At 45.4% G+C, this 142,612-nt stretch overlaps 5 protein-coding genes across 9 annotated transcripts; 2 read left to right on the top strand and 3 right to left on the bottom strand.

The window, feature by feature from the left end:
* Window positions 1-34,011: 34,011 nt before the first annotated feature.
* Window positions 34,012-76,194, top strand: PMFBP1 (polyamine modulated factor 1 binding protein 1; the record flags this gene model as incomplete). The annotated part of the gene is made up of 20 exons (XM_080645226.1): window positions 34,012-34,095; window positions 39,649-39,804; window positions 51,541-51,783; window positions 55,067-55,288; window positions 56,786-56,956; window positions 57,830-57,940; window positions 60,240-60,366; window positions 60,467-60,624; window positions 62,118-62,358; window positions 64,652-64,841; window positions 64,976-65,129; window positions 66,042-66,209; window positions 66,433-66,574; window positions 70,601-70,761; window positions 71,292-71,459; window positions 71,745-71,912; window positions 72,713-72,816; window positions 73,338-73,412; window positions 75,518-75,753; window positions 75,998-76,194. The coding sequence occupies 20 exons, from the start codon at window positions 34,012-34,014 to the stop codon at window positions 76,192-76,194; spliced, it is 3,276 nt and encodes a 1,091-aa protein (XP_080501352.1).
* Window positions 76,195-81,408: 5,214 nt separating this feature from the next.
* On the bottom strand, window positions 81,409-100,617 carry DHX38 (DEAH-box helicase 38). Its single transcript, XM_080645285.1, has 27 exons — window positions 100,313-100,617; window positions 97,383-97,724; window positions 96,875-97,059; window positions 95,891-95,992; window positions 94,975-95,122; window positions 94,700-94,818; window positions 94,464-94,540; window positions 93,818-93,973; window positions 93,101-93,262; window positions 92,789-92,896; window positions 92,347-92,459; window positions 90,502-90,639; window positions 89,985-90,171; window positions 89,658-89,843; window positions 89,141-89,281; window positions 88,669-88,779; window positions 88,472-88,588; window positions 88,161-88,268; window positions 87,747-87,859; window positions 86,814-87,022; window positions 86,515-86,669; window positions 85,635-85,790; window positions 85,406-85,540; window positions 85,088-85,213; window positions 84,515-84,610; window positions 83,216-83,337; window positions 81,409-81,871 (listed from the first exon to the last, which is right to left on the bottom strand). The coding sequence occupies exons 2-27, from the start codon at window positions 97,703-97,705 to the stop codon at window positions 81,787-81,789; spliced, it is 3,678 nt and encodes a 1,225-aa protein (XP_080501411.1). The 5' UTR covers window positions 97,706-97,724; window positions 100,313-100,617; the 3' UTR covers window positions 81,409-81,786.
* On the top strand, window positions 100,573-139,918 carry TXNL4B (thioredoxin like 4B). 4 transcript variants are annotated; one of them, XR_013959233.1, is made up of 7 exons: window positions 100,712-100,982; window positions 103,512-103,678; window positions 105,046-105,197; window positions 126,965-127,073; window positions 127,881-127,957; window positions 138,582-138,686; window positions 139,822-139,918. XR_013959233.1 is itself a non-coding variant. In XM_080645292.1 (6 exons), the coding sequence occupies exons 2-5, from the start codon at window positions 103,547-103,549 to the stop codon at window positions 127,911-127,913; spliced, it is 426 nt and encodes a 141-aa protein (XP_080501418.1). In that variant the 5' UTR covers window positions 100,712-100,982; window positions 103,512-103,546; the 3' UTR covers window positions 127,914-127,957; window positions 138,582-138,744. The 4 variants fall into 4 exon arrangements, 3 of the variants coding, with proteins under 3 accessions (XP_080501417.1, XP_080501418.1, XP_080501419.1); XM_080645292.1 differs by lacking the exon at window positions 139,822-139,918 and having other exon boundaries at window positions 138,582-138,744; XM_080645293.1 differs by lacking the exons at window positions 138,582-138,686; window positions 139,822-139,918 and adding an exon at window positions 135,640-135,707.
* Window positions 109,268-114,133, bottom strand: LOC308236054 (haptoglobin-like). Of its 2 annotated transcripts, none has more exons than XM_080645288.1 (5): window positions 113,781-114,133; window positions 112,294-112,376; window positions 111,889-111,993; window positions 111,115-111,189; window positions 109,268-110,182 (listed from the first exon to the last, which is right to left on the bottom strand). In XM_080645288.1, exons 1-5 carry the CDS (start codon window positions 113,783-113,785, stop codon window positions 109,404-109,406), a joined length of 1,047 nt encoding a protein of 348 aa, XP_080501414.1. In that variant the 5' UTR covers window positions 113,786-114,133; the 3' UTR covers window positions 109,268-109,403. The 2 variants fall into 2 exon arrangements, with proteins under 2 accessions (XP_080501414.1, XP_080501413.1); XM_080645287.1 differs by having other exon boundaries at window positions 109,274-110,182; window positions 113,311-113,947.
* On the bottom strand, window positions 128,028-141,768 carry DHODH (dihydroorotate dehydrogenase (quinone)). Its single transcript, XM_080645286.1, has 10 exons — window positions 141,707-141,768; window positions 139,895-140,107; window positions 138,204-138,403; window positions 135,690-135,772; window positions 133,003-133,190; window positions 132,292-132,405; window positions 131,289-131,442; window positions 130,959-131,118; window positions 130,400-130,450; window positions 128,028-128,763 (listed from the first exon to the last, which is right to left on the bottom strand). Exons 1-10 carry the CDS (start codon window positions 141,725-141,727, stop codon window positions 128,718-128,720), a joined length of 1,230 nt encoding a protein of 409 aa, XP_080501412.1. The 5' UTR covers window positions 141,728-141,768; the 3' UTR covers window positions 128,028-128,717.
* Window positions 141,769-142,612: the final 844 nt, after the last annotated feature.

Below are 142,612 nucleotides of genomic sequence, written 5' to 3'. Positions count from 1 at the left end.
CATGCAGCATGCCTGTGTGCTCCCAGCAGTCAGGAGGAGAATGTGTGAGCGAGAGATTGGCACCAGAGGTAGTGCACTTTGGGAAAGTGACAGCCTCCTACGGAGAGGTAATGGGATCTGTACAATAAAGTGCCAACTCCCTATCCCAGTAAAGCCTTGATGTCATTAAAGACCATGGTACTAGTAAACAGTGTGTCAGGGTAGGGACTAGGGGAGGGAAAATGCATGATTCTTAGCATGGTTAGAGAAAACCATCAGTAAGGAATCCAGAAGGTTCTGGCCAGATGGTTTATAGTTTATAGTGACTGATTTATTATTAAGGAATATCTGAACCTGCCTGTCCTTCAAGATCCAGCTCAAATCCTATATCATCTCATTCATTCATTCATTCAAGGGTATCTACTCAGCCTACTCTACCTTCTGGGCTCGAGATTTACAACACATCATGCTAGTCAGAGTGTCCACAGGGAGATAAGCAAAAAAGACAATCTTCTCTAAAGCAACGTCTCTCTAGTAGGGAGATAAGACATGAATCTTATCTATTGGCCAAAGATTCATAGTACAGGGTAGCAGGTGAAATAAAGTGATATGAAAATTCCAAGATGGGAATTCACTTCAGTTTGGTAGAGGGAAATGAGGAGAAGGATCTGGGAGGCCTTCCGGAAGAAAGCAACCTCATGAGCACCCCATCCCTGGATGTTCAGTCTCTCTGAACCTCCAGGGCACTCTGCCATTTGGCCAGCACCTACCTTGTAGAGTTAGTGGTCCTTCAATATACCTAGTCTCCTCACCTAAATAATGAGTTTTGAAATTATTTTTAACTAGAGGCCCGGTGCATGAGATTCGTGCACTGGGGTGGGGGGAGGTGTCCCTCAGCCCGGCCTGTGCCCTCTTGCAGTCTGGGACCCCCCAGGGGATGTCCACCTGCCGACTTAGACATCCCTCTCGCAGTCCGGGGCTCTCTTGCAGTCTGGGACCCCTCACTCCTTACTGCCCGCCTACCTGCAGCCGAGGTGGGAGAGGCTCCCGCCACCGCCGCTGTGCTCGCCAGCTGTGAGCCCAGCTTCTGGCTGAGTGGTGCACCCCCTGTGGGAGCGCACTGACCACCCAAGGGAAGCTCCTGCATTGAGCGTCTTTCCCCTGGTAGTCAGTGCACATCATAGCGACTGGTCGTTCCACTGTTTAGTCGATTTGCATATTACGCTTTTATTACATAGGATGAATTTAAATAGTACTATGTGTCTAACCATATAGTTGATAATTAGTAAATATTAGTCTTTTTCTGGGATTGAAATGGGCCCAGAGGAAAGGTAAATAAATGTTGTGGTTGAATATAAAGTCAAAATGCAGTACAAACCCTTGACCAACTTCAGTGTTAAAGGATGGTATTGGCAGCTGTGTCAGAATTCTTTATTAGTACTTGTTTTAGAGCCAGTTTTTTCTGTCTCCTGGAAAAGTGTTCACTCTCATGTTGGGGAGAATTACTCTGAAAATTGCTGTTTGTTTCTAACTATGTTATTTAGAAGAGACATGCATGATTCCAACTGAATTAAAAGCCAGATGTAATGTGGGGAGTGTTGAAGATTTAACAACTGTTGAGAATGAGAAGTATCTATAATAAAAATGTGGACACAGTTCCTATAACTTTTACAACTTTCAAACTCCAATTTAAATCCAAAATGCATTGTTCTAAGGGAAATTGTTCAGCATAAAATTATGAGCTCAAATTAGCATTCCATCACCCTCTCAAGGGAAAGCCTGAGAACTGAAGCCACAGAGCCAAATGTTACTTTCCCATCAGACATCCCTATTCAGTGCTGGGAAAAGAACTGGAAAAGCAATAGTTATTCACCAGTTAGGTTCTGTGGCAGCTATGTGAATCTGTCCCACAGGTGAAACAATAAGTGGACAACCAGTAAGTGGACAGTTATCCAAATGGGGCTGGGGGTCATAATCCAGCTAAAGCACCCAGGGACAGTCTCTATGAATGTCACCAGCAGCATGCAGAACTGGGCCCACTGGCTACTCACCTTTTCCCCAGGCAGCCTGTTATCCCCCAAGGCCTGAGAGCAAGTGCCCAACTGAGGTGTGAGCTGTTCCCTTCTGGAAGAGTTCATCACTAAGTGGCTTGTTGTCTTGCCTCCTCAGTACAGAGGAGGCAGGGAGGAGTGCCGGGTTTCTTGTCCCAGCATTACAAAGGGTTCTGCAATCAGGAGAAAGGAGCTGATGCATAGATTCAAGGAGGAGGAGTCCAAGGACGAAAGATAATTTTGAAAGGCACTGGGGGTCAGAGGAGCTTCAGCTAAAGGAGCTAAAAGACTACCCCTTGTCTAAGGACCTCGTGCTATTTATTAACACAATTTGTCCTAAGACATGGTGGAGATAATACACTTCAAAGGGTAGGGTTTACAGAAGCGTTGTCAGAGTGGGGAATAGCCTACAGCTAGTTGTTCAGGTGTTTGGCCAACAGGAGGCAATAACATGCAGATTTAAGATGCTCTGAGCTGTCTGGCAGCAAGCAATCCTATTCAGGTTTGGGGGAAGTGCCATTTAGCCATTCCAACAGGTAAACTACATATGTGGCTCAGCCCTTGTTGAGCTGCCCAAGCTTCACCAACCTTTTGATGAAACTCTTGTAATTATGACATGTTGGAATTGGTTCCCGGCAGAGGAGGGCCCTGGATATCATGGTAAATTCTGGATGTGCACCCAACCTTTACAGGTACTCCACTGAAGCTAAAACCCTGTGCTGTCAGAACTCGAGAGAGTCCCAGACACTGCTGAAGCAAAGACACTCCTAGCACTACATACATTAAAATGCCCACTTACTTTTGTCAATTCAATAAGTCTTCTCATTTGAGCAATGCTTAACATACATAGAAGCATTTGTATCCTAAGAGGCTGTAAATCCTCTTCATCCCTAAAAAGTGTATGCTGTGGTGACTTTCTCTCTAGGTGAGGCAGATGAATTTGGCTTAAATAAAGGAAAATGCTGCTGTGGTCAGGCCTTATAGCACAGAAAAGCAGAGGCTCTGGGAACACATAGCCTGGGCTCAAATGCTGGCTCTGCCACTTACCAGTGTGTGGCCTTGGACAAGTTTCTTAACCTCTGTGCCTCAATTTCCTCATCTGTAAGATGAGGTTGTGCCTACTTCAAAAGGTAATAGTGAGGATTAAATGAGTGAAAATTAATAATGTGTTTAGAATGGTGCCTGGCACTTAGTAAGCATCATAGAAGAGTTAACTATTACTATTACTACTTCTGTTTTTGTTGTTGTTGTTGTTGTTGTCGTCGTCATTATCTGGTTCCTATGGGCAATTGAGCTTGCAACCCCCTGGCCAAGAACAATTGTTCTCAACTGGGGACAGTTTTGCTCACCAGGAGACACTTGGCAATGTCTGGAGACATTTAGTTGTCAAGATTGGGAAAGGAGGTGCTCGCGGCTTCTCATAGGTAGAGGTAAGGAATGCAGCTGAACATCTTGTAGGACAGCCCCACAAAAAAAGAATTATCTGACCCCAAATGCCAATTGTTCTGAGGCTGAGAAACCTTTACCTACATATACCACATAAGCATATCACTCTGAGGTCTCGCCTCTGAGGGTAGGGAAGAGAGTATAGATGGAGGGAGGCATGGGAAGGGGTAAGGATATCTGTTTCTTCTAATACTCAGTAGCCGAAGATGCAGCAATAGTTTGTATTTTGGCAGAGTCAACATGACTACATCAAAACCTCAAATGCCACCCTCACTCTGAGTCCCACTGCTTCGTAGGTAGATGTGTAGAGCAGGCTTCTTGCCAAGGAGAACTAGAACTGCCTTCTGATTTGTCACCAGGATTCATACCTGCCAATTAGATTGGGTTGCCTCCATTTAATCTGGAAAACTCTAGTGAGAAGAATCCACACCAAACTGGTTCAGAGGCAACTGGCCCCTTTATGCTCATCCCAGAGATGACTGCAAGTTGCTCAGGCATCCAACCCCATCCATTCACCCAAGGGCTGGCTGGTCCTTTCCAAACATAGGACTATAGAAAACTTGCAGGCAGGAGCCTCTTTGGGCCATTTCCTTCTGGAAAGGCAGGTGCCCAGGCCCTCAGCCTGTCCAATTTACCACAGGTAGTGGGAAGAGCACAGGTGTCCTAAGATCTAGATGTTGTCCCTACTCGGTGCCATTTTGTCCTAGCCCCACTGTTTCTAGCTCTTTATTTTCTCATCTATAAAATGCACCCCACCTACATCATAGGGTTGCTGTGCAGTTCAGATAAGGTAATCGTTATGAGAGCACTTTGAAAGGCTATAAGAACTATAATGATGTTATTCCTTGACTATAGAGTAACGAACATAGTAAAATTACTATTGCAGATATTAGCATAATAGCCCAGATTGCCCTTCCCTCTAATGAAATTCATCTGCGATAAAATGCTCAGGCTTTTTCTCTGACATTCTCTCACCATCTTTCTTCAGCGGGGAGCCATGAGGCTCAGTGGTCCCTGGCCCATAACTCTGTTTGGGCCACTCTGCCTAAAGGGACATTGCTCAGATATAGGTTAAACGTCCTCCTAGAACATTCCACGACTCTAATTGCCTAAACAGCCCTACCAAGTGGGTCAGCAAGTGTAGTTATGCACTGTGTAATGATGTTTTGATCAAGGAAGGTCTTGCCTATATGACAATGGTCCCATCCTATCTAATGAAGAGGGAATATGCTAATTGACTGCCATGCCCTCAAAGATGGCGGCGCCCAGCCCCCTCAGCCCATCTGGGGCAGCAGGCATACGGCACGGCCAGGCCCACCCCCAGGCAGGTCTGGCCACTCTACACGCCTGCCTCTCCCCTAGGCCCCTCAGTCCCCCAGCCACCCAGGGCCAGCCCAAGGTTCAGGCAAGCCTTGGATGTCAGCTGCCCAGACGCCCAGAGTGGGACCAAGGTGCAAGCAAGCCTTGGATGGTGGCTGCCCAGCTACCCAGGGCCACCCGAGGCTCAGGTAACCAGGGCCGGCCGAGGCTTGCGTTGCCGGCAGTGGAAGCAGCAGAGGTGTGATGGGGCATTGCCTTCCCCTGATCGCCGGGTCACCTCCTGCCTCTGAGGGCTCCCGGACTGTGAGATGGGGCAGGCCGGGCTGAGGGACCCCCCCTTCCAGTGCATGAATTTTCATGCACCGGGCCTCTAGTAAGATTATAATGGAGCTGAAAATTTTCTATCACAGTGCTGTTGTAGCTGCACATTGTCATAGTGCAACACATTATCACATGTTTGTGTTGATGCTGGTGTAAACAAACATACTGCTCTGCCAGTCGTATAAAAGTGTAGCACATACAATTACTGTCACAGGCTATACCTTGTAGGTTTGTGTTAGTGCACTCTGTGATGTTCACATAACGACACAATTCCTTAATGACACATTTCTCAGAACCTGTCCCTATCATTAAGCAGCACATGACTGTAGCTAGTTGCTCAGGGGTTAGAGCAGGGGTGGGCAAACTTTTTGACTCGAGGGCCACAATGGGTTCTTAAACTGGACCGGAGGGCCGGAACAAAAGCATGGATGGAGTGTTTGTGTGAACTAATATAAATTCAAAGTAAAGGAGCGGAGGAGAGAGCAAGAGAACCCTCCGCTCTTTCAGCTCCGCGGGCCGGATAGAACAGCCGAATGGGCCGGATCCGGCCCATGGGCCGTAGTTTACCCATGGCTGGGTTAGAGTATTAGCCCAAGAACTGAAGGGTCGAGGGTTCGATTCTGGTCAAGGGCACATACCTCTGTTGCAGGCTCAATCCCTGGCCCTGGTCAGGGCATGTGCAGGAGCAACTAATCAATGTGTCTCTCTCACATTGATGTTTCTCTCTGCCTCTACTCCTCCCTTCCATTCTCTCTAAAAATCAGTGGAAAAAATATCATCTGGTGAGGATTAACAAAAACAACAACAAAGGAATAGGTTTGGAAATGCTGCTCCAGTATAAATCAAACCAACGTTGATTAGAAAACATGTTCAGTTTTGTGAATAGCTGGACAATTTGCCAATTACAAGTGCAGCATTTCCCCTTCCTAGCGGGGGTTGGTGGTGGGTGTAGGGGGTAGAGGCTTGGGGGAGGGAGGTGGGAGGAGCGAGGGCACCGGGGCTGGTTTAAAGTCTCTGGCCCTACCTGAGGACACCCTGTTTTCCTGCCCTGAAAGACGGGCAGGTGTGGGGCGAGGCTGTTTGGCAAAGGCCTTCCAGAGGTTCTGTCCCAGCAGGGCAGCTACAGAGCCTTATGTGCTACCAACACCTTGGCATGTGGTTTTCTCTCTCCAATCCAAACGTCACACAGAATTCATTGCAATGCTTCTCTTCACTGCTTCTCTGCCTGCTTCTCTCTCTCAAGCTCCACGAAGATTTCCATAGTCACCAAGCTCTCTCTGTAGAATCAGCAACGACCCCCAGCAGCCCATCCTAATTTCACGCTGCCATTCCCTCTCTTCTCTGCTTCTCTCCACATTTCTTGTTCCAACACAATGGCCTTAGAACAGTGGCTTAGCACTAGCTGAGTAAGTGATTTGTGACTGCATTTCCCCCCTTAGAGGAAGAGCCTGCCCACTAAAGAAAGCCACTGCGGAAACTGCCTTTTTTCTTTTTCTCGAAAGACCTTTTCAATAATTTCCCTATGTTTTTAAGTCTCCTTTTGCTTGACCTTCACCGTGGACTCTCTAGGGCTGGACTCTGCCTCATCTTCATTTAGTTATTAGAACAGGTTTCACATCTTTTTTAAAGTGACATTCATAAAGGGGGAGGTCATCGGAGAGCTAGGGCCACGAAAAACTGTCAGCAAGGGAAGACGCTGCCTCCTGCCTGGGAGCACAGGCAGACGGTGGACAACACCTGAACCAACAGGGAGAGGTGACCTTGGGTTAGAAACAAAGGGCTGGGCCGGAAGCATGCCTCTCAGTTCCTGCAACAACACAGCAACTCACCCTGGGAAGAGCAAGAGCGCAGAAAACAAAGGCTCTTTGGGCACCTCTGATACCATCTTTGGAAGTGAATAAGACAAATAACTTTAAAGGGGCAGGGGAGATCGATGGCGCTGCTGACTTGAGACTGTCCATATGAGGGACTCTGATTTATCAGCTTTCATAAGAGCGGGTAAGCTCTCAAAATGAGTGTTCTGTGATCGGCGGCTGCACCTCCTGCCAATATGTGTTGTTCTCCTGGTTGGGGGAGATGACTGTGACACGGACTGAAAATACTTCCTCTGATTCCATTATTCACTGATCCACGGGTTTGCTTTCTTATGATGGAGTTGTTAATTGTAGTATTCTAAGGTACAGCCCAAAGCTGGTGGAAATTACATTTCAGAACAGATTTGGGGGGTGGGGGGGACTATTACTGAGGGTGGAACTGTGTATTTTTTTTTTAAAGAATTATTATGAAAGCTGCATTCCTTGTATGAGTGGAATGGAGTCAGAGAAACCGTGCAGCCATTCGTAAAGAAGGAGGGGTGTTCTCCCAGAGCAGGGGAACAAGCAGGATCCAGCAGGGAGAGGGAAGCTACTATTATAAATAAGAATAAGAAAATAGAGCTGTAGAGTGGGCCAGTAACTGGGCTGAATATTTGGTGCTGAACAGTGTCTGAGCACCGGCTGGGGTTGCCTGAGTAAGATTAAAATCTGCAGGGAAATTTTGTTCCTTAGCACTGGCAGAAATTAGGAATAAATTCAATTGCATTCTGCACAATAGCTGGAAGCTATTGAGGTTAAGTGGCCTCGCTCTCTGATGTGTTAGTATTACTGAGCACTCTCTGCCCATGTGACTTGGTGCAATCTGCTCTTGGAACACGTCGCCATGGCAACTGATGATTTCTATTACAGTACATTCAAGTTCACATTCTGGGCCTGTCATACGCTTGGAAATTTCCAGTTAAAATATTTATTTATGAAAAAGGCACACACACTCACACATACAAAGCCACCCCAGACACTTTCAGGGATAGAAAACAAAAAGACACCCCAATGCAGGACGATTTATCTGCATATCCACCATATATATATCTCTCTCATATATGAGAAGAGATTTATTGCGTTTTTACTTAGTTCTTGCTACCAAATAAAAAATTCCCTGTGGGGTAGCCAAGTTGGTCAGGGAGGGGCAGGTGGAATCTCACATGCTGTGTTCTGTGTGCAGGTGCAATGTCGGTCTGAGTGCAAAGTGACAGAAGTGGCTGAAAACCTGCCACTTGGCTCTCCGAGGCACACGGTTCCCATTTCAGCCTCCCACTAAGATCCCGCCCCGCTTTTTTTGGAGTCAGCCTTCAACTGGGAAAGAGCTGCACTCACCCCTCAGCCATGAGGTGGTGGGGAGGATTTCTCACTGATTGGGTCAGTATTCTGGGGTCCCCAGGGATTCTTAAGCTAACTTCAGTAGAGGAGGAGGGCAACCTAAGACAGTGCATGGCCGGCTGCTCTCTCCCAGAATCCGTAACTGAGTTCCACGACAGACATCTCTGTGATTTTCTGAGCATGCCTCCTAGGCACGGCTCATGGAGCCCCAGAGACCACCCCACCCCTGCCCCAGTCCGTTCAGAAAGACTACTGTTTAAGCTTGGAAAAGCCCCGCTGGCTTCTCCCCAGAGAAAGATAGTGGAGGGTTAAACGAAACCTTTTCCTGAGAAAGAAAACATTGGTTTTTCAGCCATACCCTATACAGGGAGGGGTTGCTAACAAGGGCTCCTGGCTTTGTCTACTCTTTCCCCTTAGACAAGCACATTAAGTATGTTAATAAAAGATTCCCAATGCCTTCTTCTAGCAGCAGCTTCCAGGTGGCTGCACTGACCCCAGGTGCCCAATTACCTGGGGAGGGCATTCCATGACTCTCAGATGGTTCTTCCTCTCGCTGTTAAAATCGTTTTTATTTTTTTCATTGTGGCTTCTATGTCTGATTGGAATTACATTGGTTCATAGCTAGATCCCACTTTGTTGAGTTGGGGTAGTGATTTCTGACCTTTCTGAGCATACGAGTCACTGGAACACTTGTTTAAAATACATGTTCCCAAGACCTACTGAGTCAGAATCACCCAGGGAGAGGCCTGAGAATCTGAATTCTTACAAATCACGCAAATTGGAGTAGAACTGTGCTTGGGTTGTGGAGCCTATTAGCAATATTAGGGCTATCTTTCAAAACTTACCCACTGACATCCTCCTGTTGTAGAGAAGGTGCTGAGCCAGAGGTCTCCAGTGAATTCCCTAAGCATTATTGGTGTAAAATTTGACAAAAAAATATTGGGCAGTATTAAAGAAATGTAAAGGGTGGATTGATGGTTGTAGTTCTGGAAATCCCCCAATGAAAGCATGAATAAATTTAGTCCTGTAAATATGAAAGTATTTTCTATGCAACCAGCCATCCCAGGTGTAAGAAAATAACTTCCTCAAACTCAGCGTAACCAATGTGCCAACCCACAGCTTCAAGCAAGGAGTATTGTGCATATAGAACAGATAGGGCTGTTTCGGGATAATTGATGAATTGCAGGGTTAAATTTTTAGTGCCACTCAGCAGCTTTGTCTGTGAGGATTTACAGGACAGATGCTATGTTTATAGATTGCTGACTGTGTATGTGAGAAGGTAGGGGAGGCGATGGTAAAAGATGGTAGTGCTGAAGCCAGAAACCTGGCCAGGGAGGTGTGTGTCTGTATTCATCAGAGAAGGCACCAGGCATGGAAGCAGTCCCTGCACCCTCAACTCCGTGTCTCCCTATACTCCTAGCACAAGTGAGTGGCTCCTGGATGTACAAACCCCTTTGAGGAACTCTAGATAAAGACTCTTTATCTAGAGCTCTCAAATCGATTATTCTCCCATATGTGGGAGCAGGGGTGGGGACTGCTGAGATTTCTATTGTTCTGTGTTTTGCAGTCATGTAAGGTGAACTCCTGGACACTTGGAGAAATTAGAACAGCCATGGTTAGTTCTTGAAGCAATTAAAGGGCCCCAGAGAACTGCATGCATGCACACACACCTCTGAGAAAGAGGGAGGAGGAGATAGAGAAATTGATTTAACATGCTCTTCTAGAGCCTGGACTCATGGATCTGGAAATCACTTTTTTCAGATTCTGGAGTGGATGACAGACCTGTAGGCCCCGTCCAGCCAAGGAAACAGCAGGACCCCCAGCCCAGAATGGCTCTGGCCAGGCCTCGCTCAGGCTGTCGCCGTTGTGTGGGGCAGCAGCGTCACCTAGTGATCCTGTGGTTTAAGTACAAGCTCTTTCCCGGGAACTGTCCAATTTGGTCAAACTGTAATGGGATCAATTATCCATATTAATGAGTGAGAGTGGTAGTATCTATAATCCCAGACTAGAGATGACCCCCAATTCCATTTTTATTTAGCCTGAAAAGCCTTCTCTGACCATTTAGCATATGGGTTTTCCATTAAGTAACATAAAAGAGAGTATGGCTGAGCTCATGCCAGGCAGGATGGGTAAGGAAGGCAGGAGAAATTAGCAAGGTTAAAAGAAGGCTGGATCCTGGTGTTAGTTCAGGTCCTCCAAGAAGCAGCCGCTGAAATGGAGTTAGAAATGCAAGAGATTTAGTGGCGTTAACACCTGTGAGAGATCAAGCAGGGAGTGGTCAGGGCCTTCAGACCATAAGGTCTGCCACCTGTGAAAAGGACAGGGAAGGAAAAATGAGCTAGGAAGAGCCTCTGACTGCAGTGCATCAGAAGAGCATGGGCAGCCCAACAGGGCAAACTGGTGCAGACATCCAGAAAGGGTGATCCCTTCTACCACCACTGTGCCTGGTCACTGACCGAGAGCTGCCTTGCAGACACAGCTAGAGGCCGCCAGCCCACTGCCCCCCTTGGGCAGATTCTCTCTTGAAGGGAGACCTGAGTAGTACGACTCTATGGAGTCTCTACCTCAGACTCGAAAGGAAACTGCCCCTTCACATGTTTGCCAGCAGATCCCCATGTCCACACATGGACACCCAAACACGAGAAAATGAGGGAACATTGTGGACTGATGCGTCTAAATGGATCAGTGTCAAGTCTAGCATTTGTCCTCATTCCATTAACTAATGTAAACTAGAAAGACGGACTCCTGCGCAGCCTTTATTAATCACACCTTCCTACACAGCACGCTGCCTGCCATCCGTGGTGTGTTCTCTGCCCAGGAAACCAAGTTCAATGTTGACATCCTGGAACACCAATGGCACTTTAGCTTCTTTGTTGAAGATGGATTTGGATCTCATCATGTCTATGTCCTTCCCAAGCATGAACAATGACCTCATATCTGTGCTGGTTCTCTCCCTCCTGTAAACAGACTGATGCTGTTGACCATGAGATGCCACTGCCCTGGTGCTATGACCTGGTCTCTGTATTTAAAAACATTAAGGAACTCCCTCAAGTTCAAGGATTTTCATAAATCAAATTTAGATGAATTAAGAAACACGGATAGCACTACAGGCAAGGGCACAAAGTTTTCAAATCACAGTTAAGCCACCAAGGTCCAGGATGCCTTGGATAAAAAAATGCAAGGAGCCGCTTAACAGAGAGCCTTGAAAAGATCTAAGGGCGGGGAAAAGCCCACTCTGGAAATCCAGAAAGGATGAGAAAGCGCCCAAAATAAATAAATAAATAAATAAATAAATAAATAAGAATGCACCAACTCTTTCTAAGGCTTGTCAGGGAAAGATAAGAGCAGCAGAGGCTGCAGAATGAGTTAATACCACCAAAGAGGTTAGAGGCAGGGAATACAGGCTGGGGAGGAGGAAGCATGTGCAGTAAAGTGGCTAGACTAATAAATGAGAAGGCGAGTGAAATTAATGATGACTCTGAGTGGCAGAGATACCGAGCTGCTCTTTTAAATTGGTCTTTAACAAGAAAAATAAAGGAAGGGAGCATAGATAATTAGGGAGTAATGAAGACCTTTAAATATAGATGTTGAAATAAACCAGGTAAGGGAATACTTGAAAACATGGTACAATACGTAAATCAGCAGGTCCAGACAACGTACATTCCCCAACCTAGAGGGACTTAGTTAATGAACTTGCTGAACTACTGGCCATTATTTTCAAAGGCTCCAAGAGACTAGGGATTATAAAATGAAAATATTTGACCAGTCTTTTCCCAAATTTAAAAAAAAAAAAAAGCAGCCTCGATAATTACTATACCTGCCACTATATACTCTCCCCACCTCATGGGGATGTTGTAATGACAAATGAAATTAGAAATAGTAAACCACCTGGAGGAAAACGTGGTGAGGAGGGGAGTAGCTGGTGGTGGTGTGTGTGATCCAGGCTGATGGACTGGACCTGGGATGAGGAAGGTGATACAGACATTAGACGTGTTGTTCAATAGAATGCATTTGGGGGTTGTAGCATTGTATTTTGGGTTGTTTTTTTAGGCTGCTTATAAAATCAGTTTACATCCCCCAGAGAGTAAGAGAGAGAAAGTCTTCATAGTATGTACCAACCTATGATGTTAAATTTTCTACCAATGATGTTAAATTTTCTCAGGATAATTCACGATGGGTAATGGAGTGTAAGTAGTATCAAAACTGTCCAAGCTTTCTTTTTAATAAATAGACTGCAACAAGTTATTCTTTATTTTACTCAAAATAAATATTATTCTTGCAGAAAAAATACAAATAAGCAATAATAATGATCACCTAAAATCCTGCCACTATTTATAAAATTCAATGTAGGTGCATACATAATTTTTCCAATGAAAATAAATATAGAAATCTTTTATTAAAAAATAAATAAAGCCAAAACCGGTTTGGCTCAGTGGATAGAGCGTCGGACTGCGGACTGAAAGGTCCCGGGTTCGATTCCGGTCAAGGGCATGTACCTTGGTTGCGGGCACATCCCCAGTGGGAGGTGTGCAGGAGGCAGCTGATCGATGTTTCTCTCTCGTCGATGTTTCTAGCTCTCTATCCCTCTCCCTTCCTCTCTGTAAAAAAATCAATAAAATATATATTTAAAAAAATAAAAATAAATAAATAAATAAAAATTAAAGTTGGATAGTCTTATAGATAGGATGGTTCATATACATATTAAATAATTGTGGGGGTTTTTTTCTACTGACTTTAACATTTACCCCCTGCCATCATTTTAAATTGCTACGTAGTTATTTAACCAATAAGTTTTGGACATTTAGATTCTTTCTCCTTCTTTCTTATTGCCACCAGGAACACTGCAATTAACACCCTTATACAAACCTATTTCTATACTTATTGTTTTTCTTCCCTTAGTACATAATCTTATAAGAGGAATTGCCAAGTCAATTGTAGTTTTTTTAGGACTTTTGTTCTATATTGCTAAGTTACTTTCAAGAAAGAAGCAATTAACACTCCACAAACAATACTAGTAAATGAAAATGCCAGTTTCCTCATATGCACACCAACTGGATTTAATAATTTTTTTTAATCTTTCAGTTCAATAACAAACATCCTATAACAGTTGAATTTGGATCGTTAGATGGAACAAAACACCTGAGGAAATTTATGTATTTTCTATACTTGCCTTAAACTATTGGGGGTGGGTTCTCTTTTCTCCCTCATCTCTCCCTCCCTCTCTCTATCTCCTTCTTTCCTTCCTTTCTTCCTGCCTTCCTGCCTGCCTGTCTGCCTGTCTTTCTTTTTGAATCATAGATGTATGGACATAATTTTCATTAAGTTGGATAAGAAATTCAAACAACATTATTGAGAATAACAGTCTGGCACTGTCTTATAAAGTTAAATGCCTGCAAGCCTATGTACCATGCACACACATTGGAGAAACCCTTGCATTACAGCCTGAGAACGCCCAAGAACGCCACAGCAGCCCTTTTGTCATAGCTAAGGAACCACCAGCAACCCAGCTATATGGGAAAATGGATGAGTAAACTCTGCCATATTCCCACTGTGGGCTGTCACACAGCAGTGAAATGGGTAACCACAACTAAATGCAACCACGCGGACCACTGCGCCTTGGAAACAATGTTGAACGCAAAAAGCAGATTGCAGAAGATTTAGTATGATACAATTTTTATAAAGTTCAAAAGCAAAGTAACTTAACATATTGCTTAGGGGTGCATACATATGGGATAAAAGCATTTTTCATCATACCTAGTAATAGATAAACATGTAAATTGTCCATACCTCCGCTATGCCCACAGCTGATCAGAGTGAGTATGCAAATTAACCCAACAAAGATGGAGGTTAATTTGCATACATAGGCGCCCAACAGCCTGGGTCCTGGGAACTTTCTCAGCACCTAAGTCACTCCAAGGTAGGGCCCGCCAGGGTCCTGAGCAAGGGCCTGAGCCAGGGGGCTCCTGGGCAGGGGTGGAGCGGGTGATTGGAGGGAGCTTGGGGGCCCTGCCCAGGCACCGAGGCTTTAGGCCTTGGCAGGGGTGGGGCCAGTGATCGGAGGGAGCTGGGGGGCCCCTGCCCCAGCCCCAAGCCTCGGCTAGATGCTTGGGACCTGGGCAGGGGTGGAGCCAGCAATCAGAGGGAGCTGGGGGTCCCCTGCCCAGGCCTCAAGCTTCAGCCAGAGGCTTTGGGCCTGGGCAGGGGTGGAGCGGAGATCAGAGGCAATAGGTGTGAACTACAGAGGAAACACCTTTTCTTACCACTCATTGGCTAAGCTCCCTGTATGCCACTGGTAATATTCTTAGTAACTTGGGTATAAGAATCCAAAAAGGTGATCTAGGGTTTTTCCACCACACTCCTGGAGAAAAAAACAAGGTCCGCTGCTGGAGGGCTAAGAAATGTCATATCCTGCCCTAGGTGGTTTGGCTCAGTGGATAGAGCCTCGGCTTGTCGACCGCAGGGTCCGGGTTTGATTCTGATCAAGGGCATGTACCTAGGTGGCAGGCTCCTCCCTGGCTGGGTCCCAGGTCAGGGCTCATGCAGGAGGCAACCAATCAAAGTGTTCCTCTCGCTTTGATGTTTCTCTCTGTCTTTCCCTTTATCTTCCACATTCTCTAAAAGTCAATGGAAACATATCCTCAGGTGAGAATAAAAAAATAAAGAAAGAAATGTCATATCCTATGAAAGACACATCTTGAAAATGCCTAAAGAAAGTTGTCATTTTTTCATGGTGAAGGGACTGGAGTCCGTGTTGATGAAAACACCTTGGTGGCTGTGGTGACTGGCAGTGGCTGCAGCAGTGGGGTGATGGTGCCTTTCCCTGATCAGCCCGGTCACCTCCCACAAAGGGAGGCCAGACTGCAGCTTAGGCCCGCTCCCCATGGGGAAGGTGCCTAAGCCGTCAGTAGGACATCCCCTGAGGGCTCTCAGTATGTGAGAGGGGGCAGGCTGAGCTGAGGAACCCCCCCCCCCCGCCCCGGTGCATGAATTTCATGCACCGGGCCCCTAGTCATATAATAAACCCAAAATTCAGGGTGGTGGCTACCTCTGAGCCAGAAGGCAGGGTCAAAGGAATAAAACAAAGGGAGTTCTTAGATGCCACACCGGAATGCGATCCCCAGAGGTATCACACATATTCATAGCATCATTCTACTTCATAACTTACATCCATATGATAAGCATCTGAATGTATCAGCCACAGAGAGGCAATTATGTATTGCACACTCACTAGTTAGCAAATTTTATTGGCTACTATGTCAAATAGTGCTCAAATGTCCCCCAAGAGCATAGGCTGTTTTTCTCTGCTAAAACCAGGCCCCATACTATCCCGGCTGGTGCTTGCCACAGAGAACACAGGACAGAGTCTCTCTGGAGCATTCCCCAGTCCCCCCAGAGAAGTGCTGTGCCTTCACACCTCAAGAACAGAATTCCCTCCACTCTGGAGAATCAGGAAGAGAGAAAAATGAACCAGGATGTACAACAGACACAACTTCTGGAGGAATTCCCTAAGGCTCAGGGCTCTAACCTTAGCCATTCACTGGTACTTTTCTAAAAATAGATCCCCAATTCTGGTAAATGGTTAGGGGAGAATAGCCTATTTTAAAGAAAGAGGTCCTAAATAGCGAAATCATTTTGCTTAAGCAATGAGCCAAGTCATTCCTAATGAGGTTGTGGCATTACTGGAAATAAGAGAGATATTTAAATAAATAGTCTATACATTACCCCAATAAATCATTTAAAAAATATTCTCAATGCACTAAATGTATTTTTAGTGGCATGCACCTGACCTTTCTGGAAGAGGAAAGATAATGCTGGGACATTTTGAGAATAAACATTTATCCAAATTAGTAGTCAAGACACTAGTAAAATTGTTTTACATTTTCTTAACACCTTTAACTATACTCTCTGCTTCAAAAACAATGCACTTTTCTTCCCTTTAGTAAAATACAGAGTCTGTCTGTAAAGTAGCAGGAATATGAGAGCAGGAACTTTTTTGATGACCCAATGAGAAACCCTATAATGGTCCTATTACTTCAAGGCCTCGGGCAAGATGGATATATGTATCCGTGTATTTGCAACATTTCATAAAATGATTTGCAGTCTATAAAATACTCGTTTTTTATAACTGTGTTCCCAAGTGTTTTAATTTAGTGTCATATTATTTTTGTAATATTCACAATAAACGTGTAAATTAGACCCATGTAGTCATTCAACAAACACGTCCTGGACCTACTCTTTGCCTGGTACTCCGCTAGAGACACCGAGTCTTCTCTCCAAGTCCTTGCAGCCTAGGATGTCTTATAAAACACCTTGTATTAACTCTGCACCTGAACCTTTTTATGTTATGTTTCTGTGCCTGAAAAAAAGAATAACGGTCGTTGCATTGTTCTTCAGAGAATGGTTCAGGTTGAGGCTTGCAGAGAAGTTGGGTACCTCAATCTTACTTATCTCCGATGCTTCCCCCACCCCACCTCTCTCTCACTCCTCATCCTCTGCTTTCCCCCTTCTCTGGATCCTTAGCCAAGATCATTATCCTCCCTTCCATTCCCTCCCTTTTCCTTCTCTACTCTCTCCTCTCTCGCCCCTCTTCCCTTTACTATAAAACTTCTAGAAGAACATTCACACCACTGTCTCCTCCCAGAAACTCCCCCATCAACTGTAGCATCATTTCAGTTCTCTGTTCTACCCACCCTGTGCTCACTAAGGTCAGCAACGGCCTCCTGATCCCCAACATAATGAATGGCCTGGTTTCCCTCATCTTACTTGAACTTCCGCAGCAGCTGACTCTGTGGACCTCGCCATTATTTCTCTCCCTTTGGAGAGATCCGTCTGCTGGTTTTCCTTCTGTGGGCTCCTTCTCAGCCCTCTTTGCCAACTCCCCTTCATCTACTCATCCCTTCAGGATCAGCACTCACACCCCTAACTGCACCCCTCTTATCCTGCTATTCTAACCACTGGGGGTCCTCCTTGTGTGCAACAGGTAGTCACAAATCAATGCCCTCGGACAAGCTTTGCTTGGAATGCGAGCCCTGACATACTCATCTCACCCATTCCCTTTTTCTCCATTGGCCCAAACCCCACTCATCTTTCAGGGACTGGCTTAAAGGGATGGGAGCAGGTAGTGGCTGAGGGCATGAGCTCTGGAACCAGATGGTATAGGTTCAAATCCCAACTCTACATAGACTAGCTTGGGCAAAGTTATTAATCTCTCTGCGCCTTAATTTCCCCTACTTTAGAAAGAAGATAATAACAGTATCTGCCTCCAAAAATTGTTATGAGAATTAATGAGTTAATATCTGTAAAGTCCTTGGAGTAGTGCCTGAAACATTTTAAGTACCGTGTGTGTTTGTTTAGGGTAAAGTCAACTCTAAAAGTATTTTCCAAATGCTCAAGCTTTTTTAAAAATATATATTTTTTTATTTCAGAGAAGGGAGATGGGGAGAGAGATAGAAACATCCATGATGAGAAAGAATCGTTGACCGGCTGCCTCCTGCATGCCCCACACTGGGGATCGAGCCTGAAACCTGGCATGTGCCCTGACCCAGAATTGAACCGTGACCTCTTGATCATAGGTCGATGCTCAACCACTGAGCCACACCGGCTGGGCCTAAATGCTCAAGCTTTTAATCATCACTTATTAGCCACTTACACCATGTATTATGTTTTTAGATAAGTGTCTCCCTGGAATACTCTGTGCTCCTTGTTCAGGGACTCTGTCCCAGTCGCTTCTGTGTCCCAGTCGCTTCTGTGTCCCAGCCTGGCACAAGGCAGCTCTCAGCGAATGTCTGTTGAATAAGTGGATGATCATAAGGGATGGGTCTTCCATGGGCACCCAATCCTAATGGTAAAACAGAGAGAACGACCTAAATTTTCTTGGGAGATATTTTGGCGGAGGGTGGGGTGGGTAAGGTTAGGTATTGTTAGGCACCAGCACTTTCCACTCCCGCAATTTATTCAGCTCAGTAAACTGGTCAGGTAACAGGAGCCATAACAGTGCCAAGCCCAGTTAATCCAAACCAGAATGGCACACACTGTACCTTTCTGTATCACATCAGTTGAGTTTTATTTTCCATCCCTCATACCTGTTTGCTTCTCTGGGTGTAGTTAATGAGCTTTATATTTAAAACGTGAAAAGCCAATAAAACATGAAAATCACGAATCAACAGTGCTTTGTTCAAGAATATTCTATTTAATCAAGAAACTTTCCCAAGCAATGCATTCAATTTAGCCACCAGGTGCCAGGTGGCAATAGGTGCTGTAGGGGGAGGGCTACAAAAAATGTGAGAGAAAATCTGTGCTCCCTTCCCTTGGGGGTCCGCAGTGCCAGAAATGATTAGTATACACCATCCCCCTTCTGGACAAGCATCTTTAAAAATCAGAGATGTTCCCATAACCTCCTAATGCATCTGTACCTTTAATTAGTCCAATGGAGCGTATAACTCGGTAAAATCTCTCACCTCTTTTGCTCCTTTCAACTAATTTCTCAACATTTTACTTTCTCATAAGCTTTCACTGCATAACAAGCAGTAATGAAATGACCAATATTAACCCATTGTTAGATTAAACTGAGTACATCATTGGCTGATAGCATTCCATATTATTGGGGTTTGAAATGGGTCCTATCCTATGATGAAAACATTTAGCATTTGCCTAATGAGACCACTCTTGTACCTACAAAGGAAAAAAGGCTTTGTATTAAAACATCTCATGCTAACGACGGCACGTTCAGCACTTTCTGCTCCCAGCCACATCTGTGGGTGAGGCAGGTGTCTCAATATTAAATGCTGCAGTTGGGCCCATATTCTTAGAGAGATGTCTGATTGGCTACTCCCCAAATATAACTTAAATTGGCTTAAAATAGAACAATCACATGCTAACCCAGTAGCATTAGCAACTCTATTAACAGCCAATTTCACATCCACCCCAGAGGGAGGGAAAGGTAATTTGCTCATTATCAGCACCCTCTGGCAGTGGAAGGAAATGACTGTTCATCACAAAGTATTTTCCAGCAGAACAATAGTAACACCCACATGGAACCACCTCACTCTCCCTTCCTTCCACACCCTGATCCCCGGAGAGCAGCTACAGGGAAAAGACTTGGAAATATAAATGGGTTTGGTGAAGGTAGTCTACCCTTTCCAGAATGAGCCCTAACTTCATCTCACCTCCACAACCCTTTAGGGTTACAAATGAAATGTTGGGCAAATAATCCTACAGGGTACATGGTGGATCTCACTTCAACAGAAATTATTTAGATCAAAAAGGTTCCCAGTCTGTGTCCTGACTACTTGAATAGTATTTGGCTATTTTAACCCAACTCATTGAATGTCGACAGTTCTCAGAGCCCACTTTAGCCAGCTCTAATCTGTACACTCATCTCGTGACTGAAGAAAATGAACCACACAGTCCTGTCCTGGCGGAACAATTTTCCATCTCACCCACCACCAGTCTGCATTTAGTAAATATTCAGAAATGACGTTATTTTTGTTTGTTTGCTTTAAATCACTGCTCACTATACTTCACTATGATGTATGTATGTATTTGGACATAATATTATACTATTATAGAGACAAATTAGAGAAACAGATTTCTTACCTATTGCCCTGTTCAACTATTTTTAGTTGAAAATAGTTATCTCCTGATTCCTGTCTAACTGCCTGGGCCTTTTCTTCTTCCTACCTCTGTCTGCCCTGTCTCCTATACACAGAGACCAGGCTAATCTGCCTGAAGCAGTTCTTTAGATATCAGTCCCCAGCTCAAAAAAAAACATTCAGAAGTTCCCTGTTACCTCTGGATAAATTCTAAACACTGCCTCTCCTATTCCTCTGGCTCTAGTTGGAAATTTTCATTTCTCCCTAATATCCTAGAATACAACCCATCTTCCCTATCAGAATCAAAGGCAAGATCAAATGCAAGCATCTCCATAAAATATTTTCTTGGTGATCCAATGGAAAGTGATCCATTGTACCTCTGAACTGCAGCAGCCTTTTGGGATAGTCGGCCACTTCATAGTGGATTATAGAGGAGTGATCCCAAGAACTTGAAATAAAAAGATTGTTCTGGGAGAACTAAACCATATCTAGAGTCTATGTAGTCACCTAAAACAGAATAGCTCTCAGATCTCCAAAATCGGACTATACCAGAGTAGCCTATTTAAGGAAAGAACTTATCAATCTTATGGTGCTGAGAGGGGGGACATGATGTCTGACCTCCTCCTAGCGATGTTCAGGGGAGAGGGATCCTTGGCCAGCAGATTGATAAAACCAGCTCCATTGGTGAGACCTTTGCTATCTGAGATAGTTATGTGATGCTGTCCTAGCCAGTGGCCATTCAACATTGGACTCTGTAAGTGTCCTTTAATTCTGATTCTGTCACCCAACACCATCTTATTTTGTCCTGTTGGCCTACCTATAGAGAAAGGTAGGTCATATGGACTCAGAGTACTTCAGACCCCAAGACAGTGATTTCTCACTGAAATTAGTTCATTGGCTCCATTCTTTCAATAAATATTACTGAATATCTACTCTGTCCCAGATACTTGTCTACTCACTTGAGATAAGATGGTAATAAGAAAAATGCAGTCCCTTGATCTATGGAGTTTACAGTCTAGTGGAACATACAGACAACTGTGCCCACAATTCTAATATAGTGTAATGACTGCCCTGTTAGGAGTGTTCAGTGGATCAGGGAGGGAGCACATGGTTGGAGGAAGAATCTAGGCTTATGGAGCCAGAAGAGGCTTTGTAGAGGAAATGATATTTTCTGAGACATCAGCTGGAGTTAGCCCAAAGATCGTGGGAGGAGAGAAATTGAATGATGCTTGTGGGCAAGCCGCATAAGCAGAAGACTCAGGGTATGTCTGAGAAATTGAACATAGTTCAGGAGAGCTATCATGGGAAATGTGAAGAAGGGCCGAGGGTCAGGAAAGCAGAACATAGATCAAGGAGAGCCTTGTAAACCATTCTAAGAGTTTGTACTCTATTATGAGAACAGTAGGGAATTACTGAAAGGTTTTAAGCAAGTAAATGACATGATCATATCTCTAGTTGCTGAAGGAATGAACAGTGTCATTGGAGATAAAGACAAGAGGGCCAATAGATTTATTTAGAAGCTATAATAGGCAAAACTTGGTAAGTGATGGGATAAGGAGTGAAGTGAGTGAGAGAGAGAACAATCAAGATGGCACTCACCTTTCGGGCCTTGAACAAATGGAGTGGGTAGTGGTGCCTTTCACTGAGGCAGCGTATAATGGTTAAGAACACAAACTCCAGAGTGGGGCTACTTGGGTTTAAATCTCTGCTTTACCACTTACTCCTGTGTAGTCTTGGGAAAGTTTCTTAACCTCTCTGTGCCTCATTTTCTCATCTTTAAGGAAGATAACCAGAGTATTTATATCATAGAATTGTTATGCAGATTACATAACAATTAATAGTGACCTACTCAGAATAGTGTCTGACACATAATAAATGTTATATGTGTTTATTAAATAAATAAAATAGGTGACAGGGGAGGAGTAGCAGGTTTGGCGTAGACGATTATGATTTTAGTTTTGGAGATGAGTTTAGCCTTGTTGAACTGCAGAGATCTGTGGAACAATCCAGAATAGCTATCTAGAAGGCAGTTGCATATAGAGATCTGGAGCTCTATGTGGAGACCTGTGCTGGAGATCCTGTTGTGGGGAGACGTCTTCATATGGATGGTAACTGAAATGAGCACAATGGGTGGAATAGAGCAGAGAAGATACAGAGTAAGAAAGGAGAGGGCAAGATAAGAGAGAACCTTGGGGGCTGTTCCAAGAATGGTCTGTAGGAGAGGTACTAGCTGAGGAAATCGAGCAGGAGGAAACCTCAGAGAGAGTGTCAAAAACTAAGGACAGAAAGAGTTTCTAGTAGGAGGAAGTAGCCACTGGTGTCAAGTTTGTCAAATACAATAAGAACCAATAAGAGCCCATTGGATCTGACAATGAAAAGTTGACCTTGACCAATCAGAGCTGCTGCTGCCAGGTTGGGGCTGGGAGGAGGGTGGTGGAAGAAATATAAAGAGACAGCAAATGTACACAATTCATTCTTGAAGAAGGTGGAGGAGAAAGCAGACAATAGATGGAGGTCAGGAGAGGCTTTTTTTGTATAGTCGAATATACTTAAACATTTGACTGCTGTTGTGGGTTGAATTGTGTCCTCCAAAATCCTATATGTTGAAGTGCTAATCCCCAATTCCTGAGAATGTGACCTTATTAGGCACTGTTATTAGTTAAGAGGTAGTTGTGCTGGAGTAGGCTGGGCCCCCACATCAAGGTGACTGCTGTCCTTATAAAGTGAAATTGGGAGACAGACATGCACACAGAGAGAACACAAAGGCAGAGATGGGCCGAAACCAGTTTGGCTCAGTAGATAGAGCGTCGGCCTGCGGACTGAAGGGTCCCGGGTTCAATTCCAGTCAAGGGCATGTACCTTGGTTTCGGGCACATCCCCAGTGGGAGGTGTGCAGGAGGCAGCTGATCGATGTTTCTCTCTCATCGATGTTTCTAGCTCTCTATCCCTCTCCCTTCCTCTCTGTAAAATATCAATAAAATATATTTTTTTTAAAAAAAGGAGAAAATCAAGACAAGACTTTAAAAAAAAAATAAAAAAAATAAAAATAAAAAATAAAGGTGTGGGCAGGGTATAAGGAAGCTATGAGGTACCTGCTGTGCCCATCTCCAGACCTCATTCGTCAAGCGGGGAGCAGACCTGCCTGAAATGGGTGACAGAGCAGCTATGTGGAAAGGCCCAAGACAGAAGTGTTTCCGGAGCCCCAGTCATTCTTGGGGATCTGCCAGAGCCACTTCTGAAGGCACACGTGCACATAGGGCACAGTTCTCCCTCCTTCCAGTCTCCTGCTGATTCTGCCCCTCAGCCAAGCCAACCTGAGGCTTGTAGGCAAGATTGCTGATTGATGCAGCACCCACCGGTCCACCTCAAAGGAGAAAGGGGTAGGAAGGAAAAGTGAGAGGCAAACGGAAACCCAGTTCACCTTTTCACATTTTGGAACCACTTAACTATATTACGTATTCAAATGTTTAAACTTTTAAAAAACTAATAATCATTGAGTGGGACAGGCTGCAGTTACAAGGCAGCATACTGTGTAAGGCCCCCTCCAGGAGGGAAGTAGGCTATTTTATGGCATTGGTATTCTTTCTCTTAGTTATATTTGTCATTGTTTATTTCTGCTTCACCTAATGCATGCTGGGTTCTCAGCACATTTGAACTACTGAATAAATTAATATTTATAGTGTCTATTTCTCTTCTTTTGTCTTTGGAAATATCCATTGAGAGGGACTTTTTCTACTCACTAACCTCTTGACTGTTTGAAGTGATTAAGGTATATCTCTCCTCCTAGGATAACTTCGAGATAGATGCCAGTGACCACAAGGAAAACAGGTCTGGTTTAAAGAACAGGCTCATAAGAGGCAGGAAGTGACTCCCAAGAGAAGCTTCTGTTTATAACACCATCGGTAAGTATCATTTCTTTTATCTATGACTATAAACATCTAACTAAACTACAAAAACTATATTGTCTAAGCTAATAGATGATGACATGCTATCATTTTATATGCTTCTATACTAGTTAGCCAATGCTTTATTTCAAATAGAATCTTAATTCATTACAGAAGTTAGCATGATAATCATTGATAAAAATAACATCTTTTATAATGAAGGTCGATGTTCACACATTCATAGCAGTTCAGCTTTGGTTTTTGCAACCTGGATAATGTTGTATTCCCACAAAGTATCACCAACTATGTGGTATGAGTTGTTGGGTTGGCTTTTCCAAGTGAAATTAAGGATTTGTTTTGTGACAATATCCACCTCAGAAGTCTCAGCTTCTCACACCATAATTAGGACTACACTCCATTGATTACCTACTTCTTAAAACAGAAGAACCAAATTTAGATGTCTAATGACTAAAATATTCATGTGAATAGCTGCACACTGCATTATTTATCTATAATGGAAATAAAAAACGGATGTAATAAAATACAGAAATTTTCATAATGGAAGAAAGTTGCTCCTGGATAAATCATTTCAGCAAAATCAGAATTGAGCTTTGACCCAATTTTTCTGTCGCATGAATGATGGGATTAAAAGGAGGAGATAGAGCAGGAGAACATCAGTGATGGCAAATGAAGAAACCAGGTGAGTCAGAGAAATAACTGTGCTGGGCTGACAGGTCGCCCAGAAAAGCAGCATTCAGAATCTTTCTGGCTGGAGATGTTTGAGAGCTGCACAGCATTATGAGAAGAAAACTGAGGAAGCAATGAGAAAAAGCCAAAGGTAGCTATGAACTTTAATTTTTTAAAATTAAAGCCTGGCCAGTGTGACTCAGTGGCTAAGCGTTGACCCATGAACCAGGAGGTCAGGGTTCAATTTCAGGTCAGGGCACATGCCTGGGTTGCAGGCTTGATCCCAGTAGGGGGTGTGCAGGAGGCAGCTGATCAATGATTCTTTCTCATCATTGATGTTTCTCTCTCTCCCTCTCCCTTCCTCTCTGAAATAAATAAAAACGTATTTTAAAAATAATAATAATAATTTTTAAAATAAAATTTTAAAGCAAAAGGCAAAACGGAAGTGTGGCATACCCCATGGTCCAACCTGTCTTAGCTATCTTGGGCTTTTTCTCATTGCTTTCTCAGTTTCCAGAATGTACTTTCATGAATGGTCCTACTAATTCTAACTTTTTAAAAAGTCACAACCACGTGCTGCAACACACAGGAACCTTTCTTTCATTTTGGGGACAGAAATTCCCTTTGAAGTCTCCTTGTCATGGGAACTGTGGGAGCACCGGGGTTCACCCAGGCCTGGGCTTTCCTCCCTGGTTGCCACTTGCACAGTCGATGCACTCTTAGTTACAAAGCACCAGACTGCTGCTGCCTTCAGTCAATCCATTTAGCCGAAGGCCTCTGATTTGTTCACATTTACTACAACACATACAGAGGGCTGGAGGATTTTTTTTTTTTTTTTTTTTTTTTTTACTATTGATCTGGTGCTTTAAGAGGGGAAAAAATCTCCTTGGCTGTCTAAACACTATTGATCCCTGCTTGGGAGTCACAGCAGAAGTGTAGAAAGGGCGTGGATGAATTGAAATTTCATTTCCGACAACTTGTTCCTGTTATTTTTACCCTTTTGGACAGGGAGAAACACGTTACTGCGGCTTCAGTCAATGTGGTCGATAGCTCCACTGAGAAACTCAACACGGCTTCTGCCAGAGGTTTGGCAATGAGACATGATGTTGGATTTAGAGTGTATGAAACTGAGGGATGCTGGTGGAAAGCATGAGGTCTTCATGCCAATCGGAAGCAGAGCAGATGGCTTTGGAGAAAAGAAGGACTCCGGAGACTAATGACACTGCCATTGGAGAAAGGTCCTGAGCGGTCATGCAAGAAGCTTCACGGGGCTGTACGGGCCCTGCTTCGGGCTCTTGGCTGCCTTTCTGTACCAACCACAGGGGAGATCCTCTAACCCAGTGGTCGGCAAACTGCGGCTTGTGAGCCACATGCGGCTCTTTGGCCCCTTGAGTGTGGCTCTTCCACAAAATACCACGACCTGGGCGAGTCTATTTTGAAGAAGTGGCGTTAGAAGAAGTTTAAGTTTAAAAAATTTGGCTCTCAAAAGAAATTTCAATCGTTGCACTGTTGATATTTGGCTCTGCTGACTAATGAGTTTGCCGACCACTGCTCTAACCAATGCTAAATTTCAGGCCTCAAAGAAGAGCATTATGTTGAGCTATTAGAGGAAGTGGCTTTATGATTGTCCAGAAAGAACCAATGCAGAAACTGGAGCTGTAGACCCTCGGGGAATTAGGGCACACCACTGGGTGTTCAAGGGCACACATCTGTAGCCAGTGGCCTCAGGAAGCACCCCCACCCCTAAGCACCCTGAGTAGATGGGGTTTGGTGCCAACAGCACCAGCTTTGTTCTTACTTTTATTAGATGTTCAAAGAATACAGGAGAGAACCAGGCTCCCTCTTCCTAATGGCAACATCTGGCATTCATGTAGCTGTGCACCTTTGATCCTTCAGGATACCAAAGCACTTTACAACCTGCTGGAGTGCTAATGGCCATAGCAGCGGTCTTACAGTACATGTGGCCAAACATTCCCCATCCTGGTGCTCTGCAGTGTGCACAGCAGTTCTCCATGCTGGAAGGAAAGATTCCATTTGCATCCCAAACACCCCTTTTGTTTGTCTTTATTTTTGCAAAGTTTATTTAGTACTGCCCGGGCCTTTTTTTTTTTTTAACTGAAAGTACTTCCTAATCATTCTTAATAAACAGTGCTTTGTTTACATTTCCAATTATTTTATAGACCCATTTCTGCCCCATCCCCATCCCTCCCATTCCTGAGAAAGATGAAAATGTTCTCCCCTGGGAGCCAAGAATCTGCATTGCGGATAAGATTGCAAATTCAGACACAATAAACAGAATTAAGAAAAACTGAGCTGGCATTTGACAGAAATTGTAAAATGACACTCAGAAATGTTGCTCTTGTGGAAATTACTGATATTAAAATATAAATCAGTGTCTTGTGTTTCCCGTAGCACCAGGGCTCTATTAGGTTATGCTGTTTGATTGCTGAGCTGCACCTAGGAGACTTGGCAGTTCAGTGCTGAAGTTTTCCCAAAGTATTTAACCCTTATCCTGCTGGAAGCAGGCACCAAGACAAATGCCAGCTGATCATATCACCTCCAAAAGGCCTTGGCTCATTCACTGAACCCTTCGGAACCTGGAAGAAGGTGGAGGGAGCTCACATAGAGAAAAGGGGGAAGAAATTTGGAAGATCCTTTATCAAAACAAGACTCTTCTTGCAGAGTACCAGGAAGAAAGCAGCCAAGGCAACTCAAGGAACCGGTTCTCAGAATGTTTTATGAATTATAATGGGATAATAGTAACTGTATAGTGGATAAACTCAGTAGACACCTGCATAACCAAGTGACCAAGGTTAGGGTCATCGATAAGAAGATACGAACAATGGGGAAACTGGAGAAAGGATCTATGGGAACTCTCTGTACTATTTTTACAACTTTTCTGGAAATTTAAAAGTATTTCAGAAAGGTCTGTATGTTCCTGTTTTTTCACTAGAGTAGACCCTGCTTACTTTGTGGGGGACAAAGAAAATCATAAATAACCAGAATAATTCCAGATTCTGTTGTGGTAAAAGACAGATAGGTAAAGTGTTGTGGGAATGTGAGGGGTTACTAGCTGGCAGGGTTACTGTGAGGATTAGCTATGATATTTTATGTTTAAAACAGTGCCTGAGATATAGTAACTGTGCCATGCAAGTTTTTGGAAATTAATTATAACATTCCATAACTCTGGAAATTAAAATTGGAGAGAAGAGGACAGAAATGGCCATTGAGTTGGGCCTTGAATGTATGTGATTTTTGAGCAGGCAGAAAGCATATATGTCATTGAAAAGGAAAGAAATGGAAGGAAAGAAAGAAAGAAAGAAAAAAAGAAAGAAAGAAAGAAAGAAAAAGGAGGAAGGAAGGAAGGAAGAAAGGAAGGAAGGAAGGAAGGAAGGAAGGAAGGAAGGAAGGAAGGAAAGAAAGAAGGAAGGAAGGAAGGAAAGAAAGAAGAAAGGGAAGGAAGAGGGAGGAAGGAAGATATTGAGCAGTCAGATGGGAGAAGGTATAGTAGAAGCAGCTGGTGGAGGTGCTAGAAATGAGATGTGAGTTGTAGGGAGGTCTCTCTGAGAGGAACATAAATAAGAGTACTTTGTTCATTTGCATTAGATTCAACTGCATGAAAAAAATCCAAAATAACAGTGACTTATGACAAAAATTGTTCTCTCTGACTAGGACTAGCATGGTGGTTCCATACCATCAGGGACCTAAGCTAGTTCTGTCTCTTTGAGTATCTCCTCATGTTCCAAATGGTTGCCGGAGCACCAGCCATTAAATCAGCATTCCAAACAATCAGAAAGGAGCAAGGAGCAAAGACTTGTGCACTGCTTCTCTTTAAGAAAACTTCCTGGAAGTTCCCACAATATTTCTTCTTACATCTCATTGGTTAAAACTTATAATCATCCCCAACTACAAGAGAGGCTGAGATCAGTAGTCTTCTTGATGAGTACATGGACACCACAATAAAATTAGGGTGCTCATACTAAGGAAGATAAAAAGTATGGATATTGAAAAAGGCAACTGAAAACCGCCGTGAAAAGTACCAAAGGAGATAGCCCTGGAGAGAGATTTTTACCTGTGACAGTGTGTCTGATAAACCCTGGAATTCCTTCTCTTATTCCCCTGGACCCTCTTTTTTCTTTTCCATTCCAAAACTCCTGCAAAGACCCATCCGCCCTACTTCCTGTCCTGAAGCACCTCAGTCCTGGAGTTGGACTATGACCCAGATGGTGATCTTGGTGTCAGGTTATTGTTCTCTAAATTATGGTGCAGAATTCCCAGACCCTGAAAAAACATCTCCAGCATCATCTCCTCCTGCTATCTTCCCCCAGTAGATATGCCCTATGTGATCAGGGATTTTTCTCTTGTAGAACTGGGTTTGGATTCAAAGAGACAGACTCTCTTCATGCCAGACCTCTGTACACTATGCCTTCATCCATGCATTCTGGGTAAAAATTATTAAGGAAGAAGCATCCATGTTCATTCATGGTGCTCACATATTGTTTTAAAATAGGGGAAATGCTGAACATCCTTTCACTATTTCAATAGTAAAGAAACCTAGGATTCATCAAACTTTTTCATTGGAAGGAGATAGTACATTGGAGAAAAATCTAAAACTCAGTAAGACTAAAGGAAAGATTTAGGACTCAGTTTAGGTAAATCTGTTTGTTTATTTTGATTAACCCCCAAGGATAGCTTTAACTTTAAACTGAATGGCATCTCTTTCCATGAAAACCTAGAAAAAAAGTTTTAGATGAGAAAAAGTGATCCTTGGTATTCTTCCATCCAGGTGATGAAGGAGAAGTAACAGACAGTGTTGCTGTAAGACCAGTAGGCCATCTGTGTACCCAGGTAGTGACCAGTTCCTTGGGGAGAGAGGCAGCATCAGCAGCCTGTGATGAGGGCCTTTGTGTAGTCTAATGTGGGCCGACGGTGCATGAAGCACTAACATGTGTTTCCCATCCTGCCCGCTCAACCTGAATTTCATTGAACTTGTTCACTTGTACTCTTTTTTCTTCCTCTCCCCAAAACTAAACAAAGACTCTCTGAGTTAAGAAAGAAGAAGCAGAGAATTTGAACATATGCAAGAGGATTAGACCCTGAGATCGAAACATGGGCAAAAGTGGAGAACACAACAGAACCTCCGGTTGGTTTAGCAATTTAGAGGCAGAAGGGACTTTTGATCAATACCAGGAATGAGGAGCAGAAAAGTGAGCAAGATCTTTGATTCTATCCCCTTCTTAACACCTTTCCAGGCAAAACATAGAATGATGGTAGGGGAGATCTAAGAAGAGAGGGCCTGAGACCCAGCTCACAGGTGTGTGTCTCTGTCTTTCTGCGTTAGGATCATCCTTGAAGGACAAAAGAGGGCCAGCAGATCCAAAGCCCGAAGTCTGAGGAAGATGCAGTATTTGTGGCCTGTTGACCAAGACACAGACATCTTAGCACACTTCACCTGAGAGAGATGCCCATGGCCATGGACCAGAAGTCACTGTGATGCCAGGATCTAACCTAGGACCCCAGAACTTACACTCTGGAAAACCTTGAAGAGGTGAAGGGGATCATTTTTAACCTTAAAATGATTCCTTTTTAACCTTAAAATGATGACGCTTTTTCAGAGATAACTAAGATTCTGTTTTCTCCCATTTGGTGGAAATGGGGCTTGTTAAAGAGTAATAGAAAAATAGTAACTTTTCCTTTGCACACCTGAGTTCATAACTGCTACACCAGTCACCCATGTGAGGTGCAGTGTTACAGTTTCTTGGAAATCTATAAGGTGCCCTGAGTGTGGACTGAGGTCAACTTAGGAGGCACAAAACATTACTAGATGCTCTGACCAAGATTTTATTTTTACAGTAATTTTTTTTCTGGACACAGCTGTCACCAAGGGAAGGCATAGTGGAAAAGTAAACAGCAGAACTTTGGAATACAAGAAAGCAGCTCCCGGGGCAATTGCAGCAGAATTGAAGATGCTGATGGAGGAAAGGAGACGTGAGGAAGTTAAGGTTTCAATAAAAATGCAGGAGACAGCAACACAGAAGACGTAGAATAAGGGTTTGAGGAGAGAAAAGACATTCAAGTCCTGGGCCCAGAGAGCAGGTAGGGAACCCCTCTTTCTGGGATGAGTTCTCTCCTGTACAAAATATTTGCCCAGTCACACTCCTCACAGAGCGCTGTAAAGTTTCACGTGATCATTTTATAAAGCATTTGAGGCTTCCTTATCCATCTGGCAAACATTACTGTCAGATGCTTCAAAAATTTATCATATAACCCTTCCATTTTATTTCATCATAAGCACTTCCAAATTGCCCACTGCTGTTGTTAATGACTCACAGGATTTCCCATGTCTCTCTCATGGAACACAATTTAACTCTCTCTTTTTCCTCTGACTTATTTTACTTAGGGAAGTCCAATATATTTCCATGCAAATATGAGAGCCTGTGCCTTCTGCTTTTCCTTCCAAATACTCTTGGCCCTTGCAACTATAGCTGTGTAACTCCACAGTAGATGAAGCAGTCACAATTTGGGCAAGATTGCATTTGATCTAAGAAGCATCTCCTGACTCTCTAGTAGGTCTGCCTGGAGAAGAATATTATTCTCAAGGATATATTTGTTTTTTTCCAATTTTATGTGATGCTTAGGCTGAGTTCATGGTTCTTTAGTAAGAAAGGTGTCTGTCAAGGTAGAACATTGAATCAGTAAACCTTAGAGCTAGGAAAGAATTAACAGTCATTTAGTACAGTCCCACCGTTTGCAGAGCCACACGCAGAGGCTCAGAGAGATCAGTACATCTCTTAATTAGATGCTAAACCAGGTTTAGAAGCTTGGTGGCCAGGAGCCCTGTTTAGTGTTCTTTTATGCCACACTGTTTTTAATCTTCTCATTTTCCTAGCGCTGTGGATTAAATATTTGTGTCCCCCAAAATTCATGTGTCGAAACCTTAACCCCCGAGTTGAAGGGGAGGCCTTTGGAAAGTGTTTAGGTCATGAGGGTGGGTCCTGCATGAATGAGATTAGTGCCCTTAAAAAACAAACCTCACAGAGCTTCCTTGTCCCTACCACCATGTGAAGTTACAGAAAAAAAAAAAAAATCCCTGTTCAATGTTGCTCAGTGGTTAGAGTGTCGCAGATTCAATTCCCAGTCAAGGGCACCTCCCTAGGTTGCAGGTTCCATCCTGGCCCCGGTCAGGTGTGTTGGGGGAGGAAACCAATTGATGTGTCTCTCTCACATCAACGTTTCTCTTTTCCTCCCTCCCTCCCTCCCTTCCACTATCTCTAAAAATCAATGGAAAAAAAATATCCTCTGATGAGGATTAACAACAACAAAAACAACCATCTCAGCCCTGACCGGTTTGGCTCAGTGGATAGAGCGCCAGCCTGCGGACTGAAGGGTCCCAGGTTCAATTCCAGTCAAGGGCATGTACCTTGGTTGCGGGCACATCCCCAGTGGGGGGTGTGCAGGAGGCAGCTGATCGATGTTTCTCTCTCATCGATGTTTCTAACTCTCTATCATCCCTCTCCCTTCCTCTCTGTAAAAAATCAATAAAATATATTTTTAAAAAAAAAAACAAAAAAAAACAACCATCTCGGAAGTGGGACTTCACCGGACACCAATTCTTTCCTTTCCTCTCCTCTTATCTCCTCCCCTCCCCTCCCCTTTCCTCTCCTTTCCTTTCTTTTCCTTTTCTTTTCTTTCTCCAGGTATGTTTTCATTGATTTTATAGAAAGGAAGTGGGTAGAGAGAGAAAGAAATATCATTGTGAGTGAGAAACATTGATCTGTTGCCTCCCGCCCCAACTGAGGATCAAACCCACAAACTAGGTATGTATGTGCTCTGACCTTGAATGATGCTCCAACCAACTGAGCCACCCAGCCAGAGCTTCACCAGACATCAATTCTGCCAGTGGCTTGATCTTGGACTTCTCAAACTTCAAAACTATGAGAAAGAAACTTCTGTTGTTTATAAGCTACCCAGTCTGTGATATTTTGTTATAGCAGCCCAGTCACCTAAAATACCTAGTCATTTGTGATGTTCACCAATATTTCCTTTGGGGAATAAAGGAAGAAGTTAGGCATAGCCATGTGACTTGTTTTGACCAAAGAAATGGGAACAGAAGTGAAATGTGTCACTTCCACTTTAAGAATCTGTATGTGATTCACCAAGTTCCCTTTCTGCTGCCATGGCAACTGGCAACATACTAAATGATAAAGGTTCTACCAGCTGAGGACAATGAAGAGCAGAACCCCAGCTGACTCATAAAGGACATGTAGCATGAATGAAAAATAAGCCTGCATGGTTTTAAGCCACTGAGATTTGGGAGTTGTTACTGCAGCATCACTAGCCTCTCCCTGCTGGGTAAGCCTGAGCTACATCACCATTCCCATGATGCATCTCTATGCATGAAGACATAAGAGGATAAACAGTGCGGCACATCAGAATACAACCCCATAAAACATTCCAAATTCCATGTCTCACCAGCATTCTTTCTTCCTCTTGGCTTATATTAGGGGTGGGGGATGTGGTTCATTACAAAGAATGAGTATTTTGATAGCTTCTCATTCTTGGAACTATTCTGCAGGTAAGTGCCTGGTGGAAATTTCTTCTAGTCTTAGAGTTAAAAACAGAATGAATTCGATTATTTTATTAAGCTCAGTGCATTATGACCTCAAATGCATCATCCTGTCCTTACACCCATACATGTGCAAAAATCTCTGGCTTTCTCTGAGGCTATTTATCTAGACCAGTGGTCGGCAAACTCATTAGTCAACAGAGCCAAATATCAACAGTACAACGATTGAAATTTCTTGTGAGAGCCCAATTTTTTAAACTTAAACTTCTTCTAACACCACTTCTTCAAAATAGACTCGCCCAGGCCTTGGTATTTTGTGGAAGAGCCACACTCAAGGGGCCAAAGAGCCGCATGTGGCTCGCGAGCCGTAGTTTGCCGACCACTGATCTAGACATTCACAGCACTTTATATTTCCTAACTTTACAAGCACCAATGTTACAGTAACTTGCTGCTTAAATCACATCATAAGATATTTCCAAAATAATAGTTACAGATTAGTTCCTCGTGGAGTAGTAAGGGAGCCTGTGTGCCCTTGGGTAAGTCACTTAGCCTCTCTGGGCTTCAGTTTCCTCCTCTGTAAAATAAAGATAGTAATAGTAGCTACCTCCCCAGGTTATCATGAGAATAAAGTTGGGTTGTGCACATTCTATCTGATTTTAATTAGTGCATAATGTTAACTACGTTTGAGCCACACAAACTTAGAAATCCAGGAAGTAAAATCATTTCAGACCTTTTTCTTTCCAGGAAGGATAAATTTAGAAACTATTTAGTGATAGTTTTTTGGAAAAGATGTAAAACCATGGTCATCTTCCTGATGGAGGATTTAACTTTTGGAAACACAAACAGATGGGTAGACAAGTAAGTATTGCTAACAGTTCGGGAAATTTTTCTGAACTCCCTACTGAGAGCATATATCCAGATGGGAAAGTATTTAAAGGACTGGACTCATTTATACTTTTTCCATCTTAAATTTTTATGCTTTTCCAGGTTTATAACAAAGCTCAGAAAATGCTAAAACTTAAAGGAGAATTGAGAAGTGCCAAGGAAATGAAAGATGAGGTAAGGCTTCTAACTCCTATACATACATGAAGTTGAACCTTTGTTACAAGGAACTTCTTTTCAAGGTTCATAATTCAAAATGCCAGTAATAAGCATCCAGAACTATCACAGACAGGGTTGGGCAGTAGGGCACAGCATTTAAGAGTCCAGTCTTGAGCTAGGTGGGTCTGAGTGCACATCTAATTGCAATATGGTATTGGGCATGCTGCATACCCTCTCAGAGCTTCCTTTGCCTTAGCTAAAAAATATGAAGAGCCAGACCTGTGTGGCTCAGTGTTTGGGCATTGACCTATGAACCATGAGATCATGGTTTGATTCCCAGTTGGGGCACATGCCCGGGTTGCGGGCTGGATCCCCAGTGGGAGGTGTACAGAAGGCAACCAGTCAATAATTCTCTCTCATCATTGGTCTCTCTCTCTCTCTCTCTCTCTCTCTCTCTCTCTCTCTCTCTCTCTCTCTCTCTCTCATCTCCCTCTCCATTCCTCCCTGAAATCAATAAAAATATATTTTTTAAAAATATATAAAGAATGAGCGCCTATTTCAGAGGCTTGCTCTAAGGATTAAGTAAAATACTGCTTGTAAAACACTAGTGCTTGGGACAGAGAAAGCTCTTAAAAATATTAACTATTGTTGCCAACATTCTCTCTTTATGTAGAATGATATGAAAGTGGAGTGTTCTGATTATTCTAATATTTTGGTCAAACTGTGTTTATGTATTCCCTGACTTGTTCCAGAAAGGAGTTAAGGGATATGTTCTGGCTAGTATAGGGTTGTCCCACATGACATATGCTTTTTAACAGACCTCCTACCAAGAGGTGAGCAGCTTCTAAAAGCGGTGTTTCAGCTCCTTTCCTGCTGGATTACTAGAGGATAGACGTACAGGATCTGCTGCGAGCTCTGCCGGAACAAGGATCTGGTATGGATTTTCTAGAAGGGCATTCCTTCTTTCAGCTGATATCTTTGGAGCACCTTCAATGTGCCAGGCATTGTCCTAGGGGCTGGGGACAAAGCAGTGAACAACACAAAGATCCCTGTTCTCGTGGAGCTTACTTTCCAGGGAAATAATTTCTCCAAGGATATGATGGAGAAAAGTATGTGGCAATTGCCCAAGTGCCAGTAAAAGTTGCCCCATATTCCATAGGTGGCTGACCTCTGCCATATGCCATGTGTATACTGAACTGTATACTTTTATACAGTGAGCCAATTTTTAAAGAATTTAGATTACAATAAAATATACACTCATTCTTTACTATATGAGCATAATTGATTCCAAAGTTTTTGCTCCCAGACAAAACCTTGGATAAGTGCCCATTAATTCCCGTCATCAGTCATCAAAAACTGCAATGTTTCTATAGATGGAACAGTAAACTCAGGAAGCAAGTTAGGAGTAACACTAACAGTGTTTGAAATTACTGTGGCTAACTATAAACTCTGTTGCTATACAAGGAAAATATAAAAATTCCGGAAGCAATGTTTCATGTTTTTTTAAAAACATAACTCTCACTATAAACTTATATATCTTGAATGGTAATTGTGATTAAAATGGCTTTTCATTGTTGAAAATTTGTCATTATCTTCAAAGAAGATAGTTTCCCAAAGCTGATGAGTAGATGGGTGGTGTTGGTTGACCCCAAAATTACTCTGGAAACTTCCACCCAAACTTTCTTATTTTTTCAAGTGCCAAATGCCTGGGAATGCTGTCACCTTGAACCTTCCTAATGCTCTTGGGATTGAGAAGGCAACTGAATCACAAGCTTCGGTTTAACATCAGGATCCCCCCAAAAAAGCATGAGACTATCTGTCAATATTTTGAAGCCTAAAGCAAAATTTCTTCCTATCTTTTTTTAAAATATGGTTTTACTGATTTCAGAGAGGAATGGAGAGAGAGATAGAAACATCAATGATGAGAGAGAATCACTGATTGGCTGCCTCCTGCACTCTCCACACTGGGGATAGAGCTTACAACCCAGGCAAATGCCCTGACTGGGATTTGAACCATGACTTCCTGGTTCATAGGTCGACACTGAGCCACACCAGCCAGGGCTCTTCCCATCTTTTGAAGTACATGTTCAAGAAGGCATGCTCTTCAAAAAAAGATCCATTTAATCAATCAGAAAATTTGCTTCACTGAATAACCTATTTTCCAATAACTATCATGAGCATAGTAGCAGCTGCAGTATCAGTACTCACCATTTTGCCTGTGGTTGGATAATGTCACATGCCTTCAAGCCAAGTGACCAAGTTCCAACCTTGCAGAAGCAAAACTGGGAATCTAAGTGCTGGCTTAAGTGAAAACTTACCTAGCATAGGAGGCCTGTGATTTGAGTCATCATTAATGACTTCAGGTCTGGGTCAGGGTCGGATGGGGCCTGCGGGTCAGCATTATGACTCTCAGTTCGTCTCATGCGCTGGTACTGGTTCTGGAGCTTTAATTGATGAAATGTCAGATTAAATCAACCCTTACTACGTACTGATACTCAAAAGGCATCTGCCTGGAATTTAGCCTTCATAAAGTAGATGGGATTAGAAAACAGTATTCAGTGACCTCTGTGCAAGATATTAGCGAGAAATTAGGTTTACTGGAAGCTCGGGACATTTGCCTTTCTGGAGTTCTGAGGTGAGCACAGCCTCTTCCTACAATTTCCTACAGTAAAAAATAATACATGATTCAAGGAAATCATTTTATTGCTCTCTCAGCATTTCCACTCTTGTTCTGATAAATAAAAAACCCTGTATGATTGGGTCTTTAGGAATGAATGGTTAGATTTTTATTTCAAAAGTAAATTTCATTTGACATCCTGCAAAACACATTTGTTATTCAACTGGTTGAGGGAATCCTCAAAGAAAGATTATTTATTCCAAAACTCTTAAGTTATGAATGAAGAAATTGCCTCAGAGACTCTGAGTCAATGCTAATGTCCAAATTAGATGAGCTCATGCACATTAAAGATCTATTTCTGAAGTCCTGGGCATACAACAGAATTGGGCTAGCAGGCCTTCTGCTCCGAGGACATCCAACACTGGAGGAAGAGGAGATTTTTTATTGCCCTGAAAGAGAGAGGACATTTAACTTTTAACTTGGAGAGATTCTGGTGGTATAGGGTTCGTGCTTTGTTAATGAGTCTACAGTGTACCAGGCTCCATATAGGACAATCTGGTGGCAAGGTCCTCACCGTGAGACGCAGATATTCAGCATCAAGGCAAGAGTATAGGGCCTGTGCACCTCCATAGAGCAGGGATTGTACTGTCACCTAATCTCGTCACAGATGCCAAGGAAATATAGGAGCAGGAGAGGGGGGGATCCCTAGGGTCTCATTCCCAAATGAGCCTCTGTATCCTGTTCCCACCAGGACAGCCATGACACAAGGGATTTTAAAGCATTAGAATCAAACTGCTGCTCCTTGTCCAGTCAAGGGTTTTATTTTCTAGTTAGAAAACCATGTCTGTACACTACTTTTTTTTAGCTGCTCTACACATATTCTCTTGAGAGAGTCCCTGGTAATTGTCTTACTGGTAATTACATGCTTGGGGCAGTTTGACATCCACCATTGTTTTTCTGAAAGTGAAAAACAAGAGATGAGAGGAAGAGAGAGAGTTTTGAGATAATGAAATCCTTTTAATGACAGAGCCATGCCGTTAACCTAATTAAACTGTAAAGTGGTAAAAAAAAAAAAAAAAAAAAAAAAAAAAGTCCAGGTACTAAATGGAAATGAAGAAATAAATCAGCTGAGACAGCAGCACTTCTGGGAAACCTTCTGAATTCCGAATAGTCTGACATTGTAGTGTCCGATGCTCACGGTTATTCTCTGGCCCCTCAGCTTTGTGCAGAGGTCTCTTACACTGACCTGTCCAGAAGGGCTTGATTTATGATGTCCATATCAGGTGTCCAGCTCCCCGGGGAAGCCAGAGCCATCAGTGAGATATGGTGACAGAGCACTGGCTACAGGGTCAGGAGAGCAGAGTTCTCCTCGTCCTGCTGCTAACTAGCCATGGGACCTTGTTGCTTGGGTCACTCTCCATTTCTTTGCACCATGGCTTCTGTGTGCTTCTGCACCTGCAACTCTCTTAGAAAGAATTGCCCCTGGGCTATTGGGGTCACTTTGCTTACAAGAGCACAGAACTGGAAGTCCTTGGGAACTTTCGTCCCATGGGGCTGCCCTTAGCCATTGACTGGCTGATGCGGAGTCTGACAACCCGGCTTTCTGTGCATCGAATCAGGACAGACTCTGAGATGTAACTTACACTCCAGAGTTTCCCGTGGGATCAGGCTAAAGCTACTGCCCTCAGGACTCTGTCTGAAATCCTGCCCTTGCTTGGCTTCTTCTTCCCTGTCCTGCTTCCCCCACTTCTCTGCTGATTGCTCTTAGGAGTGTTTCTTTAATAGGTGTCATGAATCCTTGTCTAAGAGCCTACTCTGAGTAACTAACATAAACCAGGTACCTGCCATGAAAGCACCAGCCTCATTTCCAACATCTGAAACTCAGAGGTAGTAGGTAGTGCCTGTCCTCATGAGTGTTGTGGCCAGCCTGCAGTGTCAGAGCTAAAGCACTGGACAGGATCACAGAGGGCTACTTCCTAATGTCTTTCCACCCTGATGCCAGCCACCCCAACACTGGGAGTCAAAGGTGACACCCTAGTGCAGTGGTCGGCAAACTCATTAGTCAACAGAGCCAAATATCAACAGTACAACGATTGAAATTTCTTTTGAGAGCCATATTTTTTAAACTTAAACTTCTTCTAACGCCACTTCTTCAAAATAGACTCGCCCAGTCCGTGGTATTTTGGGGAAGAGCCACACTCAAGGGACCAAAGAGCCGCATGTGTCTTGCGAGCTGCAGTTTGCTGACCACTGCCCTAGTGTAATGGAGTACCCACCCTCTAACCACAGCTCCACACCCCTAACCCCATTGAAGTTACTATACGTCACACTCTCTCTCAGTGATCTCAACCACTACTTTCCATTCTGACCTGGCAATAATTAACTCATCTTTTTCACTCATATTCAGAGGCATTGATCTTAGATAATCAGCCCAGGGATTTTACTTTTATTACCATTGGTGTGTCTCCAAAGAAAAAGCACTAGGTTTACAGTGAGGGAGTTCTTTTGGTTCAGTGGATCTCAGAGAGTGAAGAGACTTTAGAATCCACAGCAACTCCATCACTGATTCATTTGTCTTGACAAGTTCATTTGACATCTCAATATGTTGATCTCATCAGAGGCAGAGCCATTAATATTCACAGACAATCCACGAGGTGCCTGGAATTATTCTAGGCACTGACTTCCTCTTGCAAAACAGGGGAAGTGTCTGTGATGCACCTACACAGCAGTGGGCGAAGATTAATTAAATAAGTAATTGTCTGAGTAATGAAGAGCACTCAGACACCTCGAGAATGGAAAATGTGTAAGTGTTACACGGAATGAGTAATAACAGCAAAGGGTAGATGGACAAATCTTCAGCCAATTTAAAGTCTCTGTCAACCAGTTAAGTGAACGAAAGTAAGCATTTACTTGGTGGCTGATTAATTGATGCCTCTGTTTTTCTGACGGCCTAGGCAGGGGAACGAGACAGAGAAGTGAGCAGCCTGAGCAGCAAGCTCTTGAGCCTGCAAGTTGACATCAAGAATCTACATGATGTTTGCAAGAGACAGGGGAAGACCTTGCAGGAGAATCAGCTCTGTGTGGAGGAGGCGATGATGAACAGCATCCACGTAAGGGTTTCAGTAGCTGCTACCCACCTCCGCTCCCTTCACTTCCACTCTGCTCCCTTGAACAGGAACAGGAACAAAAAGTTCTTCCACAAGAGCATTTATTGAGCAAGCAATGAGAAAGAATGAAACACATCTCCCCTATCACACACACACACACACACACACACACACACACACACACACACCATCCTGCCCTCAGGATTTTCAGTCTAGCTCTCTCCAAGGTCATCTACATCTGAGGCTCTGTCTTTTTCCTTATCTGGCCTTTCACACCTGGATTTGTGGCACCTGTGGTCATTGCCCTGAAAGACCAAATTATAGTTATATAAGGAGAGCAGCATCTACTAATAGATCTTAGACAAACTTCTACGTTAACCAAAGAATAACACCCCTTCCACCTGCTCAGAGTTGTCATTGCTCATTAGTGCAGCAAGTGCTCTTTTTTTTGGGGGGGGGGGTTGGGGAGGTCCAAAGAAACAGTTTGTATTTTATTTACATTTAGTATTATTTTGTCTTACTTCCAGATATACAGCATCGTGGTTAGACAGTCATATACTTTAAAAAGTGTTCTCCCTGATATTTTCAGTACCCATCTGGCACCATAAATAGTTAATATAATAGTATTGACTACATTCCCTATGCTGTACTTTCCATCCCATGACTATTTTGTAACTGCCAATCGGTACTTCTCAATCCCTTCACCTTTTTCACCCAGTCCCCCAACGCACCTCCCCTCTGGCAACCATCAGTCTGTTCTGTGTATCTATGAGTCTGTTTCTGTTTTGTTTGTTTGTTTGTGGGTTGTCTTTTCTTTTATTATTGAATTTATTGGGGTGACATTGTTTAATAAAGTTATATAGGTTTCAGGTATACAATTCTACAATATATCATCTGTATATTGTATTGTGTGTTTACCAACCCAAGTCAAGGCTCCTTTCATCATCATTTATCTCCTCCTTTACCCTCTTCTACCTTTCCCCTCCCCTCCCTTCCCTCTGGCAATCACCATATTGTTTGTTGTCTGTGTCCACAAATTGTCTTTTCATTTTGTTGATGGTTTCCTTTGCTGTGCAAAAACCTTTCAGTTTTATTTCATTTCATTTGTTTATTTTTCTCTTTTGTTTCCCTTGTCCAGTAGATATTTCAGGGGTGGTGGGGAAGGGACAAGAGAAATATCCAAGATTTTACTTCCTATGTTTTCTTCTAGGATTTTTATGGTTTTGAGTCTTACATTTAAGTCTTTACTCCAATTTGATCTTATTCTTGTATGTGGTGTAAGAAGGTGGTCTAGTTTCTTTTCTTTTTAATGTATCCAAATTTTCCCAACACCATTTATTGAATAGATTGTTTTTACCCCATTGTATGTTCTTGCCTCCTTTGTCAAACAATAATTGACCATATAGGCATGGGCTTATTTCTGGGCTCTCCATTCTGTTCCATTGATCTATATGTCTGTTTTTATGCCAGTATCACACTCTTTTGATTACTATGGCCTTGTAGTATAGTTTGATATCAGAGAGCGTGATTCCTCCAACTTTGTTTTCCTTTCTCAAGATGGCTGTGGCTATTCAGGATCTTTTTGTGGTTCCACACAAAAATTTGGATTATTGTTCTAGTTCTGTTAAATATGTCATTTGTATTTTTTAGTTGGTGCTCTTTATTGCCACATCTGTAGCTCTCTGCCTGCAACTTTTCTTCTCCATGCAGGAACCCAATCACAGGGTGAGCTGAAGTGCAAAAGAGTCGATGCCTCTGGAAGCAGCCCTCAATCAATGACTGATGGGGAGGCAGTAGATTAAAGAAAACCTCTCTCCCTTGCCCCTCAGTCAGAAATAATTCCAGGCATGCTCTTCGCTGTGTCCCCAAGTTCCTCAGTGGGACCCAGTGCCAGATGCCCTCAGTGGTAATGAGCTTGATAACACACCCTTTCACGGCTTCCTGCTCTTCCTTGTCTTATTTTCTCTCTCCACTACCTGAGTTTCCTAAGGTCACCTCCCACAGGAATGGCTACCTGACACTCAGTTCCTTGTCACAGGGCTTGCCGGCTTCCAGCGGTCCCCAAGCCAAGATCCTCAGTAACACTTTCCTACACGTGTGTGAACAGGAAGACCTCCTGGCGCGGTCATCCTTCTTGAGATTGAGATTTTGAACTAATCCTTGTCTGCCGCCTAAGCAGTTCATCAGTGGGGGCAGCCTCTTTCAGCCTGAGGTTTTCTCTCTTTGGAAACTCTAGCACTAAGTCCTTAAACCAGTCTCCAAATGTATCCACACAGGCTAGGGGGCCAGCTGAAAAATATTTTCCCAAAGCTCTTTAAACACTTTGGGTTTCCAAGAATTCCTTACTTTGCAGTCTTCATTTCCGTTTAGGGATTTGAGTTCTTGGCAGCCAAAAAGCAGGTGCCGGTTGCACAGACCTGTTGCTGGACACCCAAGTTAGCTGCTTAAGGAACCACCAACTTCTTCAACGTTTGTGGTCAAGAATCTGGTCTCTCTTAATTGTGTCTGTTAGAGTTCTCCTAGGACTTACCACCTCCCTGTAAAAACCACAAATTGTTTCTCTTTAATACCCTAAAAATGCTACCAACAAAGCAATTCCACCTTATCTTACTGAGCATTGCTGTTCGTTCCCCAGTAAGTCACAAATACAGAGAAATCCATTGGTTTTCCTAAATGGTTCTCAGGAGAATGTTATCATAATTTACTTCTTTCTAAATATTAATGTTTTAGAATGTTTTCACCATTGCTGTCGCAAGTTTATTCATTCCCCAAGTCAGGGAAAGCCATGTGGCTTATAAATACCTGGAAACCTGGAAGGAGAAAGATATTAAGTCACATTTTATTATTCTATTTATTTTTCAGAAGGTCTAACAGCTTGAAACAAGCTTTAAAATAGGCTCTTTTTTCCCCCTAGCACTTAGTACAGAATTTAAATTGCAGGCTACGCATACAAATACACAATTAGATGTGGACTTATACTCCTCCCCTCAGAAAATCCCTGCAATGTCTGCCTTCCACAAGGAAATGTAATATGGGAACAAAGGGGAAACCCAAAACTTTCTGAAATGTTGACTGATATCTAACAAGGACCTGGGGAAATAAGCAAGAGGTCATAATTCAGGACCATAGTTATACAAAAAAATTAAAATTAATTACATCAGATGTTATCTGTAACTAAAGGAGTAGCAGGCAAGGAGTGGGTGATGAAGAAAGAAAATGTCATGGCCTTGTAAATCAAGAATATTCTGTGTACTGCCAGCCTTTGTTGCTCAGTGGATGAGCACCGACCCATGACCAGGAGGTCACAGTTTGATTCCCTGGCAGGGCACATGCCAGGGTTGTAAGCTCCATCCCTAGTATGGGGCATGCAGGAGGCAACCGATCAATGATACTCTCTCATCATTGATGTTTATATCCCTCTCTCCACCCTTCCTCTCTTTGAAATCAATAAAAACGTGTGTGTGTGTGTGTGTGTTTAAAGAATACACTGTGTTTGGGCCTCCTGGAAGAACAGCTTTGCTTAGGGGCTAAGTGCAGCTGTTGCGGTCTGGTCTCAGTTCTTCCGGACTAGACTCCGCCCTTTGGCACTGGGTTCGGCTGTTGGGGCTAGGCTAGTGTCAGCACCTAGGGACTAGACTGGCTCTTGGGCCTTGCCTGGGCTATTTGGTGCTAAGCTCCGCCCTTCAGGGGTAGGTTTGGCTCTCCCGTCTGGTTTCAGCTGTTCAGCGTTAGGCTCCGCCCTTGGGGACTGGCTTTGGCTGTTAGGGACTAGGTTGGAGTCTTAGGAGCGAGGCTGGCTTTTTGGGGCTGGGCTCAGCTCTCTGAGGGTCTGAGGTTCGACTCCTAGGCTCCGAGGCAAGGCTAGTCTGGAGGCTAGCATCAGTCTTTAATGATGTCCCACTGCACATTGACACATCACAGGCTTTTTGCTTGTGTTGGCAGTGGCAACTTACAGTGAGTCTAAAGGTGTCTGAGCACCAGACTGGCCTGCAGGGAACAGACGCTCATTCCAACACCCCGCCCCGTTCCTTCTGACTTCCACCATGGGCCTCTCCAGAGAGCAGCAGCTGCCGTGACTGGTTCCATTTCTGTGTACACCAACTTTACACGGCATTGTAAAAACATATTTACAGACTTTCCATAGTGTTCCTATACTCAGGATCAGAGACCCTTTCATCAGAAGGGATTATTTCTAGGGCTGTGCAACATTCAAAAGAATCAGATCCCTTTGAGAGACTCCAGAGTCTGTTACAATCAAATTGACCTGAGCCCTTCGGGACTGGGCTCAGCTTTCAGTACTAGTGTCAGCACTTATGGACTAGAAAATAATAAATAAATAAATAGATAGATAGATAGATAGATAGATAGATAGATAGATAGATAGATAGATAATATACTGTGTTTTAAAACCCAGTGAAAACTGAAGTAAAGCAAGTGACATGCCTAGGGTGCAAAGTTTAAGAAGCCCTCACTCTTCAGGTGCCATCCCTTCACTTACTAGACACCCAACCTCGAGAGTAAGAGCCTCCTTGATATTTGCATGTCAGTTGCTTCACTCTATTCCCTAGCCTGCCCCAAAATCAAAAGACTGCCTCAATTACCCTGACCCTTGTGCTCAGTGGTTAGCGGGTCACCCTACACATCAGAGGGTCCTGGGTTCAGTTCTGGTCAACAGCACCTACCTGGGTTGCAGGTTTATCCCCGCCCCCAGTCAGGGCATGTGCAGGTGGCAACCAATCAACGTGTCTCGCTCACATTGATGTTTCTCTCTCTCTCTCTCTCTCTCTCTCTCTTCCCTCCCTCCCTTCCATTCTCTCTAAAAAGCAATGGAAAAAATATCCTCAGGTGAGGATTAACAACAACAAAAATACTGCCTCAATTAAAGTGAAAGGAGTAAAGAACAATGAAGATATAATGATGATCAAACCAGAAAAGGAAGGGTCTCTAAACAATTTCCCAGACTCCTTAGGCCCTGGTGGTGACATGGGGAGAATAGCCTGATATTCAGTAGAATTCAAATTGTGAAACTCATCTTTGAAGACATTATTTTTAGCATAAAACTCGGTAAGAAATTTGATTTCTGCAGATAAAAGTAATTAGTTGAATATATAAAGATAGACTCTCAGTGAAAATTATCACACAGAAATATAATTTTGAATCATTAGGAATAAAAAAGTAAATATACCAAATGCAATATGGGATCTGGGATTTGATCCTGGAACAGAAAAAAAAACCACATTAGTTGAAAATTTCATAAAATTCAAATAAAGTATTAGTTTAGATAATAGCAGTCTACCAATGTTAATTTCTTAATTTGGACAAATGTACTATGGTTATGTGAATTCTTTTTTTTCTTCATTGATTAAGAAATGCATGTACATATGTGTCCTTATCCCCCCTTGCTCACCCACCCCCCTGCTCATGACCTCACCCCTCTGGTGTCTGTGTCCATTGGTTTGCTTATATGCATGCATACAAGTCCTTTAGTTGATCTCTCTCCCTTACCTCCACCCTCCCCTGCCTTCCCTCTGAGGTTTGACGGTCTGATCAATGCTTCTCTGTCTCTGGATCTGTTTTTGTTCATCAGTTTATGTTGTTCATTGTATTCCACAAATGAGTGAGATCATGTGATATTTATCTTTCTCTGACTGACTTATTTCGCTTAGCATAATGCTCTCCAGGTCCATCCATGCTGTTGCAAATGGTAGGAGTTCCTTCATTTTTACAGCAGCATAGTATTCCATTGTGTAAATGTACCACAGTTTTCTAATCCACTCATCTGCTGATGGGCACTTAGGCTGTTTCCAAATCTTAGCTATTGTAAATTGTGCTGCTATGAACATAGGGATGCATATATCCTTTCTGATTGGTGTTTCTAGCTTCTTGGGATATATTCCTAGAAGTGGAATCACTGGGTCAAATGGGAGTTCCATTTTTAGTTTTTTGAGGAAACTCCATACTGTTCTCCACAGTGGCTGCACCAGTCTGCATTCCTACCAACAGTGCAAGAGGGTTCCTTTTTCTCCGAATCCTCGCCAGCACTTGTCGTTTGTTGATGATAGCCATTCTGACAGGCGTGAGGTGGTACCTCATTGTTGTTTTGATTTGCATCTCTTGGATGATTAGTGACTTTGAGCATGTTTTCATATGTCTCTTGGCCTTCCTTATGTCCTCTTTAGAAAAGTATCTATTTAGGTCTATTGCCCATTTTTTGATTGGGTTTTTTATCTTCCTTTTGTTAAGTTGTATGAGTTCCCTATAAATGTTGGAGATTAAACCCTTGTCAGAAATAACATTGTGAATTCTTAACATTAGGGGAAGCTGGATGAAGAGTATATGAGAACTGCCTATACTACTTTTTCAATTTTCTAGAAATCTAAAATTATTTCAAAATAGTTTTTTATGTAAATCTCTGGTAAGCAGAGATCACTGATGAGAAGAACATCTAAACCATGAAGGTGCATCCCAAAGAAATGCATGTAACTTAAACATATAGTTCTATGTTCAAGAAAGTTTAAGTCCCTGGCAGAGTAGGTCAATTGGTTAGAGCATCATCCTGATATGTCAAGGTTGCAGGTTAGCTCCCCAGTCAGGCAAGAAATGTAATTTATAGAAGATATAAAATGCAACAGATAAACTTACCTAGTGATCTAATGCTAAACACAAGAGAAATATCTCAACACGTCAAGAAAGGGGGAAAGATGTTCATGATAATGACCGGAAATATATGAGACTTTCAGTTCTTAAATGAAGACAAAATATCAGCAGGGATCTATTATCAGAGCAATGCCAACCTGAGACAGAAGAGAGTCAATGAAAACTAGAACAGGGAATAAAATAGTTAAAAGGTATTTTGAAAAGCCAGCTTTAGGCAAATCAGCAGGGCCTTATGACATATTTCGAAGAGTACTTAAGGAGTTGGCAGGTGTTATTACATAGCTGCTAGCGATTATTTTTGAGAACTCAAGAGGATAAAGAAAGTCCCTGTAGACTGAAAGGGTAAATGAAGTGCTCATCTTTTGAAAAAGGGAAAAAGGACAATCTTGGTAATTATAGACCTGTCAGCTTAACTTCAATATCAGGGAAAATGTAGAACTTAACATCAATCAATTAGCATCAACTTGAAAAGCACAGAGTATGGGGTGGAAACCATTGTGACTTTTCAAAAGGCAAATCATGCAAGGCCAATTAATTTCCTTCTGTGATCAAGTGGCCACAGAGGCAAGAAGGGAACAATAGCTATAATCTCTTTGGCCATAAGTAGGGCTAAAGGTTTGACTAAATATGGGAACAGGTTTCTACAGGTGGCCAGTGCTCTTCATCTTTTAAAATAGTTGAGGCCTGGAGAGAAATCTATTTGAGAAGCATAGCGGACCACATGGCCTCCAGAATCATGTCCAACTCTCCACAGTCATTCTAAGAACTAGTCTTACTTTCATAGAATCATTTCCAAGTTGCTCATTTCCTCCAGACCTCAGTTTAAAGGTCAAAGAAGAATCTAATAAAATATCTGTCTTCATTAGAAAGAAAACTTTTTTAAAAGACGACAAAAAAACAATAGGAAATGCATTAATGCCTTAATGATACTGCTCTTTGGCACATACAAGTGAAATGTAGGCTTAATCCATAGCATGTCATTGTCTACTCATTTAGAATTAAGAAAAATAATCTTTTGAATACTTAAGGATAAATAAGTAGAAATTCAATAGGTCTCTAATAAGTCTAGGCATTTCTCCAAGTCTTTGAAATTTGATTCCTTTACACTCATAGGTATCTATAGCATGCAAATGTTTAAAGTTCTTACCCAAGAAAACTATTGTTTCTCTATATATATGAGCCATTTTTGGAACTTTATAACCAGACACATTATGGTAGGTCTTATGTTTGCCCAGTACTGAAAGACTTGAGTGAAATCTTATCACCTAGTTGGTCTATCGCGTTACCACAAAGCTAAGAGAAACAGAATTTTGACCAATTTTGTTAAGGATTTTATTGGGTATTTGCTTCACTAAAATACAGCCTTCTGACTTATGCCTACCCCAAATGTTCACTCCTTTGTTTTAGTTCTATCTGCATTAAGTACTTACTATGTCTTTTTCTAAGTAGCTCTTCACCCCAGCTTAGCTGTATGACAGAGGATTTGGGCTCTTGAGAACCTCCCCATACATGTATGTGTGTACAAGCGCACATGTATACACACACACACACACACACATTATTTCCAAGTTCCTTCTCCCTGAACCTTATTTACAGACAAGGGGTGAGAATTCTTTTGAAAAGAATGAAAGCACTTAACTGAAAACATTTCATAAAAATACTGGAAATTATAGCTACACAAAGTAAATACAAAATTTGGCTTTGTTTGGCTCAGAAAAGAAGTCTCATCAACTTCCCCCCAAGAAACCGGATATTCAGGCCAAGAGTTCAGCTGGTTTTGATCTAGGGTTTCTTTTGCCTGGTTACTATTGTGGTCAATTTTCTCTGTCTGCCTTCTCTATTCTGAAACATTACGGATGAAATGAACTTCTGTGAGAGCCAGAGAGCGTAAATCAGATTGAATGACACAATCAGCTATAGACTTTCTGGTTCTGAGCTGGACTAAGCCTCCCTTATCTGTGCTGCCCCAGCCATTCTCACTAGAGATGATTTTCTCCTGGCTCCCAGCTCTTACTTAATTAATCTCATGAAAACTCCATCTCTCCAGTTACTCAGACCAAAACCTGGAGTCATCCTGTTTGGATGACCATCATCTCCCACCATCTAACATCTAACACAGCAGCAAATCCTATGGGCTCTATTTTCAAAATATATCTAGAATCCAGCCATTTCTACCACCTACTGCTACCACCTTCGTCCAAGCCATCATCCTTTCTCATCCATATCCTTGCTGTAGCCTCCTGGCTGGTCTCCCTGCTTCTGCCTTCCTATAGTTGATTTCCTTTTTTTAATATATTTTTATTGATTTCAGAGAGAAGGGAGAGGGAGAGAGAGATAGAAACATCAATGATGAGAGAGAATCATTGATCAGCTGCCTCCTGCATGCCTCACACTGAGGATCAAGCCCGAAATCTGGGCATGTGCCCTGACCGGGAATCGAACTGTGACCTCCTGGTTCACAGGTCAACACTCAACCACTGAGCTACGCTAGCTGGGCACCCTATAGTTGATTTTCAATAGGACAGCCAGCATGTCCTTTGTAATATCTACAGGAGATCCCGTCAATCCCCCCTGCTCAGTACCCTCCAATGGTCTTTCCTGAAAGGAAAAGTTAAAGTCTTTAGAATGGCACATATGGCCCTAAAGAACCTCACCTCTCCTTCCTCTCACCTCACCTGGTACCACTCTCTCTTTTCCTCTCTCTGCTCCAGCCAGAACAAAGTGACTCCTCAAACACCACTGGGCTCCTCTCACCTCCAGGCCTTGCCCTTGCTGTTATTTCTCCCTGAAGTGTTCCTGCTTAGATTCCCACCAGGCTCCTTCCCTGTCTCCTTCAAGTCTTGGCTCAAATGTCACCTTCTCAACGTGGTCCTCCATGAAAACAATTAATTCAGAATTACAGCTGCCTCCATCCTGGCATTCCTCATCTCTCCCCTGCTTCACTCTCTTCCATGGCACTCTTTCCCTTTAATCCACTACATAATTTACTGGAAGGCAGAGAATCTGTATGTTTTATAAACTTCTGTATCCCCATTATCTAGTGCTTAGCACATAGTAAGTGCATCATAATATTTGCTGAACAAATTCATTAAATGAAAATATAATATCGACACAACAGCTATTAATATTTCTAGCAGCATCTATAATAATAAAAGGGTAATATGCTAATTAGACCTGACATCATTCTGGACGTCATTCCAGACATCCTTCCTGATGAAGCCGGGGCCAGAGGGAAGCCAGCTCGGGTCCCAGGTGCCTGCAGGTGGCTGGAGGGAAGCGAGTCCAGTTCCCAGGTGCCAGAGGGAAGCCGGTGCCAGCAGCTGGGGGAAAGAAGGCCTACTCTTGCGTGAATTTTCGTGCATCAGGCCTCTAGTTATTTATAATAGCCAAAATCCAAAACAATCCAACTATTCATTAACTGGTAAACAGATGAACAAAATATGGTATATTCGTACTATTCAGCAATATAAAAAGGTCAGAATAGTGATGCTTGCTAGAGTCTGGATGAACCTCAAAAACATTTTCCTGAGTGAAAGAAACCAGACAAAAAGATGACATTTTATACAATTCTGTTTATATGAAATGTCTGGAAAGGGTAAATCTGTAGAGGCAGAAAGCGGATTAGTGGTGGCCTGGAGCTGAGGGAGGAACAGGAGTGACAAAAGGGCATGAGGGAACTATTTGAGGTGACGGAAATGTTCTAAGGCTAGATTGTGCTCACGATCACACAACTCCAGGTTGCCACAAATCATTAAGTTGTACACTTACAATGGTTGGATTTTATATCTAAAGTATACCTCATTAAAACTGTTAAGAAAAACAGTTCATTTTTTAAATGTTTAAAAGTACTCTGTTAATGAAGCCAAGGTTGCAAGTTCAAATTCTTGGGAACCAATAAGAGTGCTCATTCTCCATTTTATTTCCTTCTCTCTTTCAATACTTGGCTGTGTATAAATCTCTAATCTGGGTTCCATAGGAGCAGGCATGGCCACTGCCGTCCAGGAGTTTATCATCTATTGACAATATGAGATGCTCAGAAATCATGACAATGCAAGGCAGAATGTTCAGTGCCTTGTTAAGGACATGCCAGTAAAGTCTATGGTATTGATGCAAAGACACCTTTGCAGGGAAAATAGGAAGAAGAGAAGGATTTGCACAGGGTTTTAAAGAACAAAAAGGAGGATAAGAAGCAGACACAGGAGCTAAGGGACACACTCTTCATCCACCTCTTTCACATATCATCAGGCATGTTGGGCAAGAAAATATAGACACATTAGTGCAAAGACCTCAATTGTACTAGATAAACAACTCAGGACTACGTACTGCCAGCAAAATACTCAATGCAAAGTAGGTGTTCAACATATGTTTATTAAATGAATGACTAAAAATGTAGAATGGTCTAGCAGCATTTCAGGTAAATTGTGGATTGGCGTGGAGAACTATCTACCTACCTATCTATCTACCACACACACACACACACACACACACACACACACACACACACACACACAGCCTCTGCAAGGTCACATCTTCTATCAGCCAAAGGAGACAGAGTCAGTGCCCAGACATGCCTGAACAATATCTCTGCCTCCCATTTCCCACCATCCAGAAACCTGTTTCCTCAAAACCCCACCAAGAGTTTACCCTTTTACCTGGGCATTTTTAATAGTCAAGATTAGTCCAGGGACAGTGACCAGAAATTCATTACCTTCCAGGTCAACTGTGTTATTTTTATATGTGAAGATGAAACATAAGCATATTATCACATATATCTTTATACTACTCTCTAGTTCGGTCCTTTATGTGTGTTTTTTCTTCTGACCTAAATAAGAAGAATGGTAGTCTAAGTAGTAAGAAAGAACTATGGTTTTTTCCTCTTTTAAATCCTCTTATGGAGTGGAAATACAAAGTGATGTTTCATTGTGAATAGAGTGAAATGTTTAACAAGTGCTCTGTAGATGAAAAGATAAAAGGACGGGTAAATGGATGTGAACTGTTGAACAAATTTTTAAAAAATCAAAGTATGAATGCATGCTTAGTAACACCCTAAAGCCTTTTCTGTATGTTTTACCTCAATTACAGAATAAGAAGCAAGCATTAGCATTCGAGGAATCACAGATGGAGTTTGGGGCCAGTAAACAGTGTCACCTGAGACAACTCCAACAACTCAAGAAAAAATTGCTGGCCCTTCAGCAAGAACTGGAGTTTCGCACGGAGGAGCTGCAGACGTCTTACTGTTCCCTCCTGCAGTATCAGTCCGTCCTAGAGAAGCAGACTTCCGACCTGGTTCTTCTTCACCATCACTGCAAACTGAAAGAAGATGAGGTACAGCTACAGTTACTATGGAAGTGTCTCATATGCTTCATATGCTCATGTACCTACAGAAAACAGGCCAAGCCTGCTAGAAAGCAAACACTGGACTTACAGAGGAGAGCTTCGCAACATCTTGAGCGGGTTTTATCAGCTTTCCCTCTTTAAGTCTTGATCTTTTCAAAGCTGAGCAGAGGGAACTAAGCAGAATGGCATAATTGGGTTAGAGCTCCAGTACTGATGCATGTGGGGTGTGGGTTCCGTGTGTGTGTGTGTGTGTGTGTGTGTGTGTGTGTGAGAGAGAGAGAGAGAGAGAGAGAGAGAGAGACAGAGATGTGTGTGTGAAGGCCCATCAATTCCATTTTATTACCATTGCAATTTAAATGCAAAAGAATCTAGGTCTCTGAGGATTATAAAAAAAAAAGCATAAGGCCCATTAAATGAACCATTTTAGAAAAAATTATCAAGTTTTGATAATATATAAATTCCTGACACTGGCACAGTTGATAAGGGAACCAGACATTGGATCTGAATCAAACATTGAGAATACCAGGTCAGACTTTTTTGCAGACTGGAGTTTGAGATCATCTAGACTTACCTGAACTATATTCTGGACATTCATTTCTATTCATGTCCCAGGATTCTATTTTTTTAATATTTTTATTGATTTCAGAGAGGAAGGGAGAAGGAGAAAGAGATAGAAACATCAATGATGAGAAAGAATCATTGATCAGCTTCCTCCTGTACACCCCACACTGGGGGTTGAGACCGCAACCGGACATGTGCCCTGACCAGGAATCGAACCTTGAGCTTCTGGTTCATAGGTCGATGCTCAAACACTAAGCCACATCAGCCAGGCAGGATTGTATTTTTTAAACCAGAGAGAGAATCCTTGTGGAATCCCAGGTAAATTCTGAAGACCAAAGCTATAGAACCTAACCCAGTTGAGCAAGGGCAGCACTAGCAACAGTAAAACCATGGGTTCTAAGTAAAAGGACAGGCAGCCTCCCTGGCTTTTCTTCCTTTGCCTTTAAAGGTAAAATTCCAATGACGGTCTTGAATGGTGGTGATGGTAGTGGTGGTGGTGGTGGGGTGTGTGTGTGTGTGTGTGTGCGCGCGCGCGCTGTTGCTTAAAGACTAACTCCAGGGGTTTTATGAAGGGCCTTAAAGAACAGACTTTTTTAAAAAAAAGGGAGTATTATGGCCAATGAGAATTTCTTAGAAAGGATTAGGTGGGAAAGGAACAAAGAAAGGTTATCCTACAAAATATAATCTGGAACAAAGCTGGTGAGCATGAATTGTGGTTTAATAATGCTAATGCAGGACTGTTGTTACTAGTAAAACTCAGTATAATTTAAACAATAGTTCAGCCTGGATAAAGTGACCCTGAATTAGTTGTGATTCTATTTGGCTGAGTATAACAGAAAACCCCCAAGTAATCGTGCTTAAATAAGATAGTTTATTTCTATGACATATAAAATAAGGTCTAGGAATGTTATGGTAAGTGCATGTGTCATCGGGTACCTAGGGTCCTATCTTTCAGCTCCATCATCATCGGCTCAAGGCTTCCATTGCAAGGTGGCTGCTGGAGCTCCAACCATCACATCCTTGATCCAAATAATCAGGATAGAATTTGGGGATGTGTAGAGAAAGGCACACTGCTCCCTTTTAAGGATACTTTAAAAGCCCCATACATGTTCACTTTTATATCCGTGGCCAGAGTTAGTCACATGGTACAGCTAGGGAGCCTAGGAAATGCACTGTTTTAGTGAGGCGCACTGCTGTCCCAAAGAAAGCCAAGGTTCTATCACTAATGAGGAGGGGAAGCATTCATGCGGCCGGTAGCAGTAACAGTAGCAAGCAGCAGGCACTGATACAAATCAGGAAAGTATTGGAAAAATTACTTTAGGCATTGTGCCAAATTCCCTCAATACTTTAATACACAAAGACATCAAGCTTCTGTCTAAGGTTGGGTTTCCCAATAGCAGACCCTAAGACAAGGAGATGAATGTAAGTAGTTAATTCAGGAGGTGATCCTAGGAAGCATGGTGAGAGTATAGGGAAGTAAATCAGAGAAGGGCAGGAAGCCCATAAAGAAAAACTATTCAGATCACTGTTGTAGACAGCTGGGGTTCGGTCCCTGGAGAACTCCGGGAAATGGTGTAGAATACTCCCCCGTCATTGGTCGAGGACTGCACTGAGAGTACTAACTCCCTAGTACTTGTAACCTGCCTTGTCTTGCTCCTCTGCTTGGGTGGGCCTCTGCGGCATGAACAGCTCTTAAGCAAAGAGTTGAAGATGCTAGTGGTTGGAAGGAATGTAACATGCAAAGGAATGGTGAGTGCCAAGGGGATATGAGCAGGCCACTGGCAGCTTCAGTTACAAACATTTGAATATGAAATAAGCCCTTTCCTTCCCTAATAAACACCTCAATCTAAATGATCCTTTTTTAGGAAGAATCTGAAGTGGCAGGCAACACGTGTAATTAGCTTAGACCAATAGATTGTGTTCTATTCAAACTCTACACTGAACTATTTGAACAAAACTTAAGCCTTCCTTGGCGATTTATCTGCTCTTAACTCCTTCCATATGTGTCAGTCAAGTCATACAATTTAGCACTCTCCACTATGTACATTTGTTTGCTCATTTTAAATTGTATCTCCCTAAAATTGTCAGAGTTTATAAACTCTGAGTGAGGAGCCTGTGTCGTATAGATATGTATCCCCTCAGCACCCAAGACATTGCTCATGAGCATTCAATGAATGTGTCCATTGGTTGGCTAATTAACTGATTAGGAAGAAAAGAAATCTAAATAAGGATTGTACAAATCTCAGAGGAACTTCGGGTCATGTTGCCCCACTGTCTCCAGGGAACTTTGCTGACGTGGACCTGTGTGCCCAAGGTGCTCTACATCTTCTAAATTAGACCCCTAGAGAATATTTAGGGAAGAGAGAAAACTGGCGTTTCAAGCCCTTAAAAAACTTCTTTAATGGAGCTATACAAATTGATTCCTATTAATCAACTAACAAGTCTTTATGGAATCCTTACTACACACCCAGCAGAATGGGAAATAAATATGGTCCTTGTCTTTAAGAAGCTTAGCATCTAAATAAGACAACCTTTTTTATTTCTAACCATTAACATTCTGATATTATATTGTAGCTTTTAGATCTGTGCTGGGGCCTGTGTTTCTTAAGATGAGTTAAGATATAAGACACTGCATGGAGTCTCATAGCCATATTCTCTTCTCATTAGATGCTTCTATGGGTTCAGTGTGGTTTCATTCCTACACCAACAGGTGATTCTGTATGAGGAGGAAATTGGAACGCATACTGGGAACACAGGGCAGAAGCTCCATTTGGCACAGGAGAAACTCGCCTTGGCCGGGGACAAGATTGTCTCCCTAGAAAGAAGCTTAAACCTCTACAGGGATAAATACCAGACTTCCCTAAGCAACATTGAGTTACTGGAATGTCAAGTGAAGATGTTGGAGGGGGAACTCAGCGGGATTGTCGGTCAGGTAGGACCTAAACTAGGCCTCTCAAACCCAGAGCTCCAGCGAGAGGACAAGCTCTCAAGTGGTCCCCTGTACCAGCCCCAGCCTCTGCTGCCAGAAACCCAGACCTTCAACCAGATGTCATTCCTCCTCTTGAATTGCACAGCCCTCAGCTTTGTACGTCCAGCCTTCACATCCCCTTTAAGATTGTTCCTTAGGAATTTTGAGGCCCTTAATCAATATAAAAAGCCACCACTTCAAATAAGGCAGAAAGTGAATTACCAAATGAGTTCTCAAATCTGCCATGTTCTCATGGGGGTCTGGTGAAGGGCTCTTCTAGGTCATAGGACTCATGCAAAGCATGACTTCAGGATCACACAGGAGGAGAAAGCCACAAACCATGCAAACGAAGAGCCAAAATGCCTGAGTTTGTATTTGTTTTTCAGTTGCTTTTTTTTTCATTACACAAGTAATACAGGCACACTAATACTGATGAGAATGTTAATTGATACAATGTCTTTGAAGAGCAATTGTGTGATACCTATCAAAGTCTTAAATATATCCTATCAGTCCTACTTCTATGAATTTAATTTACACATATACCAGAAAATATACTCAAAGATTTCTATGCAAAAATATTCAAGCTCATTTTAGGGAAAAAAAAAACCTGAAAACAACCTATAGTCTCATCAATAGGAGACTAGATAAATACACTTAAAAGAAATTTAAAAGAACAAGATAAAGGCACATGTACTAATGTGGATAAATTTCTAAGACATCTTGTTAAGTGAAAAAAAAATCTATCTTTATGTTTTAAAAAGACAACATAATATTTGCATTCTACAGGTTTGTTTATATGTATGTAAATGTACAGATAAAGTTCTAGAAGGCTATGCAAAAATGGTCATCTTCGAAGAATGCAATAAGTATATTATTAGTGGAGGTGATCAAAGAGAAATGTTAATGTTCCAGTGTTTTAGAGAGATAAGATACACATGCATTACTTGTGCAATTTGAAATTAATTTTAAAAGTAAATGTACAAGTAACAAAATGAAAAATGTCCTCAATAAATTGTCAAGTAAAAACACAATTTACATTAGTGTATAGAAGACTTTTCATTTGTGTAGACAAAAAACTAGGGGGGTTATACATATACATATATGCATAAAAATTTCTGAAAAGATACCCAAAAAACTGGTAATATACATATACATATATGCATAAAAATTTCTGAAAAGATACCCAAAAAACTGGTAACAAGGACTGTATTGCAGGAGGGGATCTGAGTCATAGAAGGCCAAAGTGGAAGAACTGACTTTTCAGTGTATTCTCTCATGAACTGTTTGATCTTTATACCATATTTATACACTTGTTAATTTTTTCCTTTGTTAAGAAAGTTATGATTCACATGTATGAACATAAACTTTTAGAATATAAGTCCAGAGGTTTTTTTTCATGCTCACAGCATTCTTAACTCAAAAATTATAAACAAAACCACCCCTTATTTTTAAATATCCCAGGAACCTGAGAACAAGGGCGATCATTCAAAGGTGCGTATATACACTTCTCCCTGCATGATTCAAGAACATCAGGAGACCCTGAAACGACTCTCTGAAGTCTGGCAAAAGGTCTCTGAACAGGATGATCTAATCCAGGAACTTCGAAATAAGCTAGCCTGCAGTAATGCTTTGGTGAGTGCCTTCTTCTAGAACACTTTTCTGAGACCCAAAACAAAGACATGAGAAAAGAAAGGAGGGAGAGAGAGTCACCTAAAGTAATCTCTTTCACCAAGACTCCTCCAAGGTCTTAAATAAAGTAGCCTCTGCAAGTTTTTATTCATATTCTCCCTAGTATGCATTCTCCCCACTCACACTAAGTTCAAGATTGTAAAGACGCATAAAATCTTTCACACAACAACTTAAGTGCTCATCAATAATGATTAAAGAGATACCCACATTAGAGAATACTGTGCAGCCGAGAAAATGGATTAAGCAGATCTGTAAGGGCTATATAGAAGGATGCTTGTGATAAATTGTGGAGAATAAGTTGCAGAATCTTATGTACGGTTCCACTTTTGTTTATCAGTGTCTTTGATCATGATATAGAAGTATTGTCAATTTCCAGTATATAAGGGAACAAAAATTTCATGTTTTTTTATTTTTAAAAAGCACATACACATTTGCCCATTCCATTAAAAAAATTTCCTTCTTTAATTCTTGAACTTTGAATCCCATATTCTGATAGATTAAGTGCATCTTTCCTAATTCACAGCCTCCAAAGAACGTTCATCTGCCTAACAAACTGGACCACACAGAGGTTCAGGAGAGAGTCCAAAATGTGTCCACTGACAAACTCAAGACAAATCACTGTCTATGCCTTAGTGAACCTTGATGAAAGATTGAGAACATAATTCCTGCCCCAGATCAACCCCACAGGAAGTGCATAATGAATTATATAATGTTACAAGAAACTTAGGCTATTAAAAGAAATACCCTGCTAAAACAGTACTAGTATAAACACGATACATTGATCATGCAGCCTAACCTACTTGGGCTCATTTGCAGGTTCTGGAGCGTGAGGAGGCGTTGATAAAATTACAAGCAGACTTTGCTTCTTATACAGCCACCCACCGACATCCTCCTAGCTCCTCAGAGGATTGTGAAGACATCAAAAAGGTGGCACAACTTTTGCTTATTTGTGCCGGGTGGGTCCTGTCAATTGGGGTTTGATTCTGGGTTTTCCTGCTTATTTTTAATTTTTATATTACATTACATTTTATTTTGTATTTGTGTGACCTTGGTTGGCCCTGCCACATGGATACTGCCATGCCCTAGCGAGTGTGTCTGCCAGCATTAGATTTTGGGACTGGTTTTTGGAATTGTACCTGTCTCTTAACGTACTTCCATCAGTCCACCTAAACCAGATAGAGTCCTGTTGGCTTGCCAGATTTATAAGGTCCATTCCAGCCTTCTACCATCTGGTTGGAGTTGAAAAGTAGCAAATTTAGGGAAGATTATTAATTCAAATTCATTCTCTTTTTGAAAACCTGATATTTTAGAAACTCAATGGCATCTCAAAAGTTGATTCTCATAATGAATAAGCATTTAAACCATGTAAACAAATAGCAAGATTTGACCAACCAATAGTCAAAACTAAGCCAGGTCTCCTCCTAGGTGAGTCATGCCTGAACTTGTGGAACAAGACAAAGCCAGGCACTTGCGGCCAGGCTGGGGCTTGGCTGCCTGCTGAGGCTGAAACAGGGGCAGCGAGGGGCAGTGGAGAGAGTGGACGACACATATCTAAGTTCTCCAAGGGGTCCCCAGGCGGGGAGCAGGGACTCCTCTTTCCAGGGCTTTCTGATCCCAGAAAGTTTGAGTGAATGAGGGATCAGTATTGAACTTTGGAGTTTCCTCATTGGACATCTGTCAATATTTATTTTAAAGGTCAGTTCCATGTTATTCACATCCTGAGCTGCAGCAAGGATAGAACTCTTTTTTTATTTTTGTCTGAAAAGTGTCTTCATTTCTCCCTTACTCTTTCATTTTTTTATAGTGGTAAAAAACACATGACATTAAATTTTCCATCTTAGCCACTTTGAAGTGTACAGTTCATCCATGTTAAGTATGTTCACATTGGTGTGCAACAAATCTCTAGAACTTCTTCATCTTGCAAAACTGAAATTCTATATCCACTAGACACTAATTCCTCTTTTAACATTCCTTTTTTCTTAATAATACAGACTTTCCCAAGAAACAGGATGTACCTTCCCCCACCATTTTATATATCCTATCCAAAGCCTACGTGTTGCCTGGATGTTCTATTGGGAAGCGAACCATCCACATCTCAGTTAATGCCAGCAGTCCTCTCCCCCTCCACCGGCCTGACGTAGACTGGGCCTTGGAGTCCCTGCAGTGCCCACCTGGTCATATGGTGACTGACCTGTATTTCTCCAGCTGTCCCCTGCCTTCCTGCTGCAGGCCTCCCTCACTGTCAACTCTGAAGTCACATGACTATCTCTTCCCACCTCCCTTGATGCCCAGACATCTCATTGCTCCTCCTCTGCCAAGTGTATATGTCCCTGCCTTCTCTTGGTTACAGCCCATCTCCCTCTCCTTCAGGATAAAAGCCAATGTCCCTGCCAAGGGACTACAGTCCCACGTGATGTGACTGCCCCCTAATCCCCCACCTTATCTCCTGCCACTTTCCCCATCACTCACTCCACTGTAACCACATGGCCTCTTCCATGTTCTTTCTCTGGGGTCTTGTCACTGGCTACAAAGCTCTTCCCTCAGATACCTACAACATGCTCACACTCTTACCTCCAGCAAGTCACTGCACAGTGAGGCCAACCAACCCATCGTATTTAATATTGCAATCCCACATACCTGTTTCTGCCCCATTACCTCCATTCCCCTTTGTTGTTCTATTTCTCCTTCCATAGCACTTACCAATTTCTGTTTTCTGTAAATCACTACTTATTATGCTCATCCCCCTACGGTCAGCTCCATGGGGGCAAGGACTTGTGTCTGTGTTGTTTGCAGTACCTGGGACAGTGCCTGGCACATGGTACATGCTCCATCAATGACACTGATTGTGATAGGGAGGAAGAAGTGGCTCCCTTTGTACACACTCAATGTGAGTGTGATAAGTCTGCCATATCCTTTTTTTATTATATTTTTAAATGGATATGTAATTGACAGACCATAAAACTCACCATTTAAAGTGTTTAATCAGTGTCATATAGTATATTGACAGAGTAGGGCAACATCGCCACTAATTCCAGCACATTTTCATCAATCCAGAAAGAAACTGGTATTCATGAAGAGTCACTCTTCATCACCCACCCCACCCCCAACCCCTGGCAACCACTACTCTGCTTCCTACCCTCCGGCTTTGCCTGTTCTGGACATTCGGGATTTTAGAGCGTGCTTCCCCCATGTTCTCACCCTGCCCTGCTCTTTTCCATCTTTCCAGATACTGAAGCACTTGCAGGAGCAGAAAGACAGCCAGTGCCTGCACGTGGAGGAGTACCAGAACCTCGTGAAGGACCTGCGCATGGAGCTCGAGGCCGTGTCAGAACAAAAGAAAAACATCATGAAGGGTACACCGTGGGCTGGTGGGCTGTGGCCAAAGGGCGGGGCCCCAGGAGGGAGGCGGCACCCGCCTCTAAGCAAGAAGCCCTCTGTCTGGCCCCGCTGTAGAAATGATGAAGTTGGAGCTGGACCTGCACGGGCTGCGGGAGGAGGCATCTGCCCACATGGAGAGGAAAGACAAGGAGGTGGTCATCCTGCAGCTTCGGCTGCAGGAGCTGCAGACGCAGTTCACTGAGGCCCAAAAGCTCAGCTTGAAGAAAGACACGGTGAGGCGAGGAGATCTCTAGTTGGAACTAGCAAGAGGGCGGGTGTGAGGCCAGGCCTTGGCCAGATAGAGCACGTTCCGCAATTCTGCACCCACTGTGAATGCTTGGGGAGCATCAACACATGTACAATGTGTACAATTGTCTCTTCGGGCCCAGAGGTGATTCTGAGGACTTCTTCAGTACTTCTCACAGCACATAATAAATAAATAAAATAGCATTACCTTAATAGAGATGTTGCCTCTGTAAGAAAGCGATTTGTCCCCAGCCTTGCAAGGCAGAGAGTTAGGGACACACTTGGCATTGTTCCTTTATGCTTTTGTTCATGCTTGATAGGGGAAAGAAATAATATAAAATAATGTGTAGCCTAATTAAGACTATAAAGTGAATTTCAATTTTTAAAATGACTAATATCTTAGCATATGCAAATCAGGCAGTTTGAAAATATTAAGGGAGCTCCGCCCTAAAGGATCTGTAGTTGCCGACATAAATCAAGGCCCTGGAGAAGCCTAGGAATGAAACCAAGGACAAAAGCTTCTGTAGTCAATACTATCCAGCTCTAAACTTGATCAGAGCAAGTAGAAATAATCCAACTGGTTGACTGACTGGTCATCCACACCTCCAATTTCAAGGCACAGAGGTGATCCATCAGTCCAAATAGAGGCATGTGGAGAGATGACAGCAAGAAGCAAGGCATCTGGTGGGACGGGGGGAAGCTTTGAGTCATTCATATATTTATCCAACAAATATTTTTGAGCTCCTAAGATGTGCCAAGCACTGTTCTAGGTACTAAAAATATTATATAATTGTACACCCAAAATCTATAAAATTTTGTTAACCAATGTCACCCCAATAAATTTAACTTTTAACAATAATTTAAAAAAGAATATAATAAAACATCCTTACTCTCATGGAGCTTACATTCTAGTGTGGAAAGACAGACAATAAACAAATAACAGAATTAATATGTCAGATACTGATAAATTCCTAAAATAGCTTAGTGGCTATTTTATACAGGTGGTCAGGGAAGGCCTCTCTGACAAGGTGACATTTGGGAAGAGAGTTGAATGAAGTGAGGGAGCCACCCAGGCAAAGGTCTTGAGAGAAGAGCAAGTGCAAAAGCTCTCAAGTGGGAGTCCCCTTGGCGTGCTCTAGGAGACCACCTCTTGCAGTTAGGGTGGGGGTGGCAAGAGGTGAGGTCAACCTAGTAGCCAAGGTCATGAGCATAGCATCCTGGGAGGTCTTTTTCTAAGTGAGATGAAGCCAGTGGATGGTTTTGATCAGAGGTATACAAGATCTGACTTGCATTTTTAGAGCCACCCGCCCCCCTCCCCCCGGTTGCTGCAGTAAGGGGTGGCAGGGAGCTAAGGTAGGAGGCTATTGCAATATCCAGGCATGAGAAGATGGTGGCTGTAAGAGGGCTCCAAACAGTCTCTGGTTGACTTTGCCCTGCCACTGTCAGGCCTTCATTAGCATTAATGCGTTGCATTCCTCAGCTCCTCCAAGAGAAAGATGAAATGCTGCACGAGCTAGAGAAGGAACTGACACAGGTTCAGACAACCCTCCTGAAAAAAGAGATGGAGTTTGAGAAGCAGCAGCTGATGATGACAGAACTGGAAATGACCCTCCGGGAGATGAAGCAGGACACATGCCAGGTGGAGTGTGGGGCCCTGCAAGCCGAGGTGGAGAAGCTGAAGGACTTCCTTGAAAATGCCCAGCAGCAGCAGAGGATGGCTGGTGAGGCCCCAGCAAGCGCTGCCCTCCACACTCCCAACACATGGGCTAGAGCCCCTTTCTCTCTCCAAATGGCCATCCCCCTCTGCCTCCCTACTTTCTCACTTCAGGTCTTCCTTTGATCTCATCTCACATCTCAGCAGTTACTTCATTCACCTCCAACCTCACCTTCTCTCTGGAACCTTCACCACACAGCAGGTGTTCAGTTTGGGAAAGTGAACTGCCTGCTGTTTCCTCAGCAGTTCAGATAAAGACCCTCTCCTTTCTCTGCCAGGGAGGGCAGGGCTCTGTGCTTTGTTTCTTTGCACCACATTCCTCTCCATCTTCTCCAGAACGTTTGTTCCACAATTCATCTCTTCCTTCCCTGTTTTTGAGGATATTTTTCCATTTATTTTTTAAAGAGAGGGAGAGAGGGAGGGAGGGAGAGGGAGGGGGGAGAGAGAGAGAGAGAGAGAGAGAGAGAGAGAGAGAAACATCAATGTGAGAAAGGCACATTGACTGGCTGCCTCCATCACACACCCTGACCAGGGCTGGGGATCAAACCCACAACTGAAGTATGTGCCCATGACTGGGAATTGAACCCATGACCCTTTGGTCCACGGGCCAATATTCCAACCACTGAGCAAAACCAGCCAGGGCTCCTTCCCTAGTTTTTTTACGCTTTCTCCCTTTTTTTTTGGGGGGGGGGGGTGGGGCCTCCAAAAAGTCTCTTCTGTGCAGCTTACACTATGGATTGTGTCCTTGTTCCACTGCTTTCTCAGAGGTCACCAGTAGCTTCTTGCCTTGGACATAGGGTTTCCTAAGGGGAGATAAAAATGTTCTAGAATTAGATATTGATGATGGTTGCTCACCTTTGAGCCAGAAACCACTGGACTAGACACTTTAAAAGGGTAAATTTTGTGTTATGTGACATAGAAATTGGGAAAAAGTAAAAGGTCCAAAGCCTGGCTTCCTCACCCTCCTTTGACTCTGTGTGTCTGTGCTGTTGGCCAGCTTACCTCAACAAGTGTTTCTTAGCTTTGGAGACACAACAGGTCCCACAAATCTCATAATTGTCGCCCCACGCCCCCCCACCAGCCCCTGCTCAGAATCATTCATCCCTAAGACTCTGCCCTCTACCCTCTGCCCTCTGCCCTCTTCCTCTTATTTCCCTCTACACTTGCTCTTTAGTGAGCACCTCTCCCCCTTGAAGCTGCATTGCCCTGCAGATAACTCCAAAACCTAGGCACAGGCCCTGATTTCACACCTGTGGCCAGTCTTATTTTTAGAGACCAGCTCCCCCTGGGCAACTCACCTTCCCCTCTAACTCAACATTCCTCAAACTGAACCTATTCTCTCCCCTTAATTTTTTTTTCTCCCTTCTTACAAGGTGTATAATTATTTCCATAGTGACACCACCTTTCCTCCAGTGTCCTAGGCTGAAAAATGGAGAGGAGACTGACGTTTAAAGTAGAAATGATAGTAGAAACTGTTGGGTATGGGGCTATATTTGGCATAGAGAAACTCCAGTAAGCAGCTTCGTGCCCAGTGAAGGCAAGGACGTGGGCTGAAGGATATTGCAGGAAATCGTTCTCCATTCTAATCCATCACAGTGTTCCTAAAGCACTCTTTCCTTCATGCCCGGTTCCTGCTCAAGAACCCAAAAATCAAGTCTAAACTTTCTCTCAAAGTCCTCCAAATCCCCCTCTAGTTCATGCACTTCCTCAGCTCTGTCTCCCAGAACTCCTACCCAGTTTTCTTTCCAATCACACCAGTCTCTGCCCATCCTCTTCCCTCAGGCCTTCCCCTTCCCTTCACCAAACATTTACGCTAACACTCCTCTCACCTGGAATTTCCTTCTTCTAAGATGCAACCCTGCCTCTGTTCCTCTGTAAGTCCACCTCCAACAGTCCTCACATTGACGTGCTTCCTGAGTTGATAGTCATTGCAAGTGTAACATTTCAGCGCGCTCTTATCGAGAGGGGCAGCTATGGTTCCTCACTAGACTCTAAGCTCTTAGAGGGTCAGGGCGTGTGCCCAAGGGCAGGATGAGTTGCATAAGATGCACTGAGCCATGCCTATAAATTTGTTTCATTTTAGTGGAGAAGGAGACCACAGCTGAAGGGTAGTTGAAGACAGATGATTTAACAGCGCTCCTTAAGAGCGATAACGAAATGGAGAGAAATGAGGACAGATGGGAAATTGAAGTAGGTCATGAAGGAATGGACTGTTTAACTGGTCTGATTTGAGAGTCTGATCTTCACACATCCTTCCTTCTCACGAGGACATGGCCCTGGCTTGTCTCCTGTCCTTGCAGCTCAGCAAGCAGCCCAGTACAAAGAGGAGGCTGCTCTGGCAAAGACGAACCTGGAGGATTCCCAGAGGAAACTGCAGAACTGCATTCTCCTGGAGAAGCAGAAGGCCGACACCATCCAGGAGCTGCAGCGAGAGCTCCAGAAGCTGCAGAAGGACTCCCTGGCGGCTGGGGAGGAACTTGCACCCAACAGGTACCACAGGTTTACCTCCGGAGAGAGGCTCTGTCCCTAGTGAGCCAGCCAGGACACAACTGTGGGATAGCCAGCTCACAGTCCACCCACACAGACCAAAGCTCGTCCTCCTACTTCCTGCCATTTTGCTTTAGGAAACGGATAGAGGAGCTGACATCGGAACTCTCTGAAACTCTGAGGAAGCTTGAAATTTCAGAGAAGGAAAAGAGGCAGTTTCAGAAGACAGTGACTGAGCAGGAAATGAAACTAAATGAACATCTAGATCGTATCAAAACCCTACAGCACCAGGTAGGAAGGACAAGTAGGCCGCCAGCTCAGGCACTTGCTCTGTTTAACATTAAGTAGATGGGTCTTTATTTGGGAAGACGCCACCACCAATCCATGGCAAACGAATTGTCTGGAATTTGTGTTAGAATGCTCAGCCAGCTAGTCAGCTCCAGTTCCCATGACCAATAATAAGTATTTTCAAGTGCTAGGCTTAAAAATAGTCAAAGGACAGCCCTAGCTGGTGTTACTCAGGGGTTAGAGCACCAGCCTGCACACCAAAGGCTCTCAGGTTCGATTTCTGGTCATGGGCACCTACCTGGGTTGCAGGTTCGTTCCCGGCCCTGGTCAGGTATATACAGGAGGCAACCAATTGATGTGTCTCTCTCACATCTCTCTCTCTCTCTCCCTCCCTCCCTCCCTCCCTCCCTTCCTCCCTCCCTCCCCTCCTTCTCCCTCCCTCCCTCTCTCCCTCTCTCCCTTCCACTCTACCTAAAAGCAATGGAAAAACATCCTCGGGTGAGGATAAATAAACAAATAGTCAAAGGACAATGTGTTGTTGTTTTTCTAGGATTCAAAAGCTATCCTTGTCAGTTAAGTTAAAATCTTTGATCTCTGAATTATTCTTTTTGTGCTTTTCTCAGATTTTTTTAAACTTTATTCGCAGAGGTTTTATGTGGAAAGAGTTGGTAATTGGGAGAGAAGGTTGATTCTGTGGGAGCTGGTTCTATAAATAAAATAAGTTGTTATATCTACTTGAAAAAATGTAAAATGTTGCTGAACATCAGAGGAAACTTTTACATGCTAAATAACCAAGAAGTTGTCCTCAGATTTATTTCAGCCATTCCCTGTGTACAATTGTCTGAGTTTGTTTGTGTGCTTTTCCAAAAATATGCAGTCTAAAACTGTCTTTCAGTTCAGTTTTTATTTTCTCAGCACAGAGAGCTAACCAGCACCAAAACCACTCTAGAAGAGGAGCTTAAGGAAGTAACAAGGTTACTAGAGGAGAAACGGGAACAATTGAAAAAAAGTAAAGAACAGGAAACGTTGGTGGAGGTAGAGATTGAGACACTCCGACAGGAATTAAAAAAAAAAGAAAAGATGGTAAGAAGGAGAATCTTGGAAGACTTGAAACAAAACGGAGGCTGTGGGTGCTCAGACCTCAGGGAGGAGGGAGGGAGGGTGGGAAAGGCAAGTGAAGAGGAGAGAGAAGGCCTGAGATACCACAGAGTGAGGAAAGGAGCTGTGGGTAAGGAAAGGAGGCGTGGGGCTCTATAGGAGTCTGAGGGTAATACCTCTTTTGGGCTTGTTCTTTACTGGGGAACAGTCAAAGGAGACTTTACGGAAGTTGGAGGAGGAAAATGAGAATATCAAAGCACAGAGTAAGCAATGTTCTACACAACTGGAGTCCGCTCTCAGCAAACAGAGCACCTCCCAGAAAATCATCCAAGAGCTGACCAATGAGGTGAGTAGACAGAAACCCCAAGGGAGTAAGAAACTTTGACCCTGTGTCCTTTGGCCTGAAATGGGCTCCTAGCTCTCCTCCACCAGAGAAATGCGACTACCTGCAGGGCCCAGGGCATCCTGTGGGCCCCACAGCTCCACTCTCCTCCCTGAAGGGGGTGCCCCTTCAGTGCCCAGTTGCTCAGCCAAAGAAATGTTTCTTCCACATGGGGAAGGTCTTATTCACAGCATCTGTGGAGCTCCCAGACTATCTGGGCTTTGGCATCAAGTCCTCCGCTGTTGCATTTGAGACCAGAGTTGAGTGAATCCATTGTTTGGGGCAATTTGCTAGGGAAAACTTCCAAAAGTAATACCAAAGCACACAAAGGGGATGGGAGAGGAGTTGGTTATTTTTCATTACACAGATAAAGGTGACAGAGAGGAGCAAATGGCACCTAACATGTGCGAGGCACGGAGCTTGCGTTCAGTCATCACTTACTGACTGTCGACTTAGGGCCTTTACATGCCTTCCGTCTGCTTTCCTCCCAACAAGACATGCATTACTATGATCCTCGATTTACAGAAAAAAGAAAGGCTGAGGCATAAAGTGACTAATTAGTAAGTGATGGGATGGACCAGTATTTGAACCTGGATCATCTGAGTCTAACATCTAACCTCTTTTCCCTTCATCCTGAATGGCAATACTTTCCCCAACTGAATACACTCCATCTTTCTGGGCAAGAAACAGTTAGAGCATCTTAATAGGTGGTCTCTTGGGATACAAATGAGAGACCAGCAGCTCTGATTCCTTCACAATATTTTTTAAAGTTTATTTTAAAATACTATGACTATTCTAAGTGTAGGAACAGCACTGCCACATGGAACTTTTTGCAATGGTGGAAAGCTCTAAATTACAGCTGTCTAATTCTACATCCACTAGCCTAATGTGGCCACAGAGTGCTTGGACTATGGCTTAGTATCTCTAAGGAACTGATTTTATAATTTTAATATTAACTAATTTCAGTTTTATTTAACTGCAAATAGCCTTATGTGGCTAGTGCCTACCATATTAGACGGCTTAGAAACTCATGTTTCTGGAGATTTTCCCTCCAGGGATATAAATCTCTCCTTTGCTGTGATCCAGAGTTGAGTTCTGAGTCATTCAAATCCCTGAGAAACCTCTCTATAAATAAGGGATACTACCTAGGTATTAATATGGGCCTGCCATTACATTTGCCAAAAGAAAGACAGCCATGTCAATGTGGAAGTAAAAGCACTAATTTCAGAATTATTTTGGTGGGAGTCAGGAGGCTAGAGGGTTTTTATGTATGTGTAAGCGTGTTTCACTTTTTAAAAGTATGCCCCAAGTATGGTAGACTTTTTGAATCAATTGAAATAGCCATTAGAAAGAGACTTAGTTTTGCCCAGCCAGGTGTGGCTCAGTGGTTGAACATCAGTCCAGGAACCAAGAGTTCACTGGTTCAATTCCCGGTCAGGGCACAAGCCCCACTTGTGGGCTCGATCCCCAGTGGCGGGTGAGCCGGAAGCAGCTGATCGATGATTCTCTCTCACTCGCTCCCTCTCCCTTCCTCTCTGAAATCAATAACAATATTATTTTTAAAGAAAGAGACTTAGTTTTGCTTTCTAAAATGTATTTTTCTTCCATCAATATTCTCAATTTTAAAATTTCCCATCTGAAGTCAAGCTAATTTTTTTTATTCTATATTTGGATAACTTATTAAACTCACTTATAAGCAGTAATCGTTTTTCAGTTTCTTCTCATGGATTTTCTAAGTTATGGTTAGATCATTTGCAAGCAACAATTTTCTAAACCTTTGTAATATATATTACTCATTTTTCTTGCCTTATTGCGTTAGATACTACCTAAAGTATGGTGTTCAACAGTAGCATCCTTTTCTTGCTTTTAATGTTGATGGAATTCATGTTTCAGTCTGATATTCCTGTAATGTGCTGAATAAAATTAATCAAGTGATCCTAATTTGGGCCCATCCTTGCATTCCAAGTATAAATCCTGACTGTGTATATCTATCACTCTTTCGATCACTCTTTGGAATGTTCTAAGAAGTGGAGTAAAGCCAGTAATACAGTCATCAAGTAGGATATTAGTATAGGATGAGAGTAGAAAGATAAGTGGGGTAGATATTGTGGCCTCTGTTAAGAAATTTTGGGTTTTATTCTAAGAATATTTGATAGACATTGATGAAATTTCCTCAAGGGGCAAAGGAGATGATTTGATCTGATTTCGGTTTTCAAAATATAACTTCACCTAATGTGTGGAAATGGATTCAGGAGAGGGGTCAGTGTGGCAGTGAGGAAACCAGTTGGGAGAGTATTGCTATCTAAGTTAGAGTGTTGTCAGTGAAGACAGAAATCAGCAAATTCTGGATATGTTTCAGCAGTAGCAATCAACCAGACTGACAGAAAGTGAGGAATACAGGGTGACTTAGTGGAATTCACCTATAAAACCATCCAGGTCTAATGTCTTTGGCAAGGAGAGAGTAGATCTTTATGAGAACTTTTCATTAAAACTCTTTGATTCTTTAATTTTTATATATGTATGTATGTATAGTATTTTTAGTATCTTTTCCTAAGCTAAACCACTCATGTTAGAGAAGTTTAAGATAAAGCTTCCATTTCAATGTCTAGCATCACTGTGATATTTTTGCCACCTTTATTTTTAGTGTCTCACCTCTATGGTGACATTTCTCAATTCGGCCACCAATTATCAAGAGCTTACGGTGAATTGTAATTTCTCCAGCAACTCCCCAGTTTACTGTGCAAACCCAGGTGACTCCATGGTTTTCCAAAGTCTCCAAAAACTGTACTTTTATTTGCAGAAGACCAAATTATTCCATCTTTAGGATTAACTTCACCACCCCCTCCCAGATATATAAATATAGGGGCAAAAATACAATCTAACGCTTCTCCCATTCACTAGTTCCTAAGGTCAAAGATACTCAGAATTCCACTTGAAAAAACAATAAGCTTCGAGCACTGAGCAGTTACTGAAGAAAACCCAAAAGAGTGTTTCTCTGTGTGTGTGGCCACATGGAGAATGCAGTGTATTGGAATACCAAAACACAGAAGTCAGGCACATGAATTTCTGAGGTCTCCCTCCTGCTTCCAGACTTAGATGTCGATCCTGTACTTAAAGTACAGAATAAAATGGCTAATTACTTAGCATCTTCATGATCATAGCTCACAGCTATGCAGTATTTATAACCTTACAAAGCCCTTTTTACATCCCATTTGATCATCACAAAAACTCTATGAAGCAGTTGAAAGTATCCCGATTTGCAGAAGAAGAAACTGAGACTCAGAGAGATGAAGTAAATGACAGAGCCAGGGTCTCAACATAGACCCGCTAACTCCCGATCTCAATCCCTTTTAACTAGCACGAATACTCAAGACTTACGTTTAAGACACAGACTTGCATTTTTAAATATACTTCTGCCAGAACTATGTATTCAGTGCATCTCTAATTTCAAACATTGCCCAATGCAATATTTCACTCAGTCCAAAAAGATTAATATTTACTGAGCACCTATTATGTGCCACACCCTGAGCTATAAGTGATGGGATACAGCGATGAAGAAAGCACGTGCAGCCCTATTTTCACGGGGCAGTAAGTGTAATGAATTATGTCAGGAACAAAGTGAGGCATAATGCACACAACTGAGATACTATAGCACATCTCCCATCCTAGAATTGGATCTTTATCAAAGGCTGCAGAGTCTGTGAAAGGGATTTTCATGTGCTTGACATATCATGGCCCAGAACCTCCCGGAGTCCTAGTATTGGGGGGACATGCTGACTAGAAGGGGAACAGTGGGGAGAGGAGTGCCAAAGAGCCTGGAATGGCAGCTCTTCCTTTTACAACAATGCGGTGGAGATGGGGGCATTATCACACACTGCTCTATGGGTTAGTGCAGAGAGAGGAGAGCCCAGTGCTCGTCCTGTTTCCTGTGGACACAGAGAATGCCTCCATAGCCATGAACCTTGACAGTGATATTCCCCCTCCCTAAAGGTAGCCTCTCAGAAGGAGACCTTAGTGAGTCTGCAGAGTCAGCTGGACAGGGCTAAGCATAAAGAGCAGCAGTTTCAGCAGACCATGGTCAGTAAAGAAGTCTATGAGGAACTGTCCCGGAAGTCAGCAGCCTGCCAAGACGACCTGACGCAAGCTCTCGAGAAGGTGGGCCACACCCTGTATCTCTAGGACAAAGAAATGTCCTAGCAGTGGGAGAGGCATAGAAACCAATTTCCTACACTACTGACTGTCCCCAAGGCTCGTGCAAACCCCGGCACGAGCTGGGATGTCTGTCCAGAAAAGGCCTACTTCTTCTGAGTAAGCGTTTTGGGGAGGGCTGGGAGGTGCAGGATGGAGGCCAAATCTGACAGATCTTTCTGCCCATGGGTGACCCGGGCAAGGTCCTTCCAAAACCTGGGTTATCAGGTAAATTCATGCCCCATCCCTGTGCTGACCATGTCTGACTGATCCATTCATAGGACTAAAAAGAGAGGTAACAGAGGAGGGAATGTAGGGATGCAGAAAACCAACTACTGTCACTTCCTGCCCTCTGTGGGACAGTAGGAAAGTGACACGTGTCTGCCGCCCTCGGTAGTAGAGGACAGGAAGGGTTGGAACCCTTCTCCATTCAGGGCTCGGCAGAGAGGCCCACAGGGCTCTGACAGCCACCTCATCCCCTTTGTCTTTACCTGAAGCTCAACCACTCGATCTCAGAGACCAAGAGCCTGCACCGAAGCTTGATGCAGGCCCAAGATAGGAAAGTTCAGCTGGAAGAGGAAATCATGGCTTATGAGGAGAGGATGAAAAAGCTCAACATGGAATTAAAAAAACTTCAAGGCTTCCATCAGCAGAGTGAGATAGAGGTGAGGAGCAGCCTGGGGCTCAGGCTGCCTTCCTGTTCCAGGTCCCCAAGGTCACCTCTTACACCCACAACTATTTAGCACTGAGCCATAATGGGTTCCCTCCCCTTGTTTGGTCTGTGAGTTTAAGGCCCCGAGGCAACGATCAGAGCAGCAGCGCCCTCTGCTGGCCACTGGCAATAAAATGCCCCCTACCAAAGCTGAGAAAGGGCCCTCTGGCCTGGTCATGGGTCTCTGGGATCAGGGGGGCAAGCTGGGGTCTCCTCCTCACTTTGCGCCCCTGAGCAGGTACACGCCTTCGACAAGAAGCTGGAGGAGATGAGCAACCAAGTGCTGCAGTGGCAGAAGCAGCACCAGTGTGACCTCAAGATGCTGGCCGCTAAGGAAGAGCAGCTCCGGTCCTTCCAGGAAGAAATGGCCACCCTGAAGGAGAACCTCCTTGCCGACGAGAAGGATGTAGGTGCTCCTCGACTTCTGGTCACTTCTTCCCAGTTCCTCCCAGCACTGCCTACAGCCACCTGGCTACCGTACAGCCCTTGGTGGGGGTGGAGGTGCCTGGGAGCAAGGAAAGACACCTGCTCTATTCAGCACAAAGCAGGGTCTGGGTGCTATAGCATCTGTGTCGACCTAACCATCTTCCTGTGGCTTTGTTGATAGAGATATTGAGCAAAACAAAAGCCCCATTCCAGGGGAGAAAGAGTGCCACCTCCCCGTCAGGTACACCAGCCACCCCTGACTTAGAAAATCCACTGGGCAGTTTCCCTCCAGAACCCATTCTGATGCTTTTATTTTCTCTGCAGTGGAGTTAGCTAAGCTCTTAGGATGTGCCCCATGCCTGGCACCCTGAGCAGTGAAATTCATGGCAGGAAGCCATAGGATACCTTGGGTGGCCACAGGGCCTTGGCTCCAATTAGGGGGGGAAAAGCCATTTTTTCCTCAAGATATTTTTTCTTTCCGTATTAAAAAAATTGGCTTAACTGATTTTTTTTAGAACAATAATGCCTTTGGCCTGAAAATAAGTGTACAAGTCCACTTTGTCTCTACCGTACTGGTAAACGGTGGCTGCTCAGAGATGGCACCTTCGTGTGGGTGCAGCCTGCATGCTAGAGGTGGCATCCTGCTGTGGCAGTTCCAACTCTGGCCAGCAGAGGCAGTGATTCTTTTCCCAGGAAGAGAGAAGAGGCCTGACTTGGGAGCAGGGAGGTGATGGGCCCATGCTCCCACCCCTTACCATCTCATTTTCTTCTCCTCCAAAGCCCTGCTGCCTGCCCCAGCGGCCTGTGCTCAAAGACACCTGCAGGCTGCACCGAGAGAATGATCAGATCATGACCAACATGGAGCAATGGGCAAAAGAGCAGAAGTACGTAAGGAAGAAATAAGGCCAGGCCATACGTGTACCAAAGTATAGTCTCTTCTCTCCTCTCTCCCTCTCCCTCTCCCTCTTCCTCTCCCTCTCTCTCTCTCTCTCTCTCTCTCTCTCTCTCTCACACACACACACACACACACACACACACACACTGCCCTTCTGGGAAGCTGACCCCATCTCGGCCCACACCCAAGTCTTGGGGGTAAGCTAGAAGGCCCTGCTCATGTAGAAGAGAAGCAGCTCTGATGGGTGCTTCACTGAGGGTCAGATTTCCTCTTCCCAGCCTGGGGTCCGGCTTTGCTGCCTAGATCCCTTGAACTCACCTGGGATCACAGGGAATCTGCACGGAAGTTGAGTATGGAGACTCCTCTTAATTGCAGGGGCCAGGAAGGCTCCAGCTCCGGGGGGACTGGGGCCCCGTAGAAGCCTTGCTGAGACACCCAATCTCCCGTGTAGCCGGCCCATGCTCTGCTCACAGGGGTCTGGGAACTCTTTTCTCGTGGATTTTATTACAGGGTCGCCAATGAGCAACTAGGAAACAAGCTCCGTGAACAGGTCAAATACATTGCCAAGCTGACTGGTGAAAAGGAGTAAGTCGTCCCACACCACCCTGGCTGCTGCTTGGGCCCTAAGTAGAAGGATCGGCCAGGAGCCAGGGCTGGCTTTCTCACTGGATACGTGGGTCAGACCCAGGAAAGGCCTGGGACTTTGAAAGACCCCAAGTCCTGTCCACATCTGTGAGACCTTGGACACATCACTTTACCTCTTGAGGCCATCATTCCCTCAACAATAATAAAAGGGAGTTAATAGTCTCCACGCGCCTTTCCACTGTCACTTTCTGTGATTCTCTGAGATCAGAAACGCTGAGAAGGAAATGGGCACAGAAAGCAGACTGTGTTAGTGAGGGTGGGGGCCAAGCTGCTGTAACAAAGATCTCCACGTGGAGGAACATAGAACATAGAAGGAACAGCTCTAGGAGGTGGGAAGTCCAGATTGGTGGGGTTCCTCCATCCCACGGGGTCATTTGGGGACCACGTTCCTTCTACCTGTTGCTCTACCCTCCTCTGGGCCTTGCTTTACTTTCATGGTCAAAGCTGGATCAGCAGAGAGTGGCAGGAGAGGCTTGTTGGAATTCGGGAATGGGATAAATATATGAATGTCTAGACCTGAGATTTCAAAGGGGGAGTAGTGAAAGGAAAGACAAGCTCCAGGGCAGTGCTTCCCCGTCTCCTGCTAGAGAACACGCAGAATGTGATCGCATTGGTTTGGCACCTGGAAGGGTCTGGGGTGGGGTTGCTTTGACCAGTCGGCAGCTGCCTCAGACCCTGCACCAAGGGCGGGGGTATCCCAGCACACCGAGAACCAGCCCATTTGTAGAAGGCTCAATCCAGGCTGCAACCTAGAGAGGGGTGCCTGGTGGAAAGAGAGGACATTGGAATAAGGAGGTAGGAACGGAGAGGCTATGGCTTGGATAGAAAGTAAGAAATGTTGAAGGCATCGGGAGTGCTGACAGGAGTGGGCCAGAGAGAGTGGCAGAGAGCCAGGGGCATGGCGACCCCACCTGCAGGCCCAGTGGCATGTGGAATGTGGCGACCACACGAGGAGCTCCAAGGGACTGGGTGTCTTCAACTCTGGCCAGGTTTATAGGCAGCAAGAGGGCCAAGCACAAGCCCAGAGGGGAAGCTGAGGATGAATTTCTTATTTGATTTCCTTTAGAATAAAAAAACACAGGAAATTTTTCACTAGGATAAAAATATTTTCTGAAAGGGTTTAACGAAAAGAAAAATTGTCTGAATCTGAGGGTAACAGAGAACGTCAGGCTTTCTCTTACATTGTGCCAAGTTCTGGTCCTCTCTTCATAAGGAACCCATTCTTGAATCTCTTTGAAGGAAAAGCATCTTCGAATAATAATAATAGCTCCACTGATATGTATTACGTACACGTGAGGCACTAAGGTCTGACATGTGTTAACTTAGGCAGATGAGGAAAGAGGGACTCACAAGCTAAATAACCTGCCCATGGCCTCACAACTAGTAAGTGGCAGAGCCAGCATTCCAGCCCGGGAAGTCTGGTCCCTGAGCCCTTGTCACCCACCCTCCACCTTGATGTGGAGAAATACAACTGTCAATATGAATAATTGCCATGGAGCAAGCCGCAGGAAATATGTAGTTATCTTCCCCGTCACCTGCATTACAGCCACCATTTTCTCATTGTAAAACGGGAATAAGTTACTCGCCCGAGCTCCCGAACAGAGCCGGATCCCCGTGCTTCCCACCTCTCAGCAAAGGGATGTGAAAGCACCTGGACTCGGGCATCAGAACAGAGTGAGAGTGTTTCCGAGGCATGGCCATGGGAGACCGAGGACACGTGGTCAGAGTTGTTCGTAACAGCCTTCTGGCTCTTCCAGTCAAATCTCTATCATTTGTCACACTCAGTTATCCCCATCTAACAGATGAGAAAGCAGAGCCAAAGCCGAGATGACTCAGTGGGTCTGGAATCCACCTCAACCCCAGGCCTGGCCTCTTCCAGGGATACACAGAGGCTCCATTCCCACAGAGCACGTGTGAGAGGGCTCGCTCTGGAAGGAACCAGGCGTCCATGTCTCTCCATTCTGGGTGCCTTTCTCTGTCCTTTCCTGGGGGGGACCGAGGAGCTGACGCAGACCAACACCCACCTGTCCCCTTTCCTTCCCCAGCCACCTCCACAATGTAATGGTCCATCTGCAGCAGGAAAACAAGAAGCTGAAGACTGAGATCGAGGAGAAGAAGCTGAAATCCGGGCACCAAAGGTTGTGCGCGAAAGGGCTGAGCCCGTGCAAAACAGAGCCCACCCAGAGGAAAGTGTGCGGCACCTTGGACTGGAGGGGGACGACCCAGAGCCTGGGCCAGAGAATGGATGTCACCAAGTTTGTCGGCACTCCGCTCTGCTCAGGTATGTCCCCCATTCGTATTTGCTACTTACTGTGATGTTGTCTTAGTCCCATGGGTCAAAACGATAGCAGCCTGATATTATTTTTCAAGAGATCACTGGATTGCGAACTCAAAAGGGAAAAGAAAACAAGTGAGGACCAGAGATCATTGTTTCCCTGTTCATAGACAAGGCTTGTTCTTCTCACCTAAGTGTCTTTGCTGGTACCCAGCGCTCATGTCTCAGATCTGTCCCTTACCCTGACCAGTTGGAATTGTGGGGACAGAGAGCAGCAGAACAGGCATCTTCCGCCTGCAGTGTGTTCTGGGAGCCACACGAGAGCGCCCTGTGCCCTGCACAGTCATCTTTTCTGCCACACAGACTCCCTGTCACCCTGAGGAAAACCACACTGCAACAGAGCGGCCTTCCTTGCCCAAGGCCATTCCTGAGGAATCCCCTCATTAATTTCTCCTCAAGTCAAGACTGTCGCTTCCTCCCGATTCCCTCCAGTTCTTCCTATTGCTAGAACCAGCGCCTTCCCCTGGGCATCATTCCCCACGTCTCTCAGAGGACAGTGAGTCCCCATCCCTCCCTCTTGACCTGGATCAGCTCCTACGAGAACATATCAAGGTCCCAGCCTACTTTGCAGTATGCTGATGTTTACTGAGTTCTGTCCACTTCCTGCAGTGGAGGGAGCCTTGGCACCCTACCACCATCTCCAGGCCCCAACTCTAAAATAAAGACATGCGCACAGCAGTCCCGGTGAGCTCCTGGCATCCTGCAGGCATCTCTGGCCCCTCCAGCCCCCAGCAGTGTGTTCACCACTGCTTTCTCTGGATTCTAGTAAGTATAGGCCTTTTCCCACTGTCATTCCCAAAGCGAGCTTCTGGATTCGTTTATAAACCAACAAGAGATAATTAGCTCCTTTTTTATTCTTTCTATCTCTGTCTGGAATGTAAGAAGAAAAAAAAAAATCTAAAAACTTTAAAGAGGAAAGTAACCCTGAGGTGCAAAAGAAAGGACGAGAAATAAGTGATGCATTTTCCAAATGGAGGGAGAGAGATCGCCATCTGCTTCCTCCCTGGCCACCACATTTCATTCCTCCTTTTAACAGTTTTATTTTTCTCCCCAGCCAGCTCAATACAAGTAAAACTCCATTATAACAAACTCCAAGGGCAGCTAAACTATTTTATTGTGGTAGGATTTTGTTAAACTGAGTACATGTCTAGAATTTCTATTTCTAATCTGTAGGAAATTGAGAGAAATGGCTACTAAGGTAAAGTAAGAGAAAGAAGTAAAAGAGCTTGCATTTCAAGGTGGAGGGGGAGGGAAAGCGAAGGAAGAAACCCACTGGTTGGTAGCAGTTCTTAAATAACCTCCCTCCCCAGCCAAACAAAGGCCAAGAAAAGTCACTGCAGGAGGCAACTCCAGGAGGGCAGCGGGAGGCGGGGGAGGGCACATCTGGTCATTGCTTCTGTGGTGGGTGTTGTCTGCTTACGCCCTTGTGACTGTGCTCCCCCATTTGACTTAGAATAAGGATTTATTTTCTGGAGAAAACAAAGACGGGAGAACCTGGTACTAATAATAGCTTCCTGCTTCTAGCCTGTGGACCATTTACTTAAACCAAAGTTCAGTGTCATTAAAATTCCCAGTACAGCCGAAACCGGTTTGGCTCAGTGGATAGAGCGTCGGCCTGCGGACTGAGGGGTCCCAGGTTCGATTCCGGTCAAGGGCATGTACCTTGGTTGCGGGCACATCCCCAGTGGGAGGTGTGCAGGAGGCAGCTGATTGATGTTTCTCTCTCATCGATGTTTCTAGCTCTCTATCCCTCTCCCTTCCTCTCTGTAAAATATCAATAAAATATACATTTTAAAAAAAATTAGATTAGTGGGAAAACTGGTGAAATTGCGGGGAAGGGCAGGGGGAGGGAATATGTAGTTAACAGTATTATACTGCCTGGCCGGTATGGCTCCGTGGTTGAGCATCTACCTATGAACCAGGAGGTCATGGTTCGATTCCCGATCAGGGCACATGCCCAAGTTGCAGGCTTGATCCCCAGTGGGGGGCGTGCAGGAGGCAACCAATCAATGATTCTCTCTCATCATTGATGTTTCTATCTCTCTCTCCCTCTCCTTTCCTCTCTGAAATCAATAAAAAATATTTTTTAAAAAAAATTCCCAGTACAGTCTACTAAGAAGGCATTTTTTTACTTTATTTTACAAAGAGGTTTTCTACATGTTGGTGAAAGTGACAATATCTGGATACTTTGAATATTGTACATTTTTTTCAAAGTTGTCTTTCACTTCCTGTGGGGTGATTTCACTGGAGCCACGCAGGTAGCAAGGGAGTTATGGGGAGCAAAGGTGTAGCAGAGCCAGAGAAGCATCATGCTGTCACCCAGCTGTCTGGCCTTCAGACAGGACAAGGGGCAGGGAGGCTGAGTGTTGCCTGCCTATAATTCTTTAAGCCAGAGATGGGGAATCTTCTTTCTGCCAAGGGCCATTGGATATTTATAACATCATTCAAGGGCCATACAAAATTATCAACTTACAAATTAGCCTGCTATATTTGGTCAAACAATTAACTCACCCCTAATGCCTTGGCAGGGCCTGACCAAATGATCTTTCAGGCCTTACAGGGCCCGTGAGCCAGATCTTCCCCAACCCTGCTAAGCAATAACCAAAGTTAGTTCCTAAAAAGTAATTTAAACAGCTGACATTTTTTAAAAACAGTTTCTGTATGATAATTAATGATGGACACACGTCATTACACGTTTGTCCAAACCCATAGAATGTGCAACACCAAACGTGACTCCTAATGTAAACTGTGGACTTTGGGGGAGTAACGATGTATAGGTTCATCTAGGGTAACAAAGATACACTCCATTATACTCTGGTGGGGGACGTTGATGACGGCAGAGGCTGTGCATGTGCGGGAGCAGGAGAAATCTCTGCACCTCCTGCTCAATTTTGCCGTGTACCTAAAACTGCTCTAAAAAAATAAATAGAAAAGAAAAAATGACTACAAAGCTAGGACTTAACCAAGGGGATTAGAAATAAAACTGGAGGCCCAGTGCACGAAATCCATGCACTCGGGGGGGGGGGGGGGCGGGTCCCTCAGCCTGGCCTGCACCCTCTCGCAGTCCGGGAGCCCTCGTGGGATGTCCGACTGACGGCTTAGGCCTGCTCCCCTTAGTGCTGCGGCGGAGGCGGGAGAGGCTCCCGCCACCACCACTGCACTAGCCAGCTTCTGGCTAAGTGAGCCCGGCTTCTGGCTAAGTGGCGCTCTCCCTGTGGAAGCGCACTGACCACCAGGGGGCAGCTCCTGCGTCGAGCTTCTGCCCCTTGGTGGTCAGTGCGCACCATAGCAACCAGTCATTGCGCCATTCAGTAGATTTGCCAATCGGTCGATTTGCATATTAGCTTTTTATTATATAGGATAAGTGCTTCAGCCACCCAGTGAGAGGATGCCACTTAGATTCTGACACCTAGGACCAGCAGAATCCTGTGTAACAGGTCCTCTCCACCCACCGGAGTATAATTCTCTCCCTGGGCTAAAGGGGCCCAGAGCAAACATTAGCCCCTCAGCCTGCTCCTTACTGAAGGGAGGAGGGAGCTCCCTGAACCACCAGGTTGCCACATACACACTTGCCTTTTGAGCCTCCTCTACACAACCCAGCTGAGGGGGAAGCTTCCTGCCATGGACAGGGCCTGGCAAGCAAACTCTGGGGTCCCCAGAATGAGTCCCCTATTTCAGCCCAAGACCCATATCCAACGTGTCTAAAGCACCCAATAGGCGTTCAAGGACAGATGCATGTGGCTGATACAGGCAGGGGACCCCTGTAAAGACAGTGCAACAACCTTGCTGCTCCCTCAAACCCAGAAGTCTGAAGGCTAGTCTCAGGAGTCCACTTCAGGGCTGTTGTCACAGAAATGCTTTTGTACCTCTAGGAAAAGACTTTATCACCTAAGGCAGTGGTCGGCAAACTGCGGCTCGCGAGCCACATGGGGCTCACGAGCCGCGGTTTGCCGCTCTGTTGACTAATGAGTTTGCCAACCACTGACCTAAGGGAATGATGGTAGGAATCAGAGCATTAAAGCTAAAGGGAACTTACAGGTGGATCTGAATGGACAGGCTCTGCCAGCCAAAAAGCATTGGAGACACAGGTGCAGACTCTTAGACAGACTCAGGTAGAGCCTTGGGGCGAGGAGCCTCCCCGCATCTGGTGGCACCCAGGTGTGCCAAGTGTCCCTCGCCACGTGTTCTTGCTTTTAAACTAGAAGGTCAGATTGGACCCATGGTTTTCAACACCTCTCCAGCCTCAATTTTCTTCTCTAAAGAACCTGAGGTGAGTTTGTGACTCGTCAGAGCCTGTTGATAATAAAGCCATGAATTGAAACCTCAATCTTTTTCCTTTTCTGTTGCATCCCAAGCCCAAGTGTGTAAATAGATTACATGCCAGCTTACTTCTCTCCACAGAGCAGGTAGACAACTTCTGCTAGCCCTTCAGCCCAGGGCCAAGATAGAAGCTTTCCCAGGCAAGCAGCCAGAAGCCCTCTCTTCACTCCAGAGCTTCGAGAAGTCAGTTTCACCTACATTCCCAATAAAGGCGGTTAGAGGTAAAAAAAAAAAAAAAAGAAAAAGAAAAAAAAAAAAAAAAGAATGGAAGTAGAGGTGTAGCTGGTGCTGGCTGGTAACGTCTGGCTTCCAAATTCATCCTTAAAATTGATTTAAATTTTAACCTATAATGAGCTATAACAGATGGAAATTCAAATCCCAGGAACAGAGTGGGGAAGGGAGTGGAACTGAGTCAGCAGCATGAGCCACGCACCTTGGGCTCTGGCTGAGGGCTGGCCGGTATCCAGCTGCTTCTTAGACCCAAGCCTGTCGGTGCTGCAGCCCCAACACAGAACCTTGCACCCAGCACACCTGGCAGAAGCCCAACCTTAGGGAATCACAAAATAAGGACCTTGGGTGATGCAAAGAGCCAAATACTCAGTTACCTCAGCAGACTTAAGAGGCTGCTTAAAAAAACACTAGTGATTCCAACATAAGGATCATTTATTTGTTTATTTAATTTCAGAGAGGATGGGAGAGGGAGAGATAGAAACATCAATGATGAGAGAGAATCAATGATTGGCTGCCTCCTGGGGATTGAGCCCACAACCCGAGCATGTGCCCTTGACCACAATTGAACCCGGGACCCTTCAGTCTGTAGGCCAACGCTCTATCCACTGAGCCAAACTGGCTAGGGCAAGGATCATCTTTTATGTGAAAATCAATAAGCGACATTTTACACTATTTTCCATCAATACACAACTCTTACACATGCAAAGAGTAGGAACTTTGGCCAAACCGCCTTCCCCCGCCCCACACTCCTTAAGGGGGGGCAGAGGATGCGCAGCCACTGACCTCCTTCACTTCCCGCCACCCACCAGCCTTAGACCAGCTTGGCACTCGCAGAGCTGGGTGCTGGTGGCCCAGGCCTCTCTCCCTGTCAGCTGTGTCCCACTCTCCCAGCCCCTCCTCTAAGAAGCCCTGTGTGGAGAAGAGAAACAAGAAGAGTTAAGGTTCTAGCAGGATCCATTCAAGTCAAGTCAGGTTGGGGTCCTGCCCATGTTCTCTTTATCCTGTGATTTAGGGCGGCAAGGGAAAACGGAACAGTCAGAAATGCAGTAACATTTTACAAAGAATAAATTTATTTCCAAATCCTGAATTATAACCAAATTACAATTCCCTCTAGGTCTGTTTTGCGGCTTTACACAAGAATTTTAAAAAACATAGTCAATGGCCAAGTCATTTATACACCAAGCGTCCTGGGGACAGTTTATTTGGACACGACGGGTCCAGCCACCTCTCGCAGCTTCTCGCTGCTCTGCAGCCCAGAGCCGCACTGAGGAACTCCTTCCGTCCCGGCAGAGCCTTGCCCTTGGCAGGAGCTTCCCTTGGGGCCATGATGCACAGATGAAAGCACACAGATGAAAGGGTGTTGTCAGCAGGCCCCGGTGCTCCAGCCACTCAATCCCTGGCTCCATCCCCTGCAGGGACAGCCTCAGCTCATAGCCCAAAGCGGGCTGGCGTGCGGCGAGGAGTCATGGGCTCCCCTTGCTCTTTCCGACCTGGAGTGTAGATCTTTGTAGCCCTGGAGCACAGAGAGGGGTCAGGAATCACACTGCTGCTCACTCCAGCCAGGACACATAGCAGGACGGGGAGCCGGAGGCCTTGCTGTTTCTAACTGGTGTGTGAGCAGGCCTCAGGCTGAAGGTCTTCTCCCTGGCACACTGCCACTCCTCCTGCCTTCCCCATTTGTGAGTGGGAGCAGAATAGAACACCACCTCGTTCGAAACCCAGTAAGGAATGTTGTAAGACAGATTACTTAGTAACTCCTTTCACATCCCCTAGGTGAGCTGTGGAGGTAGTCTTCCATCCACTCACCAGGCTACCACTCCAGCTGTGTCTTAGACTCGACTGGTCTTTGTCCCCATTCCTGGGGGTAATCTCTAGAGCCCTGGGGTTTCCTATGAATTGGAGTGTCTCTGTGATTCATGGCAGGGGGGGCGGGCCTTGGGGGTGGCTCGGACCACATCTAGTAGTTTATGCCAATAAGATGATTTAGGACTGGGGGCCACCAGGTCAGAAAAGCCAACCATGTCATTAGAGGGCTGTGCTTTGAGCCCAGCCTCTGGGGAGGGAAGGGAGGCTGAGGCTGAGGCAACCACATGGCTGCTGATTCTATTTATGTGCCTATATATGAACCCCTGAGAAACTGGGCCCGGAGCTCAGGTGAGCTTCCCTATTGGCAATACTCAGTGTGTCCTGTCACACACCAATGTGCCGGGAGGCTAAAGCAACCCTGAGGACAATGGAAGCTTTGCACTCGGGACTTTCCAGACCTCATGCTATGCATGTCTCCCTTTAGCTGGTTCCAACTGGTATCCTTTTGCTATAATAAAACTTTCCCGAATTCTGTGTTATTCTAGCAAATTAGCATGTCTGAGGGAGTCTGTGGGGATCCCCAAATCTGTGACAAGTTGGTCACAGGTGAGGGGTGACCCTGGTATCCCCCAGCTTGCAGCTGGTGTCTAAAGCGAGGGTAATCTTGCAAAACACTGTGCCCTTCCTGTGAAGGCTGACTTAACACCAGCACCAGCACAGACACACGGTCCCAGGCGCTGCTCCCCGCACCAGTGTTTTCCAAATGCAGCTTGTCAGCAAAGCTGAGACCTACCCTGCTGCTCCACCCCACTTCTGGCCCCAAAAGAACATGACAAACAAGGATCGGGGTTGCTGATCAGCACCACCCCTATGTCAGGAACTCCTCCATGTCTCCACACATGACCACTATCAACTTCTGTCCCCAACTCACCTCTACACATTCAACTTTTCTTAAATTGTGACCCTGCATCGGGACCTAGTCGGTCCATCCAGCTGGTCCCTAGGACTTCCAGGGAGCTCCCTCCCAGCCAGGGCCCCAGTCAAAGCTCACTTGACACTGCCCAGGGGGCTGCGTTTCTCCTGCTCCTGCCGCCGGGCTCGCAGCTGCTCCTCAGCCAGCGCCATCTCCTCCTCCATGGCAGAGGCTTCCTCTTTGGCCCGCCGGCGGTTCTCCTAGAAAAGGGAGAGAGGTACTGGGAGTCACTGGGGACCAGCGGGTAAGAAAGACTTGTCTGTCCCATCTCCCTGCTGCAAGCCAGGTGCTGTGTAGACCACACAGCTCCCAGAGGCGGGGCTCCGTGGCTGCCTCCCTCAGCACCAAGGCCAGGCAGAACCTTCTTCTCCCACTGATTCAAGATAGACACTGGATGATGCAATCCTAACCCTATTCAGTCATGCCTCAGCACTCCATTACGTAAGTACTTATATTTTCTTATGACGTTCATGACTATGCTAGGAAGCACAGGAAACAGGGAAGACATTACCTCTGGCTGAAACACTCAGACATAAGGAAGATATGTGCAGGCCCAGTGTGGGAGGACCACTGAGAAGGGGAAAGCAAAAGCCCCACAGCATTCTGCAACCCTAAGTAATGGATCGAGGTGGTGGCCATTGATGACACTAAGACCGTGTGGAGATGGAGGAAGAGACAGGAGTTAGAATGGAGGGGTCAGGTGGAACCTCTGGGCGAGCTCAGCGGCATCGTAAGTGGGAGCACCAGGCTGGCAGGACTAAACGAAGTGCACAGCACCACGTGCATTTGTGCATCCTTGCTGATCAGCTGACCCCGATCTAATCAGGCTTTAGATTAATTACTGGTTCACAGAGAGTACCTGGTATAGAGGCACTCATTCAACACCTTAGAGAACCAATCGGTCCAATACAGAACATGGGACATTCTACAAGATTAATGACCTGGTTTCCCCAATAAATCAATACCATCAAAAAGGTGGGGACAGAGCCTTCTCTAGAATAAAAGACTTAATACATATAACAACAAGTTTCAATGTTTGGATCCTAATTCAAGCAAATTAATTATAAAACAATCTTTGAGATAAAAGAGGAAATCTGAATAAGGACTAGAGACTTAGGTGACACTTAAGACTTAGATGATTAATGCTGTTGAGTGGTACTGGCATGGAAGTTACATTTTAATTTTTAAAAGTCCTTTTAGAGATACAAAGTTCAGGTATTTATGGATGAAAAAACATGTTGTCTGAGATATGCTTTAAACTCTTCCAGGAGAAAGTAAAGAGGGGGGATCAGACGGTGATGTGTCTTCAATACCAGGCTGAGGGGAAATGGATCCCAGAGGCAAACAGAACCTTCATGAAAAGCACAGGAACCTTACCTGCCGAGACTTTCCTGCCTGTTTCACACTGTAGAACATGGGGCCCAGCTCCGCCAGCCACTCTCCGTCCACAGCAGTCACGCACTGCATGTACTCCTGCAGGCAGAGGGCCACAAAGTGGTGATCAGAGGGCCAAGGCTTCAGGCTGTCCCTCCCAGGGTGGCTCCACAATTAAGAGCTATGTGGGAAGGGCCCTAACCCCCAGCCTTCTGAGGCTGAAATAGGCAAGGAAAAGCCTCAGACACATGAAAGTTAAATCCCTTCTCCCACCAAAATTTCTCCATGCTTAAGAAAACGCTGCCTAGTATCCAAGAGAAAAGGCCCAGACCCTCAAAAAACCATTCTAATGACGACACCACAGGGGTTGCTTGTCCACAGCCAAGACCACTGTAACTTAGAGGTTAACTCTGTGCAAGTTTCCCCAAACCCTCACCTGAAAACCATCCTCACTCCCCTCAAAGCAAGGCATGTGGTCTCAAGCCTCCCAAGGTCAAAGCTCATCCCAGAAGGCAGTGAAGGGGCCTGGCCTAGCCAGGTGGGCCTATGCCATGCAAGCCGCCTCAGAAAACTCACCTTGGTGGTCATGACCAACTCGTGATACACTATGTAGTCTGGGGTGTAGCCCATTCCAAAGAGGGAGCTGGTGGGGTGCAAGTGGCAGGGCATCCCTGTCCGGATATTCACGTACTCCCCGATTCCCTAGGAAGAGACACAACAGATGGCCACATCAGGAAGATGCTGCTCATTTGGGCAGCTAACCTTTCCCTTAAATAAGACCTCGACACAGGCTTGTGGGGAGGCCCAGATCTGCAGGATTGCACAGTGAGAAGAGAAGCACTTTCCTAGGCACAAATATCAGGCCAGAAAGGGGCCACGCTCCAACAGGCTCACCTTGAGCTTGGCTGCCTGGTGGAAATAGGCAGCACAGATGCACTTCCTGACGATGTCCCAGTCGGTGCCACAGGAGGCCAGACTCATCCTCTGCTGCACCATGATGTCCTTGAGCTGAGCCCGCACCTCCCGGACCTAGCGCAGGATACAGGTAGGCACGGATGAAGCCCCCTTCCCAAGCTTTCCAACCCTCAATCCAACATCCCGCTTAACTGGGTCAGTGCCGCACCTTCCGCATGGCCTTGGCGTGGATAAAATGATCGTTACACCAGATGGTAGAGTAATTATTGTTCTTCCACTGAAGGTAAACATTCAGGTAGGTCAAATGGTCACTCTCAGGGACAGCAAACTTCTCCCGGATTTGATCACTCTCCTCCTCTCGACCCTAGGAAGGAAAAGGGGACCTCTGAGGACAGGGGAGTCCAGGTCCACTGAGAAGAGGCTGGAGTTTCTCACACTATCACCTATCCACACACACAACTTCACACACATCCATATAGTGCTCTAACAGTATGAGAAAGATAAGGTAGTTTACAATACAAGATTCATCCTTATGGTGAGAGTTTAGGTACAACTATTCTAGAAGACAAAAAAATGCTCTTGCAAATGTTCAAACCATCCTTTCCCCTCACCTTGACCCCAGCCTGCTTAACTGAAAACAGCAAAATCATTATTTAGAAACCATGATTCCTATCCCTGCATTCCATTTTTTCAATATTTTTTTATGCTCATCCAAGGGTATGTTTATTGATTTTAGAGAAAGAGGGTGTGTGTGTGTGTGAGAGAGAGAGAGAGAGAGAGATAGGTTGCCAGAGAGAGAGAGAGAGAGAGAGAGAGAGAGAGAGAGAGAGAGAGAGAGAGAGAGACATCGACAGGTTGCCTCCTTTATGTGCCCGGACCAGGTATCAAACCCACAACCTAGGTATGTTCCCTGTCTAGGAATCAAAACCACACCTTTTGGTATATGGAATGATGCTCCAACTAACTGAGCCACCCAGCCAGGGCTCCAATAACACAGAGAGAAACTACTGCCCTCTCTAATCCTTCTCGAGCCCATAACTCCCCTGAGGCTTCTGGGAAGAAAAAAGAGCTAGCCACTATCTCCACACCTTGGGCCTGTAGAAGATGGCTGGGACCGAGAGCATGGAGACAATGAGCAGGATCTCAGAGCTGCAGCCCATATCACAGGACACAATGAGCATCTTGGACAGGGCTGGGTCCAGCGGGAACTCCACCATCAGCCGCCCAGTTGAGGTCAGACCACCTAGGAGAGAGGAGCAAATCCAGATGTTCAATGAACACAGTCAGGAGCAAATCCAGATGTTCAATGAACACAGTCAGGTGCAGAGGCAAAGAACCCAGGCACCAACACCCAGGAGGCCTTGCCCGGCTCCCGGGGCCACAGCACCTGTGTTGTCCAGGGCTCCAAGGATCCAGAGCTGATACATGGAGTTGAGCATGTTGTCCTCCGGGGGCGGGTCCATGAAGTGGAACTGCAGCAGGTCCTGCACCCCCAGGGACTTAAGTAGCAACACCACATTGGCCAAGTTGGTCCTCTGGATCTCGGGCACTGTGGTGGTCAGGAGCTCATTCTTGTAGGCGCTCTGGGTGTAGAGCCTGCCAAGGAGAAGACCGAGTGCCACTGCACCTACCACACACTGGGCACTGAGCCCTCCAGCCGCCTGGCTGCCTACGCAGGAGTGACGCTCCCTCAGCTTCCACTATATGCGCACCCCGAACAGCCAGGACAGAGGAGGCCACAGGTAGGAGAATTCCTCATTTCCTCCCCGCCTCTCCCCACTTTCTCTCTGAATTGTGAATTTCCACCTATTCAAAATTCAGTCTTGCCAGCTTACTCTTCTGCTAGAGGGTCCTATATGCTTGTTTCATGTCTGGAACCAAAGAGCCTGGAACTAGAATTATTGCTGGGTTTTATTTTCTTCATACTTTTCTGTATTTTCCAAATTTCTATAGTGAATACATTACTTCTGAAAATTAGGACCAAAAAAAGAATAGCTGGAGATGTAAAAAAGAACCAATGATGTGTGTAATTTGCTCAGATTTATCCTCTAAGGGAAAACATGTTGTAATTATTGGTCTTCTACTGCAAGCACATTCAACATAGGTCTGCCTAAAACCCAAAACTGCTTAGACCTCAGAGCTGCCTGGAAAGCTACTTCTTCCACTCAGCAGTGAATGATGAGAGGACCAACAAGTGGCAGCCCCACCATTGGTCCCCAATCTCTGCTGGATCTCAGTCCAATCCCGCCACCCCAGCCCTGGCCCCACATGCAGCAATCCCAGCGCCGCCCCGGAAAGCAGGCTGGCACAGGGTTCCTACCTGAAACACTGACCTGGGCCCGTCCTGCCAGCTCGCCCCGACCTCTGGTTGGCGTTGGCCTGGCTGATGGGGTAGATCTGCAGAGCATCCATGCCAATCCTGGGGTTGAAGACCTAGGAGGCGCAGCAAAGAGCTGATTAAGGTCAGAATGAAGGAGGAAAGGAAAAGGGAGGCAGCCTTGAGACAAAGACATCCCTGGTTGTTACACACTGCAGAGCAGTGTCTCAGCAACACAGGCAGGATTAAAGAATCAAGCACAGAGCAAGTTCAGAACTCAATAAATGTTAGTCTCTTAAACCAACACCACCTGCATGTGAATCCCTCACTGGAGAGCGGAGGACCCAGAGCCTGCTTCCCACCCCGACCAGGCTTTGGGTGAGGGCCCTGGGCCCCGGCGCCTGTGTCTTCTCTTACCTTTAATTTGCAATAACCCGAATCAATAACAAACATGATGCCGTCGACAGTCAAAGATGTCTCAGCAATGTTGGTGGCAACAATACACTTCCGAACACCATCTGGAGCCTACAGCCGGGCAAGGAGGTACAGGGAGAGAAAGCTATAGACCTTCAGGTAGCAAAGACCCCCCACGCCCCCGAACCCGAGGAAGCATCATGTCCCACCCCTGCCAGAAAAGTAACTCCTGCTCTCTCTTGCCCTCCTTTGTGAGAACCCTGGAGGACCCAAAGGTGAGGGCCCAAGACAGACAGACTTTCTTGCTGCCGCACCTTCTGGAAGATTTTTGCCTGGAGGTCGGAAGGCAGCTGGGAGTAGATGGGCAGCACGGCCAACGCGGGCGCATTCTCCAGTTCTTCCAGATGTTCCACAATCTGGTCTGAGGTCACCTGAGGTCACAGCAACCATGAGACACTGTATGCGCGCACACAGGATACACCCGTCATCACGGTCACGACAAGGCACACACCTCTATGTCCTCCTGGCCAGGCATGAAGATGAGGATGTCCCCAGGGGCCCCTGACAGGTGCACCTGCAAGGACTGCTTCACTGCGGCCTCCACGTAATCCTCCTGCGGGGTCTGCAACACCAGCCAGGGACAGCGTCAGAGGAAAGTGTCGAGGGAAATGCAGGCCAGGCACCTCTCTGGGAACCAGTGGCCCAGGCACTAGTCTAGGGCTAGAGACGGCAGACTTTCAGGGTTGCCACACCTGCAGATGAGCTTGACTAAAACCCCAGGGGCCCCACACTTCCGCTCCAAAGAAACAATAAAACAAAACATACCCAAAGCACAGTCCTTTGGCTCTGAGCCCTGGAGCTACAGGTGGCCCCACGCGCCTCACGGTACCCACAACACCTTTCCCAACTCAGTATCCTATCCTGCGCCCTCCAACTTCTCATCAGAGCTCAGGGTCAGTTCAAAAAAAAGGAGGCCTCAGTACCTTGCTGAAGAGGATGTCAACAGGGAAGGTACGACCAGGGATGTGGAAGATGGGAACATTCCCAAAAAAGGCAGCAAATTTCTCTGCATCCATAGTGGCCGATGTGACAATGAGCTTCAGGTCTGAGCGCCGAGCCACCACCTAAGAGAAGAGGTCAGTCAGAAGCTTCCCCACAGGTTTGGGACCCTTGGCTTCCATCCACCAGTCTCATCAACAAACATTATTCCCATATGAAACAGAGCCGAAGCTGATGAACTGACACACAGACGCATAACAATCCTAAAGACCGAACCCATGGAGCCACAGCCATGAGAACATGAGCCACTCAGCTGAGCAAGGACAGAATAAACTCCAACAGCAGGTCTGAACGCAGCAACCAAGGGCCTTGGGACATTCTGGCCTGAGAGACCCCCAGCTTCCCCAGGCTCGACCCCAGCCCACCGAAGCGCCCTGGTCACTACCTGCTGACAGTGTGCTGCTGGTCAAAGCCCCGTGGACGCAACCCCGCAGCCCTCACCTCCCGGAGCAGCCCGAAGAGCACATCGGTGTTGAGGGAGCGCTCGTGCGCCTCATCCATGATGATGGCGCTGTAGTGATCCAGGTCTGCTTCCCGGAGGGACTCTCGGAGCAGGATCCCGTCAGTCATGTATTTGATCAAGGTGTTTTCTGAAGTGCAATCTTCAAAGCGGATGGCATAACCCACCTGGAGGTCGGAGAGAGGGCTCAGAAGCTCTGGTACAGCTCACCATTGTCACACCCCGTGCTGGGTCCAGGCCATAGCAGATCATCTCAAACAGATGGGAACTACTGGGTAATGTCTACAGCTCAGCCCTCGCCCACTCACCTCCTCACCAAGGTTTCCTCCCATCTCTTCACTGACTCTCTTGGCCACTGACATGGCTGCCACACGCCGGGGCTGGGTGCATCCAATCATCCCGTAGTCCGTGTAACCATCTTCATGCAAATACTGGGTCAGCTGAGTGGTCTTACCACTCCCCGTCTCCCCAACCACAATCACAATGCTGTTATCTCTATGAGGGAGAGAAGGCAAAGGGCAAATCAGCCGGAGTGGAGGACCACATCCAAGCCTCCAAGAAGATGCTGCCACCTCCTGTCCTACTTCTGGCTAGCCAAGAAGCATGCCTGCTTAGAGAGGAGGATTTCCCTGGGAAAACAGATACCCTGAAAGGTCTAAAAGATGGTGAGGTTTAAACAAGCAAACAATAGCAAACAATGCCATCTTGCTTGCTTTCCCTTCTCCATCAGATGTAATGCCCAAAAGGAAAAGAACTACCAAGTGAACACAGGAGCCAAAGGAGACACCAATTCAGGGCTGGAATTCCCAGGCCCTGGGCAGTTACCTGATGATGGTGAGCAGTTCCTGCTGCACAGCGAAGATGGGCAGGTACTGCCTCTGCTCCAGAATTGACTTCTTTTTGGCGAATTCACTGCTGGCCTCGCTCTTTTTCTTCATGTGATCCGCAAACTTCTGTTCTGTCCTGAGAACACACGGCAGCCTAAGCACCCTGCACGATTTCTCACATTTTTCTTCCTGATCAGGTTACTGCCCTTCTTCCTAAGCCCAAGAATGAGGACTGCTTCAACAAGACCTAATAAACCTTCAAGGCACTGGAGCAGCCAGGGGGTCTGAGATGTGCTCGCCTCCTCCAGCCTAAAGGAGCAGAGCTGCTGTGTGAGAATCCATCATCCACAACACACCAAACACCCGGGACAAACAGCTAACAAGCTCAGAGGAGTTACAGACTGGCAGGTGGGCAAATCCTCTGCTCTAAAAATGAGTTCAGCCAGAAGAGGAACTGAAATGACAAGTCATTACCTTACATAGAGCACCCGGGGCAAGTTCAGCACAACCCCTGAGGAGCTAAAGGAGGAGTCATGGCTGCAGAGGCAAGACCAAGGTCAGACCTCCGACCTCCTCTCGACCGGATGGCGCAGTCTGTAAGGCTTCATTTCCAAAGAACTGTGAGAACAGTCGATCCCATATTTACCTACTTTTCCTAAAAGCACTCAAATATCTGACACATGTACACATCCCAAGACTCAAAAGCACTATGTAGTTTTCCCAAGACTCCACTGCAAAAAGATACCAGCCCAATGCTACATGAGTCCACACAATCTTCCCCCACCTCCTCCCAAGACTTTTCCTTTGTCAGACCTACCCCACGCTCTGAAAAGCTTCCTACTTCTAATTCCCAGTCGCTCCTGGTCAGCTAACAATTAACCTTTAAGGGATTAAATTTTCTAGAAACTAACAAGGGCTGGTCAATAGTATCAACTTCTTGCCCTGGCTGGTGTGGCTCAGTTGGAGTATCATCTCATACACTGAAAGGTTTCATGTTCAATCCCTGGTCAGGGCACATACAAAGGTTGCGTTCAGGAGGCAACCGATCGATGTTTCTCTCTCTTTCTCCCTTCCTCTCTCTAAGATCAATTTAAAAAAATAGTACCGACTTCTCATTTAGGACACTTCTCACAAGGGTACAGAGAATTATTAATTCAGAAAACAGTTCCATAGGGCTTCAGAGTGTTCAAAGGACGAGCTTCACAAGAGACATGTGAGTCCAGCCGCCTCCCCAATGTGAGAACCCTAATAAGCACTTCCCCAACATTGCCTTGGATACCTCGTCACTACCTGATAAGACAACCCTTTCTATTTTTGAACCTCTGTTAAAAATAGCTCCTCCTTAAGTTGAACTGAAATCTAAGGGGGCAAAGCCCACTTTCTCCCACCAAACACCTGAGAGGCACTTTAGCAGAGCGGCTAAGAGTGGGCTCCTAAGCTAGACTGTCTGGGTCTGATCCTCCCTCTACCATTTATCAGCTGGGTGACCTCGAACAAGTTACTTAACCTCCCTGGGCCTCATTATCCTCATATGATACATGATACAGGAATAACAGCACCTATCCCATGGCATTGTGGTGGGAATTCAGTGAGCAAGTAACTGAGGCCTTTAACGCTGCCTGGCACAGAGGAAGCCCCTGCAGTAGAAGCAGCAATAGGGATAATATCTAGGGAAAGTTGAAGATGGTAGAAAAGAAAGACCAGGAGGAAGGGTCCAGAAGAGACCAGAAGACTCAAAGTGACATCACTTTCTGATTCACGAGCCCAAATCCGATCAGTTCCAATGCAAGTGCCCTTGAGGGCCCATCTTTGGAGATAGCTCACTGCTGGCTGAGACTCCTACCTGTAGTCCACTTTACCATCTTCTGTTAGCGCTTTATCTGGTTCTTCCTCTTTTTTGACACCCATTATATCTCCCAGTTTGGTTCCAGCCAGTTCCCAGTGTTTGTGTTGAGCCTGAAAAAGACACAAAAAGGAAGTCTGTACCATCCTGTGATACGACTGTGTTCAGGAAAACCAATCCCCTGGTACAGGCTTCATCCAGCAGCAGGTGGTAAATTCCCACAAGGCATTCCATCTTCAGCCTTGGGCTCCCGAAGCACCCGGCCCAGTGGTTGTCCCAGCGGAGGTCCTGGTGGAGGGACGCAATGCCCTCTGCCAAGGACTGGTTCTTGCCCTGTGAGTGTCCTTTAACTTCCCAAAGGAACACTACCTATGAGCTCTAATATGACTTTTAAAAAGACCGGAATATGCAGACCCCCCGCCCCAGAAGACAAGAAGCCAACCTTCTTGCGTTCCTTTTGCTCCCTGTGCTTCCGCACTGTTTGACTGCCTTTTCGAGCAATGATGGCCAGGTCGGAAGTGGCATCCTTGACGGGAATCACAGGCTCTGGCTGCAGGAAGTTGAGGGAAAGAGAAATTCCCACTGATCATTCATCTCAACAAGAAGGTCCATTTCCCAACAGCCCCAGGAAATGAAAGGGGTGGCTATCCTATTGTGATGGGGGCAAATTTTCCCCTTTCCTTCCTTCCTTCCTGTCCACTTCCACTTCAGGTCTTTCTGAGCTTTCTTGTCTCGGGCCACAGAGGAACCTCACCTGCTTGGTGAAGACGATGCGCCCGTCCAGGAAGGGCGGCACCAGATTGTGCACCATCAGATGCACCTTGGCTGCGCTATCCTCTTCAAAGTCCTCATCCACCTCCAGCCGGTGGACCACGCCGCTGGTGAGCATGCGGTTGGTCTCCCAGCGTTCGTTATCCTGTAAGAACACAGTGGGAGGCCACACTCAGAATGAAACCGAAGGTGGTTCTGACAGGTCACCAGGCAAGTGCATGCAAGAAGTCCTGACAGAGGGCCCTGGGGACCGCAGCGATGTCACAGGCCTCTCTACCCTACAGCCTCTTAGACAGAAGAGTCGCTGATCCCAAGTCACCTGCAGGCCTTTTTCCAAGAAGTGGCACTTTCTATCTCAGCCAGAACCTCTATCTGGACACACAAATGGTGACTGTCCCCAGCCCCATTCAGAGACTCCAAGAACACAGACCACAGAGCCAAGCCCCACCCTACCAGTTCCCATCAACAGCACCTCTCAAGGAAGTACTGCAAAGAGAGAAGTTTTAAGTTGGGTTTTTTTAAGCTACTGTAAAGTTCCACACACTCCCCTCCTCCACCTCTAGAGAGTTAAAGCTGCTCCTGGCACTTTGGCTGTGGGGACACTAGCTGTGCTGCCATCACACGCACATGACCCGCTGCTGCTCCCACATGCCCCCACTCCAGCTGAACCTGCTCCCACCGCTGTAGGCAGCAGCATCACCTCATTGATCTGTCTCCGCTGAGCCGAAATGCGCTTCTGCTTCTGTTTATGCAGGTGCTGCTCCCGCCTCCTCACGTAGTCCTCGGAGGAGTAGGCCAGGGGGTTGTGGAACTCATCATATCCTTCATCCATCATGTACCAATCCCGGTCGGCTTGCTGCAGTGCAGGAGACAAAGCACAGGGAACAGGAAACTGATCACGTTTATGCACAAGACATGGCCAGAAGGGGAGGAATTTGGTAAGAAGTCACTATGCGGTAGAGCAGCCCTGTGAGAGGTGCAGGAGGTCACCCCACCCTAAAATGAGCCTCTACAGGAGACTACAGTGACCAACTGTATATGTAAGACTTCCTACTGCAGTTCATCATGTCAGCACTTCTCAGATTCACCACATGGTGGCACCAACACATAACTAGAGAAGTTGAGTGGTTCCTGCCTTAGGTGAGATGTTTCACTGGGAGCCTGTGCCTTTGGAGAGATTCCAGAGCTTTGGGACTGAACAAGGCTCAGCTTCCCTGAGACTGTCTTCAAAGTCCAATTCCACTAGTGTCACTCGTGGCCCCTGTGCACTGACACATCCTGTCACCCATTCCCCAATGGATGGTCACCATCCCTCACTCAGTCCCTCAAAGACAAAAAGTTTTTACCCTCTGGTCATCCTCCCATTGCTGCCGCTCCTCTTCTGTGTCAAATGAAATCCCTTCTTCTCCATCCTCACGTCTTGCTGAAGGAGAACACGCAGCAGGTGAGACCACACAACCCCAGCTTATCCCCAGTGGCCACAACAGATCTGCAAGGTGCACAGCTCCTGAGGCACAGCTTTGCTCAGCCTGACCAGGGGGAGTGACCCTGCCTCCTACCGCCTACTCCCACATGGCCTTACCTCGGCCCCTGGACAGACGCGGGGTGGACCCTAGGTGTCTTCTGTCATCAGCCCACTCATTGTACTTGTAGGATGGGGTTGGCAATGGTGTGTCGTCCGAGTACTTGCTCCTCACAGACCTAGGAAACAGTATAGCCAGCATCACTAAGCAGTCACTAGGCTGAGACATGTCCCTGCGCTGCCACCTGGTCTCCCAGCCCAGAGCCCTTTGCCCTCATCCCATCCACCCATGCGACCCACCCAGGGAAACTAGGCTGCTCTGCCCAGAACATCACCTATCCCGATCTCGACTGGACGGCCGGTGGCTCCGTTCAGAATCCCTATAGGAGGGTGTTGGGGAGGGCGATTCCCACTGGGAGCGCCTTGAGGAGCTATAGCCACTGTCCTCTTCCTCCCAGGTAGACCTTGACGGGGTGGCTGCGTCTGGGGCACAAAAGACACATCCATAGGAAAAATGTAAATTAACCAGGACATGGCTCTAGAACTATTAGCTAAAAGTCAACTTCCCAAATTTATTTTACTATTTATAAACTTTGTACCTATTTGTAATGAATAAGATGGTTCTGAGTTTTTAAAGATATCTGCATTTTGCCCTGGCTGGTTTGGCTCAGTGGATAGAGCATCAGCCTGTGGACTGAAGGGTCCCGGGTTCGATTCTGGTCAAGGGCACATGCCCGGGTTGCGGGCTCAATCCCCAGTGGGGGGCGTGCAGAAGACAGCCAATCAATGATTCTCTCTCATCATGGATGTTTTTCTCTCTCTCTCCCTCTCCCTTCCTCTCTGAAATCAATAAAAATACTTTTTAAAAAAAGATATCTGCATTTTAACAGTTCAGTTTTCATCTGTGTTTGTAACATTTCAAGGAATTTCCTATTTGTCTCTGCAAAATAACCCTTTAAATGTAATTATTTTAATGGCTCCTTCTTCTGCTCTCCAGCTCCTATTCTTTCCTGCCACATGGAAAAGTGGCCATTCAGTAAGCCGCCCCTCACCTTAAGGGAGCATATCCATCCTCACAGAGAGGTCCAAGGCCTTCCCACCCAACTCAGAACCAAAGAGTCCTAGAAGTTCATGATGGAATCAGGAATTCCCTCTCTGCCCACAGCAGTCCCACTGAGGAGGAGAGTCGCTCACCCTGCCCTTTATACGCCTGACCCCTCACAAACCACCACCAGCAACGGCTCAGTCTACCTTTAGGTCGGTGTCTCGGGCTCTCTGGTTCATTTCTCCGGCTGCGCTCTGACCCTCCATCCCGTTCTGATCTGCTGCTGTGCCTGCTTCTATCCCGCTCATCTGCCAAGAGTCACATGCAGAGCTTAGAAAACATGTGTCCCATCCCAACTTCCACCCGTCTTCACCCTCAGGTAAGGACAGGCCTTCCCACTCACTCTCAGGTACAACCTGCACTGCTCTACTACGATCCATGGGCTCCTGACACTCTCATATCCCCATTCTTTCAAGGGGAAAAATAGTTACTGGCTAGAAAGTTTCAAACTCACAGTAACAGTTACTTCCCTGTAAGAATTCAGAAAAGGACAGTTACAAGTCTATAGTGAGGAGCTGCTTAATAGTTACAAGTCTATAAGCTATAAAACTTAAACTATACTGAGCAAAGCCAGCACTGGACTATGTCTAGCTTTACTCCATAGCACTGTCCTTCCTCTATCATTAGCACTATTGCAGCCGTGGGCAAACTACGGCCCGCGGGCGTTCGGCTGTTCTATCCGGTCCGCGGAGCCAAAAGAGCAAAGGGTTCTCTTGCTCTCCCCTCCGCTCCTTTACTTTGAATTTATATTAGTTCACACAAACACTCCATCCATGCTTTTGTTCCGGCCCTCCGGTCCAGTTTAAGAACCCACTGTGGCCCTCGAGTCAAAAAGTTTGCCCACCCCTGCACTATTGTCAACTCTGGTTTCTCAGACATACTGCTCATTACCACCCAGTTTCATAATAAAAGGAAGACCACACATTCAAACATAGCAGCTATGTTGCAAGTAACAGTTCTTAAACTGCCTGCTATTCCCAATCCCAACTGGGTCAAAACCAATCAGAATGACATTATGCAAATAGGGCTCCTTAATGTAATGGGCATTATAAAAACTCCTGCAACAGGAAAGATACTGTCATGTTCATTCAAATGCTTAATGGGCTGTGGGACTATGCTGGGCAGTCTACCTCTGTCTCTCTTGCGGTCACCATCTCGATCCCGTGATCTCTCCTTCCGATCCTTTTCTTCTTTGGATGAGGCATAGACACCATGTTCCCGGCGCTCCCGCTCTCTCTGCCGACTACGTTCCCAAAACTCTTCGCTCACACCACCGGGATGGGACGGAGTCTCTACCCGAGCAGAGCGATAATGTCTGAAACAGGGAGGGCAGCAGGTAAGGAGAAAAGCCTTGCCCACCTCTGGCTGTGCCCAACGAGTGACCTGTGCTTTTCCACTTTACCCCCTGGTACTGCAGGCTGCCGCATGGCAACAACCCAAAGCATTTCTAACCACCACCATCGACTCGCTGGTCTCCTTTAAATGTTCCCCACAAATCTGAAGAACATACCAGTTCCTACCTACCCTCAACATTATAAAAATAAAATAAATCCAAGAAAACCGAGAGATAAATGTGGGACATTATTTTCTGGCCTCCATTTTCATTGTCTATGGGTCAACCCATCCTAAAGCCTTTACCTGTCTTTCCGGCTACCTCGACCAGACTGGTCACTGCCGTCCTCCTCACCATCCCTCTGGTCATCCTTGCTCTCTTCCCAGTCCTTGTAGGAAGACACTTTGGATTTCTTCTTGTCCTCCCCATCGTCTTTCTCTTCTCGCTCCCTCCGTTTCAGGGAAGCCAACAAGTCCAGTCCCAGCAATGACGGGCGGGGAGCAGGGGCCTTAAAGACATGCTGCTCACTGGCTGCACTTTTGGTCTTGCAAATAAGACCGCCAACCTGAGAGTCCCCATCAGTGCCTTCCAATCTATGGATCGAGGTGTCTTCACTGGTGTCCTCCATGACAGGCTCTGGGATTTCCCTGGAAGGAAACAAACCGTTTGGCAAAGGACATGAGAGGGGGAAGGCTTAGATCTGCTGTATCCTAAGGTAACTGTAGTCATAGGTATATTTAAGACCAGGATTTCTTAAGTACCTCTTGCTAAGACCCTTCCATCAGGTCATTGACAATCTCAAAAGATCATCCTACTCCCACCTCAACACACATAAGAAATATACACACATTCACCCCAAATACCAGGACCCAAGACAGCATCTTCGGGCCTCATGATGGCACACTTATTAGAGCATGACGACATCTATAAAGGGAGGATCAGGGATTTGAAGTCAGAAACTCAATTACATATGAAGTCAGAAACCTCAGTTGGAATCCAGGCTCCTGATTATTTTCTACCTGTATGAGTGTAAGCAAATAACTTAATCTTTGGTTAGGTGTAATTTCTACATCTATAAAATGGAAATACTTTTTGCTCTGATCCATGGACTTCTTGTGAAAATCAAGCAAGCGAGAACATGGGAAAGCTCTCGGTAACTATAAAGAGTTACATAAATGTGACCTAACCGGTTTGGCTCAGTGGATAGAGCGTCGGCCTGCAGACTGAAAGGTCCCAGGTTCGATTCTGGTCAAGGGCATGTACCTTGGTTGTGGGCACATCCCCGGTAGGAGGTGTGCAAGAGGCAGCTGAGCGATGTTTCTCTCTCATTGATGTTTCTAACTCTCTTTCCCTCTCCCTTCCTCTCTGTAAAAAATCAATAAAAAAATATTTTTTAAAAAAAAGAGTTACATAAATGTGATTGTTACACTGTATTCTAGGCTGTGCTCCTATGCTGGGTCCCTTGCCATTTTTTTACATGAGTTCTTCTACCTCTCCCTCCCTTTAAACTCACAGAGACTGCAGAGACATTGGGGTACAAGGCTACCATCTATGTGATCCATACTTTACTGGCTTTTTTGGGACCAGTTTTATATAGAACTCAAACTCTGTTTAAAAATAATCTATGTTCACCAAAAACATTGATGAGAAGCACTAGGTTAGAAAATGGGTGTTTCGGAAGAGTATTTATTTAGGTGGCTGTAAGATTTCCTGGTACTCCACTTGTAATAAATTCCTCTTTACCTCCCATTATACACCATCCACTTGTGAACATACACCAGTTCTGAGCGCTTGGATAATTCCCCTCATTCCAACAAGTCAGTGAAGCAAAGGAAGTGTCAAGGAGCAGTGTACCACCAGAATCCAGAATGGTTTACACAGCTCTAATTAACATGCACAGCCCTATAGAGGAATAGAGTCAAACAGACTAGACACATAATATGGACACAGAAACAAGAGCTACGTTTTGAAAAATGTCATCAGGGCCATGGCCAGTTTCCTCAGTGGTTAGAGCATCGGCCAGCCAACTGAAGGGTCATGGGTTTGATTCCCGATCAAGGGTTATATCTGGGTTGTAGGTTCAGTCTCGCCCCAGTCAGGGAATGCGCAGGAAACAACCAATCAATATGTCTCACATCAATGTTTCTCTCCCTCCCTCCCTCCTCCTACCTTCCTTTCTCCCACCCTTCCTCCCTTCCACTTTCTGAAAATCAATGGGGAAAAAATATCCTCGGATGAGGATTAGCAAAGAAAGGAAAGGAAAGATGGGAGGGAGGGAGGAAGGGAGGAAGAGAGGGAGGGAGGGAGAGAGGTAGGGAGGGGGAAAGAAAGAAGGAATAAAAGAAAAATGTCATGGGGTAGAAGAGAGAATGAAAAGCTGCATATTGATGACATCAGGATATACCCGTGAGAAAATCTAAACAAGAAGGTAGAGTCGTACAGGCTCTGCTCAGAAGTAGACTAAACTAGAAAATATGCCCCTAGAATGCCATTCTATGCAGGAGAAAGAGCCTTGACTTGTCTGTCTTGCTGATGCTGTACTCAATGCCTAGCAAAATAAACGTTTGATGAATAAATGGATTAATGAATTTAAACTGATTGAAGGAAAACAGAAAGTGAACCATTTGGAGAGACAGCAAGAGAAGATACCAGTAGCACTAGACAAGGTGCCTGACAGCAAAACTTAATTAGCTGTTGGGTTGAATAAATAAGGAATTAAGGGGCTGGATTCTGGAGAAGGGTTAATGACAAAGAGGCTACATGGGGTACGGGAAAAAAGAAACTGGATTTATTCATTGAACAATTATTCAGTACCTTCCCTGAGCCAATCGCTGTTCTGGGAAACAGGGATAGAGCAGAGAACAAACCAGACCAAAATCCCCGCCCTCTTGGGGTTAACATTCTAGCAGAGGAGATCGCCTAGAGATACAATGTGGCAGAGAAGAGGAAGACACAAGGGCTCAGACGTCCGTGTGGGAGTGGGCTAATGCGGAGGCCCAGGGAAGGGTGACCCCGGGAAGCATCCCTGGCCGCAGAGGCCGCCCCAGATCTGAGCAGAACAAAGAGAAAAGCCCGGCCAGGCAGGACCCGCGCGCATCCCTAGGGTAAGACAAACTGAGTGACAGGGAGCCGACTTTCCAAGCCCGGGCCCGACCTGAGCGAAGGACAGACACCCGCCGCCTGGAGCCGCCATGATTGGCGAAGGGCAGGTCCGGAAGGAAGAAGGGACACTCACCTCACCAAGCCCGACTCTCGGGAGGTTCTGTCCCTGATTCCGGGGCGCCGGCGCCACCACCCCTCGCTCAGATCGCCTTAGAGAACCAAAACCAGCACCTTGAAAGCCGCCATTATTGTCCCATAATACTTTGTGCGGCCCCTTCTATCCGTCCAAAGAGACCATAGAGAGCGACCCGGAAAATGCCGGTTCCTGGCTCCAAGCCCGGGACATAACGCGACCAGGCCCTCAAGATTAGAGTGCCCTCCGCTGGGACTCTGATCACAGACACTTCCGAGTCTCGCTGCGACCAACCACACCGTCCTGAGAGGCGAGGCCCCGCCTCTAGCCTGAGAGGGTGGGAGGGAACAGGAAAGAGGCCGGGCATGTTTAGTAAGGGCGGAAGTGACTCTACGGCTTCCGGTCAGAGCCGGTCAAGTAGACGACGACTAGAATAACCGGTTTATTGGGCTACGCTGGTTCATCTACTACGCCTGTACGTTTTCCTCTTCCGTTTCCGTCCCCTGAAGTGGACCGCCCAGGGTTGCTAGGCAACAGCCCCGGGTTGCTTTGCATTAGGGTCCCGGAGCGCTTCCGGCAGAAGAAAGAAGCCGCCCGTGTCCTGACCTGGGAAAAGAGATCGGGTCGCCGACAGTCCTGAAGTTGGAGGGAGGAAACTTGTACAAATAAAGTAAGTGTCGCCTTCCCTACCACAGACATCATTAAACGCTAATTAGTGACCCTTGAACTACTCGGGTTGGAGCCCGCGGCTTGAACCTGTGTTTTTCAAGCGTGAACTGTATTTTCCACACCCGGTGGGGCATCTGGGTACTCCGGGGGGGCGACTTAAATTATACGCGAATTTTCGAGTGCGCGGGCCGGAGGCGCCCCAACTCTGGCATCGTTCCAGGGTCAGCTGTGTGGACTGTTTTGAAAGACGCGCACTCCATTTAAATAAAACTCACCTGTCTGTTCACACGCAGCGATAGCCACTGATGGTGTTTGGGGATATTCCTTCCCAGTTACTTTTGTTTGTAAATTTGTATTATAGTTAGGTTTTTGTACCTAGACTGTAGAATGTGGTATCACACTGTTTTGTAACGTCTTATCATGAGAACTTCACAGTATCTGAAATGTTTATCTCTAACACAGTGCTTAATGACTTTTAACAGTACATTGCAGAACTATACTATCTTTTATTTCACCAGTCCCCTGTTGCCATTTAAGCTAATTCCAGTGTTGGGGTTGTTTTGTGTGTGTGTTTTTAGCTAATACCACTGTACATGGGATGAACATCCTTTGTGTGTAAATCTTTGTGCACATGTCTAATTATTTCCTAAGAGCTAATTCTCAGAACTGGAATTGTTGTTCAGAGAGTATTGCAGCTTTCTTTCAAGAAGCTTTTGCCTCTCTAGGTTCCAGCGGGGACTGTGAATGCCTGCCCTTCATTCACACTCTTTCCATTTTTGTTTAATCTTTACCAATGTAATGGCTTTTTAAAATATATCTTTTAATTGGCTCACTATAGTATATTTATTGTCCATTTGTACTTCTTCTTTTGTGACTTCTCTTTTGGTATCCTTTGCTGTGGACATTTTCTTAGGTATTGTCCCAGTTTCTCTCTCCTTCCAACATTTATCCAGTCTCCACCCACCCCCACCCCTTGACAGCTTTGCCCTCCCCTCACTTCCTCCTCTTTATCAGTAACATACAGGAGTTGCTGTTTGTTTAAATTCTAGTGATGGGACAGATTCATCTTCTCTTTGACGTTCCCTTTCATCAGTAATTTGTTCTACCACTCATATTTGATGAAGCCCTTCCTGGCAATCAGCTTCCCTATTTATAACAATTTTGTTTCCTATATGAATTTTTATTAATTCATATCTTAAAATGTGGCTTGTCTCTCTCACACACACACACACAGGCAAAGAAATCCTCCCTTGTCATAGCATTAACCATCTTTGGAACAGAATTTAAAATATCAAGTATAGCCCTAACCGGTTTGGCTCAGTGGATAGAGCGTCGGCCTACGGACTGAAGGGTCCCAGGTTCGATTCTAGTCAAGGGCATGTACCTTAGTTGCGGGCACATTCCCAGTAGGGGGTGTGTAAGAGGCAGGCGATCGATGTTTCTAACTCTCTATCCCTCTCCTTTTCTCTCTGTAAAAAATCAATAAAATATATTTAAAATAATAATAAAATATCAAGTATATCAGTGGGTCTCATGAATGAATGCAGAAATAAAGCTCCTTGACCAAAGAGTTTCTTGATCATAAATATAAGAACTTACTATATGTAGTAGAAGGAACACTAGAGTACAGATTCGGTGGCCTGGCTTCCAGTCCTAATTTTTGTAGCTAGAAGTGTAACTATAAGCAAACTAGTATGTAAAATAAGGGGGTTGGAGTAGGCAGAGGGAAGCAGTAGCTGAATCCCCTAACTGCAGGCTGACCTCCTACACAGCTGCCTTCTCCACTCAGCCACCTCCACCCCACAATTCTGGTCACTACTCCCTTCCATGACTCCTCCAGGTGTAGGGGTGGGAACAGTACCCTGCTGTTACTCACCCGAGTATAGCACTGTGCCCTATGCTTTTCCTATATCCTGCCTTAATGGAAGTCCCCCAATTACCAGATTTGAGGATGTCATCTTTTTTTCGCATGAAACACTGACAGGTAGAAAAGGCTAATTGGGGGGTAAAAGAAGGAGGAAGCAGGAATGCACATTTGTATTTTCTAGTGAATGCATACTAAAACTCTGGAAGATACATGAGAAACTAATGAAAGTAGTTACCTGGTGTGTGGGGAGAAATGGGGCAGCGGGGACTAGGCCAGGTGAGGGGAGACAGAGGGAGGGAGACTTTTCACACTATACCTTCCTATATTGTTGCTTTTTAAGCTGGTGGACTTATTTTGTCACCAGATTGTGCATTGGTTGTGTGCCTTTTACTCTTTTGATTCTGTGCTTTGATACTGTGCTCCTCTGGGGAAAACATGCATACAGTGTGTCCCCAAAAAATGAACACTGTAATAGTGTTACACTGTAACAGCTTATGGCTCAGTTTTGGAAATGAAGTGTATTGTAATAAACACTGCCTTTATAATTATTCAAAGTGTGTGTACATTTGGGGGGGCCTATATTACCTACTCTAAAAATTAATTTTTTAAAAAATGAGGACTCATGCCCTTAATCTGCCTTTAAACACTGCAACTTTATTTCAGGACTGACAGTGAGGGATTAACTGGATTATTTCAAGATGAGCTTTCTGTTGCCCAAGCTGACTAGCAAAGAAGAAGTGGACCGGGCAATAAAGAGCACTGCAGAGAAGGTGTTGGTTCTCAGGTTTGGGAGAGACGAGGATCCTGTCTGTCTGCAACTAGATGATGTTGTAAGCAAATATTTTTTTAATTGTTTTTTTTTAATCTATACATTCTTACTTCGACATCTGCAAAGTGCATGCAGGAACGTAGGCAGGGTCTGGGATATGGCTGTTCAGTTGTTAGTATGCTTTCACTAAGACCTGAACCCCTAAACCTGTGATTGTGCCGAATCTGTGCAGGATGTTCTTCCCCGCTAGCAGCTGTCCAAGCTCCACTTCACCAACAAGGCAGTGAAAGACCAGAAATATTATGAACAAGCATCTGTGAACATTATCTCACAACACTGGTTTCATTACGACTACTGTTCCCAAGGGGAGAAATGAATGCCAGAGAGGTCAAGTGACTTCCCACAGGCACAGAACCACTAAATTGCAGAGCTGGGATTTGAACTTTGTTTTCTCTCCTGCAAACCTGCTTTACTAGTGTGCTGCTCCCGATGATGATCTCTGACTTCACAACCCGTCTTCACACTCTGGTGAATAGGAAGGGCAGTTTGGGACAAAGTAGGTTTATTTTTGTGTCTGTTTATTATGGAGAGAGACTTACTCCAGAACTAAGACTTCTATTCTATTGCTGATGTCACTGTTATGTCACTATTATGTTTATTATGGAGAGAGACCTACCCCACTATTTCTATTGCTGACATCACTATATGGATGGAGTGTAAGAATCCTCATTATCACAATTAAATATGAGTATGTGATGTGTTACTCTATGGGGTAAGGACCTGAGGATTATAACTCAGCTATAGGGAAGAAGGACTACCACTAGAGGTCAAGCACAGACTCTGAAGTCAAGCTGCCTCAGTTCAAATCCACACCTGGCTGCCTCCTAGCTGTCTGTCCAGGGGCAAATTACCTCCCTCTGCCTCGGTTTCCTCACCTGTGAAATGGGGACTGTTACAGTGCGTACCTCATAGGAATGCTGTGGGATTAAATGAGTTAAAAGTGGAAAGCACATAACAGTGCCATGTAAGTGTTGGCTTTTTTATATATATAACTATCATTTATGTGGAGATTATAAGGAAAAATGTTTGGGGTAATTTCGATGTCTGTAGTACATATTTATGAGTTGTTCTGTTTTTGCTTTAAGTGAGCATGCATTTTATAAATCCATAAAAAGTTCATAAAAACTTTAAAATCAAAAGTAGAACAAAAATGAAAGAATATATTCACATAATTTATCCAGGGCCCTCTGAGAACTCCGCCAACAGTGACTCAGACTTAACGATAAAGTTACACTGTGTCTAATGTGGAACTCAAACAGGCTAGATTCTTGGCCCAGGAATTTTTTCAAACAGAATATTCTATTAAAGCGTTTTGTAGGAGAAACATTGGTTTCATGTTGCAACCTACATCTCTCTCCTCATTTGCAGCTTTCTAAGACCTCTTCTGACTTGAGTAAAATGGCTGCTATATATCTGGTGGATGTGGACCGAACTCCAGTCTATACACAGTATTTTGACATCAGTTATATTCCATCTACTGTGTTTTTCTTCAATGGGCAGCATATGAAAGTGGATTATGGGTAAGTTAGGCTGACATGAAGCTATAACAGTCTAAAAGTTTCCTTTTTAGCAGTTTCGGTAACTTACCTATTTACATGCAGTGGTGGCTAGGTGAGTCTTTTATTGATACTGTCTCCTCAACAGATACTCTCTCTAATTTTTTTATGTGCAACTTGATGCAAAATGAGTATTCTGGCATGATTGACAAATTTTAATTTCCTACTTAAGTATGAAAGGATAGTACAGGCTGTGAAGCACTAATCATCCTTCAGCCTAGAAAATATCAAACCATTTTCTTACAAGTTCCCCAGGGATTTCGTTTTAAACAAAATATGTCATTCTTAAACTTCTGGGACTGATGGTTTGCATTTGTAAAGGAAGTACTCCTTTCAGCAAACTGAGACATGCTCCTCCTCTCTTGCCAAGTTTCCTGTCTTCTGCCAGGAAAGAAGTTATTCTTTTGTTGAGTTATTCTTCAGCAAAGCCGGTCAAGTATAAGTAACATGAAGTCTTCTGTAATGCCTTCTACTCTGCCCAATCAGCATCTCAGTATTTAATACTTATTTTGAAAATATCCATAATTTTTATTTTTTCTTAATGTGGTTGAGATATCCTCTTGTCTAGACCTGTGTATCTGCTTTGTCGTTATCAGTTTGAAAGTTTGTAAAATGCTATGTGTTTTAAGTGTTCTAAAGGTATTTATTCTTCTAGAATATGGTTCATTTAAGTATTAATTTGCTGTAATCTTTTCAGAAGGCAATTCATGACATTACATACCAAACACCTTACAAGTGTATAAAAATTTTAATTCAGCAATTGCATTTCCAGGAATTTATTTGAAGGAAAGTAATTCTGGAAGTGGGCAAAATTGGCTCCATGGATACTTATTTCATCATTGTTTAGGAAGCAAAATACTTAGAACTTAGATGTCCACAAAAGGATACTATATACCAATTTACTCTGATGTTGTAGATGCATGGTTAACTTTGAAAGAAACATATGTTAGTTTTTAAAAATCACATTGCAAAATAGAATGTGTGATATAATTCCCATTACTGTGAAAAAATGCACATAGAGACACATATACGTACGTATGATAGGAGGGATATATACCAAAATGTGTCAACTTTTTTTGCCTTAAAAATATTTTGCAATGGACATACTTGGTGTTCGAAATAGTGAAGAAGAAAAAAGGAAGAAGGAAAAAAAATATTAATACCACTCCTCAGAAATAGGAGTGACTGGAACTTAGAGACCATGATAGGCTTTGCACAGTGCCTAGCCAAAAAACAACAACGAAACAAACTATGTCCACACCAGCACTCAGGGAATTCTCCTTGAAAATGAGAAATGATTAAAATACATTTTGAGCAGAAGCTTTTCATACGATAGAGCTTACATGCTGTCCCAAGCCCACAGCTCTGGTCTTAGTCGTATGTCAAATGGGCCCTGTAATTGCAAATGGAAAAGTCATTGTTGGGCCTTACGTCTAGTCTCCCTTACAAGAAGAGCTACTCTTCGTTTTGTTTCTCCTGAAGGTCTTCAGCAAGTAAATATTCTAAATTCTGAGCAAGGTTGTTTCTCTTCTATGCCATCTAGGTCTCCAGATCACACTAAATTTGTGGGAAGTTTCAAAACCAAACAAGACTTCATAGATTTGATTGAAGTAATTTATCGAGGAGCAATGAGGGGAAAACTTATTGTCCAAAGTCCAATTGATCCCAAGAATATTCCCAAATATGACCTTCTCTATCAAGACATTTAGCACATTAACTACCGTCAAAGCTGAAGAGAAAGGCCCATCTCGAACTGGTCCCCGAAGGCAGCTGTGCTGTTTTCTGGGTCCTTCGGAAAGGTGCTCGGCGTCCCAGCGGAGAGAGGTTGGACTTGTGTAGAAAATACTGGCCCGAGTGGGAGAGCCTTCGCGGACTGTGATGACCTGGGAAGCTTAAGTGTTTATTCCCCGCAAACCTCAGAGCAGTCAAGTCAACTGTGATCGATTTCCCTGCGTGATTGGTTTGACTTTTCTTTATACTGTGCTTTCCTTTATCTCTTAACATAATACAGAATTTTCCTGAACATTGGCTAGTACAATTTGATTTAACTATATTTATTTGACACACAAGTAAAATGAAAGAATATGAGGTAAGGACTCAAATATGAGGTAAAGAGCAAAAATACTGATTTTCTACTCTATACATACACACCCCTTTCTCACCCTCAACCTTGCCTGTTCCTCCACTCACATATTTCTATTACTCATGCTCTCTGATCTCCAGTCCTAATTATCCCAGTTTCTCTTGCAATGAATAATTCTCTACTGATAGCAGGCAAGTTTGTTTTATTTTGGAGCCTTCCTGGTTCACACTTTGAAAACAGTGTCCTGATTTGCAAATTTATTAGCTTTTGTGCTATTAAATTGCCCAGGAAGTGAGATTTGAACCTTTACCATCCAGCACCCAATTTGAGCTAAACAAAGGATTACCTACCCTTAGTAAGTAGGAACAGAGCTCTCCCAGAAGTCAGAGTTCAACCTCTTCCTGAGACAAAACTGCTTCAAGGGCTCATGACTAGAAAGAGATAGATAATCAGAATTGTTAGAAAGCATAGGGGCTGCTTTTCCCACTTGGAAGAAACCTACCATCAACAGGAGTCAATGCATTATTGTCGTATTTAGCTGGTTAATACTAATAAAGGAAGAGAGCAAAAGGGAAGCCAGACATTGGAAGCATGGTCAACTGGGCAGCTTCACCAGGAAGCTATAGCTTCACGCTCCCCAGGGAACCGCCAGTCCATTCCCTGCAGATCACAGTGGAGAGGATCAAAGAAGCGGGGAGGTGGACAAACAAAGGGGGAGATGGGTGCCTGTGCAGTGACGTAGGGGAGGTGCTTATCCGTCAGTCTGGCCTGGGGAACAGTGGATTGGCTAGGAGGGTGGAACCACCACAAGTGCACGAAATCTTGGAAGGTTAAAATCCCCAGAGTTCCTTCCCTCTTGCTCTCGCTTGCTTGCTCGCTTGCTCTCTTGCTCCGTGACCCACACTTGCCCGTGCCTTCGCCTGTTCTCTCTCCATTGCCATGTGGCCTTAAGCAGCTGTGTGGCCCCTGGCTATGCAGACTTCACACACAGTGGACTACAGCTAGGAGCACAAGATAAGCAAGCCAGATGCTGGACTGGACTTTACTATGGAGCAGAAACTATGGTCAGTGGCCTTAATTCTGGCCCTGCTGAAGGCAAGACTGGACTTCTTCCATGGCGAGACAGAGATAGGACCTTGGAGGAGAACCCCCGTAATTTTACATTATCAGTACAGCTTGCCATGAAACCTCATCCTCCCAAGGGGGCCTTGGGAAGTTTTCCCTCGCAGCACCCCAAGAACTCCACTTCCACCAATGACAAGCGCAAGCCATCTGAGTTTTCTATTTCACAAAGAAGTGCTCTTCAGGGCCTCCCACAAGAAAAATTCCAGAACCCTTTCAGACAGGAAGCTCTTTTTCTAACTGAACTTTTTTCTGCTATCAACCTTGAGTACATCGCCCAGCCGGTGTGGCTCAGTGGTTGAACATCGACTAGGAGGTCACAGTTCGATTCCTGGTCAGGACAGATAACCAGGTTTCGGACCCAGTCGCCAGTGCGTGCAGGCATGCAGGTGGCAGCTGATAAATGATTCTCATCATTGATGTTTCTGTCTCTCCCTTCCTCTCTGAAATCAATAAAAAATATATTTTTTATTATTTTTTTTTTTAAGAGGATGCAGCAAGGAGCTCAGGGTTTGTATTCAGACAGACCTAGATTCAAGGTTCAGCTGAATAGCTGCGTAACCTTAAGCAAATCGCTTAACTCCTCAGAGTCTCTGTTCCTTGTCTGTAAAACAAGGGTAATGGTGACCTTTCTGAGAGCTGCCTCAGTAGGCACTCAGTGAGTGTGACCCGGCAGTGGGACAGTTTGTACCACCGTAAGGCTATCCAGTTGGCCTGCAGTGTTTTCTGACACCTCCCAGTACACGCTGTGCCACTTGGCTGCTGCTGTACCATAAAGGAGAGAATAAAAAGGCCCAAGCCCCCACCCGCCCCCCAAAACACATACACACGCAGAAATGAGTGAAAAGAAAGCTCTTTATTGTTTGACTTAAACATGCAGGGCTGGAGCCCATCGGTTTCACACCAGCTTTTATCCCTCCACCCCCATCCAGTTTTCCCTCTCCCAGAGTGAAATCTAGCACGCGTTAGTTGTCGGCCATGGTTTTCTGAATCCAGTCCAGGATGGAGTGCACCTTCACATACACACCGTACTCGGCCACTCTACAGCTCTTATCAAAGCTCAGGATCCCAGCCGCATACCACGTGTCGTCATCCGTGTCATGAACAGCAAAGGCGCTGCCAGCATCCCCATAGCACGTGTCTTCCTGGTACTTGGACAGGCCGGCGCAGAAGGTGTGCTCGTTCAGTATGGGCTGCACGCCTACAGGGCTCTTGGGCTGCTTCTCTTTAGGCACGGTGCTGCTTTCATAGTGCCGTACACAGCTGTCCTGGTCAGCCACAGGCAACATGACGTACTTCAGGAGCTGGGTGAAGTTAAAGTTGGAATTTCGCCCCCAGCCAGACACGTAACCCATACGATTCACTTCCGCATAATCTTTTGAAGGTAGGCAGATGGGCATTACTTTCTCACCAACGGGCACCTTCTGCTTGAGTTTAATGAGCCCAATGTCAACCTCGAGGTAGTTAGGGTGGAGAATCACCTTCTCAACCTCCACAAGCTGCTTTTTCCCCACATAGAGTCTTAAAGTAGGGGCAATATCTTTTGCTTTTGCATCTTCCGTATGGCCCAGGAAGAGATTCTTAGCCGTGGTCAGCAGCCATTGTTCACTGATGAGTGTGGCCCCCGAGGTGAGGTTATGATGCGAAATCATCTTAGCCTGCCAGGGAAAGCTGTCTTTGGCATCCACCGAGCCACCCAGGATCCGCTGGACCTGATCTACTGGGTTCTTGGGCTTTCCGCACACTGTCAAGGAGAGCAAGGAAATCATGACGAGAAATGCGAGACTCTCCCCGGCTGGGAGGGGATCTAAAAGCTTCGGCTATTGCTGCTGCCTAAATGATCATTGTTCATCTCTTCTGAGCCAGGAATATTTACACGCTTTGCTTTACCAGCTGTCCTCTTGTTTCCAGTGTTTACTGTCAGTTGTTTCTATCACTAAGGCAGAGTTCCATTTCCTGCTTTCCTAACTCACCAAAGAGACAGGTAACGCCGAGATTGAGAAACCCGGCTGATGAGCTGTATGTATGTTCAACAGTTTGTCACAACAGGACATGTCCACAATTCCTTGAAACTCATTATAACTCATTCTTTCTGAATAAAGAGGGATCTATAGTAGCATTGGCCAGAACTCAGGTTTTATAGATACTGCAATTAATACAAGGCAGGTTAGCAGTTCCACTCCACTAATAGCAGAAGAGGGTAGGCAAAACCCTCCTGTTCCAAGAGGGAAAAAGAAAGAGCAGTAGCTCTTCCTAATAACAACAGAAGTCCTATCCATCCAGCCGTCTGTCATCCTTCCCTGGATTAGGGTTAGCTATGTCCTCCCTGATAGTTCTTCTTGGAGCTGGCTTTACCCTGGGACCCTGGCTCTCTGGGTGGGTTGTCTGTACACATAGGGTCTCCGGATCCCCTGGGGACAGTGTATACAGTGGATTCCATCAGTGTCCTGCAGGCCTGAATAAGCAAGAACCTCAGTGAACTTTTTAAGGGAACCGTCACCTAACTGCTCAGTTCTCTGCCAGCCATTTGTGGTTCTCCCTGGCCCCGGGTCTTGCTCAGGAGAAGCCACAGAGGAGGGACATGTGCCTCTAGGACATTCCAACCAATATCCCTACCCAACCACTGAACCCTCAACACCTATCCTTGGTCTGCTTCCCAGGCCCTCAGCTTCCTACCTGCTTCACATTCAGGAAGTTGCTCTCCAATGGCCTTATTTGTCCACTTCTTCTCACTGTTTAAGGTGTACACTCCTGAAACAAAAGGAAAGAAATGAGCCAAAAGAGAAACTCAGTCTGGACCTAGTGCGGGAGAGAAGGTATTTAAAGAGAAAAATTAGCGAAGAAGAAGGAAGATCAGAGAGGGCAGGGGAGAGGAGGAAGGGAGGAGCACTGTCCTGGAAGCCAAATGCTGGGCCCTCGCGAAGCCCAGCAGGACAGAACTGTGGTCCTGGTGAGGCAGGGCAGGGTGGAGTCAGGGTCCAAATCCTGCCTCTGCCTCTGCCTCTTGCAGGCTACCTGACCTCTCTGTGCCTCAGTTTCCCCATCAGCAAGTAATAATAATAGCATCTTTGTAGAGGGGTGTTACGAAGACTAAGTGAGCAAATAAATGTAAAGCGCTTACAACAGTGCAGGAAGGTAAGGACACCAATGTCATCACCGTCACCATTGTTTGTTCTTTTGCCACACCCTTTTGTCAGATCTAGATGTAGATCTCACTCTGAGATGGGTAGGCTACGTGGCATCCCCTCCCCTTAACAAAAGAAAAAACTTAAGGCTGAGCAAAGTTAATTTGCCCAAAAGGCCACAGCACTGGGAACAAAACCCCTTATTAGAATCTACATCTCCTGGCTCCGAGGATAACCCATGAATTTCCTAGCCAGTCACCCCTGACTCCATTCATCATGGAAATGCCAGGATGGGAGGGCACAGGGACACTTGTCCAGGTCTTACCATCTCCTTCAGTGCGCAGTCTGTAGTAGTTGGTCTTACACTGGTAGCGAACCGAGTGCTCCACGTAGCCATTTGCAATCTCAGGGGCCTTTGGGCAGCTGTCATCTGCAAGGAAAAACAGGAAGAGGAGGTTAGTATTCAGAAATTGCTCTCAGAGACCCATGAACAGTCAGATGAGAGGAAGCTGCTCTGTACATCAACCTTCCTCTATCCCAAATGGAAGCCATGCTGTGGGCAATCTCTCCTTATTTCTGGCTGGCTCCCCAAGGTTTTTAGCCGTAGTGAAAGACCAGCGATGAGGATGAGAAGAGGGTATCGGGGTCTCCTGAAGAAAGGGTGCAGATCTTACAGGGTCAGCCACAGCAGTGCTGGGGGTACAGCGCCTGCCCAAACCCAAAGACCTACCTGCATTCTCTGTGCTCTCATTGACAGTGTCCACTGCAAAAAGGTGCCCCCAGAGCAGGAGGGTGACAACAGTTACCAGGGCGCTGCAGAGAGAAGACAGGAGGAGTGCAAAGCTGCTCTCCCTGCTTCACCCCCCCCACACACACACCCCTCCCTTTAGGCAGCCAGAAAATAAAACAGCCATATGCAAGCACCAGAACCCACCAAATACATGCTTTACAGCTTCCCAGTACCCCCAGGCCCAGCAAGCTCTCTGCTGCTGGGAATTCTCCATAAGCCTCGGAGAGGAACCACCAAGATAGGAAGGCACACAGGTGTATGGGCCTCCATTCCAGGCAGCATTCCGGAAGCATTAACCTAGCAGTGATACATGAGCTCTCCCGCAAAGGGAAGCTTCCCTGGGGCACCTCTGGAGTGCCAGGCTACGAGTTCGCTGAGGATAAAATGTGGACCGCGAAGACGGGAACGTGGGGATTGACTATGCCAGTCTCTGTACTTTCCAAAATTCCCATAAGGAGAGGTTTTTTAAATATTTCATTTAAAATACTTACGTGGTATGTGTCTTATTTTATGATAATTTGTCTTCATGAAATGGTATATCTAACCCCAAAATGCCAGCAGGTTCCCTGGAAAATAACTGGCTCCCCGAAAGCATGATCGGACACGGGCATCGATGCACAGGCCACACCTGCCAGTTATTTATCTCACTGACAGATGTCAGCTCCTCAGGGATTGTTTGCTTAAGTTTCTAGTCTGGCTACTTCAACATTTCCAAAATCTTTTTATAAAATCAAAGTTCCTTAATTCTGTCATCCAAATATGCCACTATTGGTCTTCCTTATTATGCATTTTTTAAAAGGAAAAAATATCTACTAATAAATTTAAAATACCAGCTGCTGTCATCTCCTACAAAGATGAAAACGTCCCAACCTCTGCCCTAGGTGGTTTTTCTCAGTGGTTAGAGCATTGCCTGTGGACTGAAGGGTCTCAGGTTTGATTCCCGTCAAGGACACGTACCTCTGTTGCAGGCTTAATCCCTGGCCCCAGTTGGGGCACATGCAGGAGGCAACCATTTGATGTGTCTCTCTCACATCAATGTTTCTCTCTCTCTTGTCTCCCCTTCCTTCCACTCTCTCTAAAAAAAAGAAAAATCAATGGAAAAATATCCTCGGGTGAGGATTAACAAAAAAAAAAAAAAAAAAAAACAACTTTACAACCTCAAGGAAAAAAAGATTTCTTAAAGTAAGTCACATCTCCTGGAAAAGATGGCAGTATCAGAAGGCATTACCTCTTATGGGTGCAGAAAAGCGGAGGACTTAACACACTGCACCCTTCAGTTCACTATAATTTAGCTCATTTACCCTATTCTTTGTTGTATTTTTGCATCTGTTCTCTAGGCTTGTCATGCAGCTAAGAGGTGTATGCAAAGGAGGATGAGATGAGGAACAAGAGGAAAGGAAGGAAAGTGGGCAGAGCTGTGGACTCACCGCATCTTTGGTTGGTCCCGCCCCTGGAAGAGCAGTGCTGTGGGGTGCAGCTGCTGGTGCTTTTATGCCTGTAATATCTCACCCCACCCCTTCCCGATTTTGTAACCCTGTGTCTACACACAAGTTTGGCCTTGGTAAGGTCACTGGCATTTTCCAGTAATAGAGCCACAAACATCCCTGTTAAGAGTCGAGCTCTTGCCTCACGCTTGAGTTTCCCCTGGTGTTCTTTTACAAACCCACAGAAACCTGGCCACATCATGACCCCAGGTAGCTGCCAAAGAGTTTCCCGCTATCAGCTACTGGACAGGGATGGGGAAACAATCAATCTGTACCTCTTTGTTTTGGAGGGTAGTCAGCACTGAAAAAAAGCCCTTCTTTGGGGTTATTTCAAACCCCTTTTGAACACTCCTGCAACCGGGCTGAGATGGGACTCTCCATAAGGCATTTTCTTTTCACAGTTATTGCCCCCATCCTGTGTTGACATCTCTCTCTTGCTTAAAAGCTCTCCAACCTGAAATCAGTAAAATGTATTTATTGTCTTCTCTGATTGCTGTTTTCAAGGAAACACACAAAATAGTTAACGCTATAGTGTGGACTGGCACATACCAGACTCAATGGCAGTGGTTCTTATGGTTTTATAGTCCAGTAATTAAGACATGCAGACAGATGAGATACGAGATAGGCTTCAGTCAAATGTTTGCACCAGTGTATCCCAATTACTGTTCAACTGAAATTAATAGCAACTCAATAAAAGGTTGCTTTATTCAGTAAAGAAAGGTAAGTGGGCCCTGGTCGGGTTGCTCAGTTGGTTGGAGCATAGTTCCATACATCAAAAGGTTGCGGCTTCAATTCCTGATCAGGGCACATACCTAGGTTGCAGGTTCGATCCACAGTTGGGGCACATAGGAAAGGCAAGCAACGGATTGATGTTTCTGTCTCACAGTGATGTTTCTCTCTCTCCCTTCCTCTCTCTCTAAAAATCAATGAAAACATATTTCAGATGAGAGTTGGGTGGGGAGGTAAATGTTTCTTAAATTAGAATGTACAAAAGAAGCACTTTGGCATATTCATGGTGACAATGAGGAAATATCAAAATAATTAGAAACAGCCCTAGCTGCTTTTGGTTCAGTGGATAGAGCGTTGGCCTGCGGATTGAAGGGTCCCGGGTTCGATTCCAGTCAAGGGCACATGTCTGGGTTTTAGGCTCAATCCCCAGTAGGGGGCATGCAGGAGGCAGCTGATCAATAATTCTCATCATTGATGTTTCTCTCTCCCTCTCCTTTCCTCTCTGAAATCAATAAAAATATATTTTAGCCGAAACTGGTTTGGCTCAGTGGATAGAGCGTCGGCCTGTGGACTGAAGGGTCCCAGGTTCGATTCCGGTCAAGGTCATGTACCTTGGTTGCGGGCACATCCCCAGTGGGAGGTGTGCAGGAGGCAGCTGATCGATGTTTCTCTCTCATCCATGTTTCTAGCTCTCTATTCCTCTCCCTTCCTCTCTGTAAAATATCAATAAAATATATTTTTTAAAAATATATATATATATATGTGTGTGTGTATATATATATATATATATATATATATATGTGTGTGTGTGTATATATATATATATATATATATATATACATATACATACATACTAGAGGCCCATTGCACGATATTCATGCAAGCATAGGCCCAGGAGCCAGCAAGTCCCCGCTCTCTGGCTGTCCGGAGCCAGCAAGTCCCCAGTCCCGGGCCACCTGGGAGCTGGCAAGTCCTCACTCCCAGCTTGCCCGGGAGCTGGCAAGTCCCTGCTCCCTGGCTGCCCGGGAGCCAGCACCTCCTAGCTCCCGGGCGGCCTGGAGCTGCAAGTCCTCACTTCTGTCCCAAGTACCACTACCATAGCTCCCTCCACCGCCCCCCCCCCTTCCCCTCATAGCAGGCTTCACTCCGCTCTGCTCCACGCCTGCATATGCAAATTAACCTCCATCTTTGTTGGGTTAATTTGCATACTCACTCTGATTGGCTGTGGGCATAGCGGAGTGATGGTTAATTTGCATGTTTCTCTTTTATTAGGTAAGATTTTAAAAATAATAACTAGAAACCTCACAAATGTCCATTAATAAAGGAATGGGTAAATTATGAGTGGTATATCCCTATAATTGAATATTATACAGCCATGAAAAATGAATGAACTATGAAAGAACCTGGATAATCTCATAAACATAGATTTGAAAGAATACTGCAAATTTCAGAAGATATTCAGATTGACTCCACTGTTGCAGAGCTCAGAGCCAAACAAAATTTTGCAATGGATTATTAGATATGACACCAAAATTACAAACAACAAAATAAAAAAAAATGGTAAGTTGAGCTCATCAAAATTAAAAACGTTTATGCATCAAAGTACAATATCAGGAAAGTGAAAAGACAGTCTGTGAATGAGAGAAAATATTTGCAAATCATATATCTGATAAGGATTAATATAAAGGATTCCTGCAACAGCAAAAAGACAACCCGATTAAACATGGGCAAATTATTTGAATAGACATTTTGCCAAAGAAGATATACAAATGGCCAATGAGCACATGAAAAGATGCTCAACGTCACTGGAAGATGTCATTAAGGAAATGCAAATCAAAACCACAATGAGACACCACTTCACACCTACTAGAATGGCTACAATTTTTTTAATAAGTGTTGGCAAAACTGGAAAATGGAATTCTGATACACCACTTTACATTCCTAAAATGGTGTCGTTTCTGTGGAAAACACTTAAATAGTTCCTCAAAACACTAAACATAGCCCAACCAGCATGGCTCAGTGGTTGAGGGTCAACCTATGAACCAGGAGGTTGTGGTTCGATTCCTGGTCAGGGTACATGCCCAGATTGCGGGCTCAAACCCCAGTGTGGGGCAAGCAGGAGGCAGCCCATCAATGACTCTCTCTCATCATTAATGTTTCTTCTTTTTTAAAAATCTTTATTGTTGAAAGTATTAACATATGTCCCTTTTTTCCCCCCATCAATCCCCTCCAGCCTACCCCAAGCCCTCACCACCCCACTGTCTATATCCATGGGGTATGCATTTATGCATACAAGGTCTTGGGTTGATTACCTCCCACCCACCCACCTTCCCTGCCTTCCCTCCGAGATTCTACACTCTGTTCCATGCTCATTGATGTTTCCATCTCTCCCTCTTCCTTCCTCTCTGAGATCCATAAAAATACATTTAAAAAAATACACCACACATAGAATTGACATACAACCCAGCAATTCTACTTCTGTGAATATACCCAAAATAATTGAAAACAGAGACTCAAATAGACCATTGTATACCAGTGTTCATTGTGGCATGATTCATAATAGCCAAAAGGTAGAAAGAGATCCAAGTGTTCTTCAACAAATGAATGGATATACAAAATGTGTCATATACATACAATGGAATATTATTTACCTATAAAAAGCAATGTAGCCCAGCTAAGGCTCAGTGGTTGAGCGTCAACATCTGACCCAGAAGGTCATGGTTTGATTCCCAGTCAGGGCACATGCCCAGGTTGTGGGCTCGGTCCCTAGTGGGGGGCGTGCAGGAGGTAGCCGATCAATTATTCTCTCTCATCATTGGTGTTTAATCTCTCTCTCTCACCATTCCTATCTCTGAAACCAATCCTATATAATAAAAGGGTAATATGCAAATGGACCAAACAGCGGAATGACTGGTCGCTATGACGCACACTGACCACCAGGGAGCAGATGCTCAACACAGGAGCTTCCCCCTGGTGGTCAGTGCACTCCCACAGGGGGAGTGCCGCTCAGCCACAAGCCGGACTGATAGCTGACAAGCGCAGTGGCAGTGGGGGGAGCCTGTCCTGCCTCCATGGCAGCGCTAAGGATGTCCCCCGAGGGCTTCCATACTGCGAAAGGGCACAGGCCAGACCCCCCTCCCACCCCTGATTACACAAATTTCATGCACTGGGCCTGTAGTAAAAATATATTTTTTTAAAAATAAAAAGGAATGCAGTTCTGATACATGCTACCACATGAATAAACCTTGAAAACATTATGCCAAGTGAAAGAAGAAACTAGACACAAAAAGACAAATATTGTATGATTCCATTTATATGAAATATCTAGAAAAGTCAAATTCATAGACACAAAGTAGATAGGCTACCAGGGGCTGGAGGGAGGAAGGAGTGGGGAATTCTTGCTCAATAGGTACAAAGTTTCTGTTTGGGCTGATGAAAAGGGTTTGCAAACAGTGGCCATGGTTGCACAACATTGTGGATGTAATTAATGCCACTGAATTATACACTTAAGCATTGTTAAATCAGGAATTTTATGTTCTGTGTATTTTATCACAATAAAAAAATTCAAGAAATAAAACAGTGTAAGCTTTCTTACTTGCGGCCAAATTTTTTTTTTAAAGAAAGCAAAACTAAGCAATACATTGTATAGGCATATTTTTTAAATTTTAATAAAATGGAAAACAAAATGTAATATGTTACCTCTCATGGGAGGCAGGAGGAAGGCGCAGGAGAAAAGCATATAAGTAATTATAAATATAGATGATTATTGCTAACGATCCAGCTTTTAAGTGGGGTGATAGTTTCATGAATGTACATTATGTTAGTGTGCCTTATTTTTAAGATATATATCATATCTGCCTCACGTATATTTATAGTTAACATTTTAAAATATGAAGGGGGAGAACCACCTGACAGAGGGAGAGTCCAGGCCCGTTTGCAGAGATGTGATACAGTATGTCTGAGCAGGGTCTGAGAATCTGCCTTTCAATGGCCATAATCTCTCCCCATTCCTGTATGCAAGGTGACTGCAGCTCTTCCAGCCAGAGTGGAGCCTATTTCCACCCCTTGAATCTGGGTTTGGCTGTGTGAGGACACTGGCCAATGGAATAGTGGCAGACAGAAAGGAGGGACTTGAAATGTGCTAGTGAATTGGGGCTCGCCTTCTCTTATTGCACCGGAATCTGGGGGCTGCCATGTGGATGAGCCCAAGCTCTCTCTCCATTGCTGGAGGATGAGAGGTCACATAGAACATAGAAGGGAGCCCAGGCATCCCTGCCCACCAGCCTCCGTTACCGGACGCTGACGGCAGACGCACGAGTGAGCCCCTGCCCCATCAACCCAGCCTAGCCCAGTCCAAAATGACCCCCAGCCCAGCCCAGATTGCTGACTCCATACTTTAATAGTACCAGATTACTTTCTAACCTTCAGCAGCCAAAGTTAACTGATACAGCCAGTGTGTGGAACATGAAATGGGAGCTACTCTGGCTGAATCTGGGGTGAAGGGGTTACAGCCGTGGGCAAACTACGGCCCGCGGGCCAGATCCGGCTGTTCTATCCGGTTCTCTTGCTCTCCCCTCCGCTCCTTTACTTTGAATTTATATTAGTTCACACAAACACTCCATCCATGCTTTTGTTCTGGCCCTCTGGTCCAGTTTAAGAACCCATTGTGGCCCTCGAGTCAAAAAGTTTGCCCACCCCTGGAGAATTTTGCTCCGTAGGTTCCTTACATCTTCTGTAGCCGCTTATGTTTGCCAGCTCTTTGCCTCAGTTTCCTTCCGAAAGGAAAGGAAACATTTTTCCGAAGCCCTTTCCTCAAGAACACACACCATAGGCTGAGAAGGACTCACACTGAATCTGCAACACTTCCCTCCTGTGGCATCCTCACGTCCTTCCTCTCCTCCCTCCCACCCGTTCAGTACATCACCTCTCCTTACTGAAATCCTGGAACTTCAGTCTCTAACAATCCTCTGTCTAGTGTCTTGCAAATGTCACAGCCCCTGCGCTTGTCCTTCTCTGCCTCGGTGCGGCTATTATCCCACAGAGAGAAGAGATGCGCTTTATGTCCATGGACCCCCTGGGAATGGGGAGAACGCGGGTCCTATGAAACGGAGGGAGGTGTTCTTCGTAGGCCCCTCCTCGCATATATAGGATGAAACCTTTCTCACCACCACTACGGAATAATTGCTTACCCACCAGGTGCATGGAAACCCACATTTCATGCCTTTGTATTAGTAACTGAAATAAGGATTGTCAACTTCTCTATTTTTTCTTTAAGTTCTGTTATTAGGTGCATACAAATGTAGATTCATTGTGTCTTCCTTTTAACCCAACTCTTTATCATTATGAAATGTCCTTATTTATATCTAGTAATTCTTCTTGCCATAAAGTCTCTCAGTCGAATATTACTTACGACACACCGACTTTCTTTTGGTTAGTGTTTTTGTGGCAAATATTTCTATTTACATTTAATATAATTACTAATAGAGTTGGTTTTAAGTCTACCATTGTGCTATTTGCTTTATATTTAATCCATAAGTTCTTTTTTCTTTTTTTTTTTCCTTTCCTGCCTTTTTTTTATTACTCAGGGTGTTTTTTTTAATTCCCCTCTACTAGCTTATTTTGTTATATATTCTTATATTATTTTAATAGTGGTTACCCCAAATATTTCAAGATATGCATCCTTGACTTTTTATAATTTAATGGCTTTGTCACTTCCCAAGTAATACAAGAACTTTGCAACAGTTTATCTTTTCCTATCCTTTATGCTATCTTTTTTTAGAATTTTTATAAGAGTTTATTTAAGCCAAACTGACAATATGTGCTGGGTATCAAGATCTCAAATGCTCTCCTCCTTTATGCAATTTTTTTCATGTACTTTACATCTATATATCCTAACTCTCATCGTATTTTTTTAAACCAATTGCTAGCATGTGGGTATGAGATCGTTTGAAATTCAAGTAAATAAAAGTCAAGGAGACAAATGCAGGGTTGTGGAAGCTTAAAGGAAGGATCAAATTCAAGGGCATTTTCAGAAAGACAGGTTGCGGAAGTCACTGTGTAACTGCATATGAAGAGGACGAAGGAAAGACAAGGCCTGAGAGTGACTGGCGGCTATGAGCTGGAGACTCAGGAGGAAACTGATGCAGTGGATAGGTCGGAAAGCTTGGACGGGGGGTAGGGTTTGGGTGGAAAGAGAAAAACACATTGGCCACTGGAAACAGAGGACCAGATTTGGAAACCATTTAAATATAACACTTTTATTGTAAATTGTGTGAGGAATGAGTTTACTAGGGGACTAAATAGAGGAGTGGGCAAAAGTAGGTTTACAGTTGTTCGTGGAAAATAATACAATAATTAATAAATAGGAATACAAGAGTAAATTCTGTTTCATGTACTCTCAAGTCATGGGGACAGATGTAATTTATAGCCTAGGGAATGTAGTCAATAATATTATATTAATTTGGGATGCTGACAGGTGGTAACTAGACTTATTGTGATCTTTTTGCAACATATACAAATGTCAAATCACTATGCTGTACACATGAAATTAATATAATATTGTATGTCAGTTATGCTTCAATTAAAAATAAATAGATTCTTGAAAGTAGCATCAACCCTGATACTTTATAAATGAGGAACTTCCAACTTACAAGCTTTTAAATCAAATAGTATCCTCAGCCCTAACCGGTTTGGCTCAGTGGATAGAGCATCGGCCTGTGGACTCAAGAGTCCCAGGTTCGATTGCGGTCAAGGGCATGTACCTTGGTTGCGGGCACCTACCCAGTAGGGAGTGTGCAGGAGGCAACTGATCGATGTTTCTCTCTCATCGATGTTTCTAACTCTCTATCCCTCTCCCTTTCTCTCTGTAAAAAATCAATAAAATATATTTTTTAAAAAAACAAACAAGTAGTATCCTCAGATCAGTTTTCTAGCAATAAAGACAGCCAGCCATTGGCAAACCCACATGGTCCATTAAAATTGTAAATACAATCTGCCTTTCCCAGTATGAAATTCATCAGAGATCAAAGGTGTGAGGATATTAATATAAGTTTTAAAATTAAATTAATATAAGTTTTAAAATTAAATCTGTATTCACAAGAATTCATATCAACATTCCTCAGTTCTTCAGCCTGCATTTTTGGGACAAACATTCTTCTAGTTCCCGGGAAACAAGGTAGGGGGCCATGTTGGCATTTGCTTATTCACCTTTATCACTATACCCAGCAAAGCCTGGCACACACAGATGCTCAAGTCAGTTTGCTAACTTGAACAGATGATAGACATGGCCTCTGCCCCCAGAGAATTCAGAGGTGAGGGAGAAATGAATACTGCAACAGAGTTCGCTGCTGCCTGTCACATCAGCTTCCAGCAGCAGTAAAGATCAGGACCTCAGAGGCGGAAAGGCTGTCAGAGGAACCAGCTCTACAAGTGCCTTAGAAGAATAGGCGCTCACCTCACAATAACAGCTAACACTGCGAGCTCTTACTATGTGCCGGAATGTTATGTGTGCTTTCTGCGTTTTTATTCATTTAATTCTTCAACAGCCCCGAAGCAGTAGATCCTTCTTATCTAATAACGCTGTTTTCACAAATGGGCACAGAGAAGATAAGGAACTTGCTCAAGGTCATGTAGTTAGCTAAGTAGCAGACACTGGATTCCAACCCAGGCCAAGCCCTTGGCCGAGTTGTGGTGCTACCTCTCCTGCTTGATGAACAGTACAGGATTTCCAACCCCCCCTCACATCATCAGCCTTGAGTTCTCACCATTAGAGTCACCTCTAAGGGTCAAATAGAGACAAATCCTTTACTGAGTTAAGGAAACAAACTCACTAGCTAATCACATTAGCCAGCCTCAGAGTACAGTTCTAAATGGCCATCAAAGTCCATTAAGAACCGTGTGTGTGTGTGTGTGTGTGTGTGTGTGTGTGTGTGTGTGTCCGTTAAAACCATGACTCAGGCGGTGCTTCCCAGTAGAGAGGGCAAGGAAGACCTAAAGCAGGGGCACCAAGCTGGAGAGGCCTGATGCTGAGAAGTGGAGGCTCCTTCTGAGCGGGAGCCAACTCCCCAACCCCTCAACTACCCTCCTATCACAACACCCCTCCCCCATCCAGGCCCTGGGGAGCACCACAGCCGGGAAGCAGGGCCATGGCTGAGAAATGCATTAGGAAATAGACCAAGGAAACTGCCTGACAAAGCGTTTGGGAGCAGTGTTCCCTGGGAGCCAGCCAGGTTCTGGGAGCAGTGGAGCCACCCACTCGGTCCCGTGACAGATCTCTGGAAGGAGTGGTGTTAAAACGGGTTTCTGCTTTTGAGATATCAGGGCAAGACATCAGGGCTTTGCGTAATTACGGTCCCAGAAAATTGTATGACATTAGTCCTGGCCACACAGAAAATTCAGTGTAGCTGTACCTGGCTGAGCCCCCAGCAACTCCCCTCTCTGCTAGGGAAGCACTGGGCTCCGTCCACTGTTGTAAGTTGTGACCCAATAGATTCTGGCCGGTTGTATTTGTATTTGTCTCTCTCTTTTTTTTAATATGTATTTTTATTGATTTCAGAGAGGAAGGGAGCGGGGAAAGAGAGAGAAATATCAATGATGTGAGAGAATCATTGATCGGCTTTCTCCTGCATGCCCCCATACTGGGGATCAAGCCCACAACCTGGGCATGTGCCCTGACCAGGAATCAAACTGTGACCTCCTGGTTCATAGATCAGCGCTCAACCACTGAGCCACACTGGCAGGGCTGTATTTGTCTCTTGTGAGGCACAGAGAGATGGTGAAAAAGTCAGTTATCCGCATCTCCCCACATAGCACAGCCAGTGGGAGGAAGTCAGATCTCAACAAGTGATTGTTGGAAGAATGAGTGAGTGAAAGAACAAATGCATTTGGGTCAGCACTATTCTCTCTCTCATATCTGTGTGTGTGTGTGTGTGTGTGTGTGTGTGTGTGTGTGTATGCATATGTGTGCTTTTATTTTTTAATGATAACATCAGTTGAAATTCTGACCCAACCACAGTGATTTCTTTTAGGTCCCCAGACTTGGGACCCACACTTTTTGCTCTGTTGAGGTAGGAAGATGTCTATTAAGATGTCTAGATATATTAAGGACTCAGAATTCAACATCCAAGAGAATGGTTGAAGCTCAAAACACTGACCAGCTTCTCAGATTACTGAGGACTGAAATGGTAGCACCAAGATTGCATGTCCTCCACCGAGAACCAATTCCAGCATGTAATAATTACAAGAGTTTTACCAAAAGGTTGGTGAAGCTTGGAGGCTCAACAAGAGTGAGCCACATATGTAGTTTACCTGTTGGAAATGGCTAAAAGGCACTTCCCCCAAACCTGAATAGGATTGTTAACTGCCAGATAGCTCAGGGCACTTTATTGCCTCCTGTTGGCCAAACACCTGAACAGCTGTAGGCTATTCCCCAAACTGACAATGTTTCTGTATACCCTTTGATACTGTACCCTTTGAAGTATATATTTCCACCTTGCCTTGGGACAAATTGTACTAATAAAAGCAGGTTACTTGGTCAAGGTAAGAGCCTTCTAGCTCCTTCAGCTGGAAGCTCCTCTGACCCCCAATGCCTTTCAAAAATATCTTTTGTCCACGGACTCCTTCTTAATCATCTCAGCCTTTCTCCAGAATGCTGAACCCTTTGTAAGGCTGGGAAAAAGAACCCCGGCACTCCACATGCTTGGGTCAGGCCGAGGTGGGTGCTGACCCAGGAAATGCTCTGACCCTCCAGGCCCAGCTTCATTCCTGGGCCCACCAAGGCAGCCCTGGTGATTGACAGGCATAGGGGGTGCAGCCAGATTGCCTTCACCTGCTGCAACTCCTTTTGTTTCCTGTGGGACACTTTTCAAATAGAGTTTTCAACACCCAGGAAACCTCTTCTTGGCTGGCAAGAATGCAAGGAGTTTGCATGTTTATTGCGTTTCCTCTCCTAAAAGCCCTGCCCTTTGGAGCTTTGCCCCTGTATTGCTGCCCAGGTATTACCCAAACCTGCCGTGTGCAAACTCCAAGTCACCTCCCCTGCTCCTGCACACACACCTCTCAGCCCTGGCCCCTGGTGTCCTCTTACCTGTGACAGGTCACATCCACTTTATTTCCCATATTTATAACCACAAGGTTCTTACAGAAATGTCCCCTGACTGCCAAGATTCATTCAACACTGCATGGTAGGTAACATGATAGTCTGAGGACATTGTCACGGTGTGCTGCCAGAAATGTGCACCTGCAGGAAAGGGAAATCCTGAGACACAGAATAACATATCCTACAGGTAAATACAAGATGTCTCAATTTGGCTTTTTTTTATTAGCTAGAATTAAATTTGGCTAAATATGAGAGAAAGCCCCAATTAGCAGTGGCTTAAGCACATAAGGTTTTATTTTCTCAAATAAAAGAGCTGGGCCCGGCCAGCATGGCTCAGTGGTTGAGCGTTGACCCATGAACCAGGAGGTCACAGTTCAATTCCCAGTCAGGGTACATGCCCGGTTTGGGGCCTCAATCCCCAGTAGGGGGCATGCAGGAGGCAGCCAGTGATCCATGTTCTCTTGTTGATGTTTCTATCTCTCTATTCCTCTCCTTCCTGTCTCTAAAAAAAGCAATAAACACATAATTAAAAAGAAAAAAGAGGTGGGAAACAAGAGGTGGGGAAGTAAGCAAACAGACCTGGTATTGTCAATTCTATGAAGCTCTTTCCAGCTCTTGCCTTTAGGGTGACCCTGATCCTTAGGTTTAATATGGCTGCCAGAGTGCCAGCCATCACACTCATGTTCCAGGCAGCAGCAGACTTCCCAGAAGATACACACAATACTGTCACGTATGTCTCATGAGTAGGTTTTTGGTCACATATCCACATCCTACTACAATGGAGATCAGGAAATATAGTCTTTATTCTGGGAATCCAGAATCTAGAACTGTTTATAAGACAATTGGCCTTAACTCTGCAGAGATGACTGTCCTAGATTTTAAAAGACTAAAGAGACATATAGGTGAGCCTTGATTGACTATAGAAGATATTTTGAGGGCAATAGGGAAAATTAGAATATGGACTGAATGTTAGATGATATTAGAGAATCATGGTTAATTTTATTAGATGCCATCATAAATTATGTTTTCATAGGAGCATGTTTTTATTTTTAGAAGATGCAAGCTAAGAGGTGTCCTGAATCTACCACTTCCTTCAAAATGTGTTGTCAAAATTCTATATATAAATAGGTAAATATATTTATAAAGAAAACACAGAAAAGATAGTAAGAATTACTCATAGTAAGATAGGTAGAGTGGGTGGAAGGGGTATGGATATTTATTATACTACCCTTTCAACTTTTCTCTATGTCTAAATTTCTTATAATAAAAATTGGGAGAGAGTAGTTCTCTCTTTGGCTGGTCCACAGTCTCATGTATGGTTGGCTGACCCCTGGTGAAAAGGAATAATGTTCCTCTCAGCACTCCGGAGCCAGTCAGTTCAAAGAGTCTGCAGGTGGTGGGGTGAATCCCCCCAGGTTTAGCCAGGGTGGTCCTGGAGCTTTTGGGGATTGGGAGAGAGAACTGCATCTTGGCCCTCAGCTTCTTGGAGAGTCTTCCCCATCACTCGGAAGGCAACATGGCACCAAGGATCCACAAATCCCATCACCTATTTGAAATAATGTGACAGAAGATAAAAGATGAATCCAAGACATGTCAGTGCCTTAGGTACAGCCTCATTGGGAGAATCTGTCTTCCCTCTGCCGTTTCTGCCCATGTCATCCTGGAGCAGCACTGAACTTCGCTTTCCTCGTCTGTAAAGTGGAGAGCGAAGTCATTGCCTCACCCACCTCCAGGGCTATCTGAGGATCAAAGAAGTCGTGTGTGATTTGCTGTAAGCCAACAAACGTGCAAGGTTATTAGGAAGATGACCTTGCTCGCCCCAGAACTATTTCATCCTGTTATGCTCTCATGCAGTTACCCACAGACTCCAGGACCAAAGGACATTTTTCAACATTCTGCTTGTGGTGGTTTGGAAATACCTCCACAAATTCTTTGACATTCCTCCCTTCAAATATGGAACCTAATTCCCCTCCCCTTGAGTGTATCCTGGACTACATGATTTACTTCTAACATAGGGTTGCCAGATAAAATACACGATGTCCAAATTAAATTTGAATTTCAGCAAAACAACAAATACATTTTAGTATAAGTATGCCCCAATTACTGTATGGGATGTACTTACACTAAAGGATATGCATTGTTTATCTGGAATTCAGATTAACTGGGCATCCTGTTGTTTTTGTTGGCTTTGCTAAAACTGGCAACTCTATTCCAGTGAATAGACAAATGAATGCGGCATAAGTAACGATGTACGACCTCCAAGCCTAAAAGGCATTGCAGCTTTCACCTCGCTCCCTCTTAGGTCGCTCAGTCTGGGAGAAGCCGGATGCCGTGGTGTGAGGACACTCAGGCAACCCATGGGGAGATCCACCGGCACTGGGGCCAACAGCCAGCACCACCTCACGAGCCACGTAAGTGACCATCTTGCCAGTGGATCCTTCAGCCCCGGTTAGCCCTAGATGACTGCAGCCCCAGCCAGTGCCTTGGTTACCACCTCATGAGAGACCCTGGGCCAGAACCACCCAATTAGGTTGCTCCTGAATTCCTGACCCAGGGGCACCGGGTGGGATAATAAGTGATGGTTTCAAGTTGCCTCTGGCTCAGCCCTGGTGGGCACTGTGGTTCCTACAGGATGATCCCACTTGTAAGAAGCTCAGAGATTTGACCACTGACCCTACTAGGCCCCCTCCTATCAGATCACTCAAGTGCCCAGGGCAAGTTTCCAGGAAAGCTTTGTTAAAAAGTAATGGCACACAGTACAAGTCTCTCTGTAGGGAAAAGGAACTAACAATACTTTTCAGAGGCCCTGTGTGGCCCTTCCCTGCATGGGAAGATACCCAGGGCCTGCGCGCAGTTCTGCCGATTCTGAGCTGCCTGACTTGGAGAAGCTGTTTAATTCCTCAAAGCTCTGGTTTTAACTGTATATACAGGTGTGATAATACCTACTTGCAGGACTTTTGTGGGGGTTAGAGATATTAAAATAATATTTATTAGGAGGGTAGTATGGGCTAAGCACTATTGCACTTCATATATAATCTAACGACCCTCTGAGATGGGTACTGTGCTTCTCCCCATTATACACATTAGGAAACTGAGGCATGCACAATTTACATGATTGCCATTGCTAATAAGTACACATGTGCCCGGTACATAGTATGCATCTTTGTAAAAGTTACTGTTTAGATATCTTTTACCCCTCCAAACCACTGTTTTTCTAGGAGAGAAAATGGGGCGTCAGCGGGGATTGGTAAATCTCCTAAGATGACTCCAAGTCTGCACTCTCCCCCCACCCACGGTGAGTCATCCCTGGGGCCCTCCTGCTGGGGCGGGGGGGGGGGGGTGTGGGCAAAGGGGTGAGGCTGGCTGAGATGGTTATTCTCTTGATATCCCTCCACCCACCACCTTCCTCTTGCTGGTATGCTCGGCTCAGAGGAGTTAGGGAGTTACACCGCCACATAAAACATGCTGATTTCTGCCTTCTCTGATCAAATGAGATGCTGGCTGGCCCTCCTGGGTGGCAAGCCACCTGGAGCTGGAGAGCAGTCCTCTTCCAGAGGGAGCTGGGCCATTTGCCACTGAGAGCAGAGCCAGATGAACCCCATGTTCTGCACATGTGATTTTTCTGCCAAAATGGACACTGAGCTAGCTATCCGAGTAACACCCTTGGTGACACCCCACCCCCGTCTTCAAACTACAACACTTGTGTTCTTTCTCGTGTCTTCTGGTGTCTTCTTTCAGGGACGTTATTAGATTAGACCCACACGAATAATCTCTTATCTTCAAGAGGGTTCCTGTCTTAAACCATTTAACAGCACAGTCCTGGGAGTGTAGGCTCCAGGGGTTGGGCAGGGCATCTGGGGACAGGAGGCATTTTAGAAGTTCTGCTCCCACAGGGCCTGGCATTAGATGGATGCAACTGTATCCGTGCCATATCCTGACTTTGACGGTTGCATTGTGGTTGTGCAGCAGAAGGTACTTGTTTGCGAGGAATTCACACAGACACATTCAGGATGGTGGGGCATCAGGTCAGCAGCTTACTCTCGTGTGACTTAGTATTAAAATATAGTTCTTTGCACTGTTCTTCTTGAAACATTTCTATATCTGTGCATGCAGAGAGATTAAAAAGGTAGTAATTGATACGGATGTTCATATATACAAAGAAAAATGTTTAGAAATATCTAGAAATACAAAAGTTACCTCTGGGAAGTGGAATCATTTGGGGAGGAGGTGGTGAAGAGGTAGACAGCCTTTATTGGGGGCTGTATGATTTAAAATATTAATGAGTAGCCCTAACTGGTTTGGCTCAGTGGATAGAGCATCGGCCTGAGGACTGAAGGGCCCCAGGTTCAATTCTAGTCAAGGGCATGTACCTTGGTTGCGGGCACATCCCCAGTAGGAGGTGTGCAGGAGGCAGCTGATCGATGTTTCTCTCTCATCGATGTTTCTGACTCTCTATCCCTCTCCCTTCCTCTCTGTAAAAAATCAATAAAATATATTAAAAAAATAAAATAAAATAAAATATTAATGAGTAGGTATTTTCATAATAAAATAAAAACCAGGAAAAAAATCTTTGGAAGAAAAACAGCAGGAGACTGGCTGCCAGTTTCTTGGCAAAGAGTGAATGGGGAGGAGGCCCAGGCTGAGGCCGAGATGAGAAGATGAGGCAATGGGACACTTTATCGCTATTGCAACTCCGTGCTTCTCCAGAGCTACCGAGAATCACACTTAAAATAGTCTTTCCCGAGGCGGTGGGAACAAAGGTGGTTTCTGTTGGCTGAGGTGTGCCGGGCACCACCAGCACTCCCCAGACAAGGCTTGCCCTTCTCTGCCCCTGTGCTTCCCAGTATTGAAGAGATTAGCGTTTCTCTCTGTATTTAGTTGGCTATACCTCTTTAGTCTGTCTCATATCTTATGTGCCTGATGGCACCCACATCACATGACACGTGACTCGAAGGCAGGGAAACAGCAAGTACACTTCTTGTGATGGGTGAAATTGTGTTCCCAAATCGATGTGCTGAAATCCTAACTCCCGATACCTCAGAGTGTGACCTTACTTGGAGACAGGGTCATAAGAAGGAAGTCAAGTTAAAATGAGGTCACTGGCGTGGGTCCCAATCCAGAACGACTGGTGTCCTTGTAAGAAGTGATCAGGACACAACACTCAGAGAAAAGAGGCTGTGAAGACACAGGGAGAGGATAGCTATCCACAAGCCCTGTTCTTACAACTTTTGTCTGAATTTGAAATGTTTGCAAAATCAAGTTAAAACTTAAATAAAAAACAAAAATAGAATGTAAGCGTCAAGCTCTGGGAAACCCACTGCAGACCCAGACAGCAGAGGCCTGGAAGGACCTGCAGTGCCTGAAGCCGGTGGACCTTCCAGAAAGAGCTGGGATTTATCCAGGTTTTAAATCGCTTTATTTTTTCCATGATCCCTCCCCCCCCCTCCCCGCCCCCAAATATCTAATGTCCTTGCAATATTAAAGGATCCTGGGACTTGAGTCTGGAAAAGGTCCCAGATGCAGTTCATTCTGGCAGGTGAATGAAGAAAGCCTTGTGTTGATTCTGGGACCCTCACAAGTCGCTTTGACAGTCCGCCTGGCCTCAGAGAAAGGGCTCCTGTGGTTTGCGAATGTGGCTTGAGATACAGTCCTCCCTCTCTTGATCCAGCCACAAAGGCTCGCCTGACTTAGTGGGAAGAAGGGTCTGGACCGGGCTTCCCACCGACAACGTCCTCACCTCCGATGGTCTGCTCCAATGGCATCTGTGACGCTGGGAAAACCCTGCTCCCTGGACAAAGAGAAAACAAAGCAAGTTCAGCAAGTGATGGACAGGCCCTGTTCTTACCAGAAGCCCACATTCACCAGGGCTCTACCTGCTCCATAACTGCACCTCCTTCCCCTCTCCATCCCAAACACAGACCTCATGCCCCTACACTGTCTTCACCCAGGAATCCAGATCTGAACACCCAGGTCTTGGATCAGAAGGCAGGCGATTTTAAGTATGACAGCTCCCTGACATCATGCCAATGTGACTGAATTAATGAGGAGAATGCCACCAGGACTCCGCAGGCCATACACACCATTGCCTTGGGCGTTAATCTTGAATTCTTCAACACCGTTTGTCCTTCATCAAAGGAGCAACAGAGTAATTTTCCCCTGCATTCGGAGTATACCCACCCCTCAGATCCTTTTTGCATGAAGAGTAAAGACAGATCAATAAGACCCCCCTTGATTTGAGTCATTCTGAATTGATACCACATTAATCTCAGTTTCAAGCCACACGTGGCCCCACTCACTTCAAAAGGGCCTCCAGCTCCCGCTTGACTCTGCCCACCACAGGCGGCCCCCAGTAGGTGAGGGCCGTGTACAGCTGCACCAGGCAGGCCCCCGCCTGGATCTTGTCCAGTGCGTCCTGCCCGCTGCTCACACCGCCAACCCCGATGATGGGAACTCTGCCTGTAGAGAAGCACAGGGCAACATCATGACGATGTGGGGACCAGGGGCTCAGCTGGGCTTCAGCCCTCGGCCCACCTGCTGGCTGCAGCGGTTCAGGGAACGTCGTTCTGATCACAGCCCCAGAGCCCGAGCCACACACAAATCCGAAGCCGCGGACACCGAATCCTTGCCTTGGGTGAGTGCGTACATCTCCCGGATGGTTTGCGTTGATAAGTCCCGGAGGGGCTTCCCACTCAGCCCTCCTGTTTCAGAGCGCAGGGCACCCTGGAGGCTGGCAGGGCGACTCACTGTGGTGTTCGTCACAATCAAACCATCGATGCCCAACTGCGGTGTGAGACAGAGAGAGCTATCCAGTCAGGGCACTGTCAGACTGGGAGAAGCTGCCCTGGGGGCTGAGACAGCAGGCAGCCAGGTGACCACACCCACAGCCCCAAATCAAGAACTACCCAGACCTCACTGTGCTCTTGAACAAGTGTCTGAATGAGCCTCAACATGACAACAGCTGCCGTCACACAGTGCCCACCTACAAAGCTCCCCTGGGACAGGGTTGTGATCCTAACAACCCAAGGAGCGGCTCTGGGGAGTCCAGACTGCCCCTTCTGACATTCCCATGGACTTCTGTCTAGTCTCGGTTGTATCACATTTATGAGCCCGTCCTTTTTTATCACTAGTCTACCAGTCTCGAGGGAGTAAGCGATGGAACCAGGATTTGAACCCAGGACTGCGGGGCTCAGTCTGTTTCCACTCCTCTCCTTCGACACAGAGACCTGGTGTTAGACTGAAGAGAGAAGGAACACAGGCACGCTTCCAAGACACCGCAGGTCCAGTTCCCGCCACCACAATAAGGCTAGTCTCGCAATAAAGCGAGTTGTAACCCTTTTGCTGGTGGAGGGCCTGTGACGTGCAACAAAGCAAGGTATGCCTGTCCGCCACTCTGACCGAGGCTGGCCAAGGACACAGCACAAGCCTGAAAGCCCCAGCCGGATGAGGAGGGAAGAGGACGAGAAAAAGATTCATTCAAGCACTTATTCAAGCATTCACTTTTTATTTTATGAATTAAGTCGTGACAAATACCAAACCAGCCCTCAGGATCACAGAGAGAAACCACAGAGGCTGCCGTCTGGACTAGCCAGCAGGCCGAGCGGTCACTGCCAGCCACGAGGGCCCCCTCACCTCTCTCACCACACTGGCGATATCCTCCTTGTCCTGGGCCGTGAGGTCGGGTGCGATCTTCACCAGCAGGGCCGGTCTGTGCGCTCCCTTCAGGGCATCCCTCTCCTGCAGCACCTGCAGCGACATGTGGCCAGAGATGGGGACCCCGAGACCACACCTGGGGTTGCACTGTGACTGGCAGCGCAGACCAGAGTATTTTCACATCAGCTCTCAAACTAAAGCATGAGCAATTTCTCCTTCTCAGAAACACAGCCCTCAGTTATGCAATAGTCCCCATCCAGGCAAAACTCATTCCGTTCTCTTGAACCAAGAAATCCCCAGGATTGAGTCCCTAATGTGGTCATGGGCATTAGCTAATATATTATGGCTTATTTTGGCTTTTGTTCCTAAAAGAGATAACAAGACTGTGTGATGAAAAGTCATTCAACTCATTCATTCATTCAACATCCTAGGTGCTAGGGACAGCATGGTAAATGAAATTTATGGTCCCTTTACTGTTGAACATGAGGGACAGGAAACTTAGAAATTAATTACTACTGAGCATACTCAGTGTTATGGTGGGGATTAGAGGCATAGTGAGGGGTCCTAATTGGTTGAAGTGTTAAGGACAGCCTTACATGGTGCCATTGAAGCTTGGCCCTGGAGAAGGAGCAAGACAGGCTGGAGGAGCCGGCTTTGTAAGAAAGCATTACAGGAGATGTAATTTCCCACCTTGGTCAGCAGGTGGCGCAGCTCATCCTTTCCCTGAAGGCTCCGCAGCCCTGCAGTGTTGGGACTGGACACGTTCACTACCAGGTAGTCAGCCAAGGGGCCCAGGACTCGAACCCCCTCTGCGTAGTCCGAGGCAGCATCCACCGAGGTCTTATTCTTCCCCAGGTTTATTCCCAGGGGCAGCCCACCTGCAAATCCCCACACACCATTTCCTTGACGTGAACAGCCTTATAGGCCTTCTACCTGCAATGTGAACTTCGAACACCAGCTGACAAATGCTACGATATACGGCTCGGTGCTGCTGCCTGCTGACCAGGAAGCAGCTCACCATCTTTGTCTGCGTAGCAATGTTGGGGCAACCACTAAGACATTTTACTGCATTGTGCCCTTATTCTTTTTTCCCCCTCATCGGAGGATATTTTTTCCATTGTTTTTCAGAGAAAGTGGAAGGGAGGGAGGGAGGAAGGGGGGAGAGAGAGAGAGGCAGAGAGGGAGAGAGAAACATCCATGTGAGAGAGGAGACACATCGATTGGTTGCTTCCCATACATGCCCTGCAAACACGCAACCCAGGTTTGCCCTTGACCAAGAATCAAACTCGAGACCCTTTAGTGCAGGCTGACACTCTAACCACTGAGTCACACTGACCTGGGCATGCCCTTGTTGTTTTAAAAAATTTAATGAAAAATGGAGAAATTCGGAATGCAAATACTAGTGATAAAAATGGTAAGGCTCATAAATGTAATACAACCGAGAACAGACAGAAATCAATAGGAATGTCAGAGGGGCAATTCTGGACTCTCAAGGGCTGCTCACTGGACTTGGGTTGAATGACTGGGTGTGCAGTTGTGAAGAAAACCCAGAATTAAAGACTATGTATAAAATACTGGAAAGTATTATTTTCAGTTGTCATGTAGACGCATCATTGTTTTATCATTTCAGTTTTCTGAGAAGGGCCTCCCCCTATAGCTGGGGTGACCGCACAGCCCAGTGCTCCCAGGATAGCCCTGATCAGTCCTGTAGCCTGGGCATATTATTAATTCACTCTCAAAGTGTCTCATTCTGAACAATAGTACAACCACCTTACTGAAAAATCCACTGGATTACCACATGTCCTGCGTTTTGGACTTTCCAAAAAACGTATTTCAGTAACAGGCTTTGTATGAAAGAAGGCATTTTCTCCTAAAACGCCATCTTATCTGCAAAGGCTAATGGTACATCAGTGGTACCAGCTGCTTTCCCATCTGATGGTTGGGAAAAGACCCAAGACATCAAGTTAGCGCAGAAAACTTGGGTCAGGACAAGGAGGATCAAAGGACAACATCCAGTCCTGCTGAGTACCTTCTCATACCCAACATGTAGTCACCCTTTTATCAGCAGCTTCCAAGCAAATGAGATTTGTGTAGCTGATTTTGTGTGTGTTTGGGGGGCGGGTAAGGTTAGAACCCATTGGACAAAGGTTATACAACATGATGTCCTAGCTTTCCAAGTCTAGACTCCATCCAGCCAAGGGCATTTGTAAGTTCTCATTCTTTTTCCACACAAAGAAACTGGCTTGAAAGAGAGTATCGCTTCCACGTAGCTAACGGATCTTTCATTACTAGTCATCTGCCCACACTGACAGAAACCGCTGAATTACTCTATCCCCAAAGGGCACCACAGCCTTTGTCGGCTCCTGTTCTTGGCATGGCACCAGCAATAAGCCATCCTCAGGCTTCTAGCTGCTGGGAAACTCTATGTGCAGAGCTCTGCAATGGGACTTTGCTTCACTCCAGAGAATATCAGCGCCAGAGCACAGGTGAGAGGATGGACAAGGGAGAACGGGAGAAAGCTGGAATAAAGAGCACTGTGGACAGCCAAAAGGAAAGGGAGGCAAGAAGGCGGGAGAGTGTCACAAACCATGGAAGTCAGGTTATGACCTTCAAAGTGCCCCAAACAGCAAGGTGTTTGCAGGCTCTGGTTCTGTAAAGCCACAGATTTCCAAACAAGGGCACTTCCGACTCCCCAAACCACAGACTGCTGACAGCCTCGGCCCTTTCAACCTCGCTCACCACCAGGATTTCTAATGAGACTAAACCCTCCCGGAAGGAGGCCCGGAGTGACCCAGTGAGGGGAGAGGCCGCAGCCCCAGACAATCCCCGAGAGCCGCGTGGGGAGGACAACAGCACGGCGACCACCAAGCCATCCTGAGGGCCAGCGCAGCTGGGACGCGTGGTGTTCCCCACGCCCACGGGCCAGGAGGCGTTTACCCGAGTGGGGGAGAATGTCAGTAACTAACTCTCTTCTTCATGCTTCTCCGTGGTTCGCAACGCTCTATAAATCACACGCACTGCTTATATGAGGGCCACGGGACAACAGCGCAGGACAAGGAAGTCGGTGCTGGAGCCTGCCCACAGCTTAGCTGCCTCTCAGACCTCACAGGCACCACCCTGCTTTGCTCACTTCCAAGCCGGCCCAGTGAAGATACAACATGGCTTATGTAACCTGCTACATTGTGAAATTCTATTAAAATCTTGGAAACTGTGGAACCAGGAAACCAGGAAAATTCCTCTAGCAAAGAGCCCTGAGTTCTACAGTGTTCTTTTCCATTGCTCAATCATGGTTATGTCACAGGACTGTTCCTGATGTTTCTCCCACAGGTTGCCTTTCAACAAATGAAGGACGCCCATCTCAGGCAGCCCCGCCTTACCTTCTGTGAGCCTGGCCTGCGTCTGCTGTCTGGCCCGTAACCTGTGTTCCACCACCGAGAGCCCGTGACTGTTAAATCCGTATCTGTAACACACGCAGAGGGGGAATGGACAAGGTTAGAGCCCTCGGCCAGAAGGCAGACTGCAGACATGGCTCCATGGCCGTATGTGTGACTTTCAAAAACAGAAAAGAAAAAAAAAAGGTCAGTTCTTAAGACTTCCAAGGTCTAAATGCCCCTGGACTTCCTAGAAGATTTGTCAAAACACTGTCACACAGAGAAAGATTAAAATTTGCAAACAAGCCACCAGCCACCTAACGCTGCATACAGCCCGGACTTGGCTACATCCAGCCCCCACTCCTTACCTATGCACCCCTCCACCCAGAGGAGCCGTCACACTCTGACAACCCTTCTTCCCACCTCCTGCCTCTGCTCCACGAATGCACCTCCTGGGACCCATCCTGCCACTCCATCTCCCCAGCCTGTGTGCCTATTAAAATCATCCCCTCTTCCTGGCCCAGATCAAATGCTCCCCAGCCTCAAATGATTCCTCGCCTCTTGGCACTCACTGAGCGTTTTGTACTGGTCTTTCTCGTGGCGTGAGATGTATGCGTATGCACGCTTAAGTTCCCCTCCTGGGTCGTCATCCTCTTGAGGACAGGGACATGTCCCCATCACCCTGCCACTAGACAATCCACAAAGGCAGTGACCTCATCTCTCTCGCTCATCTCTGTCTCCCCAGCCCCACTGTGGGAGGCTGATCTGATGGCCATCCCCTCTCCCTGCCTCCCCGAGACTGGGTGAAAATGGCAATGACTCCTTTCCCAGACCACTAGCAATTGAAGCATGAACAAGTGACGGCGTGGTCACTGAGACAGAAGGGGAGTCTACGGAGGAGCTCCTAGGACAACCCCACATCTACGCTTCCTTTTCCCTTTCTGCTCTCGGATGTCCACATGGGAGGGCGTAATGCTTGCAGCTGGGGTAGCTTTCCTACAAACACGGGAAGGCCCAGAGAAGTTGGACCAAAGTCTGACATTGCCCAGCTGCTCAACCATCCCTAAAAGTGCCTGCTACACCTGTTATGAGAGGAAAATAATAGCAAGCGCCTATTGGGTTTTTTTGTTTGTTTTTTATGTGCCTCAGGCATGAAACAGCTCTGGCCACCAACACAGGCATCAAGCGAGGATGAACTAAGGACTGTACATCTGCCTTGCCCCTGATTGATATAAGAGCAACACCACCAGCCAGGTGTCTCCTTGCCCAGTGCCAGGGGGACAAGCGCCTACTGTTTAAGCTACTTTGTTACTTGCAGCGGGAAACACCTAACAGATACAGTGGCACATGCATTGGTTGACTGAATGAATAAACTCAACCATTCATTCAGCAAGAGTTTACTGAGCACCCACTATGTGCCACGCAGAGCAAGGAGCTGAACCCACCGTGCTCCAGAGCACAGGCTCTCCTCTCAGCCACGTCTCGTCTAAGGTTCCGTGAGCACCGTCACCCTGGTACCTGCCGGGACTTGGACGTGCTGGAGATATCGACCCCAGCCCGCAATGCAGCAGGAATCAATAATTTGATCTCTAGTGCTGGAAAATTTCCCTGAAACAAGCACAATAAAGCGGGAAGTGGCAGCCTAATCAACTCCCCATAGGTCATCTTCCAGAAGGCCACAGTGGCCCCAAAGAGCCCACCGAAAGCTCCCCTTGGAGGCTCTTTAAAATTCTGTTACCAAAAAGTAGGAACATCTTCACTTTCTGGGCTTGCTGTCCTGAAACTGCGCAGGGATTATAAAGAGAAGGACTTACACACTCTGGAAGGATCTCTCTTACTAAAAGCAGCTGTATATGTTGATTATTAAAATTTCCACCTTACTAAAGTTTGGGGCTGGGCTGTCCAACACAAGAGCCATAGCTACATGGGCCACTGAGCACTTGAAACGTGAAGGAAAACACACACTGGCTCTGGAAGACTTGGTACAAGGAAAAGTGGGTCAATAGCTTGTTAATCATTTTTATGTTGATTATATGATAAAATGATATTTAGATTATATTAAGTACTTAATTAAATAACAATATATATTACAAAAACCTAAATAGAATATGTTACTGAGATTCATTTCACCTATTTCTTTTTACTATTTTATCATAGCTATTAGAATATTTTACGTTACCTATGGGGTTTGCATTATATTTCTACTAGACAGCCCTGGGCAAGGGCAGTGGAGTGACAATGTGGGAAAAGCATAAACTCGATAGTCAGATAAGCCCAAATCTGTACCCAAGCTCTCCTGCTTGTGATCTGGTGGCTGTAGCTAAGTTATGTTGTTCTCTGAGCCTCAGTGTGTGTACGTGCTAAACCGAAACCCTAAAATCTGCTCCTACGCCTGGTACATAGTAGATGCTCCACATGGTTCCTGAAAATGACAGAAAAATGCCTGCATCACAGACAGAAAACACATCCCGAGGTCCCCGCCGGGAGAAGGCAGCCGTTACCCCTGAGCTGCTCACCTACCTGTTAATGACGGCTTGGTCCTCGGGGAGGCGGAAGACTCTGGGCCTGGGGTTTCCTTCCTGAGGTTTTGGGGTAACGCTGCCTATCTCAACAAAACCAAAGCCCATCTTGTACAGTCCGTCCACAGCCTCCCCATGCTTGTCAAATCCTGCGGCAATTCCTATTGGGTTTCGGAATTTATGGCCCAGGACTCTCACTTCCTAGGGAGAGGGAGACAAAGTCAGAGGAACACAAGGCTGGACCAGTGTTTCCTGGGTGTGCCTGGCACGCCTACGTCAGATTTCCCTGGGGAGCTTGTTAGACAGCGCACCTAAGCAATCAGAATCCTTGGGGGCCAGCGGGGCAGAATGGAGCTCTGAGCGAGTCTATTTCTAACAGTGCCCTCCAGGCGATTCTGACACCTGCTGGAGTTCAAGACCACTCGGCTTTATCATCCACCAGCAAGATGAGGAGAAAACGGGGTTTCCACCGCGGTGCAGCAGGGTGAGGACCCTGTCTCTTCTAGTGACGGTTAACAGTCACCCTTCTTATCTGCTGTCCTTGGCGGGGGAGAGTGGCTTGTTGGTGTCAGCCCGCTAGTGAGTGCTATTCTGAAACAGTGTCGAGCAGCAAAATCCTTGAATCAGCCTAGAAAGTCAGCCCCAGCTGCGTCCCTCTCAGCCAGGCAGACTCCAGGGCCCCTGTGGGGCATCAGACTCCTTCACCACCTCCTACATAATGAGTTGCTGAAGGGGGGACCCACACAGCGGTGTTGGGGTTCGCAGCTCAAAGGCCACACTTCTCTCCATATTGGCGGTGTTTACATAGCTTTGTACCTCACCCAGCCGTAACCTCACTGCCTTCCAAATCCACCCCGTCTCCACAGCCCCCTCCTTACTCACTCCTGCTACACTGGGTTCCAGGACTCTCAAACTAGCCGTTGGGATGAGGAAGGCTTAAAGCAAAGAGCGCTCCGATTCCACAGTGCCTTTCCGTGTGGGGAGTTGGGTAAAACACTGCATCTGCTCTACACTGCAGGACGGGGCAGTGAAGGAAGGGGGGACCCTAAGACCAAAGGGGGACATGCAGAGGACGGCCGCTTTGATTTACAATAGTGACGCTTCCCCGAAGAGTGCTTCTTGTCTGTTGTCTTCATGTTCACGTCATTCTGACGTCCCCATTTGGTAAGAAGTCTCTCAGGTAGAAACTGTCAGGGCTTACACGAGGACACAGATTCTAGAAGGATGTGATTCTTCTGTTTGTTTAGCTGCAGGAACCCCAGCACCCAGAACAGTAAGAGGCACACGTGGGGCCCTGTGCTAATGCAGGAGTGGATAACCCGGGATGGGAGTTTGTATGGCTTCCTGGAAGGGCGTGGCCACACATGCCTGTGTCACAGTGACTGTTTAATGACTGGCATGTTTCCATATTGCACAGAGGTGAAGACTGAGCCACCTGACCTCAGCAAGGCAGGCCAGTGGCTAGGGGACGGCTGCCGAGTCAGACTCCCTGGCTCATCTGCTTCCCAGCTGTGTGACTTCAGATAATTCATTTAACTACTCCGTGCCTCAGAGTCCTGCTCTGTAGATGGGGGTGACGGCCTTTGTAATTGGGGCTAACCTGGGACTCTGCTTTTCAGAAGGCTCGGCCCCCACGGTGTGAGTTAGGGGATGTTGACCTTGTACTGCACAAGGTGTCCCAAGAGGACCTACCAGCATGTCGGAGTCTTGAAATGTGACGCGAGGAAGGAGCCCCAGGGAGGTGACACGAACAGCCAGCCTGTGGGCTGACTCGGGGTCCAGCAGCCCCTGCAGCGTCGGCATCAAGTGTTCAGCGTAGAAATGCTCATCCCCCGTGGCCGTCAGGTAAGAGGCAAAGAGCAGTCCTCCACCCCCCAGGATGACCAAGGCATCCTGGGCCCGCTTCTGGGGGGGAAAGGACATTGTCCTCAAAGCCAGGCTGCAGCACCTTCTCTGAGCCCTTTGAACCCACACGCACAGAGGACACAATGATATGCCACATGGAGCAATGCCCCGAGCTTTCTGCCAGCACTGGTCTCCTTCCTTTCCCAAATAAACACAAAAACTGTCTCCCGCATTTCCATATGCATTGGCTTTTCCAGGAATACATGACCTTGTAAATTGAGGGCCTGTGCTAGTTTGCACAGAACATTACCAAGAAGTGTTCCCTATTTCAGAAAATCCCATTCCCATTTCAGGAATGGTAGGGTGCTTTGCTTGGGGTGTTTGACAAACATACCTGTGACACTAGAATTTCTAAGCAGAGGCTGAAACACTTGACTATTTCACTGTCTAGGTGTCATGCCCTACCATTTACATACTGAAATGCATGTTATTTTAAATTACTTTCATTTCTCCTTTATATTCCAATTAGGACATAATAATGACTTTTAAAATGACACATAGGAAGATTACATTATATATAAATTCCATCTCAGAATCATAAAGGGAGTTGCAAATTTTAAAAAAAAAAAAAAAGCATCAGGTATTATTAGGTCAAGAACCACTCTCCCAGAGGAGGGGGTCAATGGGGGAGAAGGGAACATATGTAATATTTTCAACAATAAAGATAAATTTTAAAAAAAGAATCATTCTCCTAGTTCAACCATGGTTCATAATACTTTTCTCTATCACTGCCAGATGCTGAGTCATTCATTCATCAGTTCAATCATTCATAGATGGGCTAATCAGTGAGTCCTTGCCTTCTGGGGAATACAATCTCATGAGGAGACAGAAACCAATGATCATGTAAATGTTTAACTGTACACCTGCTATGAAGAAAAGGGTATAGGGAAATAGAAGAACCGGACCTAATCTCAGAGGTAGAGAAAGGCTTCCTCGAGGAAGTACCACTAAAATTCCAAGGATAAACGGGAGATAACTAGGAGGCAGTGGGGGGAGGGGAAAGTGCAAAGACTCTCCTGGAAGAGAGGGTCTGGAACCGAGGAGTATGGCTCAAAGAGAACTTGGGAAAACAGGCAGAGATCTTGGCCAGAATAAAGATTTGGGTTTTGTTCAATGGTCACATTTGCCTTTAAGGATCATGCCTAGCTGTTAATGTAGATCAAGTATTCGTTGTCTTACTTCTAGTCTCCAGACTGTAGGAACGCCCCTTAATGTCAATCAGCAAATATCAGCACCGTTACATGGAGCCCCCGCCCTAACATCCTGTCTAGAAGGGTTGGGAGCATGTCTTGTAACCTCATTGCACGTTGGAAGCTGCACTCAATGCTAGGCGGTCATGTAGTCACTGGCCCACGCGCGCTAACAATGTTTGGCGACTATGCAGACACACACGTGCCTTTTACACACACAGACCAAGTACATGTGTACAAATGCACACGCACGAGCCTTTGCAGAGACACATAGACGTGCCAGACGGGCCGACGCTCTCGGAGCGGCCTCCCGTCCACACCTCGCCCCGGCTACCCCAGCATTCCCCCCTAGCCCTGCCCTCGCCGGACTCTTCCTCGCCAACGCGACAGACCCAATTTCTACACTCACTTTCAGCTGTGTCCACGCCATGGTCCTTTCGCCACTGGGCCCGCCTCTGTCTCATTTCCATTGGAGGAGGTGGAGGGACACCTCTAATCTCCGCCCCCAGAGCTGCCAATTCACCAATTGCCGGGCAGAGGGGTGGGGCCGGCGCATCTGGGTGGGGGAAGGCCGCGCTCCGCCCTAAGGGTCTGATTGGACAGTGACAAGCGCGCGCGCGCGCGCGCGTGCAGTCGCAGCGGCCACGCCTTTTCCGCCTGCTCGCCCGCCCGACTTCCGGCGTCCGCACCGGGCGTGCTGGAGGTGCCTGTGAGCTGAGGTTGACAGCTGAGCTGAGTTCGTCTGTGGTTCTGCAACCTGGAAAAAAATTACTTATATGTTGATTCTTCGGTTCTTAGCGACACAGTCACCAATTTCTTGATCATTTCAGTGGAATGCTTGTGCTCTAGATAAAGCATGTATCAGGCACTGTAAAAAAGGGTTAAATGAATTGCATCACTGGGTAAAATACCTGTGTAGACTTCAAAGAAGATTCCATCAACTTCAGGTTTCACTTAAAAATGCCTAAAACGTATGTATGTTTGTATATATGTACGTATGTTTATGAGGATGTTGGAAAAATTAAGACCATGGTTGACTTTATAGTTGAAAGTATCCTGCCCCGAAACCATTTCACTGCAGCACAGACTTGGCGGACTTCTCTGCTCAGAAACCTTCCTAGCATTTGAGTCATTTCAGTCTCGTAATTTCAGTTCTCACTACTCTCTCCCAAGTACACCCACACGGACCCACACAGAGAATTATTTCTCTATAAATACCTTCCACTTTCTCGCTTCTATGCGGTTACTCACATGGACTCCTCTGCCAAGATGCCCATTTCGTCTGTCTAAATATGACCATCCTTCTGTGTTCAAG

Source organism: Plecotus auritus (assembly GCF_963455305.1).
Source record: "Plecotus auritus genome assembly, chromosome: 10".
Taxonomy (NCBI): domain Eukaryota; kingdom Metazoa; phylum Chordata; class Mammalia; order Chiroptera; family Vespertilionidae; genus Plecotus; species Plecotus auritus.
This window is presented reverse-complemented; position numbering and strand designations above follow the sequence as displayed.

Excerpts from the sequence above, each read along its gene's own strand:
- LOC308236054 (XM_080645287.1), bottom strand. The coding sequence starts at position 113,366 with ATGGTTGCCTCCTGCATGTGCCCCAACTGGGGCCAGGGATTAAGCCTG. Across the intron at positions 111,994-112,293 it reads TGAGAGCACAGAGAATGCAG|ATGACAGCTGCCCAAAGGCC; the intron begins GTAGGTCTTTGG and ends TTTTCCTTGCAG. Across the intron at positions 110,183-111,114 it reads ACTTCCTGAATGTGAAGCAG|TGTGCGGAAAGCCCAAGAAC; the intron begins GTAGGAAGCTGA and ends TCTCCTTGACAG.
- DHX38 (XM_080645285.1), bottom strand. The coding sequence starts at position 97,705 with ATGGAGGACACCAGTGAAGACACCTCGATCCATAGATTGGAAGGCACT. Across the intron at positions 94,819-94,974 it reads TCCAGTCGAGATCGGGATAG|GTCTGTGAGGAGCAAGTACT; the intron begins GTGATGTTCTGG and ends ACTGTTTCCTAG. Across the intron at positions 83,338-84,514 it reads AGGCAGGAAAGTCTCGGCAG|GAGAACCGCCGGCGGGCCAA; the intron begins GTAAGGTTCCTG and ends TCCCTTTTCTAG.
- DHODH (XM_080645286.1), bottom strand. The coding sequence starts at position 141,727 with ATGGCGTGGACACAGCTGAAA. Across the intron at positions 135,773-138,203 it reads GACCAAGCCGTCATTAACAG|ATACGGATTTAACAGTCACG; the intron begins GTAGGTGAGCAG and ends CGTGTGTTACAG. Across the intron at positions 128,764-130,399 it reads ATTGGAGCAGACCATCGGAG|ATATAGAAATGTTTCAAGAA; the intron begins GTGAGGACGTTG and ends CTGCATGCACAG.
- TXNL4B (XM_080645291.1), top strand. The coding sequence starts at position 103,547 with ATGAGCTTTCTGTTGCCCAAGCTGACTAGCAAAGAAGAAGTGGACCGG. Across the intron at positions 103,679-105,045 it reads GTCTGCAACTAGATGATGTT|CTTTCTAAGACCTCTTCTGA; the intron begins GTAAGCAAATAT and ends CCTCATTTGCAG. Across the intron at positions 105,198-106,776 it reads CATATGAAAGTGGATTATGG|GTCTCCAGATCACACTAAAT; the intron begins GTAAGTTAGGCT and ends TATGCCATCTAG.